Here is a 144,179-nt window from a genome sequence, read left to right as displayed (position 1 = left end):
TTGTCATTTAAAATCTGGTTACGAAGCCTCTGTCGTACAATTATGCAATCATTATCGTCAACGTCATCATCATCATCGTCATCATTTACTGCATTAACGGGCCTTTAAGGCCTACACCAGGAACGAAGTCAGTCAGTCACAACAGAGCAGATGTCTTTTGCAGATGGCAGTCCATCGTTGTAGGCCTGCAGCTTCAGCTTACTTCAATGTCGCCCCCACTTCTTTAAGGATTGTTTGCACTCGATCCTTCCCACATGTCCTTGGACGTTTACCAGCGGGTTGAGAATGTGAGGAATCTATTACCTCAAATAATGTGACCAAACTACTGTAGCCTCTTGTGATCTATTGCAGGTACGCTGATGAGCCAAAACATTATGACCATCTGCCTAATAGCTTGTTTGCCCGTCTCTGGAACGAAATACATCACTGATTCTGTGCATCAGGGATCCGACAGTTTGTCTGTAGGTTTCGACAGTTTGTTTGTAGGTCTGTGGAGGTGTGTGGCATTAAATGTCTACCGACAGGCCATGTACGTAATTCACGTACGAGTGAGCGGTGATGGCGCCCGATAGCAATCCACATGGGTTCCATAGGATTTACATCAGGCGAATTTGGTCGCTGAGACGTCAACCTGAGTTTATTATAATGTTCCTCAAACCATTGTAGCACAGTTCTGGTTCCGAGACACGGACAGTTAAACTGCTGAAAGATGACATCGCAGTAGGGGAAGACGTCAAGCTTGAAGGGATGCAGGTACTTCGCAGCTGTCAACGTGTCTTCGATTACTACCACAGGCCCCATTCAATGGCAGGAGAATGTCACCCATAGCATAATACTGCTTCCACCAGCCTGCGTCCGTGGCATGTTGCACGCTGCACGATTTCCGAAATGAGGTGTCCCGTGCGTCAGGCTCCACCATTCCGCGTTCAAAGTCTCTTAATTCTCGACGTGCGGCCATCACCACATCGGAAATATTTTCACATGAATCACCTGAGTACAAACGCCAATGCAATGCATTTTTATATTTTGTGTACGCGATTCTACCTCATCTGTTTATGGCATATCGCTGTCTCATGATTTTTGTCGCCTCAGTGTATATTTGTGGCCAATGGTCGGCACCCAAATACAGTATCTAGAAACAAATACCTCGAGCAGCATACATATAAAAGCATTCCTGGTTAAGTATAACAGTGTTTCATGACAAAGACTGCAGTCGAACTGTACTGAGCTCAGCAAACGATGGGTTCTGCTGAACTCCAATATTTCTAATGAAAGCAGTCATTTTGAAAGCAAAGAGCAGAAACATAGAGGAGGTCATTGTCTGCCATTCTGACCTTCGAGATGTATTTCCTACTCCACATGTCTCTCCTTCTTTCGAGATCTATATGTTCTACTAGTCATTGTGACAGTTCGTGGTAGACACGTCTCTTTGTTGGACCGTGTATTATCTAAAGCATCCACTGAAGGGTCAGAACGTCCAACTGCGACACGAAGAATGAGGACTCAGTAATCGACACTGCCTAACGGTTTTCTCTCATGGGAAGACCGGAACGCAGTTCTTTCGGCGTGTGAAGAGAGGAGATACTTATCGAGCGAGATGGTGGAGTGATAACACACTGTAGGACAGCATTTCCAATTCCGCCCAGCTATCCTGGTACAGGGTATCCGTTGTTTCTGAAAAATCTCTTAAAGGGACGTTATCTAGGTTCTGAACGAAATTGTTGCAAAAAATTTAATATTCACTTTCTCATAAACTTTTTTACCATTTTCTCTAGAATTTTGTTCGGAAATAAATTGACGACGCGTTCCAGTTTTTACCGGGACGCTCCCGGTTTTCACATAAATGACTTGGTGTCCCGAGAGAATCATTGGTGACACACAATTGTCCTGGCTTTTATTCGAGAAACAAAATGTCTACAATAGCCTTTCTCATTTAATTAAATATTTTTGAAAAACAGGTTTCCTGTAACTAGAACGTTATAGAAATATATATCATCAGAATATATAGGTCTACCGCATTGGTTTAACACGTCTTATGCCTGATGAAAAGAGTAAGAGATATCTTGAAAAAAAAAGTCAGCGAAGGTTGACATTCCTGTATGCTGAATCCATCCCTCCAAAAATCATTTCTTTTTCGATGTCTCCACATTTTTCATATAGCCATTTCGTCTTAGCTTCTCTGTGCTTCCTATTTGTTTCATTCCTCGGTGACGTATTTTTGTATTCCTGAGTTTCCCCGAACATTTTTGTACTTCCTTCCTTCAGCGATGGAAACGGCCTTGCCGCGGTGGATACACCGGTTCCCGTCGGATCACGGAAGTCAAGCGCTGTCGGGCGTGGCCGGCACTTGGATGGGTGACCATCCGAGCCGCCATGCGCTGTTACCATTTTTCGGGGTGCACTCAACCTCGTAATGCCAACTGAGCAGCTACTCGACCGAATAGTAGCGGCTCCGGTCAAAGAACTTTAACAGTGGCCCATACCGTGATGCAGAACGCCTCTCCTGCAGTGTCTGCCACTGCATTTGGCTGAGCATCTCCTTGGCGCTTTGGCGCTCACTAAATGAACCTGTAACGAAACGCACTGCTCTTCTTTGGATCATCTCTACTCCCTCTATGAATCCTATCTGGTACGGATCCCAGACTGACGAGGAATACCCAAGTATTGGTCGACAGAGGGTTTAGCAAACTACTTCTTTTGTCGATGGACTACATTTCCTGAGGATTCTCCCTATAAACCTGTCTGACATCTGCCTTACCCGCGATTAATTTTATGTGGTAGTTCCACTTTAAATTGCTTTTCACGCATACTCCTAGATATTTCATGGAAGTAATCCACTGATTATTTTTCAATCGTGTAATCATACAGTAAAGTGTCTTTCTGTCTACGTATTCGCGATACGCTACATTGATTACACTGGGGGTGAATTGCGACTCCCTACACCAGGTGTCGATTCTCTGCATTTCTCTACTATTTCCTAGAGTCGCAGATTCTCTGCATACAACAGATCATCCGTGAAAAGCCTCGTGTAACTTCCTGTGTTGTCTCCTAGGTACATATTGTGAAACGTAATGATCCTGTACCACTCCGTTGGGGCACGCCAGAAGTTACTATTAAGTCTGGAGACTTCTGTCCGTTCAGAATGACTGCTGTGCTTTATTTTCTAGAAACTCTTCAGTCGTACCACACAGTTGGTCTGATATTGCGTACGCTCGTATTTTGTACATCAGGAGGCAGTGGGAACCGTATAGGAACTTTTTCCGGTAGTCGAGGAATGCGGCATCTACTTGGGCGCCTGTATGTACTGCTTTGGGGTCTCGTAGACGAATAGAGAGAGCTGCGTTTCACACGATCGCTGTTTTCGGAGTCGTGTTGATCCCTACAGAGGAAATCTTAGGTGTCAATAAATGTCATAATACGCGAGCATAAAACACGTTTAAAAATTCTACAACAGACCGACGTCAAAGATATAGTCCTATAGTTTTGTGTGTCGCTTTGTTGACTCTTCTTGGAAACAGTATTGACCTGTGGTTTTCTTCTTCTGATCATTAGGAACGTTTCTCTCCTTTAGAGACCTCTGGGGTACCTCCGCTAGAAGAGCGGCATGTTCTTTGGTATACTCTGTGTTGAATCTAACTGATACCCCAACATGTCACGTGACCTTTCCTCTGGTGAGCGATTTCAGTTGCTTTTCTGTCCCTTGGCCACTCGTTTCCATATCTGTCATTCCGTTGTTCGTAGCACGATTTAATGGGGGAACTTCATTGTGATCTTCCTCTGCGAAACAGTTTTGGAAAAAGACGTTTAGTATTTTGGCCTTTTCTGAAGTATCCTCTGTTTCAAAACCGTTATGGTCGCACAGTATCTAGACGGATGGCTTTGATCCGTTTATGATTTAACAAAAGACCAAAACTTTTTAAGATTTTTTGTAGGTCGCTACACAGAATTTTACTTTCCAGTTGGCTGAACCATTCACACAAAGCCCTCCTTACGCTAATTTTGGCTTCGTTTAGTTTTCGCTTCTGTGTGAGGCTTTCGCTACGATTAAATTTGCAGTGAATTTCTCTTTGCTTTCGCAGCGGCTTTCTAACACGATTGTCGAACCACAGTGGGTCTTTTCAATATCTCACATTTTTGCTCGGTACATACCAGTCTAATGCGCATGTACGATGCTCCTGAACTTTGTCCATTATTGTTCAACATTGTCAGTGTTGGATGTGAAATTTTCTTGTTGAACTTTCAGGTAATAATCTGAAATCTCTCTCTTGTCCTCATACTAAACGTAAAGATTTTCCTACCTTTCTGTGTATTCCTATTTATAGCCGTATTCAGTGGTCCTGTAACGGTGTTACGATCACTGGCTCCCTGTTCTAAGCTGAATCGAAAAGTTGTGATCTGTTTGTCACCAGCAGGTGTAAGATGCCACATTCACGAGTCGGTTCCGTATTAACTGTTCAAGGTAATCTCCGGATTAAGCTCTTAGAACAATTTCATTAGATTCTCTGTCCCTACTACCTGTCCTAACCACTTGAGTCTCTTGGTCTACCTATTAAGATAAAACCTCCAACTAAGACTGTAACACAACAACGAAATTTACGTGAAATATTCCCCAAGATTCCCCTCAGATGTTGTGCCACAACTGCTGCTGAGGCATGGAGTCTATTAAGCCTCTGATGACAATCTTTGATCCACCTTTAACACTTTTCTTCGCCCAAACTATTTCGCATTCTGAAACTATACTAATCTCACTAGACATTATCGTACGTTTTATTGCTATAAACACTCGTCCACGATCAGTGTTCAACCTATCTTTCCTATATACATTCCACTCGGAATTTAGAATTTCACTGCTATTGACATCTGGTTTCAGCCAGCTTTCTGTCCCTAGTACTATGTGGGTACTGTTAACATTTATAAACGGGTACCAGTTCTGGGACCTTTCCACCGACGCTCGCGCTATTAATACTGCTGTTGTAGTCTTCAATCCAGAGACTGGTTTCATGTAGCTCACCATGCTACGTTGTCCTGTGCAAACCTCTTCATCTCCGAATAATTTCTGCAACCTACATCCTTCTGAATTTGCTTAGTGTATTCATCTCTTGGTCTCCTTCTACGACTTTTACCCTTGATGCCTTTGAACGTGTCCTACCAACCGATCCCTTCTTCTAGCCAAGTTGTGCCACAAATTCGTCTTCTCCCCAATTTTATACAGTGCCTCCTCATTAGTTACGTGAGCTACCCATCTAATCTTCAGCATTCTTCTGCAGTACAACATTTCGAAAGCTTCTATTCTCTTCTTGTCTACAGTGTTTATCGTCCATTTTTCAGTCCATACATGGCTACATTCCATACAAATACTTTCAGAAATGACTTCCTGACACTTAAATCTATACTCGTTGTTAACACTTTTCTCTCCTTTAGAAACGCTTTGCCTGCCATAGCCAGTCTACATTTTATATCCTTCAGCATCACCTGATTTAATTCGACTACATTCCACTATCCTCGTTTTGCTTTTGTTGATGTTCATCTCATATCCTCCTTTCAAGACACTGTCCATTTCGTTCAGCTGTTCTTCCAGGTCCTTTGCTGTCTCTGACAGAATTACAATGTCGCCGGCAAACCTCAAAGTTTTTATTTCTTCTCCAAGGACTTTAATTCCTAATCCAAGTTGTTCTTTTGTTTCCTTTACTGCTTGCTCAGTATACAGATTGAATAACATCGTGGATAGGCTACAACCCTGTCTCACTCCCTTCTCAATCGCTGCTTCATTAAAATTTTATTTCTCCGATCTGCTATGACGAATGCTACCCTGTCTAGACGCAGAACACATCTTTTCAGCTTAAAAAAATAAAATGAAAAATAAAAAAAAATTGTGCACCGCGTGTACTCCGCTATCCTGGTAGCCGTTCAGAGCACGCCTGGCTATTAAAGGGTGTGCTATTTTTCTCCAACCGATTCACAGGATCGTCTGATCCTCTGGTTTAAGTCTTCGACTCGGCTCCTCACCCGTGGACTGTGATCGGTTCTGGGAACAATGATACAACTCTGCTGCCACACCACAATCAGCCACCTGCAGGAAACAAGGATGGCGTCTGCACCCAACCGGCAGGCGTCATTCGTGGCAACACGAGCCACGACATGCAGCCAGGTGTACCCAGCACGCTCAGTCACTGCCGACAAGGCCTCCTCCACATCTTTGAGAAAACCCTTCAGCAAGCAAAGACGCTGGACACTGGCCTCCTTTCCTTACCCGTCCGTTGTTTGTCCGAGGGATTCCATCACCCACCTAACATTGACGCTTCCAATGACGGCCATCGTACTTCTGAATATCACAGGCACTACAGTATCGTCCTAATCGAAGAAGTCGCTCGGTGCTCTCTATGTTCTGCTGCTACACTACCTCTAGTCTACACTTCCTGAAGAAGTCGCTTCACACAAAGACATGAACTACTCAAACGAAGTTAGTAAACACTGAATTACACAGTAAAATACAGAGGTACAATTCATTTTTTCACAGAAGTACGTGAAAATATACAGAAACTAAACTAATTTACTGTGTATTAGACGATCTGCAACGGATACAGTCTCGTCTTCTCGTCCCCACGTCTGCCGCTATACTGACCATCCAGGCGCAGAAAAACATACAAACTTCGCATTTTATTTCTTCACACACTCTCATACGCCATAGCCATAGACCTTGGCTGCAGTTTCTTTTCCTTATTCTTTCTGCTTGTTTTTCTGCTTGCGCTGTCTTCTTCTTTCCATACGCTTAAATTCACAATTTTTATTGGCATAACATCAAGGCTATGCGCCAGAGCCATGCTTCCAGACACATTCCTCTAGGATTAATTTGGAAGTTATATAACTATTACTGAACGCAGAAATTACATCCAACATGTGAATATACAGGGTGAGTCACGTAAGATGTAACGCCCCTTTTATTTCGTGAACGGTCCCATGTATCGAAACGAGGTTTTCGTTAAATGACAGTACGCTAAGGAGTATGTCCTTTGGTAGGTGATACAGTGTCTTAACTTTTGTATCGATCGTGATATTAGTGTATGTACGATCTTTTTAAACAGAATGACATACTTTTTAAAGGTACCCGAAAGCGCTTGAAAAGGCAAGTACAGTGAAATAATGCTTGAGGTTGAAGCTCTTCGCAAAAGAGAAACGTAACAAAATTGGGAAGTGGTGCGGCCAGAGTCAGCTATTGCGGTGTAAACACCGCCAAGCAGAGCTCTCGTGCGAGGCTCCGTCGTTCAATAATGAAACCTCCTAATCTGTAGGATATACATGCAGGGTCATCTATGATTTCTCTACATGGAACAACGGCATATGCTAGATTCTGGCACATAAAATGAGGCTTAAGAAAACTATTTCAAATGTGTGTACGTTTCCAGGTTTCAAGGTTTTTGTGGAAACAACTATAGTCAGGCAAAAAAAATGGCTCTGAGCACTATGGGACTTAACATCTGAGGTCATCATTCCCCTAGAACTTAGAACTACTTAAACCTAACTAACCTAAGGACATCACACACATCCATGCCCGAGGCAGGATTCGAACCTGCGACCGTAGCGGTCGCGCGGTTCCAGACTGAAGCGCCTAGAACCGCTCATCCACAGCGGCCGGCCTATAGTCAGGCAGTTTTCCTTTTAAAACCTCCCTGTTGTTGCACTACTAAAAAAAGGGCACTATTCAAGGGAAAAAGGACACTCCTACATTAACACTCTTAGATGGAAAATGTAAATGTCGTGTGACTAGGGCCTCCCGTCGGGTAGACCGTTCGCCACGTGCAAGTCTTTTCGATTTGACGCCACTTCGGCGACTTGCGCGTCGATGGGGATGAGATGATGATGATTAGGACAACACAGCAGCCAGTCCCTGAGCGGAGAAAATCTTCAACCCAGCCGGGAATCGAACCCGGGCCCTTAGGATTGACATTCTGTCGCGCAGACAACTCAGCTACCAAAACATTTATTAAAAAAACAATGTTACACTTTCCAGATACATTCTAAGTACATGTACTAACCATGTACAAATGTTGTACATGAAGTAATTTAACCAAAAACAGTTTGATCATTGCAATTATGCTGATGTTAAAGAAAGACAACAGAAGATTGTGTTACTGACTAAATTACCAGAAAGACTTAAGTTAAACATCAAGAAAAGTTTTTTTAAAGACATTCAAACTTCAACATGAAGAAATAAAATTTGCACTTTGAATTACATGTGCTCCAATCTTTACAGAAGCATACAGAAGTGTACATTAATATATTTAAAATTATCCCACCAACTTGCTGATATCCTTCATAAAGAGCTCTTTATGAAGGATATCAGCAAGTTGGTGGGATAATTTTAAATATATTAAGAGCTCTTTATGAAGGATATCAGCAAGTTGGTGGGATAATTTTAAATATATTAATGTACACAAGGAAATCGTCTCTGTGAGAGACAGGTTAAGGGTAGAAACTGATCTTAAACCTTCTCAGCTTAGTCAGACCAGCTATGAGCATTTCACATAAATGTATGGAAGTCGCCAAATACAGAATATGGAAGATTTATGCCCCTCGCACATAAAAACAATTTAATAATCATATGAGACAACTTCTGAAATACTTGAGAATGGCGGAAAGGAGATATTATAAAGTTGACTAGCCTTCCAACTACCCTTTCTGGACATTAATTGAATGTTAAGTATCTGAAGTGATCAGACCTATATAATAAGACTTCCATTTCAAAACTAACTTGCACATCACAGTGCAAAAATGAACAGGGCAATGTGCCAGCCATTGAATATTACATTATATCAGATAGAATCTTATGGTTTTAAGCAATCGATAAGGACATTTCCATAAAAACTGTCAATTTCCAGATTTCTGATATAAACCAATAATGCAGCTTTAATGTTTTGTGTTTTGACACTATCAGACACACAATTTGACTGTCACATAAGTTCTGTACATTAGCTTATAAATTTCAAATACTCTCTGAAGTAGGAAAAAAAACACCAAAATTATACAGTAAAATTTTAAACAATATCCTTAAGGTAGCTGCAATACATCACTGTCAACAAAGTCTTCTTTTTTATATTAACCAATGCCCATTTTTTCAAATAAAATTTTAAACATATTACCGAACTTTTTCTTGTGATTCGAATAACTTCTAATTTTATGGAATTCACGGAGCATGTGTACCTTGAACTCTATGGTGCTGTCGAATCCTAATTTGTTAAGGGTGTAATTAACAAAATTTCCCAGCAACCAGTACATAGGCCGGCCGGAGTGGCCGTGCGGTTCTAGGCGCTACAGTCTGGAGCCGAGCGACCGCTACGGTCGCAGGTTCGAATCCTGCCTCGGGCATGGATGTGTGTGATGTTCTTAGGTTAGTTAGGTTTAATTAGTTCTAACTTCTAGGCGACTAATGACCTCAGAAGTTAAGTCGCATAGTGCTCAGAGCCATTTGAACCATTTTTGAACCATTACACAGCGTTATTTTTTGCTCCTGGGAAATAGCGTGCTTCAGGCCCGCCATATATACTCAGGGGATTTCCTTGTAATCAGAGCTATTTGCTCCCGGATCCACTTCCAACTATTCATGTGACCACTGCAAGTATATCTATGAATTATTATGTCAGCTAGATGGCACTGTTGACATAAATTTGTTTCACAGAGTCCGATTGCGTGCAGTCTTTCATTGGTGCTAACTATGTTGTTAACTGTCTTGTACCATGACATTTTTATATTAGACGTGAGCACATTAGAACTAATGTTTTTCCAAATCTCAGTCCACTCAATGTTTGGAAACTGTCGTTCTATTTTGTTCCTTCCTTCGCTTTTCTTTCGTTCCCGCATTGTGGCTCTTGATGTTAAGTGTCGTGACTGCCTGAGTTCGACACTTACATAACTAAACTCAACATACAAAATCCTCACATGCCGTAAACGACTGTTGATATTCTGAACGTCAATCGAGGGAAGCAGGCTTCGAGGTTTAATGATCTCGAAAAGTTGGCTGGTTATGCTTTCTCGCGAGTCTCTTATTCAATTAACTTGCCTTTTGATAAAAAGTGCAGAGCCTTTATCCGTTATATCAGTTAATCCTAGTCCACCATTTTTAGGATCTAAAGTGATTACTTTAGCAGGTACTCTGAACACTTCACCTCTCCACAAAAAGTTGGTGATTTTGGACATTATTCTCCTGGCTATCATTCTCGGTATTGGAAACAGCTGGTCAGTATAATAAGCTTTAGCAAGGATGCATGAGTTGATATATTTTGTTCTTCGAACTTGGTTCATATATCGAGTTAAATTCTCTATAATGGCTCCTTGCACTTTATCTGCTGCAACTTTCCAATTTAAAGCCGTCATTTTCATGGGGCATTCTGTCAGGGTGATCCCAAGTGTTTTATGTTGTCGGACAAATTTTTCCCACTCGACGTTGATATTATCAAAACCTCTGAGATTTAACATCTTACTTTTTTTTTCATTGGCTCCAGATGCTCTACAGTGCGAATCAATCACTGTTGCTAGCGTGGTTACCTCGTCATTATTCCTTATAATGACCCCTATATCGTCAGCATAGGCTCTTATCACTGTTTCATTTCCTGATAATGTTAAGCCTTTTAATCTAGCATGAACAAAAGAATGGTTCAAATGGCTCTGAGCACTATGGGACTTGACATCTGAGGTCATCAGTCCCCTAGAACTTAGAACTACTTAAACCTAACTAACCTAAGGACATCACACACATCCATGCCCGAGGCAGGATTCGAACCTGCGACCGTAGCAGTCTTGCGGTTCCGGACTGAAGCGCGTAGAACCGCACGGCCACCGCGGACGGCTAATCTAGCATGAACATGTCGGAGGAAAGGTTCCAGCGAAATGGCGAAGAGCGACATGGACAGAGGACTTCCTTGAGGAACACCTCGTTGTATTTGCATCGGCCTGGATTGTTGACAATTCACCGCTATTTTAGCATTTATTCCAGTTGCTATGTTCTTAATCAACTGTATGACCCTATCGTTGAAACCGATTTTCTTCAATGTCTGTAGAAGATATTCATGATTTACTACATCGAACGCTTTATAAAAATCTAAAAATAATAATAATAGTAATAATAAAGCACACTTTATGTTTGTTACGGAAGTTAATGCAATGATATCCCTGAATTCTATATGACTTAATCGTATAGATCTCTCAAAACGGAATAGTAATATTCTATAGTGCATTTCATTTCTCTTGCGCTCTGGGCACTGTATTGAATAAGAACCTTCCTCAACTTTGGCTTCGCCATTTTAACCCACCAGTCGATAGCAGTGACATATCTACTACGAGCACGCAGGCATATTGCCCATGTTTCTTTAATCAGGTCTTCTAAATCATGATTTACTAATAAGGAAGTGTTCAAATTCCGCTGATTCTTGAACCGACGGTCTTGTTAGATTTATGCAAGCTAAGACACTTGAATGGTCTGAAAAGTACGTAGGAAAGGTTTCTACTTTTGTCACGGATTTCAAGATTTTTAGAAATATATAATCTATCAATCCTGCTACGTGATGTTGCCGTGACATACGTGAACTCAACAATGGAGGGATATTTGATTTCCCATATATCCTTTAATTCTAAACCAGTAACTAGTTGTTTTAGTTCACTTGAGAAATTAAAATTAGGTAACTGATCTTTTCGATTTAAAATACAATTAAAATCACCTCCAAGTAATAACTGTCTTGGAGTTTTCCTTAACAAGTATATAAGGTCATCTTTGAAGAAACGTGCCCTGTCAGCACGGTGAGAACTTCTTGAAGGGGCATACAAGTTGACGATAGTCACATCATAGATATTTCGTCCTGTTCCCCTTCCCGATTCCAGTCGTTCCACCTCGCTTACCGTAATCCCTTCCCTCACAAAAACAGCTGTTCCAACACTTGTTTCGGGAGACACATTTATGTAACTGACAAAACCGGGAATTACTAAATCCGGAATTAGAGCTTCTTGTAACAGGGCAATATCAGTCGCGGATTCGCACAAAAATTCTTTAAGGGCCGATAATTTCAAACTGGACGTAATTTTATTAATGTTCATAGTGATGACAGAATAAGACTGCGTCATTGTGCTGTCACTATGTAGTTGTTTTGATGAACTAATTATATTCCTGTGGTTCAGGGTTCAGTTAAGTATAACAGCTTTCTCGGAAGGCTGGACATGGAATAACACTTCAATCAGCTTATTAGTTACCGTCCCGTTTTTTTCTACTTCTGATGTTTTGTCTTGCTCCGCAAGCAAACTGATTTCCTGGTAAACTTTCTCATTTTTCGTGTAGGACCGTTTCGGACCGAACATTCTTTGGGCTTGAGTCGCCCCAACCGGATGTTCCCTTCCATTTGTTACGATTACTTTCTCATTTGGTTGTGTCGCTATTTTACTTCGCGGCTTATCTGGAGCAGCAGCAGACGCTTTCGCAATTTCGGTTGCCCGCGCCTGCCCTAAGGTGTTGACCGTGATTTCATTTTAGCCACCACTTCCTCGTTCTTTATTAATATCACTTACTTCCTGATCGAGGGAAACAAATGGAGACTGCAGTTTTGCAACCTCTCCCTGAATTTCTTTATTAACAGATAGCTGCTGATCTTTGCAATCGGCTACTGCACCTGTTGTTTCTTGCAAATTAATGCTGATTACACCCCCTTCATTTTCTGGTACCGTATGTGTATTACCTTTCTGTTCATCAGTTTCCATTCGCATTTTGCCTTCCAGTTGCTCTGCCTCCTCATCGCACTGTTTTTGCTTGCGAAGTGAGGGAGTGGGACAGGACAGTTCGTCCTCTGAACAACTATCAGTTGTCTCCAGAGGCCGCTTTTTCGGTTGCGTTTCAGCTTCACGAGTAGTGGTAACAGGGTTTCCCTTTGTTGTTAACGAGGGAAATTGACTGTTATCCTGAAGGGAGACATCAGCTTGGCCCGCTGCGTTAACATCCTCAACCACTTGATCCGGGCTATTCTTTAGTAACAGATCATTTAAGATAAGCTTTTGACGCTGTGTCAAATTACTACCTGAAGTGGCCGGTTTCGTTACATGACATGTAGCTTCCTGACTTGTATAAACAATTTGTGCCTTATACCCAGAAACAGTTATGTGAGACGGAATATTCGTCTTAACGTCCATATCTACACAGCGGACCCCGCTGAAACACTGCAGTTTAAAACGAGGCGACCATCTTTCATTTGCAATTGATTTCACGTCCCCGTAGTTTGAAAGAGCTTCCTTAATCTTATCATTTTCAATTTCAATGGGAAGTATCAAGACACGAACGGTTTTGTAATGAATGTCCAATCTATAGATGGAAACCTTACTTCTATATCCATTTCTATGCACAAAATCTACTTCATAGCCCCACTTTCGTAACACTTTATCAACAGTCGCAGCACTGATTAACTTGACAAAAACACAGTATTTTTCCTGATCCAGTTGCCAGGTATGGACTGTTTCAGAATTGAGACCAATTACCTGTGTAATCCAGTCATCTATTTCCGGGGATGTAGGCTGAACAGGACGGGATTCCTTGTCAAAGGCAAATACCAGAGTATTCTTCCTGAGGTTTGTAACCATGGTTAATCCAGCGACGCAATTTCGGTTAATTCCAATTAGCAGCAGCAAGGCCCGAAAGAGCGATCAGATCACAAGGAATATGAACGAACACGGAGATCAACGGACGGACAGCACTCGGCGAAGCACAAGTACAGCGATGTAAACACGCAAGTGCAGCGCAGCAGTTAACAGCGGCCACTCGCTAGCGCGGCTGAATCGGAACTGATAGGCAACTTGACGGCGCGTATCATCTGGCGTAGTTGGGGCTTCATGATAAACTGTATCTTTCAGTGATTCCCATAGAAATAAACAAAGAGGAGTCAAATCATGAGACGTGGTCAGCCACTGTATTCCAGCATTCCGTCCGTTCCAACGACTAGGAAACTTTTCATTCAGTATTTGCATTGCAGCACAATTGAAATGGCTCTGAGCACTATGGGACTCAACTGCTGAGGTCATTAGTCCCCTAGAACTTAGAACTAGTTAAACCTAACTAACCTAAGGACATCACACACATCCATGCCCGAGGCAGGATTCGAACCTACGACCGTAGCGGTCTCGCGGTTCCAGACTGCAGCGCCAGAACCGCGCGGCCACTTCGGCCGGCTGACATTGCAGCACGGGAAGAGTGAGCTGGACAGCCGTCGTGTTGAAACCACACACATACACTGTCGCATATTCATTGCTACCTCTCCTAGGAACAGACAGAGCGTTCGTAAGGAAGTGTGCATACATATTTCCATTTAACATCCGTGAGAGGAAATAAGGTCCCACAACGGTATTTCCTATGACGCCGCACGAAAACGTTGTTGTTGTACCTGACGAAGCCAAAGTACATTTTTAGCTGCCATGTAGTGCTTGTTACGTAAATTTGCACTACTGTGGTTTGTAAACGTTGCTTCGTCGTAAAGAGCACACGCTGGAAAAACATACAAACCGACGAAATGACGTCCTCCGAGTACGTGATGTAGTTGTAGAAGATAAAGGTGGAATTTATGTCGATGCAAGATTAGAATGACACTCTTCTGGCTGATGCAACTTTCCTTGGCAATATGTCACGCGCCAACATTCGCCGTATAAAAGTAGCATGGTACGTTCATGTCTGCATGCAAGGTATGTTGGATCAGAAATTACTTGCCGACGGACCACACAGTTCCTGTTAGGTCCGCAGCGCAGATAAACAGTCGAAAAGCTTGATACAGTGACGCAGCCTTGCATGGGCGTGTTTCAACGCAATAGACGATTTCGGCCAGCTTGCCTATCAGTTTTAGAATTTTCTCGGATTCTTTTGCGAAGAGTTCCAACCTCATCATTAACAAGTATTACATCACTATATTTGTCTTTTCAAGCACTGTCGGAAGCTGTTAAAAAAGTAAGAGGGTGAGTCAAATGAAAACCTTAATTTTTTTTTAAACACTATGTATTGTGCAGAAGTGGTACAAAGCTGTATCACTTTTCAACATCATCTCCCCCACGCTCAATACAAGTCCTCCAGCGCTTACAAAGTGCATAAATTCCTTTAGAAAAAATTCTTTTGGTAGTCCGCGCAACCACTCATGCACTGCGTGGCGTACCTCTTCATCAGAACAGAACTTCTTTACTCCCATTGCGTCTTTGAGTGGTTCAAACATATGGAAATCACTTGGGGCAAGGTCTGGTGAGTAAGGTGGATGAGGAAGACACTCAAAATGCACGTCTGTGATTGTTGCAACTGTTGTACGGGCAGTATGGGGCCTTGCAGTGTCGTGTTGCAAAAGGACACCTGCTAACAGCAATCCACGTCGCTTTGATTTGATTGCAGGCCGCAGATGATTTTTTAGGAGATCCGTGTATGATGCACTGGTGACAGTGGTCCCTCTAGGCATGTAATGCTCCAAAAGACGCATTTTTCGTCCCAAAAGAGACTCAGCATAACCTTCCCTGCTGATGGTTCTGTTCGAAACTTCTTCGGTTTTGGTGATGAGGAATGGCGCCATTCCTTGCTCGCTCTCTTCGTTTCCGGTTGGTGGAAGTGAACCCAGGTTTCGTCACCAGTAACGATTCTTGCAAGGAAGCCATCACTTTCTCGTTCAAAGCGCCGAGGAAGTTCTTCAAAAGCATCAACACGTCGTTCTCTCATTTCAGGTGTCAGCTGCTGTGGCACCCATCTTCCAGACACTTTGTGAAACTGGAGCACATCACGCACAAAGTGGTGCGCTGACCAATGACTAATCTGTAAACATGCTGCAATGTCATTCAGTGTCACTCGGCGGTTTTCCTTCACTATGGCTTCAACTGTTGCAATGTTCTGTGGAGTCACAACTCGTTGTGCCTGACCTAGACGAGGAGCATCTTTCACTGAAGTCACACCAAATGCGAACTTCCTACTCCATTCGTAGACTTGCTGCTGTGATAAACATGCATCACCGTACTGAACCTTCATTCGTCGATGCATTTCAATAGGTGTCACACTTTCACTAAACAAAAACCGAATAACAGAACGCTGTTCTTCCCTGGTGCAAGTCGCAAGTGTGACGGCCATCTTCATACTGATACTGCTACAGTATGTGTGCACCTGCACTATGCTGCCACCTACAGGCCATTCTGCACGCTGTCTGTAGCACGCTTACCAACTTACAGGATAACGGCGCGAAATTTCGATTTGTTATTACAAATTTAATGTTTTCATTTGACTCACCCTCGTAGATAGTTAGATTTTTTTAAATACTAGAGTATCTCGACCGATACGAGAGTTAAAGCACTTCACTATATATCAAAGCACATGCCCTTTAGCGTACTATCATTTGCCGAGAAGCTCGTTTCGGTACCTGGGACCGTTCACGAAGTAAAAGAGGTGTTACGTCTTACGTGATTCACCCCCTTTACACAGAGTCTTTGGAAAAGAATTCTGTTTTAGGGGAACTTTCTCATATGACTGCGATGAGTCTTATTTGTGTACTCATTTGTGTACTCAAAACAGCATTCACTCTATGAATCAGAGAAGAACGCAGAGCCTCTGTTTGAGCTATGCCTGCTCCAACGTCAAAATTCAGCACATCTTAACATCAAATCTTTAAAACACATTTACTTCAAACATCTTTTCCTAATATCTGTAATACCTGCTTTTACTCACTGACTGTCACATAAGATGTGTGACGCCGTGTACCCTCCAGTGGCCACACGCTCCACCCTGTTTGGTACAGCATACTGTATAGTGCAGTACTGTGCGTTGATTCGTATTTCTTCATTTAGCTGACTTCGATGTACAGACAAGAAGATGCAATATCTTGTTCAACGTTTTTAACTTTATTTTTTTGTAACTTCGCCTTCAACAGAGTTTTTTATTATAATTACTACGAAACTTCAACTTCGCTCTACATCCGTTTTAAAACTGAGTGATAATTTATATTTTAATATGAACACTGATATTTTCTGTATCATATATTACGAGGATAAATGGTTTTAGTTCAAATGGATCGCTTGCCGTAACCCGCTGGGACGGTGTGTAATTGTAAACGTCGAAAAATGGCTCTTTTCACTGATGAATTACTGATGATGTTGGAAAAATCTATTTTGATGTCGTTGACATAGCGTTACCGGAAATTTCTGACGGAGAAGATGCGTTTGTGGACACAGATGATGCGACACTACTGACAGTGACCATTATTGTGTTGGTAATGGTCATGGCAATGGACTGCAAAAAATCTACAGCACGTAGAACTGTAAGAAGGCATAACTGTGACCAAGGCTAAACTGATAATACCTTGTCGACTCACGGTCGTCTTTACACGCCGCGTTCATCTGCAGCATATGTTCCATCAACAAGCAGCATGTGACTGTGACTGTGGTCCGAACACATCATCCAGAGACTGTACTAAACAGAGTTGAGCTTGTGGCCAGCGGGAACACGGGGTCAAACGTGAGACTCTGCTGTGTCCGCCAGCGGCCTTATGGCATCAATGTTTTTGACCATTATATTTTTGATTTTTTAAGAATTAGACAACTGGAAAGAAAGACACCCCTGAAACACGAACGGAAAATTGCACTTGATACGTCTTAACGTCGCCTCGAAAAATAAAGAAGATCTCTTTGACTGGAGCATGAGAATAATGATCTTTCGGGAGCCTATGTCATGGTAATTTTACCTCCACAGGCTCCGCATGAACCCTTTGTAGTGGACCGGTGAACGTTCTCCCATCCTGCCCTAAAACCGTTTTTTTTGATCCCATTCTCGCGACAGGTTTTCTGGAGTTTTTTCCTGGTGAAAGGCAGGGTGCCCGTATTGGCTGTTCCGGAATGAGACCGGAGCCACGGGATAGCTGAATGGACGCAGAGCGGAGCAGTGTCGGGGTTCAAGTAGCGGGCGGCCTCCAGTCTTGCGCATCCTCTGCCCGGTGCCACAAATGCGAAATGGCCTGTTCAGCTTATAATATACGCGTCACAGTCACCGCGTCTGGGAACACTTTGCTCTGACAACCTATACACTATTTTTCTTTTTGAGTAATGTTGATTTTAGGGTACATTTTGAGAACAGTTTACAAATATTCGTAGTGAAACAACAAAGGCAAAACGAAACGAATTTATTTCAAATATTTTCTTTTAACTTAGTCTGAGAAAAGAAATTATTCGAATGGGACGGAAATCAGTAGATGTGATGTATGTGTACGGGCAAACACATGATTACAATTTCAGAAAAACTGGCTGATTTCTTAAAGAGAAAAAGCTTCACAAATTGAACAAGTCAATAATACTTTGGTCCACCTCTGGCCCGTGCGCAAGCACTTATTCAGCTTGGTGTTAATTGATGGAGGTGTTGGATGTCCTCCTGATGGATAATGTGCCAAATTCCGTCCAATTGGAGCGTTAGATTGTCAAAATCCCAAGCTGGTTGGGGGGCCCTGCCCATAACGCTCCAAACGTTCTCAATTGGGAAGCATTATGGGTAGGGGCCACCAACCAGCTCGGGATGTCGACGATCTAACGCGCCAATTGGCCAGAATTTGGCACGATATCTCTCAAGAATACATCTAACAACTCATTCAATATTTGGTCAAGGGTCAGAGGTGGAACAATGTGTTATTGCTGATTTGCTCTTCTTTTGAAGAAATCATCCAATTTCAAATACCGGTAACTTACGAGTTTGCTGCCGGGTGACGTCGTCGACCACCGCCGATATTTCGACAGGAGCACACCCTGCCATTCTCAAGGTACAAATGCAAGGAGGAAGCAATGTGCAAGGACAAAACAAGTAACCGCAGAGGCATCACACAACCAAAGATAACCAACATCAGAGATATCGATAGTGACTATTAATCAATAGGTGAGGTAGCACTAATTCTGTCCCTCTGTTTTTTGATGAGAGACAGAATCGGATTCCAAGCAGCATTTAAACAATTGATTTCAACAGCTTCCTTAATAAGCTGTTGAAATCAAAATTCGCCGGGAAAAGTTAAGGTCTCACAAATAATCCAATTTTTTCTGAGAGTGCTATCATTTGTTTGTCTGTACATGTACATCACATCTACTGATTTCAGTGTTATTCGTAGCTTCATCATGATATACGCCCGTGTGAACGTGTTTAGATATTTTGACCAGATAGCGTTTTCGTGAACAAACAAAACACAAGATGATTACATGGACATTCCACTTGGACTAAATTATAGAGATACTACAGTTACTATCATAGAGCAAAATAGATAGTATTATTACTAATTCTGTTTAGTACTGGATTTATGAAGTTTGTTGAACTACTCCAACTATACTTTTGGACTGTATGAATAATGGGGTGTGAAATCTTATGGGACTTAACTGCTAAGGTCATAAGTCCCTAAGCTTACACATACTTAACTTAAATTATCCTAAGGACAAACACACACACCCATGCCCGAGGGAGGATTCGAACCTCCGCCGGGACCAGCCACACAGTCCATGACTGCAGCGCCTCCGACCGCTCGGCTAATCCCGCGACGCTGTATGAATAATCGTGTAGTTTCTCTTCATTCAACCCTTTTGGCCACGCATAATTTTTTTTCTTGAAAAAAATCATGGCTTTGCTCTCCAGTTCTTCGAATTAAATTATGATTTTTAAGATGTATGAAATATTCCGAGGTACCCCCCAAGGTGGGATACAATGCGTCCCCAAATCAGGATATTGTGTTCAGGTGGGTGTGGTATAAGTCGAAAAGTCAAAGTATTTTATTTGATTTTATTTCACCAAAATACATACATTACGCAAAGCTTACTCAATGATTGTATACATAAACTGTGGTTTGACACTTGTGAATAATGATAATCAAAGAAACAATTTTTTTCCGTCCAGACATAAGTGAATGTTAAGTTATACACAATAAAATTTGGTTTCTTGCACCGGTTTCTTGCACCTGTCAAATGATTTTTTATCGCTGACTACTGGAAGATGCCCAACGTTGTTCAAACGAACAACAGCTTCTACACGAACTTCCCCATTGGCTCGTTTCGTAGTACTTGGAGATGGCATTGGACTCTCACTAGTGGGACGCCTCCTTTTCCTGGCAGCTCACTTATCTATTCTTGTCAGTACTTTCGCCACACTTTCCCTAAAGTGAAGCAAATCAAGGGTCTTATTTTTAGGAACACCTAATTCTGATGGTAAGGGGATCTCCAGAACCTATAATAAAAATGCTATTACAAAAAGAAAAACTCATAAAAAAACGCACATCTGAGTAGTCCAGATGAAAATGCCGCTAAATTCATTTTATGTCTATTTTGAGGTGGGCACACGGTTGCATCGATTTTTTCAGCGCTTACATGATGGAATATGTTTCAGGTTGCAAAACCAGTTATAAACCGTCTAAAATGGTTGTCGAAAATCGTGTTCGGTTTCAAAAGCAGCTAACTGCGTGTTGTCTTCGGGTGCAAAGCCCGCTAAATGCCCAATAGAAGTGGCTGTTGCCCTGCCATGTCCGGATGCAAAGCATGTGAACAGACATCAGACTTACCAATCTGGACATCCAAAGCAATCTTTCAGTGTGTTAGGATTTGAATGGATATTTTTCTTATTCAGCTTTAGGTTGGCTGCGCCGTAACATATTCGCACGCAACAATAACATTCTCGCTGCCAATGCATTGTCGTCTGGATGGGACGAGTGTTTCGTGATTATCTCAGTGTCACTTACCATGCAGTTAGCGAGCTTTGCGTCTAGGCTACTCAACTTACAAGATACCGTATGATATGAAACGTCTAACATTACCTCCATCATTGTCTTCTTATTCGAAATTATCGCAAGGGTCATCGGATAAGTAGTCAATTTCAGATGAAGTAAGGAGCTCTATAACTTCTTCTTCTGTAAGTGGCCTTCGTCTATCTTGGACTCGGGACATTGTGAGATGACTAAAAAGACAGCGAAATAATGTCCTAAATTTCTATGCTATTACAACCTTTCAATCACAATGTCCTCATTTAGAGAAGAGACATGTATAAAGTTATAAAAATGTCACCTTTCGTTCCGAAAGTCATCTTTAGTTTTCACCTTCAAGAATGTACCTTCTTTCCTAAGAACAGATAATTTTTTTTCACCTAAGTTTTGAAGATATTAACCGGCTGATGGGAAGTAAAAGATTCCTGGGAAGCGTCCATGTGACAGTGCACATTCAATTTTGTTTTGTGGTACCACAGATTAACAGGAGATGGCGACACTGTTCTCAAATAAACTCTCTGGTTGTAACAATATGAGGACAAGAATCATAATTGTTAAAAATTAATGAATTTTAATATACGAAGCATTTATTTAGTATATCCTTATATGAGGGCGCCATGACCGAAAGGGTTAATTTCACTTCAACATCTACACTCGGCAAGCCACGATGTGGTGAGTGACGGAGGGTACTTTGTGTGCCACTGTCAGTTCGCCCCTTTCCCGTTCCAGTCGCGGATAATCCACGGGAAGAACGATTGCACGTAAGACTCCGTGTGGGTTTGAATCTCTCTCATTTTATCTTCGTGATCCTTTCGCGAGATAAACAGCAGGAAGCAATATATTGGTTGACTCAGCTGGGAATATACGCTCTCTGTGATGCAGAACGCCACTCTTGCGGTGTCTGCCACGAGAGTTGGCTGAGCATCGACTCGACGCTTTGGCGCTTAATAATCAGCATTGGCGCCCGAATACTTCCGGCATAAGAAGTCACCCCTCATTCTGCCAACGGCCTTGTCAAAGAGGGCGGAAGAGCGGACAGGGGTTCAGGGTAGTCTCTTGTCCTATGGGTGGGAAACTGCTCCTAGAGGCGGAAGAATCAGCAATGATCAACGGCATGAGGGTGCAGAAGTCAATGGAAACCACTGCAGCCGCGCGGGATTAGCCGAGTCAGCTGCAGTCATGGACTGTGCCGCTGATCCCGGCGGAGGTTCAAGTCCTCGCTCGGGCATGGGTGTGAGTGTTTGTCCTTGGGATAGTTTAGGTTAAGTAGTGTGTAAGCTTATGGTCTGATGACCTTAGCAGTTAAGTCCCATAAGATTTCACACACATTTGAACATTTTTTAAACCACTGCATTAAAGACACATAACGTGTATCCACAGGACATGTGGCCTGTAATTGAAGAAGTGTCATGATGATCTCTCCATTGGCAAAGATTTCGGAATAGTCCTCCACCCGGATCTCTGGAAGGGGACTGCCAGGGAGAGGTTACCATGAGAAAAAGATTGAATATGGATAACGTCCTACGAGTTGGGGCCTGGAATGTCAGAAGCTTTAACGTGGTAGGGAAACTTGAAAATCTGAAAAGGGAAATCCAAAGGCTCAATCTAGGTATAGTAGGGGTCAGTGAAGTGGAAGAAGACAAGGATTTCTAGTCAGACGAGTATAGGGTAATATCAACAGCAACAGAAAATGGTGTAACGGGAGTAGGATTCGTTATAAATAGGAAAGTAGGGCAGGGAGTGTGTTACTGTGAACAGTTCAGTGCTAGAGTTGTTCTTATCAGAATATACAAGGGTAATACAGTATGTAAAGGGATATGAAAGTCTAATAGTCATGGGAAACTGGAATGCAGTTGTAGAGGAAGGAGTATAAGAAAAAGTTACAGGAGAATATGGGCTTCGGGCAAGGAATGAGAGATGAGAAAGACTAATTGAGTTCTGCAACAAGTTTCAGCTAGTAATAGCGAATACTCTTTTCAAGAATCACAAGAGGAGGAGGTATACTTGGAAAAGGCCGGGTGATACGGGAAGCTTTCAGTTATACTACATCATGGTGAGACAGAGATTCCGAAATCAGATACTGGATTGTAAGGCGTACCCAGGAGCAGATACAGACTCAGATCACAATATAGTAGTGATGAAGAGTACGCTAAGTTTAAGACATCAGTCAGGAAGAACCAATACGCAAAGAAGTGGGATACGGAAGTACTAAGGAATGACGAGATACGGTTGAAATTCTCGAAGGTTATAGATACAGCGATAAGGAATAGCTCAGTAGGCAGTACAGTTGAAGAGGAATGGACATCTCTAAAAATGGCCATCACAGAAGATGGAAAGGAAAACATAGGTACAAAGAAGGTAACTGCGAAGAAACCATGGGTAACAGAAGAAATACTTCAATTGATCGATGGAAAGAGGAAGTACAAAAATGTTCCGGGAACCTCAGGAATAGAGAAACACAAGTCGCTGAGGAATGAAATAAATAGGAAGTGCAGGGAAGTTAAGACGAAATGACTGCAGGAAAAATGTGAAGACATCGAAAAAGAAATGATTGTCGAAGGCCAGACTTCGCATACAGAAAAGTCAAAACAATCTTCGGTGACATTAAAAGCAGGGGTGACAACATTAAGAGTGCAATGGGAACTCCACTGTTAAATGCAAAGGAGAGAGCGGATAGGTGGAAAGAATACATTGAAAGCATCTAACAAGGGAACCTCCCCATCGCACTCCCCTCAGATTTAGTTATAAGTTGGCACAATGGATAGGCCTTGATAAACTGAACACAGATCAATTGAGAAAACAGGAAGAAGTTGTGTGGAACTGTGAAAAAATAAGCAAAATATGCAAACTGAGTAGTCCACGGGTCGGATAAGCAACATCTTGGACAAACTGATCTCAGGAGCGCCGTGGTCCCGTGGTAGCGTGAGCAACTGCTAAACGAGAGGTGCTTGGTTCAAAGCTTCTCTCGAGTGAAAATTTCATTTTCTTTATTTTTGCATAGTTATTATCTGTCCGTTCGTTCATTGACGTCTTTGTTCACTGTAATAAGTTTAGTGTCTGTGTTTTGCGACCGCATCGCAAAACCGTGCGATTAGTAGACGAAAGGACGTGCCTCTCCAATTGGAACCGAAAACATTTGATCGCAAGGTCATAGGTCAACCGATTCCTCCACAGGAAAACACATCTGATATATTCTATACGACACTGGTGACGGCATGTGCGTCACATGACAGGAATATGTTGTCGACCCACCTAACTTGTACACTTGGCGAAGGGGTAAAAAGATTCTTCTGCCTTGCCCGATTTAGGTTTTCTTGTGGATGTGATAATCACTCCCAAAAAGGTGATGAAAACATAAGAGTTTGTCACATAAATTGAAAATAAAAAATTAAACTTTTCACTCGATGGAAGATTTGAACCAAGGACCTGTCGTTCCGCGGCTACTCACGTTACCACGAGACCACGGCGCTCCTGCTAGCCCATTGTCCTTGATGTTGCCTATCTTGCCATGAACTACTCAGTTTGTATATTTTTCTTATTTTTTCACAGTTCCACACAACTTCTTCCTGTTTTCTCAATTGATCTGTTTTCAGTTTTTCAAGGCCTATCCACTGTGCCAAATTATAACTAAATCTGAGGGGGGTGCGATGGGGAGGTTCCCTTGTAAGAAGGGGAGATTTGTCTGATGTGATGGAAGAAGAAACAGGAGTCGATTTAGAAGAGATAGGGGATCCAGTATTAGAATCAGAATTTATAAGAGCTTTGGAGGACTTAAGATCAAATAAGGCAGAAGGGTTAGATAAAATTCCATCAGAATTTCTAAAATCTATAGGGGAAGTGGCAACAAAACGACTATTCACGTTGGTGTGTAAAATATATGAGTCTGGCGATATACCATCTGACTTTCAGAAAAGTATCATCCACACAATTCCGAAGACGGCAAGAGCTACCAAGTGCGAGAATTATCGCACAATCAGCTTAACAGCTCATGCATCTAAGTTGCTTACAAGAACAACATACAGAAGAGTGGAAAAGAAAATTGAGGATGCGCTAGATGACGATCAGTTTTACTTTAGGAAAGGTAAAGGCGCCAGAGAGAAAAAGCGTTGGACAATGTAAAATGGTGCAAGGTGTTCGAAATTCTGAGGGAAGTAGGGGTAAGCTACAGGGAGAGGCGAGTCATACACAATACGTACAACAGCCAAGAGGGAATAATAAGAGAGGACGACCAAGAAAGAAGTGCTCTTATTAAAGAGGGTGTGAGACAAGTATGCAACCTTTCGCCCCTACTGTTCAATCTGTACATCGAGGAAGCAATGGTGGAAATAAAGGAAAGGTTCAGGAGTGGAATTAGAATTCAAGGTGAAAGGACATCAATGATACGATTCGCTGATGACATTGCTATCCTGAGTGAAAGTGAGGAAGAATTATCTGATCTCCTGAACGGAATGAACAGCCTAATGAATACAGAGTATGGACTGAGAGTAAATCGAAGAAAGACGAAGGTAATGAGAAGCATTAGAAATGAGAACAGCGAGAAACTTAACATCAGGATTGATGGTCACGAAGTAGATGAAGTTAAGAAATTCTGCTACCTAGGCAGTAAAATAACCAATGACGGACGGAGCAAGGAGGACATCAAAAGCAGACTAGCAATGGCGAAAAGGGCATTCCTGGCCAAGAGAAGTCTACTAATATCAAATACCGGCCTTAATTTGAGGAAGAAATTTATGAGAATGTATATCTGGAGTACAGCATTGTGTGGTAGTGGAACATGCACTGCGGGAAAACCGAACAGAAGGGAATCGAAGCATTTGAGATGTGGTGTTATAGACGGATGTTGAAAATTACGTGGACTGATAACGTAAGGAATGAGGAAGTTCTGCGCAGAATGGGAGAGGAAAGGAATATGTGGAAAACACTGATAAGAAGAAGGGACAGGATGATAGAACATCTGTTAAGACATGGGTACTAGGGGGAGCTGTAAAGGGCAAAAACTGTAGAGGAAGACAGAGCTTGGAATTCATTCAGCAAACAATTGAGGACGTAGGTTGCAAGTGCTACTCTGAGATGAAGAGGTTGGCGCAGGAGAGGAATTCGTGGCGGGCCGCATCAAACCAAGTCAGAAGACTGATGACCAAAACAATAAAAATAAATAAATAAATAACCTGTAACGAAACACGATGCTCTTCTCTCGATCTTCTCTACTTCCTCTGTCAATTCTATCTGGTAGGGATCCTATACTGACGAGCAATACACTACTACTGGTCGAACGAGCGTTTTGTAAGCTACTACCTTTGTATCTCAGTCTGGCATCTATCGTACCCGCGATTACTACTTCACATCTCTCTGTACTCTTACTCCCCTATATTTTATGGAAGTAATTGCTTCCATTGATTGTTCTGCAATTGTGTAGCCATACGCTAATGCGTCATTTTGTCCCTGTATTCGTAAAAAGTTACATTTCTTTGTGTTGATGGTCAGCTGTCACTCCCTACGCCAAGCGTCAATTCTCTGCAGGTCTTCCTGCGTTTCGCTTCTATTTTCTAGCACCGTAATTTTTTTTATGTATGAGTGCAACAGCATCATCTTCGAAACGCCTCACGGAGGGAGCAGCCCCAGATCTACGATATTTACGAACCAGGAAAAAAACATGATAGTAGCACCCCTCTCTCCGCCCCCTCCTACTCTAGCATTTGAGATAAGACGTCAAAAATTTTAAAAAAATTTCAATAATATGTTCATTTTTAGCGCTTATCTTTCTGAAGAGTCTGATATACAAAACATATGTTCGAGGAAATGTAAGATTTGGTATTCGGTCTTAAGTGTCCCAAAGTACAGTGCCCCAACTCTTCACACAACATTCTTCTGTCGCACGCACTGTATTTCGCCCTGTGGAATTCAAACGTATTTATTTCGTAATGGAAGCCATCAAATCTATATTCAGGATAGTGGAAATTAAAATGTCCTGTGGTGCTTTTCCTCCTCCCAGTTGGCCGATTTGACAACGTACTCCCTTAAACTCACAATTAATACTGGGTGGGATTATTCGTGACCATGAGAATATGAACTCTTCAGAAACCCTATACTCTTATTGCCTATGAGTTGATAACTTTATGTTTTGAGTGACATAAATTGAAATATAGGAAACATAAAACCAGTAAAGAGAAGAGACAAACAAAACAGTACATATTTCTTTAATCCTTAGGTCTCAGTATTTTTTTTTTCTCTCTCTAATCTTGCTACAGCTTCACACAGCGTGCCAAAAAATCTATTACCTCATCAAAGTTCGTCAATCGTTTTACTATATGAAAAATCCAAATTTCGTTGTCGGATACAGAAAAGCTATTAATACGAATAGTACCCAAGAGCGATGTGGTTTCTCGATTTGATTATGTCTATTTTGTCACTGTCTGCTAAACATAACGAAACAGGCCTTTCAAATGTTGCAGCAATAGTATCACACACCAAGCGAGACTTTTCGTACAAATGATCATGTTTATATATCTCAGTTACATAAATAACACGACAGAATATAATTCACGAAGTGCCAATACCAAATGCCTATTAGGTCTATTACAAGCTAAAAGTTTAATGTTAGGAAACAGTTTCACATTTCATTCACATGTTCCAGTTTCTCAAGCATGAATCGAAAAGCAGCAGTAGTACGAAATTTTTATATAAATTTGGAGTCATTCTTCCACATACTTTGTGTGATGTCTCCGTTTCTTCTCTATCCTCGTTGTAACAAACAATCTTGTCATCACTAACTCTGTAACTATTCCTTCCATTGTCAAAACTTATTCTTCTGTTAACTTCACTAACCCTACCGGAACAACTGGTACAGTTATACCGCATTTATTCTCCAGTTAGGCGTTATTTCGTGTTCGTACAAAGCGTTTTCCTCGCCATTACGGAAGTAGAACTTACACGGCTGTTAACCAGGAACTGTACAACTGGCCCTCAGTAGTGTAGCGATCTGGCAAAAATTTTCTGTCAAAATTTCATTTTCTTGGATACCCCGAGAAGATAAGACGTAGTCTTTCTTACCTGTTATTCCTGTTAGTCGTTTATTTCCACTCTGGTAGTCAGAATCTATGGATTTCGCTAAAGACTATAATAACGCTTATCATTCACACAGTCAATCAACCACATAAACAAACAGCGATTGGCATTCACCCGTTCGGATTAATTAGGCTCACCTCGTATAGCCCCATCCCCTTTTATCTGCGGGAAAGCGTTTTATTTCTTCATCACATACACTATGCACGCATTCAAAAATCAAGTTATCATTCATTCAGAAATCAACTCAGAATGTGTTCAAAAATTTCAAAACCAACAGGGATGCATTTAAAAATCATATGAATAGCCGATAGACCATTGTTCACTTGATGCTAGGCACTTTGTGAAACAAGGTTTTTTTTTTCTTTTTTTCAAGAAGAATTTGGCTCCCCCTGAAATTGCTGCCCAGGGCAGATAACCTGGTTTGCCCCCTCTCCCCCTCCCCCACCCAGAACCAGCCACGCGAGGGAGGATCGGAAAGTAACGCACAATAATTTTTTTCTCCCCTGGTACTGCAATACTGCAGTTGAAATGTTAAAATTTCGCGATGCTATAGTAATAAGTTTGTGCTGCAGAGGGTGTTTTATGTGCAGCTCTAGAGAGAGAAGCCTGAACTACGAAACAAATATGGCGCGCATATTACCGTCGTCAGCTCGTGAAGATCAGAGAAGCATATCCCAAGTGAAATTCGCAAGTACATATGTAGCATGTATGGAGACGACTGTATTGATCGTAACAACGTTTCTAGGTGGTGTGCATTCTTCCAAGAAGGTCCAGGTGGCCAGTAACAGCTAAAACCCCACAGAATGTCAGAGCCAGTGAGGCAGCAATTTTGAACGACCAGCGTGTGCAACTGCGAACCTTATCGCAGCAGTTCAACAGTTCCTAAGGTGCGTGTACGATATTGTTCATGACGCACAGCAATTTCAAAAAATTTGTGCTCACTGGGAGCTAAGAACCCGACAGACAACCACAAGAGCAAGTGAACAGTGACAAGCTTGGAACACTGAACACATTACTCCACAGAAGGACATGACAATTAAACGAAAACAGCCCTTGGTCACTAATTTTTAACGAATTAACTGGGTTACATAAGGCAATTAAAGAAAATTGGCAGGAAAAATTGAGCACTGGTGTGATTTCGTTGCATGATAACACAACACCGCACTTGTCCTGCCAAACGTCAGAACTGCTGTAGTGATTCAAGTGGGAGATATGGCAACATCCTCCATTCAGTCCAGACCCACCGCCATGCGATTACATTGTGTTTGGCAAGGTGACAGAGGATTGTGGTGAACAATGATTCTGAAATGATGAGGAGGTAAAAGCAGCTGTATCCAGGTAGTTACATAGTGCTGGAGGTGATTTCCACACATCTGGAATCGAAAAGTAGGTTACCCATTCTAAAAACTGTTTATAGTCTCTTTGGGACTGTGTGGAAAACTGAACTTACATTGTATGTTGTCATAACCATGTTGCCTGTGTGTATGTGGTTTAATAAATGACCATTACTTGGAAGTGTAACCTACTTTTTGATTCATAGTTGTTGATGCCGTGTTGTTTGACTACCAGAAAATGTCCAATACAGTTCCGCACTGGCACCTAATCAACAAAATACGAGTATATGGAACATCAGATCAACTGTGTGATTAGATTGGGTGAGCTCCCAGCAGAGTGTTATAGGACCATTACTTTTCTCCGTATGTATGAGGAAAGATGAGAAAGTAATGCACAATAATTTTATTACCACAAAGCTCAATAGGTAACAAAATAAAAAAATCACAAATGAACTTACATTTTTTACCAACTTTTCTACATAGTCACAAATGTTCTCAACACATTTCATTGATTGTGGCACCAGTTTCAATATGGCCTGTTTGTAGGAGTCCGTTTGGTTGGAGTATAGCCGTCTGTGGACTATTGATTCCATTTCTGCACCCACTGCAAAGCCTTCCCTGGCCAGGAATTTCTTCATGGGACCAAAAAGATAAAACTCCAATGGTGCAATATCTGGACTATATAGTGGATGATGGAGCACTTCCAACCCCAATCTGGCAACTTTCTCACGAACAGGAGCACCAACAAAGGAGCGGACATTGTCGTGAAGGAGTTCGACATCGTCAGTATTAATGATGTGGCGTTTGTCATGAAGGGCATGACGCAAAGTAACTAAAGTTTTAATGCAGGCTGTGGCATTCACAATGTTCTTGTGTACAACGAAGTCCACCGATAACATGCCATACATATCCCCAAATGCTGCCAGAAGCAAGTTTATAGCAGACTGAGTATTGGGGAACCAGTATGCTTCCACTAGATAGAGAACCGATTAGTTTCAGGCATGTAGCGGTACACCCACGACTCATCACCAGTGATGATCCTGTCAGAAAGTCATGTCCTTCTCAAAATTTTGTACATGGCTGCACGTTCAGAGACCATGAATAGTTACAATTAAAAGAAAACAGCCCTCAGTCACTAATTTTTAACGAATCCAGATGTGTGGAAATCACCTCCAGCACTATGTAACTACCTGGATACAGCTGCTTTTACCTCCTCATCATTTCAGAATCATCCTTCACCAAAATCCTCTGTCACCTTGTCAAACACAAGGTAATCGCATGGCGGTGGGTCTGGACTGAATGGAGGATGTTGCCATATCTCCCACTTGAATCACTGCAGCAGTTCTGACGTTTGGCGGGACAAGTGCGGTATTGTGTTATCATGCAACGAGATCACACAAGTGCTCAATTTTTCCTGCCAATTTTCTTTAATTGCCTTATGTAACCAGTGCAATGTTTGGCAATACAGATCAGAGTTGGTTGCCATGACTTTCAGCATAAATTCCACGTGCACCACAACCTCCATGTCAAAGAATATTGTCGGCATCACCTTTCCTGCTGAAGAATGGATCATGGCCGTCTGTCATTGTGGTGATGTGGTGTGCACCCATTCCATCGATGTTCTTTTTGTTTTGGGGGTGATGTGGTGGACCCACATTTCATATCCAGTGATGAGTCGCTGCAGAAACTCGTTGCCCTCCACACTACTCCAAAAACGCCAGTTACGACTGGAGCCATTGTCCCCTGTGAACAACATTGAGCAGCTGTGGGCCATATCCAGGATGCTGGTGAACAATGAAGAACACACTACCATACGAAATGTTCAGCATCCTGGCAGTTTCCTGCAGTGTCATGCAATGATCCTGATGATCACATCCATATGGTCAAGATTTGCAACAGTACTGGACACTGCAGGCCTGCCTTCATGATATTTGTCAGTGAGATCCATGCATCCAGCGTCAAATTGTTTTCACCACTATACAATACCTGAGTGAAAAACTATATGCTCACCATATACAGCAGCAGTTTCACAATCAATGTCTGTCAAATTGAGACTGATCATTGGATGCACCTCCAACTTGGAGTGAACTTCCAGCTGACATGCCACTGAGCCTAGCAGACACAACACATTGGGCTACCACACCACCCGACCTATCGGACATGTCAGTAGTTACTGTAGCATGTTACACATTCACCACTGGCGCAACACACAGCATGCTCTATCTTGTGTAACTTACATTTTGATTCGCCCTGGTACCTGGGCACATGTATCTACTGCTTTCTGGGTCTTGTGGATGAATCAAGTGAGCTGGATTTCACACAATCATTGTTTTCAGAACCCATGTTATTTCTGTAGTAAGTATATCCAGCCTCAAAAATGTCCTAATATGCAAACATAAAACATGTTCCAAAATTCTACAACCAAGTCAGAGATACAGGCATATAGTTTTGTGCATCTCTTTGAGAATCCTACTTGAAAACAGGATGGACCTGAAATTTTCCAGTCATTAGGAATGCTTCACTCCTGTAGAGACCTATAGTACAATGCTGTTCCTTGTAGAGGCACAGATTCTGTACATGAAATCATATTGGTAACCTGTCAGGTCCAACGGCCTTTCCTCTATTGAGCAATTCCAGTTGCTTTTTCTATCCCATGGTCGCTTATTTTGATATCACCCATTGGTGACAATTTAAAGCAGGCACTAAATTGGATCTTCCTCTGTGAAACAGTTTCAGAAATATATGTTTACAGTTTCCACCTTTTCTGTATTGTCCTCCGTTTAATGCCCTTATGGTCACAGAGTGTCTAGACAGATGAATACAGTCTATTTACTGATTTAATATAAGACAAAAAGTTCTTAGGATTTTCTCTGAAGTAGGTAGACAGAGCTGTAAGAGTGTTGCTGAAAAATAATGGCTCCGAATCTTTTATATAAAAACTCTTAAAGTTTTTTAATTAAATAGACTTTACTAACATTTACATCTTTAATTTTCATGACTACTGGTACATATTTATTTCTCAATGTAGTCACTCTGGCAAAAAACACATTTCTACCCATGAGGGACCAGTTTGTTGATATAGTCACTGTAGAATGTTGGACTTCATTGATGGAGCCACAACCTCACCTCTGCTGCACCAATTCATCACTGTCAAAGTGAAGTCCTTGAAAGTGTTCTTTCAAATGATCAATGACAGTGGACTCATGACGTCAGATTTTGCAGATATTGCAGCACTAGTGTGTGACCTGGCATAGTCATGCTGAAGGAAAGGGTGGTCCATTTGTGGATGAATTCTTCGTTTTCACGCTTTCAGTTTTCTGATCTCACAGTATCTTTCATTGTTTATGGTGATGCCTTTAATTCCAAATGCACCACACCTTGAATATACCAGAACATTGTGAGCATGACTTTGCCTCCCGATGGCACGGCCTTGAAATTTTTTGGCTTCAGATGATCCCTTGTAACTCCAATGATGCTCTCTTTTTTTATGTTAAAATGGCGATCCTGAATTTCATTGCCTGTCACATTGCTGATGTCAATCATCACTGTACACTGCCTTCATTCTTCTGTAGATTTCAATTGGAGGCACAATTTTCTTTAGCTAGAAACATTCAATTTCAGTATTTTCTCATGTACTGACATAGATATGTTACACATTCCACGTTGTACACTACAATTCAGAGCCCAGAGCCCTCTGGTGGTAGAGAGTTGCAACTTCAGTCAACAAAGTGGGAGAGTCAACTGAGTAATATGCATGACACATAATACCTTAATCAATATTTAGAACAGAATTAAAAATTTGGAGGCATTACTTTTCAGCACACCCTCGTACTCTCGAATTCTTTGGGTGCTTCACGCATGCCTCACCTTATGCTAATTTTGGTTTTGTAATCTCCCCCCCCCCTCCTTCCTTCCTCCATCTATTGTCCACATTAAACAATGCCCTGTCCAAGTAATTAATAAGCAAAGTCTTTTATAAAGATTTGAGAGGAGCAAAGATAACAATAAACTTTCAAGTTTACTTAGCTTGTCATGTTGAGATGGCACTAGTTTTCTTATCTAAGGGTCTGATTCCTGAAGCTGAAAATCTAACATCAGGTTGGTTTCAACTAAAGAAATTGGAAGATTGTTGTTGCAGAATTTTTTACGTAAACATATTTTCTCACATTTTAGTATATCGTACAGTATTTTGATTTTTCACATTAACAAAGCCGAAATGACATTGTTCACACATATTATACAAAAATACATCCAATCACATCAGAGGCAAGCTTACAACTCTCACACTTTGCAGAAATAACAATATTCCAAAGAGTATACAATTTTTCATAACAAATGAATTCCTATTAGTTTCCATTACATTATTAACTCCGATTATTATTTCATAAATGAATCCAGAAATAGATACAGTAAACAGTACAGGGGTGCATCATTAATAATAGAAATTTTAAATGTGCAAATAATTCATAATTTCAAATGTTTCTAAAAAAATAATTGTAACTGTACATTCAGAACTAGTACTTATTAATTATAACATCAAAACTAAAATATTTTATAAAGTAATTCCTTTTCATAAACTTTAGCTTGAAATATAACACACTACATATAAAATTATATGAAAGTTTCCAGAAAAGCAACTGAGATAATACTGACCTGACCAAAATTCGAAAAATAACACTGGTATGGACAACTACTGTTGAGGAAAAGTAATGCTAGAGGAGCATGTCCCATTACAGCTTCTTTTAACTTTTGTTTGTCTGTATGGCTCTGGAGACATTTAATTTTGCAGTGAAGCTCTCTTTACATCTGTGTCAGTTTTATAACTGTGTTGTCAAACCACAGGAGGTCTTTTCCATTCTTCACAACTTTGCTCACACTCAACGTTGATACAGCTGGAGATGAAATTTTCGTGCTGACCACTCAGATAATCTGCAATCTGTTTCTTGTCATGCTTGCTAAAAAAAAAGATCATCCTACCTTTCTTTGTATTCCTTTCTATGGCTGTATTCAATTATGCTGTATTAGCCTGATTCTCTGCTTTACATTGAGTCTAAAAGTTTGGATCTGTTTGTCACCAAAAGGTCTAAGAAGTCATCTTTGGGAGTCAGTAATTTTCATATAAAGCTCTTAGAACAGTTTGATAAAATTCTCCCTACTACTCGTCCAAATCGCTTGAGTCTCCCAGTCTACGAGTGCAGCTGCTAAGCTAAAATCTCCACTAAAACTGGGACACTGTTCAAAATCTGTGTTTAGTATCTTAGGTAATAACAATTGTTCTTACTGTTATCTTAAACTATGACTAGAGTATCTTTTTATGTGCTTGACATTTCATATGTCTACATTCCTTTGTGACCTCAACTTTAGAACTTCCCTGTGCAATATTTGGTTAACAACGTTTTTATAGTGGCCTGGGAATTAAAGTTAATTCATATTAATGGTCCACATGACAAAGATGTTCCCCTGATATATCCATTTAGAGAACACTGTAGTGCAGTATGATCAGGTATGTTGATCTCTCCACATTCGCATCAGTCTGACTGAGCTTTGCTGATTTTATGCAGATATACACAAAGTATGATCCATGTACCATTATGGGATGGATCTTTCCTCTACTTGGGTCCACACACTGAAGTTTCTTCCTTTCACAAACGTCAAGGAACAATTGGTCAGCACTGCCATATACTGCTTCTCCAGGACTTAAGTTGCACTGTTTTTATGCTCTGTTCCCCACACACCTTTTCTACAATATCTGATCAGAAGTATTCAGACACATCTATGTAATGTGGAACTGACCATTAGAATCAAGAAAGGTGAACACTCCTGTATAAAAGGAGAAGGGAAGTATCGTGTTGTCCATAGAAAAGCACTAACAGCAGAATGAGTCATATGACTTCAAACATGTGCTAGTACTCCAAGACACAGGAAACATTCATTGTAGGCCAGTATAACGTTGGCCAAGAGTAACCAGCCATTGTTGCTTGGGTCTTCAGCCTGAAAACTGGTTTAATGCATCTCCTCTAGCTATTCTATTCTGTGCAGGACTCTTCATCCCACCATAACTAATGCAATTTACACACACACATGTTTATGTGTGTTGTAATTTTAAAAAATGCATTTGACAGTGTTGAGTGGAATACACACTTGAAATTTTGTGAGTAGCAGAGAGCAAAAGGTTATCTACACTTGCATAAAAATCAAACTATAGTTACTGAGGCTTAACACATGGAAAAATGGAGTAAATGAGAAGGGAGTGAAGCAAGGTGGCAAGGTGGTATTCCTCATGTTGTTCAAGTTGTGTGTAGTTCAAGCAGTAAAAGAGACAGTGAAAAATATGGAAAAGGAACTGAAATTCAAGAAAAACAAATAAAAATGTTAAGGGTTGCAGTTGATACCATAATTCTGTCAGAGATAGCATTTGACTTGCAATATCAGTTGAGTGGAATGAATAATTTGCTGAAATGAAGTTACAAGATAAACATAAACAAAATTTAATTCCTCTTCAGTGAGAAAAGAGGGTGAGATTGGATCATGCAGAGAAATTGTGAGTGAGTGAGTGTGCATGTGATCCAATTTCACCCTATTTTCTCACTGAGGACGTATCTAACAATTCCATATAAGGCTACACTTCAGTCATATGCTTTCAGAAAAGAATTCCTAACATTTAAATTTGATCCAATGGTAACAAATTTCTCTTTCTCAGAATCACTTTTCTTCCTGTTGCCAGTCTGAGCTTTTATCCACTTTACCTCAGCTATTGTCATTTATTTTAAAATGCAAACAGCAAAACTTGTCTCCTACTTTTAGTGACTCATTTCATGAAATTTAATTCCACTACACTCTGATACATTTAATTTGCTTTTGTTTATGTTTATCTTGTAATTTCATTTCAGCCAATTATTCAGTCCACTCAACCGATATTGCAAGTCAAATGCTATCTCTGACATAATTATGGAATCATCTGCAACCCTTAAAATTTTTATTTGTTTTCCTTGAATTTCAGTTCCTTTTCCATATTTTTCACTGTCTCTTTTACTGCTTGAACTACACACAACTTGAATAATATGAGGAATACCACCTTGCCACCTTGTCTCACTCGCTTCTCACTCATTTACTTCATTTTCTATGTGTTTAGCCTTAATAACTATAGTTTGATTTTTATGTAAGTGTAGATAACCTTTTGTTCTGTGCTACTTTTGTTCCATCCTCATGGAGGTAATCTGTGTTAATATTTTGCAACTGTAACTTGTTAAATCAATGGTTCAGCTTTTGGCGCCAGCCTTGTTGACATGGGATTATTACATTCACCTTGAAGTCTGATGGTATTTCATCAGTCATATATACTGCATACCAGATGGAACAGTTTTTTCATAGTTGATTCTCCGAAGGATATTAATAATTCTGTGGGAATGCTATCTACTCATCTGGTTTCAAGTTGGGTCTTTCAGTACCATGTCAAGTCTTCTCTTAGTACTGCATCCTTTATCTGATCTTCACCCACTACTGCTCGATTTACATAATATTGCCTTAAGTTTATTTCCTTTACAACTTTCAGCCTTCCCTTCATTGCTTCATACTGGCTTGTCAACTGAGCTCTTGATGTTCATGTGGATCTTTCTGTTTTTTTCCAAAAAATTCTTTAGTTTGTCACCTAGATTGGACCAAGAATTAATAGAGCAATGTACACTTTGTACATGAATCCAACTGCAGTTTACACGAAGATTTTTGCTGCACGTTGATCAGAGAGAATGCTGTGTCCAATAAAATCACATGCATATCGTGGAGAGTCCCAATTGGGTGTAATGGAGTCTTGGTAGGGACAGGCATCATGATGGATGCATGTACAGAGTTTCACATGTTATTGGAAGTCAGAGGAATATCACAAATGCATAAGTGGGTACTTCTCAACATGTGTTCTGCATAATCCAATCTCACCCTCTTTCCTCACTGAGGATGCATCTAACTGTTCCAAAAGCTCATTAACAGTTTTTTATATTTTGAAATGTGTCTGTTGGTAGCACTTGAAATTTTGTCTCCTGAAGGTAAGTAGCCATTCTGTCTCACTGTAAGTTTAGTTTCCTCAAATGCATGATTTTTTTCTTTTTTTGTGACTGACATAATATTTTAGCTTTCAGTATGGATGCTATCTTCAGACACTGTTGCTGAGTCTCACTGGATCTATCTTATGGTGGGAGCAAATGTTCTAAAACTGGAATTTTAGTACTATTTATCAAGAGTTTGTTTTGTCCACCAACAAAAATTATTGTCTTCTTGTGGTCTGTAATTGATGGTCTGAAGTATTGGAAGCCCAATGTAATCAAAATATTTTGTCTCTCTGGGGAAGCTAATATAGGCCAGACCATTTGGACTGTTCAAGACATGTGTTTGATATATCACAACCACATTAACAACTGCCATGATAAATACAATGGTGGAGCACTACTTAACCAAGTGCCACAATATGAAAATGAGGACTCACAGATAATCGCTGCCACTTCTCTTTTTAGGACTGTGTTCATTGAGGCCACTGAAATCAGGCTGGTGGATAGTAATTACATTGTTAATGTACACGAGGGTTTTGATGCAAGCAAGAATTGGAATCCTAGATTAACATGTGTTGAAACGCAAAATCTTTCAGCTCATTCATCAGAATATTTTAATGGCAATTTTAACAATGTAATGAAAAGATAGATTACTATTCAGCATACAGATAAAACATTGAGCAGTGAGCAGGCACAATGAAAAGACTTCACCCAAAGCCTTCTTCAGAAAAGGAGAAGGAAACAAAGAAACAAACACACACACACACACATATATATATATATATTCATTCACTCATTCTCACAAGCAAGCACATTTCATGCATACATGACTGCCATGTCATCATTATGGTAAGCAGCAATCTATCTTTTCCTTATATTGTTGATGTCCCAACCTGGAGTTTCCATTGTTTGATGGCAATATTTTGAGATTATGCCAGCTATTGCCACTCAGTGGCACTGCGTGGGTGCCTCATATGGGGGGGGGGGGGGGGGGGGGGTAGAACTTAACAGCTTTTGGCACACACATCAGCCATTTTCTGAAGCCTACACTGTATAACTATAAACAGGTCATGTTAACAGGCACAGAACTCCACTGTCTGTTGCCGGGTTCAAAACTGGGTTCTCTGCTGGGTGCAAGGAAGAAGATGGTGGGTGGGTGTCCACAGATGACTCCTGATGACAGAATAACAACATTTATTGATCAACTGCAATACATTGGTTGTGGGCCCTCTGGACGAGCTTTGCTTCCATTCGTAATATTCTCTCCAACAATGAAGCAGGCTGACAGCTGCTCACACGTGTGCCCACTGCACCAACTGTAGCTGCACTGACATTAACTGGAATCTGCTGCCTTGGTGGCATCATCACAGCCTTGCTGGCTCATACTGCGGTGGCTGGAACCACATGCCACAAGCCTCTGTTGCAATCACGGCTGGGGGATGTGGTAGCAAGACAGGTCCATGCCCTGTCTTACCAACTGCTTGTCAACAAAATGTCATACTTGAAGGCTTTTATCATGTTATCTGCTCCACTTGAGTCATGTGGAAGCCAAATGATGATTACTTGATTTTTTTTACTTGATATTAGTGTATTTAGCCTTGCTGCCTTATGATGATAAGCATGCTAGTTGAGCACATCTCATGTTTCATGCTTGTCACCTACATTTCCACCTCGACCTCGTCTGACCGTCACTCCTTGGCATGTCCACAGAGTTTACATCTTCCTCTGTAATAACAGAGAGCAGTTTTTACTACTGAGTTGCTGATGTTTTTGCTGGTGTGCCCATACAACATAAGAAGTGTTTATCTTAATTTGCTGGTGACTGCTGTCACGCTCATTCATTCCCTACCATGTTTGTTTTACATATAGCACAGTTTTTAACACTAATAGTCTACTACAACATTTTCATTTCCATTCCATGCAACACTTCTCTACTTTTTGTTGTTGATGATCAATATTCTGATTTAGCCAGAGCAAATGAATCTATAAAAAGTTTCCTACATACAATTGGGAACTTCCTTGTCACAATCATTCCAATAACTTAGTGTTGTGTCAGGCAAGACTCATATTCAAGAGTCTTGTAATGTGTTTTCCATCCAAAGTTATAAGGGAGCTGATGCATTTAAACAGGTTTTTGCTGCATAGTTTGTTCTCTGTCTTTACTGTGCCAATCCTCTAAGGGCCATGTCACATACTTGCTTTTCTTTATGTGTAACCTCTAGCTGTTACTGCTGAATTAATTCTTCCAGCTCGGGGCATGATTTTTGATATACTAGGATGTTCAGCCAGTGAGAAAGACATTATTAAATTATAACAATTTTCAGGGATGGGGTACCTGAGTATCTGTTCACATATACACATGACGAGGAGAGTGGTAGTGCAGACCCTTGGTGTAATCAACATTGAGTGGAAAATGAAGTGAAACTCCAAAGAGCAGAAAACGGTGAACACTTGTAATGTTACAGTAGAGAATCTGGATATATTGGAAGTTACTGGATTGTTATGATCATGAAATGCTTTCCAAAAGAAGGACTCTGTCTAAAACTTTCTTGGGGTTCAGAATTGCCAGGTGCAATGGCAGCTTCTTTCCTTGGTATTTTTCTATTAGCAATTGAAGTGTAGGAATTCCATCTGTTGTATTAGGACCCTTGACAATACTGTTGTAGTTTGAGGAAATTTTGATAATATTTTGTACACAATTGTCATGAATGCACACAAAAGTTTTCACCGCATGGTTGAGCAAATGCATTGAGCAGTCGTGATCTCCCTGAATTTTCAGGAATGGTGATACTGTTTTTTCAGACTATAAGATGCTAACAACTATATAATTCTTCTTCTTCAGCACTACAGCCCTTGATAGGCCTTGGCCTCCTCAACAATCTTCCTCCATATCTCTCCGTTCTCAGCTTTTTTTCTTCCATCCACGAATCCCCATTTTGGTGAGGTCAGCCATCACGTTGTCCATCCATCTAGCTCTTGATCTGCCCTTCCTTCTGGTGGAATACAGTCTGGCATTCATTATTTGTTCAGGAATCCTGTCTTCCGTCATCCTCTCCCTATGTCCTAACCAACATTTTCTTTGAGACTTGATAAATTTCACTATATCTTTCCCTTGTATAAGTTCTTGTATTTCATGGTTGTATCTCACTCTCCAACCTTCTGCCTCTCTCACAGGCCCATAGATTTTTTGTAAGATTTTCCTTGCAAATGCTCTTAAGCTGTTATTGTCTGCTTCTGTCATTGTCCATGTTTCTGATCCATATGTGACAACAGGCCACACTAGGGAATAGTATACACTCAGTTTAGTTGCTCTTGTAATTAAAGAGTTATTGAATACTCATACTATTATCATTAGTTAGGAGGACACCTAAGTAATGGAAGCATCTAACAGGTTGAAAGCATTATCAGAGATCTTCAGGTCCTGTGGTGTTCTTCTAGCTTCAGAATTGCTTTCATTTACAGTAAGTCCAATTTTTGTTCCTTTTGCTTCCATTTTTCCACATATCTCTTTAAGCGATGTTACATACCTTGTCACGATAGCAATATCATCTGCATATCTGGCTGGACTTCATCATTATTGTTCCTCTTCTCATCTACCTTTTGTATGATACTATGCAGTGCTAAGTTAAACAGGACTGCAGAGAAGCCATCACCTTGTTTCACTACATCCTCAAAGTCAAACTGCCTGGTCATTCTGTTATTCACTTTTACTTTTGCTTTTGTACCTTTCATTGTTAGCTCAATTAACAGTTTATCACAGATGCCCAATTCTTTCAGCTCTTTATACAATACTGGTCTATTAATGCTATCGAAAGCTTATTTAAAGTCAATGAACAGGAAATGGAGATCTATATCATATTCATAACATTTTTCCATTATTTGTCTAACAACAAACAACTGGTCAGATGTACCTCTGTTTGGTCAGAATTCACATTGGTATTCTCTGAGTATCTTTTCAGCGCACTTCTCTATTCTTTTGTTCAGCACACCAGAGAAGATCTTACATACTGTGTTCAGTAGGGTTATGCCTCTATAGTTTTCACAATTGAGCTTTTCTCCTTTCTATATACTGGGCATATTATTCCAGTATTCCAATCCTCCAGCATGCTTTCATTTACCGATATGTTCTTTATATTTTATGTCATAGAGTTTGCCCCCCTGATTTTATTAGTTCTGACACAGTCCCATTTTCACCAGGTGCACAGTTATTTTTTAGTTTATTTGTCACTGTTTCCACTTCCAGCATTGTTGGGTTTTGTGCCTCATCCCTTTCAATTTCTCTTGCCTCTGTGTTTTCTTCCTGTTCCTGTGTACCTCTTGGGGCCTGGTACGAGTTTTTGTTAAGCATATCTTCAAAGTATTCTGCCCACCTCTGCACTATTTCTTGTTCATCTCTTATTATCTCGCCATTTGTGTTTTTGCATGCATTTTGTTTGTGTTGAAAATTTTTTCTCATCTTTCCCACAGCATGATAGAATTTCTTCGTTTCATTCTGTTCCTTTAGTTCTCCTATCTCTTCAAAGTTTGATTTCAGCCATTCCTTTTTCTTTTTCTTGCATATTCTTTGGGCATTGGATCTTAATTCTTTCTACACCTCCATGTTCCTTCTTGTCTCTCTCTGTATCTTTCTGTCTTGCTGCATTTTTACGTTCTGTTACTAGCCTGTATTCATCATCAAACCACACATTTCTTGCATTTCTTCTCATCTCCACTATGTCTTCTGCTGCCTCTTTCACGACTTTCTGGATCTGAGCTCATGTCTCTTGGATTCCCATTGTGTCCTCACTGAGAGTCAGTGCATCTCTAACTTTTGCCCGACTATACAAGTTTTTACTGTCTCTGTCATTAGACTGCAAAGCCAGACTAAAAAAATTCTTAGTTTATAAAGCCAGACTGACCTCTGACCTTTAAAATCCTTGAAAATTGTTATCTGAACTTTTTTCTCTTTCTTCTTCTTCCTCTTTGTCACCATCGCCATCCTCTTCATATAAAAGATGGTCTTCACTGTCATTGAGAGTGTTACTTCTGCTGCACTTCTTGAAATATTTAATAATAATGTCTTCTCTCATTCTAGACCACAACTGTTTCAGCCACTGCCACATTTGTTTGATTGTAGGGTGTTTTAAAGCTCCCTTTTGAGTGAATTCATGTTGAGTTTTATCGACCATTCATTTGTTCCATTCCTCTCTCGTATACATGTATGGTTTATTTATCCAGACATCAAGAGGTTGCAATTGTGAAGCAAGTCCTCCCAAAATAACAGTAATCTCTGTATTTTCCTGTCTCAATTTCTCTTTCACAAAATTTTTCAAATAACTACTAAACTTATCTAGCACAAGAAGAGAACTCTTCTTCAATAAAGCACCTTTCATTTTCTCACACATTCTGTTAATCCATAATTTCATACCAGCCTCATCCACCCAACTTTCATCATGCAAGTAAACAACAACACCTGGTGGTATTTCATAAGGTGTTGGCACTGTTTTGTGCTTGAAAATGATTGATGCATTAAGTTTCATGCTGACAGCATAAGATGAAAGGACAACAGTGTAGCACATTTTTTCTTGTCCATTTGTTTTTATAGTTACAGTTTTGGCACCTTTCATGGCAACAGTTCCGTTACTATTCAGCGCATCAAATGTCAAATGTGTTTTGACCATATTTGCTATTTGGCTTGGTTCCACACTGGTTTTCTTTTGGTATTAAATAATAAAGAAATGGAAGGATAATATTTTCTGTTCATACTCTTGTGGCATTTTCTGAGATATTTTGGTTTTGGTTCACATGCTAAGTCCGTGACACTTCATAAACCTGTAGCACCAAGCAACTCCACCCTTAAAGTCTGTTAAGTTCCACTGTAATGCTACCTTACATGTACATATTTGAATCATTTCTGCATTAATTCCAGTGCCATTTTGACAGGTCCTTGAATCCATTTCAATACATCTTCTAGTTTTGGCCATTTTGCATTCAGTTCTCTATTTGCACATTTAGTCTTCCACTTTTTTTTCAGTTCTTCTTTACTAGGCCACCAATTGCAAATGTTTTTTTTTCTGTTAGTGGAGGGCCGAAATGCTGCTCTGTTTCCATGTCTTCATCTATTACTTTCAACGTACAGCCCGCATCATATGACTACTTTTTATTTTTTTTTGCATTACGAAACAAGCTACTAACAAAAAAATAACACAAATCACTTTCAGTTCAAGTTCACTGACATCATAGACTACTATGATGCATCATAGTCTAGACAATGTTCTGGGTTTGTGACGGCAGGTCAGGAGGGAGACAGTGTTAGCAAGCTTGTGAATATCCACAACTCACATTTGTCACATTGGTGCACTGCTGTTGTCAATTGAATGCATTGTAGCAAGATAGAGACAGGTTTCCTGCAGCATCGAATGTAAGGCCATTTTGAAGACTGGCAGGAATTTTAAATCAAACGCCACACATTTTCATGTAAATTTTGAGTCTAAGACTCAACTGAATTTTGGAGGCAATTTTTCAAAGAAAAAAATGTGTCTTATAGTCTGTAAAATATGGTATTAGTTCAACACATTGCAGGTTAGCTACAATCATCTATGACATCACTGAAAAGTTAAGTCAGAATTTCAGTTGTTCTTCATCCTATATTGCATACTTCAGATCGTACACCATCTGGTCCTATCATTTGCAATTCTTCATACAGCTGAGAGATTCTTTATGGTGATGTATGAGGCAGGCCCAGCTGTTGGGTCACTTTTCAGTAAGGCTAAACACAAATTGAGACACGAATAGCATTTGTGACGTGACACAACAGAACAGCTCAAGGCACATGTTCCACACCTGCCGAGCAGGTCTTGCACATATCGAGACACATACACATTCTTTGGCCGTGCCAGTTGGTGACATGCTGCATTGACAAAATTGAAGCGTGCACCAAGTTATCTTTCTCAAGTGATTTTACAGAAACTATTTGGTAAAAACATTTGATTTTTGTGTTACTTGTAAGTGTTATATGTCAGCCTTGTGATGAGGTGCCCATCACCTCGCTCATGCTCACACTCAGGCTAAGAGCAAATTGAGACAAGTATAGCACATGACAGGACACAGCAGCACCACACATACATTCCACGCAAGCTGCGCTGGTCCTGCACATATTGAGATATGTAAGTATCTTTGCACTTGGCAATGCTCTACACAGAACCAAAGTGCACGCACCCTGCAATCTTTCTCAAATGATTTTACAGAAACTATTCAGTAAAAATATTTTATTTTTACCTACTTATAGTGTTTGTTATTTGTCAGCTTTGTGGCAAAGTGCCCGTCATCTTGCTATGGTTATACTTATTGTGATATACACACTTTAATAAGACACTGCACAAAATTCAAAAAGTTTTCATTGAAAACTAGGGGTCGCTATGATTTTGCGTTTGGTGCATTTTGCACCATATGTTGCTATGTACGAAATTTAGCTAACTTATTGAATTTTTCCTTAGACTTCGGAGGAGGTCTCTATCTGTCTCTGATCTCGAGAAAATGGATCCCATACAGTGCGTTCACTCCTAATCTCACGCCCACAACAATAAAACATTCACAACATCCCTCATATCTTGTAAACTGCTTGAGACATTGAAACGAGATTTAGGCAAATGATAGCACACAAGGAGGAGAGGATTTTGCCAATTAGTAAAGGCACAGAATTTTCTTGTCTATAGCTAGATATCAGAAGTTATACTTTCTATTTTATTTTTTTCACTCCAGTGACTGTAATTTTTTAAGAGTTATCAAGAGCTAGTGAAAGAAGAGTTTCCTAGAATGAAAATAAACAGGAAATTTCTTCTTTGTTACTGCAAACAGACACAATGAAGTTTTTTGTAAGATATTGAGCTGTCTGGTTGCCAGTTACTTGTTTAATGAGACACTCTATTACAGAATTCTGTCACAATGGCTGCTGCAACATGCGTTTGTGCAAATTATATTGTTTTTTGGCAAAAGAAGTACAATTAAAACTGTCAACAGAAGAAATGTGGCTGTTACCATACTCAAAAATGGTGATAGTTCTACGAATGAGAAAAGGTTAACAATTCACACAAAAAAAAATCGCCAATTATGTTGGAACTTTGGTTGAATCCTCATAACCAATTGTATTTTTAACACCAGATGACTGAAATGGAAACTTACCAAAGGATTTTATTCCTTTTCTTCATCTGAGGAATATTAAAATAGTGATGAGGGTATCCATGAGAGGGAATGAAATGCACCTGCCAGATGCTGGTTACTCACCTACAGCTTACCAAACTGACAATGTGTGATTTGCGATAAAATAGTTGTTATTGAGAAAAGTAAACAATTGATCCGTCACAAGACATAACGGTCAGTGTACCGTCAGCAGCTGAGACTGAAGCACACAACACGAATGCGGGAGCTAGCCAGGTGTGCCTTGTGAGAGGAAGAGTTTACGTCATTTGAAAAACACTGTCATGAAAGTAGATCTGCCCTTCTCAGCAATACATTTCAAAAACTTAGATGTATCAAATCACCACACTCTTTCAGGATACTCATACTTTCAGAATAATACCGGCCACTGCTTCATTGTTGTAGCCTGTTGTATGATTAATTTATTAATGCTGATAGTGTGTATGCAACCTCTGAAATACTTTTTCTCATCACGACAAGCCAATCAGAACATTGTTATTCTTGAGGGCTTCTTGTCTGTTTCTAGCTTGCAGTGGAAATGCGACATCCACACATATGTAGTATAATCTCTCTTATTACACCCATATCTAAGTAATGACAGTGAAACTTATGTACTTCAGAACTTGGATGCTTTTTACCAGGAGCACAAAGGAAAATACCCTTTTTCGACTCTTTGTAACAGATTGTAGAGATACACCAGCATAACAGGCAGCAAGTAGATAACCTTGTTTTACTTCCCTGCCTCGCTTCCAGATCACACGATTTTATAAATTCCCTTACTTCCTTATTCACTACCCTCGCAATGAAGCAATCATCTGCCCTTCTTATGATGTGAAAGCACTGTGGAGGCAGATGATATAATCCCAGTGGCTAATGGCTCACCTGTTATTGAACATTGTTCTCTACAAGACTATACAGATATATGTAACTGAAAACTATTATGTACTAATGTAAAGTGATAAACTGTTTTAATGCTGAAAAATAAATCACTACTAAGTGATAATAAAATTCAGTATCCTGTGAGGCCATATTTTTGGATGGGTAGTATTTCCACTGCCTATGTGCGCCACGCCGAAGTGAGCATATGACAGCACTGCCTTCCCGCTCCCCCCTTTCCCACAGTGCACGTCGTGAGAAACTGTGCCACAACCATAAAAGCCGCATGAGCTGGTGCCGGCACGTCCCCGTCCTGTCATGTCCCAATTTGTGCTGTTCGATTTGAACTCGTGAAGTTACAAAAATTCGCACTGCGCTATGCCACGCCAAATGCGTCTCAATTTGCACCTAGCATTATTGTGACATACACTTTTAAGTAGGACACTGCCTGAAATCATGAACAGTTTGCAATGAAAAATAGCAGTCGCTATGATTTTGCGTTTAGTGCATAGTACACCTTATGTCGCTGTGTATGAAATTTAGCTAACATATTGAATTTTTCTTTATACTTTGGTAGGGGGTCTCTATCTGTCTTCAATCTTGAGAAAATTGATGTTATTTAGTGTGTTCACTCTTAATCACACGCCTGCGAGAATGAAATATTCATAACATCCCTCATATATCCTAAACCGGTCGAGACATCAAAATGTGACTTTGGCAAGTGATAGCACACAAGGAGAAGAGTATTTTCACAAATTGTTAACACACAGAACTTTCTTATCTATGACTATATACCAGAAATAAAGTTTTTATTTATTTATTCATTTCAGTAATGTAATTTTTAAGAGCCATCTACAGCTAGTGACACAAGAATTTCCTAGTACAAAAATAATCGTGAAATTTCTTCTCTTATGTTACTGTGTAGGTAGTGGGGAGTAGGCGTCGTAATTACGATGATAAATAATCACTCGCACTCCCATTACTTACTATGAACATTTTTATTCTCGCAGCGTATACACAATGTGTTTAGCATAGAGGGCGTACAACAGAGAACTGATCTGGCAAATATACAGTTGCTCTTGCTGCAATAGGGCAGTGATATTACTTAGGGGGTAGAACCAATGGTTCTTTGTCCCCACAGAGCCCCACCCCCGTAAGTGCAGAGCACAGTGATTGGTGTACATCGTGATGTGTTGTTATGCTGGAGATGGTGAAGGCCGACATATTGTAGTCCGTCAGGTGCAGGGACGCCATAAAGGGTGGCTGGCCTGTGATGTCATCCGCAGTGCTGATGGGGCGGTGGTGGTGTTCAGTGAGGTGTTGGTGGCTGGTGGTGTGTCATCCAGTGAGGCTGTTGGTCTGCCAGCAATGGTGTCTGGGGTACCAGTCGTCATTATGAAGTGCTCGGGGCCGACACAGGCAGTAGCTGTCTGTAGGCGGAAGGGGCATGGAGTGCTCTAATGACATAGCGATTGTGCAGTAGCCCAACTCTCTATCGTCGAATTTGGCCCTAACCATGAGTAGTGAGTTCTGCTGTGTTACAGAAATGTCTTCTGGGAGGTAGTCTCGCATGTCAGGGCTGACTGTAAATTGGCTGGGGAGTCCTGGAGCTGGAGTCAGTAGAGGGTAAACACTGGGTGTGTCTGCTAAAGTCCACACTGGTTTTAGGCGGTTCAGTGACACTTACCATTTTTCCAGCTTGCAAGATATCAAAAGTGTTTGGCCCTCATTTCAACACCTTGTACAGGCCACTCTACATGGGCTGAATGGCAGGTTTGACAGTGTCAGTCCTGAGCATGACCTGTGTACATGATTGGAGGTCCTTGTGCACGAAGATGGTCAGCTGGGCATAGTGGGATGCAGATGTGGTCCCTGATACATTTTACTAGGTCCAGATGCAGATGTGTCCCTGACACATTTTACTAGGTCCGGCAGGTTGACGTCCATGGGGTTTGTGGTTTGTGAAACGAACTCTGCTGGGAGGGTGATCGGTTCCCCACAGAGCACCTCTGCCAGAGAGGCATCCAGATCCGCTTTGTAGGTAGTTCGAAAGCCCAGCAGCACCCAGGGGAGGTCCTCCACCCACTCCTAGTCATGGCATACGAGTGCTGTCTTGGGGGTACAGTGCCACCATTCCACAAGTCTGTTGGATTGTAGGCCATCATGTGGAACTGGTGGCACCCACAGAGGTGGCAGAGCTCGGTGAACAGGGACGAACTGCCAGCCCTGGTCAGTTGTCAGGGACTCTGGACAGCCAAAGTGTGCAATCCATAGTTTGATGAAAGCTCAAGCGAGAGCGCTCACCGAGTTATCAGTCAGAGGTGTGGCCACCCCCCACAAAGTTGTTCTGTCTATGGCTGGCAAGATGTACTTGTATCCATTTGAATCTGAGGACGTATTGGTAACGGCCCTTTGGCATGGGGAATTTCCCGAAGGTCAGTTGGGCATGACATCATCTTGACCCATTGGCATTGGATGCAGGCTCTCATCTACAAAGTGCAGTCCCATTTAACGTTAGTCCAAACGAAACATTCTGTTATGAGTTGGGCATACTCCGGGGTGAGAAAAGTTGTTGAGGAGGTCGAAAACTGTCTTCCTGAAGTTCTGTGGGACAACTGGTTGTTGCCTACCATGGGATACGTCGCATCAGACTAATGTGGTTGTGCCTGCAGTGGCGCACTGCTTGAGATGGGGGCCCGTTGTGTGTCCAGACAGCAGCTTTTGAAGGTCAGTGTCAGTTGCTTGTTCCTCTGCTAGCTGGTCAAAGTCAAGATGTGTCATTGTGGCGGCAAGTCGTGAAAGGTAGACAGCCACCATGTTTTCTGCTCCCCATACACAGCAGATGTCCATAGCATATTGTGAAATCAAGTCCAGGTAATAGTGTCAGCCAGGGGGCAGTGGTCTGTGTAGATAGTAAGCGACCAGCCCTCGATGTCATCTCAGAAGTTCCGAATAGCTTCGTATATCGCCAAAAGCTCACAGTCGAAGGTTGACCACATTTTCTGGGAGTCGATAAGTTTCCGTGAGAAAAGCCATAGGGATTGGGTTGCACTGGAGACTTCCTGTTGCAGCACCACCCCAATCGCCCGGTCACTGGCATCGGCTGTTTTAACCATACGGACGTCTGATGATAGAAGTGCCAGGATGATGGTCTAAGTGAACTCGGTTTTGATGTTCTTGAAAGCTGCTTGCATATCAGGAGTCCAAGTGAGCTTATGTTTGTCTGACGTGTTCTTGCCGCGGGGTGACTCTGTGAGCGACAGAAGTGTTTCTGCGGCATAGGGGGGGCATTGTCGGCAAAATTTAGCCCTGAGAGGCAGCCCAACTCTTGATAGTCTGTTGGGGGTGGTAGGTTACGGATTTAGTGTGGGGCGGATTGCCTGAAGCGTCAACGAGGTGACCTACGAATGTAACTCATTTTTTCTGAAGTTGGTATTTGCCCTCATTGACCACGAGATTGTGCTCTGCTAGTTTGTCAAATACAGTCTGGAGGTGTTTCTCATGATCTTGAGCTGTTTCTGAGATGATTACAACGTCCAATAACAAAGGCACATGGGTAGGATAAAAAACAAGCCGTTAACGAACCGTTGCCAAGTCTGGCTATGCTCTTTAGTCCGAAGTGCATAAAAACAATTCAACTAGGCCACCAAATGGTGCGATTATTCCCGTCTTTTAGATGTCCTCTGTGGCCATTGGGCTCTGTGAATAAGCTCTTTCGCAGTCGATCACGCTTAAGATGGTTGCACCAGCAGTTCCTGGGAGAAGTCCAGAGTATTGGGCATGGAGTAACTATCAATGATGACACGCACATTCAAATGTCTGTAGTCCACGTACAGGCGTTGTCTCAGCAATGGCTAGGTGGAGCTGTTGTTCAGATGAATGTTACATGTGCTGTAGTAAGAGTACTTTCATTTTCTCTTATCTGCCAGTGGTTGGTGTGTGCAATAGGAGGTCACTGATAAGAACGGTGTTGGTGTGGAGGTGGTTCAAAAGCATCAAAAACTTGTGGTCGTCTCTGATCTCAGCTGACTGCATCATGCACTTGCAGAGTGGAAACCATACTTGCAGACGATCAACTTCTAGTGCTAGCAGATAGTAACTAGTCAGGCCCACGCATTGTCTGATGGCCTGACAGCACCCTTGCATAACAGTTCATCAATTGCGGTCTTGGCCGCATTTAGATTGTGAGGGCGAGGCAGTGGGGCTGGCATTAGACCGGTGGTAGTATTAATTCTGTGTACAGTACTGTCATGTACGATATTAACCTTTAATGGCGCTGATGTGGAGAAACACGTGAGGCACACAATCCGCTTGCAGAGGTGTTATACTGTTTACACTTAACCCATACGCGAGAGCACTATCACTGTTTGTGTGTGACCCACTCGTCGGAGTGTCGTCACCAGAAGTAAGAGGCACTGGACTGACCTGTGGTTTTGAAGGCCTAGCAACGTTTCAGGTGGGCAGCTCTCGTTGTTGCTGGTGTGATGACAACTGTTGCTGTGTGATGTGCAGTTGTGCCACAAGCTCAGAGCAGCAGTTGCGGAGGTGTTCATTAGCTCCTCATGAGCTGGCATTGATGCAGTGGAGAGGTTGGTGTACACAGCAGTCGTGGTTTTAAGCTCCTTGAACAATGCCTGGCACTTTAACATGAGCTCCAGCACTGTTCCAGAGGCAGGAGGAGCAGGCAGAGGAATCTCATACATCGGTAGGTGGTCACTGTTTACTCCAGTGATCGGCGTGTAGCCATCACAATGTAGTAGTAAGGCCCTACCCTTCTGGCAGAAGATTATAATGTCTCAAAAAAATCTGCGCCCAACACTGGCTCCGCAATGTCAGCCACGAAAAATATCCATTGCTGAGGGGTGTGGTCGTCCAGTTGAAGTGTTCCAGGTGCCAGTTGAGATGGCAGCGTGCTATCGTCGCCCATGTCGGCTAGGAAGTACGCCTTAAGATGGTTGTCGTACATAAAGAGCCACGCTCCATTTGAATGTACACACTGGATATGATGAGTGTTATTGCATTCCGTAGTGAGACGGCTTGAGGCAGGGGAGCGACCTGATGAGCCTGTCAGGCCGCTGTACTAGTATGGGTAGTTGCAGGGTGGACGAAATCGGCACTTCACCAGGCGTGAATGCAGCAAGTTGTTGTTTACATTCCGCAACAAATGCAGTACCTGGGTCCATCATGGTTTATGATTGTTGGTGCCTCACCAAAGTGGAGTCTTGCGAGGCTGCTGTGGGGCAGCATGGAAGAGCTCAGACGAGGCTGGAGCAGGTCGGCAACTGTCGGTTGGCTGGGCTCAGTGCAGTGAGCGCTGCACAGTGGTCTCCATGGCGCAGCCGGTGTGCAGGCTGGCTGTAGATGTAACAGGTGTTGACGTCGGTGCCAGAGCCAATGCGAGTGTTTATCAGGCATGATGTTACACAAGGACAAGCAAGGTGTAACCGGGTTTCCAGTAGTTTGTCCTCATGCATTAGCATGGCCGTCTGTATGTTTTTAGGCAGCCCGAGAAGTCATAGTGACAAGAGAACATGATCTGGTAAGAGATGTGCATCGATTTGGAGGTGTAACCTGCACCAGAGTGCTAGCAGGGTATCGTGACCCAGTGTTGGCTCAGCAATGGCTAGGTTGAGTTGCTGTTCAGGTGAATGCAACAGGTGCTGTAGTAAGAGGACTTTTGTTGTCTCGTATCTGTTGGTTGGTGTGTGCAATAGGAGATCGCTGATAAGATCGGTTTTTGAGTGGAGGTGGTTCAAAAGCACCAATAACTTGTCATGGTCGTCTGTGATCTCAGCTGACTGCATCATGCACTCGCAAAGTGCAAACCATGCTTGCAGAGAATCAACTTGTAGCGCTGCCATATGTAACTTGGTGTGTGGCCGGCGGTAATCTGCCTGGTGGTGAGGGGCCAGGAGCTGCATGAGGTTGTTGTAACTGTGAGAAGTACATGGTGCTGCTTGAAGGTCTCTCAGGCATGCAGCCGGGTTGACTGGTCGTTGTAGAACGAATTTTCGACGGCGTAACGTGCCAACATCATCAGGTTACTCCTGTTGACTGACGTCCTACGCCGTGTGCAGTTCAATGGCGAGGACCTCTTCTTGGCAGTCCTCGGAGATGTTTGGAGTACTAGCATTTCTGCTTTGCCTCCTCACTAAAACTTATGGTAACAAACAAAGAAACATGGACATAATCGAGACATTGACTTATATTAACTGCAAAATTAAATGAATCTTTTGGCTGCTATTGTTTTACATAGCGGATTTTTTTTTCTTTTTTTTGCACACTCAGATTCACACACACATTCACACACGCAATAGGTCTGGCCATCTGGTGGTGGCCAGTCGATGAATACGGTGACCCAGTTGTCGGATGAGTGGGTTCTGCGACTCTTCTGTTTTGCGATAGAAGGCCTCTGCAGCATGTTGGAATCGCTCTCGGAGTGGGACGATGTCTGCCATCTCGTGAAGCTGCGCCGTTGGGAAGCGGTTGTCCAGGTGCAGCGCTCTCTTGAGGGCGCGGTTCTGGACCGCCTGAAGTCTCTTCATGTGTTTCTGGGCCGCGTTACCCCACAATGGCGCAGCGTACTCCAGGATTGGCCGCACCAGGGTGAGATAGAGGATGACGCCCAGCCGTGGTGGTAGTGCAGATGTCAGATTAAGCACTGGGTACAGTGCTCGGAGTCTGTTTAGTGCCCTTGTACGGATGTCTTCAATGTGTGGGCGCCATGTCAGGCGCCTGTCTAGCGTTACTCCCAGGTACTTGGCCGTCTGCATCCAGGGAACAGGCGTGCCTCGTATGATGACTTCTTGGTAGTTTGGCGGTATGGGCCGTCTGCAGATTGCGAGGGCCTGTGTCTTCAAGGCGTTGAAGGACAGGCGCCATTTTGTTGCCTATACGGTTAGCTCATTGCAAGCTCCTTGGAGCCTTTCCTGGAGGTGTGTAGCGCTCCTGCTTCTGGAGTACAGGGCCGTGTCGTCGGCATACAGGGCGAGGTGTACCCTGTTCACCGATGGCAGGTCTGATGTGTATAAGATGTATAGCAGTGGTCCGAGGACGCTGCCTTGTGGGACTCCGGCATTGATTCTTCTGACGGTCGAGTTGCCATCTGGTGTTCGGATGTGGAATGTTCTGCCATTGAGGTAGGACCGCAGCAGCTGAACGTGCGACCCAGATCAAATAGTTTGAACTGGAGGCCCCTATGCCACACGCAGTCGAATGCTTTTGAGACATCGAGGAAGATCGCAGCGAAGTATTCTCGTCGCTCTACAGCGTCCAGTGCTTCTTCGATGACTCGGAGAAGCTGATATGTGGTGGAATGGTTGCTGCGGAAACCGAATTGTTCGTCCGACAGTATCCTCTCGTCGTTGACGTGTCTCAGTAGCCTTTTTGCGTAGATCCTTTCAAATACCTTTGAAAGTGCAGGTAGTAGGCTGATTGGCCTATAGCTATTTGGTTGTTTGGGATTTTTGCCGGGCTTCGGTATTGGCACTACTTCTGCGGTTGGCGCTGGGTGTGCTGGTTTATTAGGTGTCCATCTTCTTCAGACTGCAAGTGATGGACGCCTCCTCATGATGGCGGTGTGGCTGGCGTTCGTTTGTGACGCCTGGTCCTTGATGGCGTTGTTGTCCTTGTCCGACAGCGTCGATGGTGGTGCTGCCATGGCTGTGGTGAAGGCGGTGGTAGCCCGCGTTGTTGTTGGGGCGTCTTTCGTGGCTTCCGCGGTGGCGGCTGTCGGTCTGGCGGCAGTGACGGCGGCTGCTGCTGTGGTTCTGATTGCCGCTGGCTGGGGACCGACATTCCGTCTGTTGTGGGCTGTTGCGTTGGCAAAGGTGTACCCTTGCCTTGTTGACTGGTCGTTGTAGAACGAATTTTCGACGGCGTAACGTGCCATCATCATCAGGTTACTCCTGTTGACTGACGTCCTAGGCCGGCGGGTGGTTGTGGTATATATACCTGTCGCCTCTCCTCTGTCTGTACCTTCACGCCTCCAGCTGTCATCACCCGTCACAAAGGGAAGGAGTACTAAATACATTGGTTCACAGAGCTCATGTGATCTCCGACGAAGAAAGCTTAAAACCGGAACTAGACCACCTCAAAGATGTGTTCCAAGAGAACGGCTATAGCGACCGCCAAATTCGACGCGCCTTCAAGCAGAAGACCACAACACAGTCGACACCTGATGATGATCCACCGAAAGCGACAGCCTACATATCATACGCGGGCAACGTATCTGGAAAAATAGGCAGGATTCTAGGACGTCATAACATCAAATGTGAGTGTGGGAGAGCATATGTGGGGCAAACCATTCGCACGATCGAGGAACGGTGTACTGAACACAAACAGCACACCAATCTCCAACGGCCTACAAAATCTGCAATCGCAGAACATTGCCTCGAGACAAATCATCGTATGAAATACGAGAACACAGAAGTCCTGCACAACACATCCCGCTTTTGGGGCTGTGTATACAAGGAAGCAATTGAAATCTGGCTGCACGAGAACCTTATTAACAAGGACAACGGATTTCGACTCAGCCAAGCGTGGAATCCCGCAATAAAAGTTCTGCAGTAGCAGCAGAAACGGGGCACCACACCCGCCGAAGGCGGCATGCGTACTAACGCCCATCAGTCATCTCATCAGCGCAAGCTACCCTCACCACCGCGACCTGCACAGCCCTCGGTCCATACGCGGAGTCAGTGGAGGGGAGAGGCGACAGGTATATATACCACACCACCCACCGGCCTAGGACGTCAGTCAACAGGAGTAACCTGATGACGATGGCACGTTACGCCGTCGAAAATTCGTTCTACAGCAACCAGTCAACCCAGCTGCATGCCCGAGCGACCTTCAAGCATCTCATTTGCCGGGAAAATCTACGAACATACATGGTGCTGGTTCATGAAGCCTATCTGTTGGCGCTGGTAGAGGCAGCAGCTGGGGTCACGGCACGATAGTCACAGTAGGTGTGTGGGTAATGCAGATGTCGTGACTGATTGTCACAGGATGCAGCACTGGTGTCGCGGCTGGTGCGTCGGCGTCTTGTAGGATGTCATCATAGTGGGATACCAAAGAACACAGTGGATGGTCACCCAATGCGGCGGCTATTGTAGGTACTCCTTGTGTTCCAATGGTGCGTGGGTCGTAGTTGCGGTCAGGCTCGCCGTACTGATATGCTGTGGTCACAAGATGTGAAAACCTTGCGCAGTTGCAGGTAGACATGGTGTGCCTGCTTGTTGAGTGACATCACATGGCAGCTGTGGCCCAGAGCACAGCACCGCTGTTGTCAGTGTCATGTCATGATCTTGTGACGCGGGTCGCAGTGCAGCCGTAAGTGTGACTTCACCCGGGTGACATATAGTAACACACGGAATGTAAAGTTCAGGCACAGGCTATGGAAAAACATGGTCTGGCACAAGAAAGTCATTTGTAGGATGGATTTGTCCACAATAACCCATAAATATTGGTTCTCTGCAGTGGAAGGTGGTCGTATATGGTGGCGATTGTTTGTCAACAACTGTGGTACTTAGGAGGGTGTCCGCAATTTGATACATTGCACACAGAATGTCGATACCCATAGTCATTAAAATGAAAATCAGTGCAGTGTAGTTCATTAACACTATCACTGATCAGTATATTACTAGCACTGGTTAGGTGAGAGTTGGGGACAGTGGCAGGCAGCCACTGTTCACCGTGTATGGTTACTGTTGATGTAACATAGTTAATTAAGGGAGTGGCAGGCTTCATCTCACCACCTTCACTGATAACATCATACTTGACTTGCAATATAATGTGTTCGTCCATTTGGTGAAAGGTAACGATGCCCTGGTTCAGTGCTTGTTGAAACAATGGGAACATTGTCGATTGTTCAAGAACCACAGTTTCACTTGTTGTGTCTTCTGGGAATTAGTGGGAACAGCAAATACATGCACAAATAAATCGACTGTAGTGAGGCCAGACGATGAAGTACCGTCATGGGGCGAATTCTTCGTGGCATGAAGTTTGTATCCCATGGTGATTGGCGGCATGCCAGCGCAAGTATAACTTGGTATTTCACAGCACAGTTAACAGGGTCACCACTGTAGGTGGTGGGGAGAAGGTGTGAGGATTGTGACAATAAATAATCACTCGCACTCCTGTCACTTAGTATGAACAATTTTATTCTTCCAGCATTTACACAATGCATTTAGCATGTACTACAGAGAACTGATCTGGCAAAGGTACAGTTGTTCTTGATGCAGAAAGGCAGCAATATTATTGAGGGGGGGGTGGGTGGGGTAGAGCCAGTGGTTCTACATCCTCACAACTGCAAACCTGTAAGAGGTTTTCCATAGGCTATTTACCTATTGACCTCTCTAGCCACCAAATGCTTGTTTAATGAGACACTGTATCAGAATTCTGTGGCAATAGTTGGTGCAAGGGGAGCTTCTGCAAATTATACTGTGTTTTGGCAAAAGAAGCACAATTAAAATTGTCAACAAGAGAAATGTAGCCATTACTCATAAATAGTGATGCTTCTTCGAATGAGAAAAGGTCAACAATTCACAAAAAAATAAATCGCCAATCTGTCACAATTTTGGTGAAATCACCATAACCCATCTTATTTGAATGCTGAATGACTGGAATGGAAACTTCCCAAATAATTTTATTATGTTATTTATTTGAACAATATTAAAATAACGACAAGTGTATCCATCAAGCGGAGTGACGCACTCGTACCAGACAGTAGTTACTCGCCTACAGCTTGTCAAACTGACAATGTGTGATTCACAAATAAAATAGTTCTTATTGTTAGACTTGAGTTCCAAATCCAACTTGGATACTAACACTGTAGACAAAGTGTTGGTTTATTCATTAATGAATAAAAAATTCAAATGATCAAATAAATATATTTTGTTTGAAAGGAAAAGAAACTACAATAAGAAGAGTGATGCTAACTTTATAAATTACTTCAAAATGACCAGAAAGCAGTTTTTTGAAGTACATGGAATCACACAGTACACCATTCACTCAGATGGATGTAATGCACAGGAGCCAATTGCAAGTCAACAAAAACTGGCAGTATTTTTTAGGTAGTTGATGAACACTGGCAAGTCGAAATGTGATGTCCTCGTGCAAGTACACAACTCCTATTCCATGGACGAGTTTCTTTTTCAGAACTCGTGTATGTATAGGGAAACATTCCATGTGGGAAAAATATATCTAAAAACAAAGATGATGTGACTTACCAAATGAAAGTGCTGGCAGGTCGACAGACACACAAACAAACACAAACATACACACAAAATTCAAGCTTTCGCAACAAACTGTTGCCTCATCAGGAAAGAGATGGAAAGACGAAAGGATGTGGGTTTTAAGGGAGAGGGTAAGGAGTCATTCCAATCCCGGGAGCGGAAAGACTTACCTTAGGGGGAAAAAAAGGACAGGTATACACTCGCACACACACACATATCCATCCACACATATACAGACACAAGCAGACATATTTAAATATGTCTGCTTGTGTCTGTATATATAAATCTGACTTGTTCCACATCATATCGATAAAACAATCGTGAAAATGATCTACAGAACATGACATAACTAAACTATTTAAGGTATTATAAAATGTTGCACTGCTGTATCTAGGTATTTTATTTTCAATCCAATGCAAAACATGTCACAAAGCTTCCTGCGTTTCCTCACGGTCTTTATTAACTTTCCGTCTGCCACTGTGAAAAGTAAACTTTTCAGCCACTGCACAACACAATGTCTGGTATTGTCAAGTAGACGAGAATAATGCAAGCGACAGGAATGTGGAAACTAGCCAGCTGTGCCTTGTGAAAAGATGAGTTCACATCGTTCGTTGACATGAATGTGATCTGCCTTTGTCAGCAATATATTTCCTCAAATTAAATGTATCAAATGACCACACTCTTTGATATTCATACTTTCAGAATAATACTGACCACTTCATTTGTGTAGCCTGTTGATGTATAATCAGTTAATTAATGCTGATGCTCTGGATGCAGTCACTGAAATGCTTTTTTCTCATCACAACAAGCCAGTTAAAACATTGTCACTCGTGGTAATTTCACGTCTGCATCTTTCTTGGAGTGGAAGTGTGATGTCCTCATGCATGTACACACATCAAAAAAAGTTTTGCATGTCCCCAATTCCCGGAACTCCTGAAGATATACGTTGACTGTGGATAGTGTATCACAGACACAGTCCCTTTGACTGTTCAGAGTTGTCACTAAATCTGCCCAAAGATGTAAACAACTGAGCATGAGCAGCACCTATTAGATGGAGGGGGTCCAGTCATTCCATCAGGAAGGAGGTACACGACTTCTGTCGTCTGTAGTTCAACCGTGCCTAGACGGTCAATACCATGGTTCAATCACGTCTGCATCGTTACTTTGTGCCAGGAAGGGCTCTCAACAAGGGAAGTGTCCAGTTGCCTCAGAGTGAACCAATGCGATGTTCAGGCATGGAGGAAATACAGAGAGACAGGAACTGTCGATGACATGCCTCGCTCAGGCCACCCAAGGGCTACTACTGCCGTGGATGACCACTACCTACGGATTATGGCTCGGAGGAACCCTGACAGCAACCCCACCATGTTGAACAATACTTTTCGTACAGCCACAGGACGTCAGTTAAGACTGCGCAATAGACTGCATGATGCGCAACTTCACTCCCGACGTCCATAGCAAGGTCCATCTTTGCAACCACAACACCATGCAGCGCGGTACAGATACACCCAACAACATGCCGAATGGACTGCTCAGGATTGGCATCACGTTCTCTTCACTGATGAGTGTCACATTTGCCTTCAACCAATTGTCAGAGATATGTTTGGCGGCAACCCGGTCAGGATGAACGCCTTAGACACGCTGTCCAGCAAGTGCAGCAAGGTGGAGGTTCCCTGCTGTTTTGGGGTGTCATTATGTGGAGCCAACATACACTGCTAGTGGTCAGGAAGGTGCTATAATGGCTGTACAATACGTGAATACCATCCTCCGACCGACAGTGCAACCATATCGCCAGCATATTGGCGAGGCATTCATCTTCGTGGACAATTTGTGCCCCATCGTGGGCATCTTGTGAATTACTTCCTTCAGGATAACAACATCGCTTGACTAGAGTGACGAGCATGTTCTCCAGACATGACCCCTATCGAACTTGCCTATGATAGATTGGAAAGGGTTGTTTATGGATGAAGAGACCCACCAATCACTCTGAGGGAGCTACGCCGAATCACAGTTGAGTTGAACAATCTGGACCAACAATTCCTAGATGAATTTGTGGATAGTACGCCGTGACAAATACAGGCATGCATCAACGCGAGAGGACGTGCTACCGGGTATTAGAGGTACTGGTGTGTACAGCAATTGGCACACCACCACTGAAGGTCTCGCTGTATGGTGGTACAACATTCAATGTGTGATTTTCTTGAGCAGTAAAAAGGGTGGAAATGATGTTTATGTTGATCTCTATTCCAATTTTCTGTAAAGGTTCCGGAACTCTCGGAACTGAGGTGATGCAAAACTTTTTTTGATGTGTGTAGTATATGTCTTAATATCCAAATGACCACAGTGAAACTTACGTACTTCACATCTTGGACACTTTTTACCAGGAACATAAAGGAGAGACAACTATAGAAATTACTTTTTGAATTTTTGTAACAGATCATCCAGCATGTAGATAACCTTATTTTACCTTCCTGCCTTCCTTCTTAATCACGATTTTATAATATTCCTTACTTCCTTAGTCACTAACCTAATGATGATTTGGCTGTCCCTTCTTGCCAACTGGAAACATTGTGAAGGCAGAAGATATAATCCCAGTGGCTAATGGCTCTCCAGTTACTGAACTGCGCATTGTTTTTGACAAAAGAAAAAACAAAACAAAATATTATTTAGATATAAGTAACTATGAAGTATTAAGTACAAACGAGAGAAGATGAACCGTTTAAATGGCAAAAATGAAATACTATTCATTAACAAAATCTTTCAGTACACAGTAAGGCTGTATTTTTCAGATGGCCAATACTACCACTGCCCATATGCACCATGCCAATGTGAACATATGGCAGGATGGCAGGACTGCTTTCCTGCTCCCCTCCTCACCCCCCAGGTAGTGCTAGTGTGGCACGTGGCGCGAGAATCTGAGCAACAGTTACAACACTGCACAACCTGGCGTAGATGCTTGTCGTGTTCCCATGGTGTGATGTCCCAATTTGCTCGGTCCCATCTGAAGTGACAAACATGTGTGTTGTCTAGCACCACACCACATGCGTCAATTTGCACTTAATGTAAGGCTGGATGCAGAAACTGTTCACCGGATGTGACTGAAAAAATCTATCAATTAAAGATTGCAGTTGGTTCTCAAAAAGAATAGTGGTTAGCATCTTTGATCTGCATGAAGTGATCAATACCTACACTGGCCCGATGTCACAAGTTTGTGAAGTGGTACACCTATCTTTATACCAGGCACATAAAACAGCTCATAGCACAGGTGATTATTGATAAACATTTCAATACTGTCATGAACCCAATTAATTACTACAGCATTATAACTACTGTTACAAACTATATGGCAAATTACATTTAATTCTTATTCATTATGGAGGTTTCTTCTGATTCAGTAGAGCAGTGACCTTTAATGACAGATTAGATTAGATCAGATCAGATTGATATTTGGTCCATAGATCATGAGTACAAAACTTCGTAATGATGTGGAATGTGTCAGTTTAACGAAAGTTTCTTTAATGTTGTTATTAAACTTCTTTAATTGTGCGATTATTAATTTAAATCTAAAAATTTATCTATTGAGTAGAAGCATTTGTCGTCAACAAATTCTTTTAATTTGTGTTTAAATGCTGGTTGGTTAGCTGTCAGACTTTTGATGCTATTTGGTCACTTACTGAAGTCTTTAATGGCAGCATAATTAACCCCTTTCTGTGCCTAAGTTAGATTTAACCCAGTATAGTGAAGATTAGACTTTCACCCAGTGTTGTAGCTATGCAAGTTGCTATGCTTTTGAATTTGGATTGGTTATTAATAACAAATTTCAATATTCTGATTATACATTTTGTGCAGTTAATAGCTTTTTCCTTAATGATGAATTACCCCAAGATATGATGCCATATGAAAGCAGTACATGTAGTCAGCTAATTCACTGATATGTTTATCATCAGGATTTGCAATAACTTTAATAGCCTAATTAGCTGAACTCAAAATGTTTCCGTAAATCATCAATGTGTTTCTTCCAATTCAACCTTTTATCAGTGCACATACACAAGTGGAATATTCTGTCTTAACTACTGACTTATGTTTAAACTCTATATTTATTAATGATTTCATGCCATTTATTGTACACAGCTGTATGTACTTAGTTTTATTAAAATTTAATGAAAGTCCATTTGCAGAGAACTACTTAATAATTTTCTGGAAGATATTATTTACAATTTTCTCAGCTAATTATTGTTTGTTGAATGTGATTACCAGTTCGAGGAATCTGATTATTTTTCCACAATATATGAACTGTTTATTTCAACATTCTGCAGTATTCTAGTTTAACATGAGAAACTATTAGTGCACTGTCCCTCTCATAGCATAATACTTACATTTATCCGACATTTTACATTATTGAGGATGACACAATGTACTGTTAATTGTAATATCAGCTGTAGTGTGTTCCATATATACAGGATAAACCCTAGCACCAAGTACAAAATTTCGGAGGCTGTTCAGAGATATTTTCCAAATATTTTTATATATGGGACCATAATCTCTGGCGGCTCATTACACAATAATTGTCTCAGTTTTGTTTTTATTTTCGTTATTATTAACCCCCATTTATGTCTGTATCTGTACTGCACCGTAAATATCGGCATGACAGTGCAAATGTCAACAGCATGCAGAGTTGCGAAAGTTGTAGATGCAAAAGTGCAGGGATTTAGTCATCATCAATGTGGGAAGACCTCAATATAGAGAAATAAAGGTGCTCTTCCACTATACTCAGTGAACCCATATCTGAGATGCATAACGGCCAACTCCTCATCAGTAAAATTATTCATACAGCTGTGTATCATCGTTAACATGCAACTATTACTAAACAAACTAGAGACAGAGCCGAGCACTAATGAATGAGAGTGGGAGGACGAGCTGTAAAGTGGGTACTACTGTTATCAACCGTAAGTACTGTGAGTGAATGAAAAAAATGTGCTTCCAACCAAGACAGGTCATGCGAACCATTGTCATTTACAATGTTGTGCAGATATTTTCATTGGAATTCAGATACAAGGATAAATGGGGGTACAAAATCAAATTAAATGTAATTACCCGGTAATCGGCCACAAACTACCACAGGTCTCATTCAGAAAATATCCCTTTTTCAACCCCTGAAAATTTGCCTTTGAGTGTGAGTCCACCCTGTTCCTCTAGAATTAATGCTTGCCACAGAAGCTGCTTATATGCAGGCCCAAGATAAGTTGGCACAACTATGAGTTTGATGTTTTACAGTGAATTTGACTAATGCCTGGGACAACTGCTTCCGAAAAGCAAAAAATCTGGGTGCGAATCCTTGTCTGGCCAAATTTTCAGTTGGTACTCTAAGGTTATTACAACACGTTTGGCATATTTGATCAGCTTGCACTGAAATCATTTCATGTCACTGCATCTTTATCAGTTTTACACCAATGAATCCATTACTTTCATTTCAGCATCTTTAATTCATTTGTGTAAATTTTAAACAGTAGTTTAGCTATCAGCTACACGTAGCTACATCATCATCTCGTGCATAGTCTGTTGTTAAATTTATAATAAGAATAATGTAATACATACAATGTCAGACTCTCTTTCTTCATACATTTCACTAGTATATTAGTATAAAGTTTATAACAAAGGAATATACAGTGTGGCAGTGATACATAATGGAATGTCCTCCATACTTTTTATGAGTCTACTTACTGTTTGCAGACAAATCATTTCAAAAGCATAATTATTAGTTACAATGTTATTTAATTTGTTACTATGTTTGCAAATTAGAATGTTACTTGTGTTCACAGTCAGGAATATGGCACAGTTTACTTGATGAATCTTTGTTATTGCCTATGCATGCAATCCAAGTATACAACAAATAAATAACATCCAGTTCTGTGATTACACTTAACATAAAATTTATAAAATTTACAGTCCAAAAATATATTATTTCTTCTGTTATCTCACCCACTATACAGCTCAGCAAACTACTTTAAAATTTCAGAAACATGTTTATGTTCAGGTAATCGGGAATCTCAAAAATCCTTTACATTAAAAGCAGACATACCACAATTTCTAAAAGCTAAAACTGAATGCTACATTTTGATTCAGATAAATACATGGCACAAAAAAATTGATTTTGTAAAATGGTGTTTATTTTCAACTGTAATTTTTTTTTATGTAGTAGTAGTGAATTCTTATGGTCCTTTCAACAAAAACTTCATTAATGATATAGCTTTCTTCTTGTGTTCTTCTCCAGACTGGTTCCTGAAAAACCGAAATAAAAGTTAGGACAAGTAGGTAAATTACAGGCTGCTATTACATACATACATAGAACTTTTCTCTCTCGGATCACACTTCCCAGTTTGTCAAATTACATTTACTTACTCTACTGCTGTCCCCTTCCCTTTACTAAATACTTTATACACTTGTGAGCTGGCAACATGTTGCAGAGCATCCTGATGAATGACCACTTACTGCCCATCAACACCTCATGGGCATGGTCAGAGCTGAGCCCACGGTATGCACATCTCCCCTGATAGTGTTCTAGATGTGCTTAATATGACTGAGAATGGGTAAGCATGAGGCATGCTAAAGTATATGAAACCTTCTACATTTCTGAAAACATTCAGACATACTTCAGAGGCACTGGAAAGGTGCACTGAAGGTACAGGTCACCTGCAAGGTACTGTACATGAACAGTTACACATCACTTGGGTAGGTTCTGTTTCATTTGCTTTTGAAATGACCCTGTAAACATCTCCTTTGCCCCCACATGAGAAACTCATCTACTTTTCAATGTATTCCTACTTCCTCCATTGTAATGTACCAACATTTAACACAGACCTTCAGTATAGGTGACCTTTACAAATGGCTCTCTTCTGTGACCCTTCTTATCTCCATACCCTGTGACTTGCAGTGAAGAGAGGACACACATGGGACAGTGGCTTCTGTACCCCATAACAAAGAGGTTTTGGATGATATGTCTGCTCAGTGACTGTTGTAGTCCCACATTGAACTGATGCACTTTGTTACAATCTGCAGCAGTGCGGCATGTTGTTCGGAGGGGACATACAGAGGTATTGTACTTAGGACAATTGTTTTATCATATCCTATCCAGATAAGGACTGCAAAGTTAGAAAGCAATCCTTGGCACAATATTCATTTCAAAACTATACTCTACTACTCAATGTACCCTTATATTTTACTCCATGGTGACTTCAATAGTTTTTAATTCGTACTCTGTAATACTGTTATGTGGCATTTCCAACCAAGTTTACATCCACATAGCACTGCAGAAAGTTAGCAAAAAGGAATACAACTTTCTTGCAAAAAATAAAAAAGTTTGTTTATGCACACCAGAGCTATGAACAATAAGCCTTTCATGACTTTTTTCAAATTGTATAAAATTAACAAGGTTACTTGTGAAGCCAACAAATTATATTACTGGCAGTTTATATTCTACTTGAAGAGAAAATACAAAGCCTTGTTGGGAGTCACAATGATAAAACACGGTGCTACCAATCTATAATTTACTGAAGAATGGTGTTCTGTAAATTTACAACACAAACTACACAAATTACGAAATAACTTCAAGCCTAGAGGAGGTACCAGACAAGTGCCGAAACATGTCTTGTGATCAAAAAACATAGTGTTTCACAGAATGCAGATATGTGAAATAATGTTAAAGTTTTCCAGAGTAGTTTTCAGGAATCCAATTTTCTTGGAGTACCATTACGGTATTTTGTTTGGTTCTATATTATAGCATAATGTCATATGTGCCAGAAGATGAAAACGTGTACTAGAAATTCAGAGAACAATTGAAACTAGCTAATAGTGCGGAATGTAACACTTTGTTTCAAATAAATTAACTGCCTCTGTGGAGAAGATTAATAAAAGCCAAATTTCTTTAGCAAACCAACAAAAATAAATTCATTGTTCTGCAAAACGGATAATGCTCGATCGCCAATAAAGCAGAAATAACATAAAATCAGAAAACTTAAACTAACAACATCTTTTAGTCTTCCATAATTGTGTGAATGCATTAATTCATTTGATAGCTTCCAAACACAGAAATGCATTTTGTTTTCACTTCATTTGGAAAGCTGTAAACGAAGAGACAAAAGCAGAATCACGAAACGTAAATGTGGGTCACTCCCCACTGCAATTCAGACTGCTCTGCTCATGTGTGAATGTGGCAGCTTTGGCACACCAGCAGAATTTTCCTAGGTAACATCTGGCTGCTTGCACCTACGGCTTATTCATCTAATAGCCACACTTCAAGCAGCGAGAAATGGGAGACAGTGCTGCTTATACATGACTCCAGCTCTACGCAAGTGCATGAACACGATGGCAACTGCTCAAAACAACCTAATTTAAGCAATTGTGATGCCACACTCATCAAAGGCAGTTTGCTGTTATGAAGAATTGCATTGTCTTCAGCCTAAAGCCTTTTCACTTTAGGCAGACACTTTTGTGCGCACTGTGTTTTGTTGTTGTTAATGGTGCATTTTCTTTGCAACTTTAGTTTTATGTTGGTGTTTTCCTCTCATTTATGTTTTATTGCTGCAGTATTATTCTGTAGTAGCGAGCTAAAATAAAATTATTTGTTTGAGCATCAGTTCTTACCATTCAAAATTACAAAAATTTAACACCAAACTAAAACAATGAAAAATTCCACGGATTCTAAAAAATTCTCAAGTTTTCCCTGATTTTTTCCAAAAGCAAATATTCCCGTGTTCTTCCCAGATTTCCCGGTTGTCCAGGTGTGTATAAACCCTGTCATAAGTATGGTCTTTAACATTCCTTGTAAACACATTTCAGACTACTTGTGGCTAGACAATGATAATGCAGATAACTGACAAAATTTCTAAGAATTAGTACAACAGAATTTGGCAATCGAGCCTAAGCCTACATCACACTAGAACAATGTTCTCAAAAGACCATGTCAAAGTATGCTTTGGCTCAGTAAACTGCCCAATGCATGGGCCAATTATCAGCTAGAAACCAGCTAATAGTTTTGTGACAGTGATGTATGAAATTCTGCTCTTTGGCATGTGCTGCAGCTGTTTACAACTTTTAAAATTACTTCAAAATAAATTTTAGTGACAGACAGTGCCATTGTGTGTGTGTGTGTGTGTGTGTGTGTGTGTGTGTGTGTGTGTGTGTGTGTGTGTGTGTGTGTTTTCCCTCCTCCAATTCTCCTCACATAAATGCTGGATTGTCAGCTTTGCTCATAGGAAAACACATGAAGTCACATAATAAATTACTCTTCCATACACTCTCAAAGACTGCAGTAAATGCCTTTGTTCTCCATCAAGAAACTCTAAATTCCAATCAAAGAAAGGGCTCTCATATTTCCATCTTCTTGCTCAAATTCGTGAAGGACTTGTTCATAAGGATCCAAAATTAATTTAAAAAATTGTTAACTGTCTAACAACATTTCACATCAAAGCCAATTACCACTGAAACAAACTGAATAAGAAATTTAAAACAAAATTTTCTTTGTAAATGAAAAATTAAATTTTCTTTTTTCATTATTTAAATTGTTACTTATTAGTTAGTTAAAATATAGTTATCACATAGACCTTGAAGCTTGCTCTTCTGTAGTGTGTATTGTTATCTAAGACGTAATTTTAAAAATAGCTTATCAGTTACAATGGGCATCTTTTCAGGCCTTTTATCATCAAGCAGCTTTGCACCAAGCTGTTTAGTCCAGATGTACAATAAATTTTGCAATTAAATACTTGTTCTTAATTTATCTTATTCATCTCACGTCGTGACGTAAAGGAAGTGTGATGTGATGTATTGCACGATTTTTGTTGTATTATTCTGTAAACATAATTGTACGTAGCTCCTACATAGTCTAATTCTTTGGTCTAGTAGGGAAAGTTTAATCTTTGATAAATTTTTGTTAATAGGGAAGTAACAAATGGAAGAAGCTAGTCTTGATCCATACTCTGAAGTATATAAACAGATGTGAACAAAAACAGCGTTCATTAGTGAAAAAAAGGTTACTTTCGGAGGAAAGATAAGCAGCTTTTGTGGTAGCTGGAGAACTTCAAGAAGATCCAAGAGAGATAACAATGACAGAGTATGCAGTATTAACATATGGAGAAAAGAAGAATGTAGGACTTTCTAGAAAACAATTACTTCTCCATTGTTGCAACAGCATACCAAAATGTCAAGGAGAAATTGTGACATTGCCACGACATTTAACAGTGCCGCCACGACAGTACGTGCAAACGGCGATACAGGCGCTCCGCAACTCGGCTGAGCGCAGGAGCGCCACCTAGCCACGAACGGCGCTGGCCGCATGTCACGGCACGGCAGTCGACTAAGAGATACTGAGTTGTTATCATGTAACGAGCTGTTGTTTCTAAGTAAGTGTGTTTGAATATCCACGCAATTATTGGTGATTAAAGGTTATAACACTTTTTGGCGACGAGGTCGGATACTTTCACTGCGTTGTGGATTTGTGTGTTCGTGACGGGGCAGCCATGGAACAGCTTATACAAGCGCTCATTGAACAACAAACACAGCTGACGGCTGCTATTCAGGCGTTGTCGACGTCGCTTACTCATCGTCTGTCTTTCTCTTCTCTGCCTCCATTCCCTCCTTACAACGAGGCCGCTGAAGATTGGGAGAATTATGAGAAGCGTTTGCGGCAACGCTTCTTGGCTTTCGGCGTTGTCGACGCTCCTATGTGTAAGTCATTATTTCTATCTTGGATTTCCCCACGGATCTATCAGCTGCTATCTCAGTTAGCCCCTCTGCGGGAACCTGCCTCTCTGTCCTTCCAAGAAATGTGTGACTTATTGTCTAACTATTACCGAAAAAAACACCCACGTCGTTGCCTCCCGCGTGGCGTTCTACCGGTTTCGTAAACAGCCCCATCAATCTTACCAGGCTTGGGCGGCGGAACTACACGGTCTGAGTAGGAAATGTTAGTTTGTCACGGACACTCATCATGAGTCTTATGCTGATTCAATGGTTGGGATGCTATTCTACAGCTTGCTCCTGATAAAGAAGTTCGGCAACGTGCCCTGCAACTGCCAAACCCGTTGTCGGAAGTTCTAAGCATCGCTCAATCCTTTGAAGTGTCTCACGCTGCTGGCGCGCAAATAGACGCGTGGTGTGATGTAGGTGCTGTACAGTCAACTTTCGACGCAGACAATTTGCCTGTTTCACAGGAGAACGAAGATGTGGCGGCGGTTCACTCGTGTAAACAACATCGCGTTGGGCCGCAACACTCTCAGCAAAAACAGCAACCACAGAAACAGGATCGTTCCGCACTTCCTTCTTGTCCACGTTGTTTCGTACAGCATGACAGGGCCGCGTGTCCAAAACGTTGGGCCACGTGTAATTCATGTAGGAAAAAAGACCACATTGCTTCTGTGTGTCAGTCCCCTACAGTTCCTGTCGACGAGGACAAGGCATCGGACATGGATGTTAACTGTGTGCTTTCTGGATAAAGACATTCGCATGCAAGTGGACACTGGCTCTGCAGTAACTCTCATTAATTCTCGCACGTATTTGGAGTTGGGCTCCCCTCCCTTGTCTCCAGTTACGCGAAATCTGAGAACTTATAATAAACAGAAAATTCCTATCATTGGCCAGTTTGATGCTTCCACTGCCTACAAGTCTGTTGTTAGGCCCCTCACGTTTTATGTGGTGGATCATGCGGGCACTGAAAACCTGTTCGGTTATGATGCTTTCCAGTTGTTCGGGTTCTCCATTGATGATGATGTGCACCTCATATCTGAGGTTATTCCGTATCAACAGCTGGATGGAGTGTGTTCTGAATTCTCGTCCATCTTCTCTGCTGGTCTGGGTCGTGCCAAGGATTTTGAAGCCCACATTACTCTTAAACCTATAGCTCGCCCTAAGTTTTTCCGGGCATGCCCTATTCCGGTGGCGTTGCGTGCACCTGTCAAGGCTGTGATAGACAGGTTAACAGCTTCAGGGATTCTCCTTCCTGTTACCTCCAGCGAATGGGCATCGCCAATCGTGGTGGTTTCTAAACCAAACGGGAGTCTGCGATTGTGTGGTGATTTTCAAGCCACTGTCAATGCTCAGAGCCTCATTGACACTTACCCTCTTCTCCGTCCTGAGGAGTTATTTACCAAGCTCGCTGGGGGCCAGTTCTTTTCCAAACTTGACTTATCGGAGGCGTACCATCAGTTGCCGTTGGATGCTTCTTCCAAGGAATTTCTCGCCATCAACACTCCTTGTGGGTTGTATCAGTACCAGCGGTTACCATTTGGCGTCGCTAGCGCACCGGCCATTTTTCAGCGGTTTTTGGAACAGCTCACGGCTTCCATTCCCGGCTGCATCAACTATGTGGATGACATTGTTGTCACGGGGGCCTCCACTGAGGAGTACCTTCCCAATTTGCGTTCACTGTTTCGGGTTTTGCATTCGGCTGGGTTGAGGTGCAATCTGGACAAGTCACAGTTCTTCCAACCCTCCATTGAGTATATTGGTTTCCACTTGTCCCGTGAGGGTATACGTCCTCTACGTCAGCACGTTGCGGCCATTAACGCTCTACCCCGGCCGTCTACGGTCAAAGAACTTCAGGCGTTTCTAGGCAAGATTGCTTATTATCACAAATTCATTCCATCAGCGGCGGCGATAGCTCATCCTCTGCATCAGCTGTTACGCAAAAACGTCCCTTTCTGTTGGTCCGACGAGTGTGAGCAGGCTTTTGTCCGCCTGAAGGCTCATTTGCAGTCAGCACCTTGTCTTGCCACATTCCGTCCGTGTCAGCACTTGGTTCTGGCGACTGACGCGTCACAGTATGGCCTAGGGGCTGTTCTCGCCCATCGGTATGAGGATGGGTCAGAACGACCCATTGCCTATGCTTCCAAGACCCTCAACGATACGCAACGCCATTACTCTCAAATCGAAAAGGAGGTGCTCGCTATCATTTATGCTCTAAAAAAAGTTCAGCGTTTTTTTTGTATGGTTCTAAGTTTCACCTCATCACTGACCACAAGCCGCTGGTCTCTCTGCTCAGCCCATCGGCGTCGCTTCCAGATAAGGCAGCTCATCGGCATGCAACGTTGGGGCTTATACTTGTCTCGTTTTCACTATGAGATTTACTATCGCCCCACGGCCCAGCATGCCAACGCTGATGCATTGTCCCGATTGCCGATGGGTCCCGACCCGGTTTTCGATCGTGATGAACTACTCTGTTTCCGCATTGATGAGGAGGAATGTCGTGCGGTCGAGGGTGTTCCACTTACAGGTTCGCAGGTCGCGTCGGCTACTGCGCGGGACGCAGTCCTGCGTCAGGTGATCGGTTTTGTTCAACGGGGTTGGCCGGACAGGACCAAGGGCCGGGCATCGGATCCCCTTCGCAACTACCATGCCTTGCGCCTTCGTCTGTCTGTTCGTGATGGTGTTGTTCTTCTGGCCACGGATGGCGCATCTCCACGGGTCATGGTGCCAGCCTCTCTTCGCAAAGATGTTCTCAAACTGTTGCATGAAGGCCATTGGGGTATTTCTCGGACTAAGTCCCTGGCCTGCAGGCACGTTTATTGGCCCGGTATTGATTCGGACATCGCCCACATGGTTGCTGCATGTGGTCAGTGTGCTCAACAACTGGCTGCACCTCGTACAATGCCCTCTCCGTGGCCTGATCCGGCGCAGCCAAGGGAACGGGTGCACGCTGACTTTGCCGGCCCCTTCCTCGGTACTTATTGGCTACTGTTGATTGACGCCTTCTCGAAGTTTCCGTTTGTTGTTCGATGTCCGTCGCCCACCACTGCGGCGACGACACTGGCTTTGCCAAAAATCTTTGTGCTAGAAGGTCTTCCATCCACAATAGTCACGGACAATGACCCTCAGTTCTCTTCACAGGCCTTCTGTGATTTTTGTACTGGACAAGGTATTCATCATGTTACAGCACCGCCCTTCCATCTGCAATCGAATGGGGAGGTCGAGCGCCTTGTCCGCACTTTCAAAAGCCAGATGAAAAAATTCCTTAGTGATTTTTCCACAGATGACGCTCTGCTGCAATTTCTGAGTTCTTATTGCTTCACGCCTCTGGGTGATCGCAGCCCTGCTGAACTCTTGTACGGCCGCCAACCGCGCACTCTACTGCACCTGCTTCACCCTGTCAGGCCTTGTGCTGTGTCCCCTAGTGCGGGAAAATACTCGGTGGGTGCCGACGTGTGGGCACGAGGGTATGGATCTCGCCCTAAATGGATTCCAGGGGTGGTCAAGGCTCTTCGCGGCCGCCGGCTTTGTGAAATACGTAAAGACGACGGCATGGTTGTTCACCATTACGACCAGATGCACCCACGAGTGGTGGCCATGCTGGTGCCACCACCCCTTCCTTCGCCTCCACCAGCCCGAGAAGCCAGTCCTGTCGCTGCTGCCGATCTACCGTACGTGTTGATGCAGCCGACGTAGCTACCGCTTCCGAGTACGCCGGAACCGGCCCCAGTCGCGACACCGCCTTCTCCGGGACCCATCTTGCTGGAGCACACCCCCAGGTCCACGACACCTATGGATGCTGCTCCGGAGTTTTGACCCATCATCTCGTCCAGGAGGCACGTTCCACGCACGAGCTTCCGTCCTGGACATTTCCGACCATACTCTCGTGTCTCTCCGCGGGATCTTCTCGGGGCCTCAGAAGAGGCCACGGATGTCTCCGCACTGTCCATGTCTCCAAGGAAGTGAGTGTTTTTTTTTTTCAAGGGGGGAAAAGTGTTGTGACAGTGCCATGACATTTAACAGTGCCGCCACGACAGTACGCGCAAACGGCGATAGAGGCGCTCCACAACTCGGCTGAGTGCGGGAGCGCCACCTAGCTACAAACGGCGCCGGCCACATGTCACGGCACAGCAGTCGAATAAGAGATACTGAGTTGTTATCATGTAACGAGCTATTGTTTCTAAGTGAGTGTGTTTGAATATCCATGCAATTATTGGTGATTAAAGGTTATAACAGAAATCAAATTCTGAGATTCGATACAGGAGAGGAATTGCAAGAGTTTAAGATTTAGAAGAGAGAAAAAAGGCAAAAACCAAGAATTTCAAGACAAATTTTTTCTCAAGATCCAGCACAGATGACAACAGAAGCATTCTATGGACTGCAGTGTTGTTTAGCAACTGACTGCTATTGTTTTGTGCACTGACTGTCAACTACGTTATAAAAATTAGCATAATCTATGTAAGGACCTATGTGTACGATATTTAATAGTGGAAACCAATAAAGGTGACTACTTGCCATTTAAACATATAGTTACACAGTTGTCCATTGTTAAGAGAGCACACCTATGTCTGCTTTATTCACCTGCCACATTTCAATCCTACATCCTGCCCTTAACGGTCTAAAAATTTTACACATTGCATATTATGACAAGAGTACATGTCGGAGAAGCAGCCAAAATATATTTTGCATTTTTGTTAATTTTGTCATCATCAAGACAGCACCAACTACCTTGTCTTGACAATGAAGGTAGCATAAGAGCTACAGATTACCTTGTCTTGGTTCACCAAAACAAATTGTGGCATTCCATCACCAGAGAACATCCAACACCAGGTGACACACACAAATACTGCAGTGATTTATACACAGACAAGCACTGTTTTGTAATGTGTAAAGACAGTATCATAACAGACTATCACATAGCCACATATAAGAACATAAAATCAGTAAAACCAAAGTCTTTAGTTAATGACTCAGAGGTTCATTACATCTTAATCAGTCCAAAATTTTCTTGCAGCTAGAATCTATAATCATACGAGTTAAGGGACTGTGGAAACATTTACAATGGTGTATAAGATAACATCTGTCCCTTAGACTTACTGTAAAAAAACACTTTGCAAATACTGAAGTGTGTATTTTCTCTAAGTATGTCCAAGTGTAGCAAAAGAAAGAATACATTCATATTTGCTTAGCAAGAATAAGACAGATGCTAAAACATGCCATGACTTATAACAAAAATAGCAAAATCTACCTTTCATGTCACACAAATGTTAGCAGAAGTGATCTTACAAATTTCTACCATGCATATCAGTTTTTACTGCAATAGCACACAGTTTTTGTGCAGCTTTGCACTTTCACACATACCAATATTTTAAAAGGCCATATTTACTATTAACTTCAGTTAGGATATCTCACCCAAGGTATTGAACAACCAATACACATTAGTAGTGCAGGTTTGTTCTTATTAATGTTTAAAAAACTCCAATGCTATGTAGAAGATGCTGAGACAAATAATTTAATGTAAGACACACAGGGCCACATATGTTGGAACACAGCCCAAAAGTTGATGACAAATGTTTAACATGTGATATCATCAGATGACGCACCTCATCATACACACAGTGATTGAGCCAACAGGTCTATTTCACCTGATCATCCCAACCAAAGACAAGTATTCACATCATTGTGTCTTGGGGCCTTTGTGAGCAACTTCAGATCGTGGGGTTCAGGGTACGAGTCTTGGATCCGGCAGGCAGTATTTATTTGCATTGCATTAGACAACTGTGTGTTTAAATTCAGTTAAGTTTTATTATTTTGTTTACTGGTCTCATAGTCTCTGCTGGTTTTTGCAAAGTACAGTACAACAATAGCCTACCATACTAAGTCACAAGTAAATGAGTGTTAGCTTCCAAAGTGCATCACTACCAATAAATGAGCTATCTTTTCTTAACTAAATAATGTCTGTAAACAGAAAAAGAAGGGAAATAAGGAAAGAAACACAAATAACAACAGAATAATAATTTTGTAACTTCTATGTTTTCCGGAGATCACATTTACAAAAGGTTTTTGAAATCTGCAGTGTTTGCTTGAATGCAAATATTGCATCACCCCCCCCCCCCCCCCCCCCCCGACATCCCTTCAGCCACACGCTTGAAAATACCCTACTTATTTTGGATCTCCACAGTGGTGACGGCTATTTGGGCTATGAGGCCCATTTTGGACTCTACTGGGGTACTGTAAACTACCTGCTTCACATGACCCCAATAGAAAAAATCTAGCAGAACAATGTATAGCACTGTCCCTTCCAGTGAGGGTAGGTTCAGCACATGTGTTGATGTCCGTTTTCAGCTGACATCGCATGTCCAATATTTGTCATTCACTTTTAGGGTATTTCCTGACATTTGTGACCCCATAAGTACCATATTAATTACTTTTCAAAGTATCATCTACATCACATCAGGAGCTTTTTAATATTAATAACACATACAGGGGTGGACAAAAATATGGAAACACCAAAAATACAAGGAATTACCATGACTAATACGGTGCAGAAAAACTATTAGCATTCACAATAGCTTCCATTTGCTTCGAAATGGATAAATATCAGTCCAGTATCATATTCAAGGGTATCTTATACCATTCTTCTTGCACAACAGTGGCATCTTCCAGTAAAGATGATGGAAGAGGATATTTATCATGCACCCCTCTCTCCAAAGTAGATCACAAAGGCGTTATGTCTTCCTTGAATGCTGGTGGTTCTTTAGTGGATACAGGAGTGAGGAACACATGCTGATCACAAAAGAGAATTCAGATATTAATTTATTCTACATCTAATACCAAATAGTAAAAATAATACACAACTTCGTTGCCACAGATTGTACCATCTACAACTACACTTACATTCTGCACTGTGAGGTGCATGGCAGAGAGTATGTCCAATTGTACCAGCTACTAGGGTTTCTTCCTGTTCCATTCACATATGAAGTGCAGGAAGAATGATTGTTTGAATGCCTCTGTGGGTGCAGTAATTATTCTAATCTTATTCTCGTGATCCCTGTGTGAGCAATATATAAGGTCAATTGCTAACAGTAGATCTGAATGTTGAAATATATACAGATACAAAAGATTTATGAATCTGTCACACTTCAATACAACATCTATTCAGATTATGACAGTCTTAACATTATTCTGCCAGCAAAAACACAAAAAAAGGGGCTCAGAGCATAAATGTTCGAACTTAAGTACGCCCATCGCTGAAACTCCATAGGGGCGATGCTTGTATCTCATTGGCAGCAGCATAATTGTTTGTGGCAGCACCCTCAAGCGGTGGTGGTGGTGGTGGCGGCTGTAGGAAACGTGGCAGTGTTACTGGTGATGCAAGTATTTTGAAAGTGCAGCCAAAGAGATAGTGGCCAATACCACAATAAAATTGAGATCTGTTGACTGTGATGGCCAGGGGAGATGAGACAATTCATCCTCATGTTCACAAAACTAGTCCTAGATGATGTGAGCTGTTTAAAAGGGGTGCTATCTTGGAACACAGCATCACCACTGGGGAATAACCATTTTACTATGAGATGGACCAGAGATCAGCTAAAATGGTCACATCCTTGGAAGTAATGCAACCTTGTATAGTAACCATGGGTGCCTCAGAATACCATGATATGGCTGCCCAAATAATCACCAAACATCTGCCATGTTACACTCTTGGGATGTAAACTTGGCCAAAATTTGGAAACAGTGTGCAACAATATTCATCTGACCAAATGACATTCTTCCATCGGTTCACAGTCCAGGTTCTATAGCTTTGGCTCCACACTTTACTGTTGAGAGCATCTGCATCAGTGATGATAGGTTTTGGAATTCCATTTCACACTGATATTCCCTGTTTATGGAGCTCCCTTCATACTGTTCCAGTGTTGACAGGGTTCACAAGTTTGACATTCAGTTCTGCAGTAACTTTTGCAGCTGTTATTCCCATATTTCTTGTCACAGTCCTCTTCAATGACCATCTGTCACAACTGCTTAACACACTTTCATCCAAGTTGTGACTTAGCAGATAATGTTTCTCCACTTTCCCTGTATGTGGTATGAATCTTCGATATTGTACCTCTTGAAACACCGAACACTTGGTTACAGAAGCACTCACCATACAAGCACCAACATTATTCTCACATTCAAAATCACTTAGCTCTGATATAATGATCTCATAACTATAGAGAACACAGCATTTCTCATTGTATTTCCCTATATTTGTCAACCTGTGTGTGTGTGTGTGTGTGTGTGTGTGTGTGAGACATGTTCCAGTTAGGAGCATTCAGTAGTGACACTGCAAGGTACTAGCATGTGAATCATTTATAACAGCATCTTCAGCTTTAGCCACCTGCTAATTACAACCATGAGGTTATAGCTTTGGGGGTATGTAGCACTTCAAGAATTTCCGCGTAAATTCCAGAACCACTCATCCTTCTACCATCTCAAACACAAGATATTTTAAAAATAAGTGTGATAGAACGCACATACTGTGCCACACATGTTTGTGTGTGCAAGCTGGAAAGGAGTCACGAGCACAAGGTAGACGAGATGGTTGAACGGCATCGACAAGTGTTTGCCACTTGCGCCACGGAAGTCGTATTGGAAGAGCAAGAAGTAATCATGCAGTATTCCTTGCTGTTTTAGTGTCTGTGATTACTGTTAAGGAAAAGTGAACAACTGATTATAGACATTTAATTGTACTTCATGTGTTGGACTTGCTAGAAGCAAGACGTGTTCATAAATTATGCGGTTGTAAAAACTACGCTATTGCAGATGTATTTTATAGAGCCTAACGCGAGACCAATTGGTTAACCTATAAACATTCGAATACTGATGAGAGAAATATAGAATTTGTTCTCTGTGGAAGTTGAAATATACTTCTTCGAGAACTAAATTATTTAGAAAATAGAGAGAGTGTCTTACAAATTCCCGTAACCAGTATTATTCTTCGGAGAAGAAAGTTTTGGAGATTGACGGAACTGGCAATCCAGAAAAGAAGATCAGCTGCGCAGATCAAGTAAGTCAACCGATGTGAGAGAGGTGTGGATTTTGCTTGCAATCCAAAGTCACACCGCTTCTTATCGTCACACATCGTTAGAGGTAGTTAACATTATCAGGTGCTATCAGTGGCATTCTGACAGATATTAAAGGGGTTTGGATTTACTAAAAATTGTTGAAACTCTCTAAACTAGTTCAGTATAGTGGAAAGTAGCAGGACCGTTTCACATTGATTTGGCTTCAAAGTGTAAAAAATTTTTCCAGGCACATCCCAACACAAACACAACTGTGCTTTAAAACATCCTGAACTCATGAAAGCAGGATGGTTGTAAAACACATAATAAAAGGAAGATTAATAGGGAAATAAGTAATTTAACAATGAACAAATGAAAATTAATAAACATCTGTAGCTGGCTGACAGCTCATCACTCTGTTGACCTACCAGCCACTTCTGCATTTCATACTTGTGTAATCTGGTTGGGTTAGAGGTATTTACTAATTGATGATGATGATGATGATGATGATGATGATGATATGGTGGTGAGGCGTGCATGACAGCAACGTCTTTAGTGTCACACTAAAATTTTATGGGATAAAATAAAATTCACAAAATTATAAAACTGCAACTACAATTAAAAAACAAAAATGTAGAAAACACATGTTCACATTCAAGGACATACAAAAATTTTGTATTGTATCAGGCCTTAAACTTAGGCTAAAATTGGAAAAAGTGGTAGAAAGAAGTTAAATATCATAGCACGTATCTGTGGCTGTCTTATCACTGGAATAAAAAGGATGACCCAACCACTCCGCAACACACTAAAACCTCCAGCCTAAGAGCTGGCTGGAGTCCAGACATTTAACAAAACTTTAAAATCTTCGTAACACTTGCCTCATTATCAGATAAAAATAGGGGCAAATCCCACCTAAATTTGCTTCAGCGTGCATATCACATTCCTCCTTCCACAATTATATGGCTCTTCAATGCAACAGTGAAATGACAGGCTCCAGATGAACAGCACATTTCCTCATGGCATGTTCCTGGCAGTTCTCCTTGGTATCTTGGTCTGCTCATTCATTTCGCCGAATTCCCATGTGTACCAGTACCCAGCAGAATTATACTTGTTTCCCCTGCTGATGAAGGAATTACAGTTGGTCTTGTATTAGTTGCACAATTTTCTTTGGTGCAATGAATGTAGGCCACTGAATGATTTGTTGTTGTTGTGGTCTTCAGTCCTGAGACTGGTTTGATGCTGAAGGAAACAGATGAAAAACTGCTGGTAAACCTTTCTGGGTATAATTTCGTGGTCCACGAAACTCTCCTGTTCGCAACATTTCGCCCAAAACTTCGCTGAACATTTTCAGAGGTATTGCTCCTCTGTTGAGTCAGCTAGATGTCCAGTGCAGGTCTTGACAAAATGTTAGGAACAGAAGAGTTTCATGAACCAAGACCTTACACCCCAAAAGGTTTACCAGCAGCAATGTTATCTGGTCGTGAAAGCCTTCATTCTATCGTCAGATCAAAAACTGTTTGCCTCAAAGGCACCTCATCTGCTTCCAGTGCCTTCAGGATCGCATGAAGTTCTGTTGTAAATACAATATATTCATGGGAGAGGCGAATCTGGAATACAAAATCAGTGAACGCTACTGAACAGCCTAGGCATTACTCCTCTTTGGAGTCTTCAGTGTACACAACTTTAAAACTGTGACATCTACATAAAATGTTAAACAACAGAGTGCTATACCCCTTATAATTTTGCAAGTATAGGATAATTCTGGGCCCCTGTAAAAGCCAAGGCGGAGATCTGCCCCAACTTTGGTATAAAACTTTCAAACCAGCCACCACCATCTCTAAAAGTTAATTCTTTGCCAAACCCATAGTGCCTTGTTGTTCATTGTTAATTATGGAAAAGCCTAACCACTGGTGCCCGAGCAACAATAGTGTGCAGGTGCGTATGCCATGGACAGTGTTTTATTGGCCTATCGCAATATAAAGAGTCATTGCCGCATGTGAAGTGGCACCTCACTAACTTCAACGCAAAGGCTCAGTAAGGGCTTAATTCCTTCATGACATAGTTATGGTTATAGTTTATTTTTTGTCCACTGATCAGTTTTACAATGATTTTAGACATCTTATGTTGCAAATTAATACACCAATTTCACACATGAAATAATAATAAGTAATACATTTATAAGAACTGAAGAGTAATTTTTTTTTTAGTTCATCTATGTTAAACTCACTGCTTTTAATATTAGCACATTTATACATAATTGCATCACTACATCTTATTCTGTATGTTTTCTTCTGCATTATCTGTTCCTTGAGTTTTCTTTTGAAGGTGTTCAGTTTCTTTATATTCTTAATGTTAGAGGGTAGTCTGTTGTAAAATAAGTTTCCTGCAATTGTAGGGTCCCTGTCTGTCATTTTCATTCTTTTGCCATAGATGTGGCCTTTTCTCTGGTTCTTGTCTTGTGGTCATGAAAGTCTGTTTAGAGGTACTGTACGATTCACCGTTAAAGGAAGCATTGTCTCATATATGTACAAACTTGGAAGTACAGTATGCATCTAATGGCTTTCTTTTGAAGTTCTTTGTACTTGTATATCTGCTGCACCATTCCATATTGAGACACAGTACAATACGTTTGGGAAATTAAGTCCATAGTACATTTTAAACAAGGCTTGTGTGTCCACCGTATGGCACAATTTTTTCATTAAAAATATATTTGTACTTATTTTGGAACAGATCCTGTCAATGTGGTTTTCCCATTTCAGAAATTTGTCCATGTCTATACCAGGAGCCTCTTACAATCCATTGATACTAAGTGTACATCCCCAACTCACAGAGTAAATTCCTCAGCTCTGTTGGTTTCGAAATTTGTACACACAGTTTTCATCCTGTTGATCAATAAGTAATTTTCTGTAAAATCCTTTTCTGCCATTTGCAAGTTCTCACTGGCTCTTTTTTCCAACTCCTTCACTGAGTCATTACATACTAGTGAAGTTAAGTCATCGGCATACATGACCACTTTTTCATTTACAGCAGTGGGCATATCTTTTATATATATGATAAAGAGCAGACGTCCTAGTACTGAACCCTGAGCCACTCCATATTTTACCAGCAGAAAATCAGAAGACATCTCTGTATTTCCTGATTAATGTTTTATTTCAACACACTGTTGTCTGTTTTTAACAAAGGTTTTTTTATAATATCACCAGCTTTCCCTCTTATGCCACAGCAGTCCAGCTTCTGCAGAAGAGTTTTATGGCAGACACAATCAGTCAAAAGCTTTTGAAAGGTCTAAATAGACCCTAGATACTTTCTTTTGATGATCCAATGCCTCACTGGTATCAGTTATGAAGTTTGTCACTGCAATCTTGGTGGATCTTCCCTTTCTAAATCCATGTTGTGCCTCATTTAAGAAGTTATGCTTCTCTATGAAGCTTATAAATCTATCTTTAACCACTGCTTCTACTATTTTAGACAGAAGTGGTGTGATCGTTTTGGGCTTACAGTTTCTGGGGTCTCCTTTGCACCCTCCTTTGAATACTCGCACAACTTTACTCATCTTTAAACATTTCGGGAATACTCTTTATTGCACTACTAAATTTATCAAGATTTAGCAAGATATCTAGCACAGTGTTTGACCGTTTTTGCTGAGATGCCATCCAGACCTTCAGTATTTTTATTTCTTAGTGCTTCAATTTTTTTTAAGAACTTTCGATTCATTTGTAGGGAGGAGATATAAACTCTCGGCCACCTTTTTGGGACTTTCCATTCTTCTTGGTACTGATGTGCATCCCCCCCCTCCAGGAGTTTCTACACTATAGCTATAGAGTGCTGATTGAAAATATAGCACACTTGTTGTGGATCAGTCATTTCTTTCCCTTCCCTTGTCAATGCTATATTTATATCTTTAAAGGCATATGATTCTTTTCTGTTATCATTTATATAGTTCCAGACTGCTTCAGAGAGGTTAGAAGAAGACTGTATTCCAGATTTTTGGTGGCTGGCCTTTGCTTCTCTTATCATCCTAATGTATGCTTTCTTCGTACCCTTGTAAGCTTCATGAATGACCTGAGCTTTTCCTTTCTGATATGTTTCTAAGAGTTCAATCAGTTCATCTCTTGCTTTTTTAATTTCTGAGATGAACAATTTTTTGTTTGATTTACCCATATTAGTTCTGCATAGGTACAAGTCTCCTTGAGTAAGCAAAGTTTATTAGACATGGGGTAGACTCCCAAGAGTCAGCCTATGACTGAGCAAAAAGGAATTTATACTTATATGGATATGGTGTCTGTTCTTTTGGACATATCCGAAAGAACAGCCACCATTGATGACCTGCAGCTGTCTAGAATGAAATTATAATTATATTAATACACTCCTGGAAATTGAAATAAGAACACCGTGAATTCATTGTCCCAGGAAGGGGAAACTTTATTGACACATTCCTGGGGTCAGATACATTGCATGATCACACTGACAGAACCACAGGCACATAGACACAGGCAACAGAGCATGCACAATGTCGGCACTAGTACAGTGTATATCCACCTTTCGCAGCAATGCAGGCTGCTATTCTCCCATGGAGACGATCGTAGAGATGCTGGATGTAGTCCTGTGGAACGGCTTGCCATGCCATTTCCACCTGGCGCCTCAGTTGGACCAGCGTTCGTGCTGGACGTGCAGACCGCGTGAGACGACGCTTCATCCAGTCCCAAATAATGCTCAATGGGGGACAGATCCGGAGATCTTGCTGGCCAGGGTAGTTGACTTACACCTTCTAGAGCACGTTGGGTGGCACGGGATACATGCGGACGTGCATTGTCCTGTTGGAACAGCAGGTTCCCTTGCCGGTCTAGGAATGGTAGAACGATGGGTTCGATGACGGTTTGGATGTACCGTGCACTATTCAGTGTCCCCTCGACGATCACCAGTGGTGTACGGCCAGTGTAGGAGATCGCTCCCCACACCATGATGCCGGGTGTTGGCCCTGTGTGCCTCGGTCGTATGCAGTCCTGATTGTGGCGCTCACCTGCACGGCGCCAAACACGCATACGACCATCATTGGCACCAAGGCAGAAGCGACTCTCATCGCTGAAGACGACACGTCTCCATTCGTCCCTCCATTCACGCCTGTCGCGACACCACTGGAGGCGGGCTGCACGATGTTGGGGCGTGAGCGGAAGACGGCCTAACGGTGTGCGGGACCGTAGCCCAGCTTCATGGAGACGGTTGCGAATGGTCCTCGCCGATACCCCAGGAGCAACAGTGTCCCTAATTTGCTGGGAAGTGGCGGTGCGGTCCCCTACGGCACTGCGTAGGATCCTACGGTCTTGGCGTGCATCCGTGCGTCGCTGCGGTCCGGTCCCAGGTCGACGGGCACGTGCACCTTCCGCCGACCACTGGCGACAACATCGATGTACTGTGGAGACCTCACGCCCCACGTGTTGAGCAATTCGGCGGTACGTCCACCCGGCCTCCCGCATGCCCACTATACGCCCTCGCTCATAGTCCGTCAACTGCACATACGGTTCACGTCCACGCTGTTGCGGCATGCTACCAGTGTTAAAGACTGCGATGGAGCTCCGTATGCCACGGCAAACTGGCTGACACTGACGGCGGCGGTGCACAAATGCTGCGCAGCTAGCGCCATTCGACGGCCAACACCGCGGTTCCTGGTGTGTCCGCTGTGCCGTGCGTGTGATCATTGCTTGTACAGCCCTCTCGCAGTGTCCGGAGCAAGTATGGTGGGTCTGACACACCGGTGTCAATGTGTTCTTTTTTCCATTTCCAGGAGTGTACCTTCAGCTGCTAACGGGTGTTGATATATATCAACGAGGACAGATGAAAATGTGTGCCCCAATCAGGACTCGAACCCAGGATCTCCTGCTTACATGGCAGACGCTCTATCCATCTGAGCCACCGAGGACAAACAGGATAGTGCGACTGCAGGGACTATCTCGCACACACCTCCCACAATACCCACATTCTCACCTTGTATGTCCACACACTACCTTCATAGTGTCCCACCCCAACACACTCATTATTCGTGGAAGATATTTTTACCAAGTCCCGTAAGAGTTCGGGGAATATGTGTGCATCTGCACAGAAGGAGGTCACGGCCGGTATTGCCAGAACTATATACTTATATGGATATAGTGTCTGTTCCTTTAGACATGTCTGAAAGAAGATGACCTGTGTCCTCAGAGGCTCACATGGATAGAGCGTCTGCCATGTAAGCAGGAGATGGTTGGTTGATTTGTGGGATTAAAGGGACCAGACTGCAACGGTCATCGGTCCCTAAGCAGGAGATCCCGGGTTCGATTCCTGATCGGGGCACAAATTTCCACCTGTCCTTGTTGCTATACATCAACGCCCGTTAGCAGCTGAAGGTATTAATATAATTCTAATTTCATTCTAGACACCATATCCATAAAAGTATATAGTTCTGGCAATATCGGCCATGACCTCCTTCTTCTGTGTGGATGCGCACATATTCCCCGAACTCTTATGGGACTTGGTAAGAATATCTTCTACGAGTAATGAGTGTGTTGGGGTGGGACACTACGAAGGTAGTGTGTGGACATACAAGGTGAGAATGTGGGTCTCACAAGAGGCGTGTGCAAGATAGTCCCTAAAGTCACACTATCCTCTGTGTCCTCAGTGGCTCAGATGGATAGAGCATCTGCCATGTAAGCAGGAGATCCCGGGTTCGAGTCCCAATCGGGGCACACATTTTCACCTGACCTCGTTGACAAATATCAACGCCATTTGCAGCTGAAGGTATTAATATAATTCTAAAAAGGAATTTGATGTAAAGCCATCCATCTGCCCCGAGGGATCACTGAGAACATGGGGTAGATGGCTGCCTGCCCCTCCCCCTCTCCGACAGATAATCAACAAGTTCATTACCCAGAATACCTACGGGCCCAGGAACCCAGAGGAAGTCAACCGAGCAAGCAGCATTACTAAGACTAGTGAGAAGGCCATGCATGGCAGAGACCAAGGGTGGTGGAAAAACACTGAGTAATAGCCTAAAGGTGACTCACTCATTCTGTACATAACAAAACTCAGATGAGGGAGGACAGTTTAATAAAAAAGAGGGCCCAATAGATGGTCATCAGTTCCACAGTAAACACCCCACGCTTGGCAGGCAAGAGGTTGTTGTTTTTTTTTTTTTTGGTGGGGTTTAAGGGCGCTCAACTACTGAGGTCATTAGCGCCCAGTCACCGTCGTTAGAGCACATGGAATCTAGTAAAACTCTTTAAGGGGAGGGGGGGACACCAGAAAGACCTGACAAAGATGCAGATAAAAGAAGTAAAAAGGTTAGATGTCTTTGGACAAGCCAGTTAAAGTTATAAAACGCAGAACACGAGCAGCTGCTCGAGTGTCATTAGCTAAAATATCCGGTAAAGTAGATGGCAGGGACAGGACAACACGAGATTGACTAAAGCGGGGACACGACAATAAAACATGGCGCACTGTTAATGCCTGACCACAAGGGCACTGCGGGGCTGGGCCACCGGAGAGCAGGTAGCGGTGGCTAAACCGGCAATGCACAATCCACAACCTGGTCAGAAGGACCTCCTCTCGCCGAGATGGTCGGGAGGAGGTTGTCCAAGCAGTTGGGAGCGGTTTTACTGCCCGGAGCTTGTTTCCTTGGAGGGATGACCAAGCATCCCACCACAATGACACAAGCCTCTTACAAACATCCCCACGAACGTCAGACGGGACACAATGGGAGGCTGGCCGAGGCAGGAGGACTGCAGCCTTGGCTGCAGCATCCGCAACCTCATTCCCAGGCACTCCTACATGTCCGGGAACCCACAGAAAGCTGACAGGAGAACCATTATCAGCGAAAGAATGGAGGGACTGCTGTATCCGTTGAATCAAGGGATGGACCGGATAGGGAGCTCCAAGGCTCTGAAGAGCACTGAGTGAGTCAGAGCAGAGTACATACGATGAATGGCGGTGGCAGCGGGCATACTGAACGGCCTGATGGAGAGCAAAAAGCTCGGCCGTAAAGCTCGAACATTGGTCGAGGAGCCGGTATTTAAAGGTGGCGGCCCCGACGACAAAGGCACAGCCGACACCATCGTCAGTTTTGGAGCCATCGGTGTAAATAAAGGTGTGACCGGCAAGTCGAGCACGAAGTTCGACAAACTGTGAGCAATACACTGCAGCCGGAGTACCCTCCTTCGGGAGCGAGCTGAGGTCGAGATAAATATGAACCGGAGCCTGGAGCCAAGGTGGTGTCGGGCTCTCACCCTCTCTGAAGGTGGTAGGGAGGGCAAAATCCAATTGTCGAAGCAGGCGACGGAAGCGGACTCCGGGGGGGGCAGCAGGGCAGACACATACAACCCATACTGACGGTCGAGAGAATCGGCGAAGAAGGACTGGTAAGAGGGGTGGTCAGGCATAGACAACAGCCGGCAGGCATACCGACACAGCCGTATGTCGCGCCGGTAGGTCAATGGTAATTCAGCAGCTTCAGCATAAAGACTCTCATCAGCATAAAGACTCTCAACAGGACTAGTATAGAAGGCTCCGGTCGCAAGACGTAACCCTCAATGGTGGATGGAGTTGAGACGGCGTAAGAGGGATGTCCGAGCAGACGAGTAGACGAAGCTCCCATAATCCAGCTACGATCGGACTATGGACCGATACAAGCGAAGCAGGACAGTGCGATCCGCTCCCCAAGATGAACCACTAAGAACTCTGAGGACATTAAGGGAACGTGTACAACGGGCCGCCAAATAAGAGACATGCGGAGACCAACACAGTTTCCTGTCCAACGTGAGCCCTAGAAACTTAGTTGTTTCCACGAATGGGGAACAATGGGACCGAGATGTAAGGATGGCAGAAGGAACGCTTTATATCACCAAAAGTTGATACAAACCATCTTCTCTTCAGAGAACCGGAAGCCATTTGCCACGCTCCATGAGTATAGGCTATCTAGACAACGCTGAAGGCAGCGCTCCAGGAGGCATGTTCTCTGGGCACTGCAGTAGATCGCGAAGTCATCGACAAAGAGAGAGCCTGAGACATTAGGTGGAATGCAATCCATAATTGGATTGATCGCAATGGCAAAAAGGTCTACGCTCAAGACGGAGCCCTGAGGCACTCCGTTCTCCTGGAGGAAGACGTCGGACAATACGGAACCCACACGTACCCTAAACTTTCGATCCGTTAAAAAGGAATCAATAAAAAGGGGCAGGCGACTGCGTAGGCCCCACCTGTGCATAGTGCGGAGGATACCTCCTCTCCAACAGGTATCATAAGCCTTCTCCAAATCGAAGAACACGGCTACCGTTTGGTGCCTTCGCAAAAAGTTGTTCATGATGAATGTCGACGAGGTCACAAGGTGGTCAACAGCGGAGCGGCGGCGACGAAAGCTGCATTGGACATTGGTAAGCAGCCATCGAGATTCAAGAATCCAAACTAACCGAGCATGAACCATGCGTTCCATCACCTTACAGACACAGCCTGTAAGAGAAATGGGGCAGTAACTAGAAGGAAGGTGTCTATCCTTCCCGGGTTTGGGTATAGGAACAACGACGGCGTCACGCCAACGCATGGGGACCTGACCTTCGGTCCAGACGCGATTGTAGGTACGAAGAAGGAAGCTTTTGCCCGCCGGAGAAAGGTGTGCCAGCATCTGAACATGAATGGCATCTGGCCCCGGAGCAGAGGACCGGGACAGTGCAAGCGCACGTTCGAGTTCCCGCATAGTAAAGGGGGCATTATAAGTTTCCAGATTCAGCAAGTGGAAGGAAGGTCGCCGAGCCTCTTCTGCCTCTTTCCTGGGAAGGAAAGCAGGGTGGTAATGGGCGGAGCTTGAAACCTCCGCAAAAAACCGGCCGAAGGCGTTGGAGACAGCCACAGGATCAACGAAGACCTCATTACCTGAGGTCAGGCCAGGTACCGAGGAGTGGGCCTTAATGCCCAACAGCCGGCGCAGGCCACCCCATACAACAGAAGAGGGAGTAAAACTGTTAAAGGAGCTGGTGAAAGAGGCCCAACAAGCTTTTTTGCTGTCTTTGATGACTCTACGGCATTGCGCTCGGAGTCGTTTGTATCCAATACAATACGCCAACGTAGGATGGCGGCGAAAGATGCGTAAAGCACGTCGTCGAGCACGGATAGCGTCTCTACAAGCCTCGTTCCACCAGGGGACGGAAACGCGACATGAAAAAGAGGTAGTACGAGGAATGGAACGTTCGGCAGCATTAATGATAACAGCCGTGTCACAACTGAGAAAATCGTGGTCCGGGAAGGTCGCCAGGGAGGAGTAAAGTCCCCAGTCAGCTTTCGGTATGTTCCAGCTTGAAGGACGTGGGGATGGGGTGTGGTGCAGGAGACGAACGACACAGGGGAAGTGCTCGCTCGAATAGGTGTCAGAAAGGACATACCACTCGAACCGACGGGCAAGAGTGGTAGAACAGATCGAGAGGTCCAAGTGGGAGTAGGTATGAGTAGAGTCCGAGAGGAAAGTCGGGGCGCCAGTATTGAGGCAGACAAGATTGAGATGGTTGAAGACATCCGCCAAGAGTGAGCCTCTTTGACAGGATGCCCCTGGGGCAGAGGGGGCGGAGGCCACGGGGGAGGAGGATTTGGAAGGGAGGAATTTGGGAGGCGGAGGCAGAGACCCCGGATGGGGGGAGGAGGTGGAGGGGGGACATGATACGGGTGAGGATACCGCGGAAGGAATGGACACAACTGAGGCAAACGAAGTGGTGAACGGCACGGGATGGAGGCGGTCATACTTCTTCCTGGCCTCAGAATAAGAGAGCCGATCCAAAGTTTTGAATTCTTGTATCTTCTTCTCCTTCTGATATGCGGGGCAGTCCAAGGATCTAGGCGAGTGGATGCCAGGACAATTAACGCACCGAGGTGGTGGGGTGCATGTATGTTCCTCACGAAGAGGACGTACACAATCGCCACAAAGGGGCTCAGCCTCACACCGTGACGACATGTGCCCAAAGCGCAAACACCGAAAACAGCGCATAGGAGGCGGGACGTAAGGTCGCACGTCGCACCGGTAGCACATCACCTTTACCTTCTCCGGGAGAACGTCCCCCTCGAAGGCAAGGATAAAGGCCCCGGTGTCGATGCGATGGTCTTTGGGGCCGCGCTGGACTCGCCGGACGAAATGCACGTCTCGGGGCTCCAGGTTGGCCCTGAGCTCCTGGTCAGATTGTAGCAGGAGGTCACGATGAAAAATAACCCCCTGTATCCTATTTAGTGCCAGATGCGGGACAATGGACACTGGGATGTCCCCTAGGCGGTCGCACGCCTGGAGCGCCGCCGACTGTGTGGCGGAGGTGGTCTTTATTAGAACGGACCCCGAATGCATCTTACTGAGAGCCTCGATTTCCCCGAAGATGTCCTCAATGTGCTGAACAAAGAACATGGGCTTGGAGGTGGCGAACGTCCCCCCATCGGTTCGAGAACAGACCAAATAGCGGGGGAAGTACTTCGCCCCAAGCCGGCGGGCCTGTCCCTCCTCCCAGGGAGTGGCCAAGGGGGAAAGGGCAGGAGAACCAGAACTAGAAACAGTACCTTTCCTTTTGAAAGACTCGGCCGCAGAGCGACCGTATACGTGTTGACGTTTCATCTGCGAAACGTCCGCCCCGATACCACCCACTCTGACCAGGGGCTCTCCCCACGGGCGCCACCCAGCCTCAGCAAGGGCCACCTGGCAGGATGACCGTTGCCGGGAGTCCTGATGCCCCAAGGAGACGGGCATCTGCTCCTTGGCCGACGTGGGGAGGGTGCAGCTCAGGTATCGGCAGTACGATCCCTGTGTTGTCAGGGGGCTACAACCTAGAGGGTACATGACGACCCCACCACAACGGGCTGGCTACCGTGCTGGATTTCTGGTGCCATGGAAAGTCCATCATGTTCATAGGTGCAGATGGGGACGCACTATGGGCGTAACTTGTACAACCCATCAGGCGTTTAGGCCCAATTTGAGGAATAGTGAGTATGGTTACAACGCCGGTACAATGCTGAGTGCCAAGGTTTTAGTGCAGTGAGGACCAGTGGTACACCACTTAAGGCGTCCTTCCCCAAAAGGCTCGTACTTCTGTAGAATTTTGAAAAATGGAGGTCAAACCCCAAAGGGGACCATCACATGGAAGGCCGAAACGGTTGAAACTCCTTTTAGTCGCCTCTTACGACAGGCAGGAATACCTCGGGCCTATTCTTACCCCGGACCTGCAGGGGGGGAGGTATGTTCTGTGCCAACACAAGACTTGAAGGCATATCCCATGTGATCAGCAGATTTAGGAGCCATAAGTGTAAAAACAAAGGCATCCTGAAACTCCCGTAAGAGCATTTGGAACAAACAATGGCAAACCATTGGAGTGATGGGGGCTTTTAGACCCGGAAGAGATCCTTCTGAATCCATTGCCGAGGAACTAACCAAGGGAGTGTGGTTGGGAGAGAACTTTGGTAAGAGGACAAGGATGGGAGATGGAAGTCATGGTGGAGAGAAGCGAGGCAGAGCCCAACCGATAAACCCACCCATAGGTTGGCAGCAGGTGGACGAGGGCCCAAAGCCACAAAAAACCACAGAATACGAGGGGTGTGCAGCAGAAGAGTGAATAGTGATGGCATAGGAAACCAGGAGCTGGGATAGCTGAATCGAAAGGGAAGGGATCCCAGTGTCAACCAGAATGCTATCAACAGGGCTACTGAGAAAGGCATCAGCAGCTAAACAGGTATCACGATGGTGGACCATGTCCAAGAAGAGCAGCATGGAAGGGGCAGCTGATCCATAAACTTGACAACCATAGTTGAAACAAGACATGACTAATGCCCGGTACAGATGGACAAGGGTTGAATGATCCGGACCCCAAAAGGCAAGCGAACAACATTGAGTTTACACAAACAGCCAATCTTCAAATGACGAATTTGAAACAACCAAGTAAGCTGATAGTAAAAAATAAGAACCAAGAAACAGAAGTGGGCGGGGGCACGGTCAGGGACTGGGCATCAAGGTAGAGCCTCCGGCCTGAGAATCACAGGTGGGAGAGCCTCATCACCAGCAGGCACCAAAGAAGGCGGGCACTTCTTTGGCCAGCGAGAGCATGGGAACCACAGGGAAAGGGGACATGAGAGGGGGACGGGACTAGAGTAAGGAAGAGGAAGGAGGGGGAAAGGATGTAAGAGAAGCAAAAGTAGAGGGCATCAACACAGGATGGAGTTGGTCAAATTTCTGACGAGCCTCAGTGTAAGAAACGATCCAGGGACTTACACGCTTGTATCTTCTTTTATTTCTTATAAGCTGGGCAACCTGGTCAGCATGGAGAGTGACAGTTGTGACAATTTACACACACGGGTGGCAGTACCCAACGGCTGCCCTCATGGAGTGGGTGTCCAAAGTCATCACACAGAGGGTCCACCGTACATCAAGAACACATGCTCGAAATGCAAGCACCAAAATCACCTTGTGGCAGGACACACGGCTTCACATCACACTGAAAACCCACAACCTTGACCTTCTCTGGGAGGCTACCGCCCTTAAAAGCCAGAATAAAGGTGACGGTATCTGTGGGGTTGTCCTTATGACCTTCGTGCACATGCCGAACAAAACGAATGCCCTGTCATCCCAGATTGGCATGGAGTTCATCAGTTTAAAGGATGAGGTCCTATTGTAAAATGACTCCCTAGAACTATTCAAAGACTTGTTATGTGTAAAGGACACCGGGACATTGCCAAGAGATTATAAGCATTAAAAGCTGCAGATTGGGCAGCTAAAGTATTGAAAGAGAGAACCCAACTGCATCTTACTGAGAGACTCCACTTCATCAAAGATGTCTTTCACATTTTCCACAAAAAATAAATGCTTTGTGGCGATGAATGTGCCCCCATCCATACTAGTACAGACCATATAGCAGGGAAAGTGTTTCACCCCAATCTGGCGAGTCTAGCCCTTCCCCCAGCTTGTAGCCAGGAAAGGGTACGCTTCAGGGTCATAGGAAGCAAAGCAGCATTATATTATCAAAGAGATGGCTATAGGAGAAAAGCTAGATATTTGGAGCTTGATACGCTTCATTCACAGAGCATCTGCCCTGATATCACCCACTCCGACCGGGGACTCTCCCCACAGATGTCACCCAGCCACAGCAAGGGCCATCTGGCTTGGCTACATGTGCTGGTAACCTAGCAGGGTGGTGAGGGGGCTATGGCATCGGAGGAAGAGGAGAAGGAAGGGAGAAGAGGAATCCATGCCATAGACACTAGGGAGGGAGGTATTCCCTAAATGGCTCACACTACATAGAGAAAATGTAGAAGTGGAGGTCAAGCCCCAAAGGGAGATCAAAAACGCCAAAAAGGAAGACGTGCCATGTGGAATGTGGTAGTGCAGTGATCGCATAGTCAGCAGCAGCAGACGCCGACACCGCACGCTGGCAAGCACCAACTGGCAGATTGGTACAAGTGCCATCGCTGCCTCCGGTGGAGCAAGACCAGCAACAGTAAAACTTTTTTCAATGAAAACTTACATCTGACGTAAGTAACTGTTTGGAAACCAGAAACGTGTTATCAATTATCATCTGTAACAGTGAAGATACATTTGCTTTTAGGAAGAGATGGAAGAGAAAATGCAAGGGGGACAAAATTGCAAGGAATACAGGAAACCATGTGGATAGCCAGGTCAACTAACACAGGAAAACCAAGAGAGGGGGAGGAACGAGGACAGGGAGGGAGAGGCATGGAGAAGTTAATGCAGCCCAGGAAGGAACAAAGGGCTGCAATAGCTCGGGGCCCGATGTCTACCGCACACTACCTCACAAAACAACCGTGAGCCCACTGGGGAGTAAAAGTGGAATTAAAAATACCTCTCGCCACGGGTCGGGAAAGTATCCTGACATCCAAATGAAGTTAATAAGAATGAGTAGGATATGTTGGCTCCACCCTGTGAGTGCCATAGTACACTATAATGGAAGCTCTAATCACGACTAAATGATGCATCACGGGTCACAGATAATGTGAAATCCAGCACCCACTTGGAGAAGAGATGGCCGTATTCTTCGCAAGTGGTGGACCTGAAGTCCCAACTGCCCTTCTCAGCAGCCACTCTGTACCACTGGGAAGTTGAATTCTGGCTGGTAATGCAAAATGTAGCAAAATAGGCTGCAATTGTCTGGGCAATGTCTCAAGAGATGGTCTGGAAACTGCCACTCCCCATTTCAGCAGCCACTGGGCTCTTTCCTCCTCTCCTAGAAATTCTCCTGGCAGTCTCCTACATAGCTGCACTTTCAGTGGAATGGTTTATGGTGGTCAGAAACTGTTGCCATGATCTCTTTTTACTGTTCCTAACAATTCAGTGACATTTCACACTTGGTACCCAAAGGGCTGAGATTTTCTCTGCAGCTGATCAGCACTTGAATCTAGAGTGAACCACCCACCTGATTACAGAACAGCATTCATCAATCCACCAAGGGACAGGTTGCCTTTTCAGCTGGCCTACAGATTGCATATTAGATGCTGCAGCAGCATGGTGGATATTGTCGTAATATGATTCACCCATTCCTAGACACTGTTCAAACATAGCAAGTCAGCTGCAAAGCATACAGCCTGATTTACTGAACACCCATTGAGGCAGCTTTGTGTCAGGCATTACTCTGTCTGGCAGGTGAATCCAGATCATGAAGTGATCACCTGAGTGCATGTCATCAGCCCCTTTCCACTGAAAGCTGTGTGCAAGGGTCAGAGAGTGTACCAAGAGATTGACAGCACTGAACTACCCTGTAACAGTGCCGAAGTGCATGCTCAGCCCCACATTCAATGAACATACACATGAGGAGAAGAGAAGGCTTTCAATTGCTGTATTTCTGGGGCAGGTGGTGGCAGAGCCCCAAAGTACATGGTGTGCATTAATATCACCTCAGAGGAGGAAGGTGCACAGGAGCTGAGTAAGAAGATCACAGAGAGCCTTTTCATCTAGCACCTCATGTGGGGACAGTTAAGAGGAATATTATGATCAACCTGTTACACACATGCACTGATATAGCAACTGCTTGTGGGCTGGTCATGAGGGAGAGAAGGGGCATCAGATAATATAAAATGAGACTCCTGATGACATAAACATTTCTCTACCCAATGGAGTTCCTCCTCACGTGTCCTAAACCCAGAAGTACAGAAGCTATCTTAACGGAGAAGTTTTCCTCTGTCTTTCCTGCATGGTGGGGAAACTGCAGCAAAGGGGGATTACTTGTACTCATCGGTTCCTTCAGGTAGATGTTGATGTCCATACCATTGATGTTGTTATCATGTGATTTAGCAGACTTCAGTGTTTGGTGGCTTGGTTGTGGGAGTAGCGGTGCAGGCCTGCAGCTGCATGTACAGTTGCAGGTCAATGTGCTGTGCTCAGCAGTCAAAAGTCTTCATGAGACCTGGGTGGCAGCATGGCTTTAAATGTCTTCTTCAATGCACCTGGACAAGGCATTCTTTACTCCAAACTGGATGGGTTTGGGACTAATTGACAAACATGGGTGGGGCAGTACATTGAATACCAGGCTCATGGCCAGTGGAGCTGCATCTTCCACATGGAGCCTGACCTTACAACACATGGTGGTGTGACCAAAGCATTGACACTTAAGAAAATGCATTGGATTAAATTCGTAGGAACCGACTTTAAGATGGAAAAAGCCTGCCACAATATATTCAAATGACTTTTGTAGAATGAATGGATTTGGGAGCTTAACCCTAACCCTTTTCACTAAGTTCTGGGCTTCACTGATACATTCACTTTCTCACTCCTGCAAGAGTTTTTTGGTATCTGTAACCACAATGTCCCCACACATAACTCCTTTACAACAACTGGGCCCACTGTTCTGCTCACTGTTAATAGTACCTTCTCCAATTACTTCAGCATTTGATAACTTTGTATATACCACAACAGTATCCGATCCCAAATATTTGTTTATTCAATTACCCATTTCAGTCATTATGATCACCTTCAGATTGATCCAAAAAGAGAATATGTGCATATTCATGTAAAAATGTACGTATTTGTAGGCTATCAACTATTACATGCGGTATAGTAATATAAATAGTCCGGAAAGTTAGCAAACATACCTGTCTTCATGAAGTCTACAGAATAAGAGAATAAAATATATAGCCATAAATGGCATCACATAGAGTAAAATCGTGACAAAATGGTAAACACTCATGACCCAAAATGTCAGGTCATTTCTGGCATACTGTGCTCACAACTAAGGTGCAAACAGATGAGGGGGCATAGCCACTAGATGTTGCTGGCCAAACCCAGTTTGCAACAGCACGATACATCAGAAATATGATCTTACACCACCCTTCTAAACTTCTTAATCAACAGAAAAAAATTTGCACCGAACACTTATTTTTCATTATATGACAGGCTGTTGAAGATCTTACAAACTGGTGGAGCTCCATTTCTCCCCCAGTCATGAGCTGTCCACATTTCTTTGTCTCAGATTCGGCAAGCCTGATGTGCCCACAGCCTTTTCCTCTTACTTTGATATGCTGCTTTCACAGACAACCACTAGGAACTAGTGTCTATAATTTTTGAATGAAGTGTCATTATGATACCTTTATTTAAGCTCTTGAGCCTTTATTAAATTGCATTTCTTATTCTGTCCATTTGAATTATGTCTTGGCCCCATGCCGAACACAGTTTCTTGTATTGGTTCTTGGTATGCCACTGTGCCTGTGATCTTACCTTTTATTATATTGCATATTTCATGCACACTTATTTCCAATACCTTTTATAATTTAAACTAAATTCTCTTTGGACCCACATTAAACTCTTCCTTTTTCTGGAAGTGCATTTTAATATATCTGATTTAGTTTTACACAGTATGTCTAAGGTCATATTTATGACTTTGTATTACACTGTTGACACTGACCTACATAGGAGGAACAATCATCATAATAAAACAACGGAAATCAGAGCTTGTACGGAAAGATATACATGTTCGGTTTTTCCATGCATTGTTCGAAACTGGAATAATAGAGAATTATTGTGAAGGTTGGTTCGATGAAACCTCTACCAGGCACTTAAGTGTGATTTGCAGAGTATCCATGTAGATATAGATGCACTTGACCAGTGACATCTTGCAGCCATGCCCCCTCAGCTGTTTGCACCATAGTTGTGAGCAAGGTACACCATGCAATGGCTCGGCATTACGGGTCATGAGTGTTTACCATAAGCACAAATTCTCTTTTCAGATCAATCTGAAGACAATCATGATGACAAACCAGTAATTGAATAAACAAATATTTGCAATCAGGGACTGTTGTGGAATTTACAAATTTTCGTAACGCTGGACTGCTGTCACCCTCACAGTGACTGTGTCACCCGTCATCAATTTGATAATGTGTTTACTTGGGTAGCTTCCAGTATCTCAATTAGGAGTGTATCAATGTGCAGCCTCTTCATAGATTTAAGTTGTCCTGCAAGACCCTCTAGAGCTTTATGGATGTAGACAGTTGACAATTTTGCAAATGAACCTTCAGCAAATAAATAAATTACACCATAGGAAACTGTCCTTTTCAATTACCGCTTTTTGGGTGGATTAGCCACACAAGGTCGCTCTGAGATTTGGGTGTTAATAATGCCCAATGGACTAACCGAACTACTGTGAGTAGAAATAAGGGATTTAGGCTTCATGGAAGTTCAATGAGCATGCAGGGAAGTAAGTGTCCACCCAGACAGAGCCCAACTTGCCTGGGTAAACCTTGTACAATTGATACACGAAATGTGTTTGCAGTTGTGAATATGGACAACCATCAGCTGCACAATGGAATGATGATAGTAATAATTTGTGCTGCATCAGGACTCAAACCCGGATTTTCCACTTATCTCAAGTGGTGCTCCAAACATTTGGCCATTCGAGCATAGCTCACAAGCATACACAAAGTTCCATGTCACCAACCATGCATCTACAGCCTGTACTCGCACATTCATTATGTATACTGCCGTACAGTGGAGACATTTTACTTGAAAGTCGCTTGCTCAACGTCGGCTGATAAATACAATATTGCAGTGCCTAAGTTATTCCAAATTACGATGCAACAATGCAGTGACTGTAGCCATTATGAAATACATTAAATGTATCTGCAGTTGCAAATATGGACAATTATCAGGTGTATAATGAGATGACGACAATGAAAATTCGTGCTGGACTGGGACTGAAACCCGTATTTCATGCTTATCATGAGCGGTCGCCTACCATTTGGCTATCCGAGCACATGTCAACAAATGGTTGATGGAATATGGAAATTTGGGTCTGCCTGTGAGTCAAGCTTATGGTTACAGAGGACTTGTGATGTGCATAAGTCGTTAGCTAAGGAAGGACACACTCTTCAAACAAATGATGAGCTATCTGAGACACTTGCCATTTAGAACGCTCTAGGGGCACATGTAGCTTCATCAAAAATACCACAGATACAGCAATCTTTACCCCTCCTCCAACAATGCATCCCCTTTATTAATTTCATATGAAATTGTGGATTTCTGTGATATTTTGCAGTTATTTCCAAGGAGCCTAACTAGCATAATTTTGTTGACTGGATGATGTTACTTCATGGTACAATTACACTGCTTGTTTGATATCTCGACCAATGATATCCACTGAGGCCCCAAAAATTACATGTCCGGACATGCTTAATACAAATATAACGAAACACATGTCCCAAAGCTAGGTAACAAGTGTTTAAACTCAGCATTCATTCAAACAATTTGCTTGTCGTGATGTTCAGGCAGCATAGTTGATATTTATGCTCTATATAGCACATTATGTTTCATAATGTCACTACCAACAGTGCTTGCAAAAAGTGTGCAAAGAGGCTAATGACAGGACAGCAATTAATATGTATTATAGTCACCTACATTTTGTTCGAATATTTCACATGAATACTTGCCATTTATTTAGGAGATGAAATAATTTATAGATCTGATTCCTTTTCCTTGAACCCGTGGCCCTAGGTATTATGTCATAATACGCATTATAGAATGCTTGTCCAAGACCACCATACATTTGTGAAGTAACCAGATCAAAATCTTGATGACCAAAAAAAGATGCTGGATGAAAAGTGACTGTAAAAAACAAACCACAAATGAGTTTTCAAACATATTACTTTTCATTAACTTATTTTTTTATGACAATGTTTCTACATTTGTCTTACCTGGATGTGTGTTAGTTTCCGCAATATTGTCTCTTTGTAAGTTCCCATGCAATAACGATGGTTTTATATCTGCTCCTTCAAAAAACTGTGGTAGTTTCCTAAGTAGCTGTGACCACAGTTCTCGTGCCTCAGCATCTGCATACTGTAGAAAACATAAAATCTGTCATGCACGAACTACAATACTCTGCTCTGCATTTTACTTACAAATAAGTCATGCTGACAATCAACGTATTCCCTTGATATATATTGTACTATCACTCAATACTGAACATATTTTTTCTAAAGTGTCATGCACATACCACAAATGGTAGCAAAACTAAAACACTAAGATTTATTGGCAACAGAACACCTTAATGAAATCATTTACTTATTTGAAACAATATTCTCATATTAACATAATAAATAATGTCTTTTACTATTCAAGTTTTAACAATATAATAAACTATTCTTTCTGTAATAAAAGAAACCAACTACTGAAATATTATATTTTTTGGAGTGTGTGGAAAAGAATATGTATCACCTAGAAATGTGTAAAAGTAGAATGATGGATTCAGTGAAAAACAAGAACAACCAGCAGTTTCCAAATGAAAATATTGGCCTATGATCAGCAAGAGAGATGGACAGAAGATAGAAAGATTAGGGTTTAATGTCCTAAGAATGATACCATGAAGAACAGAGCACAAACTCACATTGAGGAAGGAAATCAGCACTGTCCATTTTAAAGGAACCAACACAACATTTGTCTTAAGCAATTTCGGTAAGTAATGCAAACCTAAATCTCTATGGATGGGGAAAGATTTATACTACTGCCTTCCTGAATAGAAGTTCATTGTCTTACCACTGTATCATCTTTGTTGATAAAGAAAATTAATCTATGAAAGCAGCCGAGCAAGATGGCAGTGGTTAGCACAGTGGACTAGCATTTGTGAAAATGGCAGTTCCAATTCCTATCTTGACAGGCAGATCTATGTTTCCAGAATTTCCCCAAATCATTCCAGGCAAATGTCAGGACAGCTCCTTTGAAATGGACACAGCCAATTTTCTTCCCCATCTTTTCATAATCCAAGCTAGTAGTCGGTCTCTATTGACCACATTGTCGAAGGGATGTTAAACTCCAATCTTCCTTCCTTCCTTCCTTCCTTCCACGAAAGTAACTTATACAGTGCCTTTAAAGTAATGAGTTTGATTGTTTGAGGCTTTGCAAGAACATGCAGGAGAATACAGAAATGGTAAATAAAATTTTAGGGACTTATGCAAGACAAAGTCCAACATACACTCCACTATTGCAGTCTGCCTCTGTGTGTGTGTGTGTGTGTGTGTGTGTGTGTGTGTGTCACAATTTTTCATATCAAAATGTCAATAGGATACTAACAGACTCCATGAAGGCAAATGTTTCTGGAGTAAAGACAACAGAGACTTATGAAAATACTGACCACAATACCCAAAGAAAAAGAATTTTAACTATTTCACACATTTTCCTTCTGGAGACATGAAAAGTGGAGAAGGTGGAAGCAGAAAGGTGCAAATTGTCTAACAGAAAGCAGAAATACAAATACCAATAGCTCCAAAGTTGAACAGGAAGAGAAGCACTATAGAAATCAAGGTTTCACATCCCAAACATTCAGTAAATTACCTGTGAGTAGAAGAAAATTTGGGAAAGAAGACAGAGACTGACTGCTGATTTTTAAAGGGATTACATTTAGTGGTCACTGGTCCCTTTACCTGAGGTAATTCATCACTGGTGAGCTTATTATTGGAGGTCCTCTTGTTTAGAGTTCTGCTGGCAATGTAAAGTAATGAAAAAATTCTCTCTCTCTCTCTGTAACAGCACACAAATGTGTGCAAGCGCTTACACACACACACACACACACACACACACACACACACATTCTGATCAAGAAAGCTACAGGTGAACATACTGTGGCCAGTACTGGTCTGTTCCACAATGATACACACTCATCCCAAATGATGTGGAAGGACATTCACTATAGAGAGGACGAAGGGTAAGCATGTAAGATGGAGTGTCACAATTTAGGATATAATGGTGGATAAGTTGTATGGGAGTGAGGAGAGGGCGGCACACCAGAGGGGCTAGACTTCCAAATGATTAAAAATACCACATCTGGGATGAGGATTCTTATTTTGAATTGTTTTCAGTTTTGTAAGATAAAATACACATTGATAATAACTGCTGACAAGACAAATTCCCTCATTAGCATACAAATATTACATTTCTCATTTGTATACTCACATTCTCCTCAAGTAACCTAAATTGATAACTGAGTCTGTGTCTCACGAAAAAGGTCTGTAAAAAAAAAGAAGAAGAAGAATCACTTGAAAGACTACAGCAATAATACAGGAACAGCTTATACCCAATATCTTCAGAAATATTAACATCACTTCCCTTTTCAAAGTAATGGTAAAAATCTGCTTTGATTCATGTTTATACATATGATCACAATTTTATTACAAAAATACTTATGCTTACAGGCCAGTCACTGCACCATTCATTTTCCAAAAGTGTGTTCCCAAATCGTGTTTTAACATGGAAACCAAATTCTTTTACAAATTGGACATTTTCCTCCTTCCCTACAAATCCTTTGATTTTTTGTTTTCCCAGAACAGCATTATGCAGGTGTAATCTCGCCAATTGCTGCCCAAGTTCTTGAGAGAACTGGTTCAGTGTTTTCATATCAATATACTCTGAAACAAACAAAGCTCCACCCAAGCGATTGTCCACAATTGCAAGAGGCTTTGGGACATGTATTATGTTTGTTGCTGCAATAGCTCCTAGACTTTCATATTCACAATCAAATATCTCCCTTGCTGAAAAACAATAAACATGGTACAGAAAATAAATAACACACTTGTGCCGTTTAAGATCGGTAACAAATGTCAACACTCATCAAACACAATACCAAAGTCTCAAAATTTTGCACTGTATTCATTCATTATTTCACCATTCAGTCATACTGTATAGTGCCAATTACAGAGGAGGATCTTCAGCAATGTGGAACAGGTTAAAGCACACATTAACAAAGTGAAGCAATTGTTGCAGATTTTTTTTACAATTGGTGATCACTAACATGCAGTTACTTACAGAGGCACCAAACGTCGCACCTACTGATAAAACAACAAAATACAAAAGCCAATATTATGAAAATTATAGACCGCTACTCACCATATGTCTAGTCATAGACAGGCACAACGAAAAGACTGCTACAAACATAAGCTTTCAACCAGAAGGCCTTCTTCTGAAATAGACAGCATACCCATACATACACACATTCATGCTAACATAGCTCACATACACATGACCACTGTCTCTGGCTTCCAGGGCCAGACAGTGGTCACGTGTGTGTGTGTGTGTGTGTGTGTGTGTGTGTGTGTGTGTGTGTGTGTGTGTCCATCACCCCTGCGCTACTATCCCTCCCCCTCCCCAACCCAACCTCCTCCTCAACCCTACCCAGTCACCACTTCCATTATACACTGGTGCTGCTCTTCACAGTGTTGCCTGTGTGGCCTCAGTTGTCTGAGATTGCAGTCGTATGTGTGAGTTGCATTTTTGTGAGGGTTTATGTGTGTGTTTGTCTTCTAATTTTGACAAAGGCCTTACTGGCCAAAAGTTATGTTTGTGACATGCTTTTTGTTGTCCTGTCTGTGACTCAACATCTCTGCTATATGGTGAGTAGTAACTTTCCTTTTCACAATACTGCTACCTCTAATTTTTTTTCTTTTCCTGCTTCCCCATAGCCCATCCTTTTCAACTACAACTTAAAATGATCCAAATAAATGTCTTGATGAATTTCTTTATTGTCTCTATTTTAAGGTATTTTTTTTAGTAAATTACTCTTATTTCTGAAGTTTTGTTAGGCCATCTCAGTTCTTTTCTTAACATCCAATATACTTTTGTCTGCATTTGCTGTAATACTTCCAAAGAAACGAAATTCACTTACAGTGTACTCCTGATTATTTAAGTGGATTATCCAGTTTGCACATTATTCATGCCTCTAAAAAAAGTGCAACATTTTTCTCCAGTAAACAGCAATCAACAAGTTACTGCATGACAATAAATGTTATTTCCATTGTTTAAACAATTGCCACTGGACAAGAGAGTACTGTTTCCATTGTTATCGGAAAGTCTGTTCAGTATAAACTGAAAACAAACTCAGTTTTTTTTTTTTTTTTTTTTTTGTTTAGGGAGCAAAAAACAACTTGTGTCATATGCGCCCAAGTCAAAACTATAGAACACGAACACAGATAGGAGGGAAAAGACTATACGTCAGTCCCAATGGACGGAATAGGTGACAGCTAAAAAAAAAAGGCACGTGGGAAAGAGGCTAAAAAAATACCATACAAAACTGGAGGTCCAAAACTAAAAATTAAATTGCCTTCGCCATATTGCTTTGGCAGATAAAAAGTAAAGCGGGGTCGACAGGCCGCACGACATTCGCTAAAACGGGTGATAAATCAGAAAGCAATCCCAAGCTGGAATGTAAACTGTTAAAAAAAACAAAAAGGGCATTCCAGCAGGGAGTGGCGGACATTTAAAAAATTTGGGCACAATGCATACAAAGTGGCGGGGTAGCACCTCTGAGCAAATGACGATGGCTAAAAAGGCAGTGCCCAATACGCAGCCGATTTAAAATAATCTCCTCCCGGCGCGAGGGCCGATAGGAGGTCGTCCAAGGTGCCGGGAGAGGCTTAATAATCTGAAGCTTATTCCCATGAAGGGAGGACCATTGGTGATTCCCAAGGGGCACCACCTCCTGACAGACGGCAACGCAGAGATCATCGGAGGGAATATAGGTACCCGCAGGCTGAGGTATGAGGACTGCAGCCTTGGCAGCAGTGTCTGCAGCCTCCTTTCCTGGCAGACTGACATGACCAGGGACCTATAGAAACATGACATTGGCTCCACCAAGAGCGAGCAAGTGACAGTTTTCCTGGACCCGCTGCACTATGGGATGAGCAGTGTACACCACACAGAGACTTTGGAGGGTGCCGAGTGAGTCTGAGCAAAGGACACAATTGGGAAGGCTGCATCGCCAGATGCACCCAGTGGCCAGATACAAGGAGAAAAGCTCAGCTGTAAATATTGAGGAATGTGCTGGAAGCCAACATCGAAAGACACAGGTGCCAATGACGAAGACACACCCAACCCCACAGTCACTCCAAGAGCCATTAGTGTATACAAAGGTACTATCGCGAAATTCCATGCGAAGATCGTGAAACGGAAGGCGATAGACCAACGCTGGAGTGGTGTCCTTAGGAAGCGAATGAAGGCCAAGGTTAACATGAGCCGCTTCACCAAGCCAAGGTGGTGATGGGCTCACACCCGCTGGGAAGGCTGCAGGTAGCGTAAAGTTAAGCCGCTGTAGCAAGTGGCGAAAGCCAACTCCAGGAGGTAAATTGGACAAGCCCCATACCGACGATCAAAAGAATCATCAAAGAAGGAGGGGTAGGAGGGGACCTCTCTGACAGGTCCCGGGAGAATCCCAAAGGGGATGGTGCGCATTCAAGTGACCGAGTAGCAGAAATGGGGGAGGTAGCTGCCCACTAAGCTGAAGGAAGTCTGCCCTGGTGACAGCAGCGGATGACGGAGGGACATAAATGGTACAGAGGGAAAAATTCAGGCAGGGAAGAAAAAGGCAAACTACAACAGCTTGAAGATGGGTAGTCTGGGAGATGAGTTGACGAAGGTCATCTTGTATGAGCAACATGACGCCCCCATGAGATGGAATGCCGACCTCAGGGGGAAGACCAAATCGAATCGGTAATGTGAAAGCTCAAAGCGGTCGTGAGGGCACAATTTCATTTCCTGAAGGTAGAGCACAAGGGGATGCTGCGATGCTAATAGCAGCCGTAAATCCTCTTTGTGGGACCAAAGGCCACAAATGTTCCACTGGAGGACAGTCATGAGAAGGAAGAGATGTAGGGTTGACAACTCAGAGGCCACCGAGTGACAGCCGGTGTAGAGTCAGGCACAGAAGCAGGAGGATCCTGCTCCATGGAGTCCACAGATGTGTCGGCGTGATTGTGTGGTCGGTCCGTGGAGTGAGTCCAACGCTGAGAAACGGTTGGTGGTGTGCACTGGCGAGACAGAGGCCAGCTGGGCTAAGGGATGACATGGCGACACCATTGAGCAGGATCTTCAAGTTGGCGAAGGAGAAGACCGTTTGTCTTTAGCGGACTTCTTCAAGCCCTTCTGGTCAGAGGAAGACTTGGGTGGTGTTTGGCGGCAGGGATGGAGGAAGTCTTCACGGGAGAACTCCTTTGTCCTTTCCTGCCTGCTGGTTGTGTAATGGGTTGCTTTGCCCCTTGAGACAAAGGGTTTGACGGTTTGTTGCACAGCGGGGCAGGAAGATGGCGATGCTACCTTGACACTGAGCGATTTCACAACCTCAGAGCCGAATTGGAGGTCACATGTCTGCGTGGTCATGTCCTTCATTGAACGAGGGGCAACAAGTACAGTACTATAGGTGCCATACCAGAGAACACAGGGTTTGCGACTAGCCAGTAACTTGAGAGCTACTAGGTAAGGCACTTTTTCCTTTACCCGAATCTCTTGAACAGCCCACTCATCTAGATACACAGGACAATCTCGAAAGGAGGCGGCATGGCCACCATTGCAGTTGATACAGCAGGGAGATGGAGGCGGACATTCGCCCTCCTGCGCATCCCAGCAACAGGTTGCGCATTTGGCTGGGTGTCAACAAGATGTTCGATTGTGGTTGAAACGATGACACTGGTAGCAGTACATCAGATTTGGAATGTATGGCCGGACTGCGATAATTTCATAGCCTGCTTTGATCTTGGACAGCAGCACCACCACATCAAAGGTGTGGAAAAGAGTGCAGGTGGGCAACAAGAAGGAATCGACCTTTTTCTCTACACGATACACAACAATGACACCCTGATCAGAGAGGTAAGACTGTATTTCAGCCTCGGTGAGACAGTCAAGTGGCCTGGTGTAAATTATACCACGGGAAGAATTCAAAAAAGTTCTATGTGCCTCAACGTGAACAGTGTAGCCGTGGAGAAGTGAGGCAGCAAGCAGTTGTTGTATTTGAGAATCAGAAGTCATCTCCAGAAGCAAAGTGCCATTCCGTAAACGATAGCAGGATTTCACAGGGCCAACAATTGCAAAACACCTTTCTCAATAATAAATGGATTGAGTGTGGCGAAGGACTTACTGTCATCAGTACGTGAGACCACAAGAACTGCGGTGTAGTGGGAAGGGTCTTCGAATCAGTAGCCTCATTACGTTTACGTTTCGTAGACATCGATGGGAAGGAGAAATGACTCATCGCGAGGAAATCCCCCATGATTGCCAGCATCTCCAATGGCACACTCCTTACAACTGGCGGCCCCCTTCACAAGGAGGCACACCTGCCTTAGGTGATCCTTCAAACGTCAGGTCACAACTCTCGAACACGTGATGGAGGGACCAATCGCTAATTTGGGAAGGTTACAGTTCAGGCAATCACCCCTCTCTGGGCCTGGCCTGTACCAGGGGGTACGTGCGAACCCTACCTGTCGACCCGGGGCTGGGAATTACGTGCTACCCAGTCACCTATTACGCATCATACACGTGGGCTGGCCTTCAGGAGCACACAGGGAGGTTGGTGGGTTGGTTGGTTAAAAGAGGGGGTGAAGGGACCAAATTGCGAGGTCATCGTTCCCTTGTTCCCGGGAAATAATTACACAACAGAAAGAAGAAAAGAAAGGAGACGTATAGCACAATAACAGGAGAAAGGCAGCACCAGAAGAATGACAAAAGGACAACCCCACTACCATGGACAAAACACAAAAAGAAAACCACAGAGAGAAGCAAGAAACAGGTAGAAGGGGTAGAAACAGAAGAGCAGATGACCGTGGCTGGCCTACCAAGAGAATAAAAAGGAAAAGCCAGCCACTTTGCGACACATTAAAACATCCACCCTAAAAGCATTAGAGGGCAGAACACAACGGGACAAAGGACATGCGCTAAAACTTATATAGATTGATAAAACCCACCGACACGTATAAAACGTAGAACTAAATTAGGCAATGAGGTATTGTCAGATAAAATTAGCGGTAAAGAGTCTGGTAACCGAAGATTTCATCAGAGGGCAGTCAAAGTGGGACAGTGCACCAGAATATGGGCCACTGTCAACTGAGCACCGCATCGACACTGAGGCAGGTCTTCACAGCGCAGGAGGTAGCTGTGTCAACCAAGTGTGGTTAATGCGGAACCGGCAGACAACTACAGAGTCCCTGCGAGAGGTCTGCATGGAGGACTGCTGCACGTTCATAGTCTCCTCATGGCACGCAGTTTGTTGTGCGTGCTGAGGTTATGCCATTTCATCTCCTAAAGCCGCAAAGCCTTGCAGCATAGTACTGAACACAGGTCAGTTACAGAGAAGCCGATCCCCATAAGCGGTTTCCGCAGAGCCTGTTTGACCAGGCTGTCGGCAAGTTCATTGCCTGGGATTCTGACGTGAACTGGGGTCCAGACAAACACCACTGAACGACTGGACCATTCCAGGGCATAGATGGACTACTGGATGGTAGCTACTAAAGGATGGCGAGAACAGCACTGGACGATAGCTTGTAGGCTGCTCAAGGAGTCAGCACATAGCAGAAATGACTCGCCAGGGCTTGAACGGATGTGCTCAAGAGCACGAGATATAGCCACCAGCTCGGCAGTGAAAACACTGCAGCCATCAGGCAAGGAATGCTGTTCAATATGTCCTCCACAGACATATGCAAAGCCAACGTGAGCATCAGCCACTGAGCCGTCGGTGTAAACCACATAATGGCCTGGGTACACGTCAAGAATCAACAGGAAGTGGCAGTGGAGAGCGGTGGAGTTAAGTGAGTCCTTAGGGCCATGTGAAAGGTCCAGGCAAAGCCGCAGCCTAGGTGTACACCGTGGAAGTGTACGTGAATGGACCTCAAGTATAGATGGTGAAGGCAAGGACTCCAGTTTGGAAAGACGGGATCAGACACACACTGCAACTGGAAGCCCTTACCTGGGCCGCCAATGCGGGAGATGAACTGCCATGGGTGGGAAAAGGAGACGATGATTTGGATGCGAAAGAGAACTACGAACGTGTGCAAAGTAACTGGCCAGCAGTTGTGCACGCCTAACCTGCAATTGAGGGACTCCGGTCTCCACAAGGACGCTGGTCACCGGACTCGCCCTGATAACTCCTGTCGCTAGGTAAAGGCCACAGTGGCGCACTGGATACAGTAAACGCAACACTGAGGATGCCGCCAAACCATAAACCAGACTCCCAAGTCAAGGCGGAATTGAAAAATGGCTCTGCAGAGCTGCAACAGCTTAGAGCGATCTGCACCCCAGTCGGTGTTGCTCAGGCAACAGAGGGTATTGAGGTGCTGCCAGTATTTCCGCTTAAGCTGACGAAGGTGAGGAAACCAAGTCAATCAGGTGTCGAAAACCAGCCCTAAGAATCAATGTCTCTCCACTACAGTGAGTAGATCGTCATTGAAGTAAAGTTCTGGTCCTGGATGAATGGTACGACACTGACAGAAGTGCATAACACACAACTTAGCGGCCGAAAACTGGAAACTGTGGGCTAGAGCCCATGACTGCGCCTTGTGGATGGCTCCCTGTAGGCGCTGCTCAGCAACACCAGTACTGGTGGAGCAGTGCGAAATGCTGAAGTCGTCTGCATACAGAGAAGGTGAGGCCGACAGTTCTACAGCTGCAACTGAACCGTTAATGGCCGCTAAAAATAGAGAGAGAGACAATACAGAGTCCTGCAGGACACCATTCTCCTGGATATAGGACGAACCATGGGAGGCACCAACTTCGACATGGAAAGTACGAAGCAACAGGAAATTTTGGATAAAAATCAGGAGCATTCCTCGGAGACGCCACTCGTATAATGTGGCAAGGATATGATGTCGCCAGATTCGTAAATCAAAAGAGACAGCAACTAGGTGTTGGTGTCTGGAAACGGCTGTTCGGATGGCAGACTCAAGGAACACATTCCAGCAGCTTACAAAGAACATTGGTGAGGCTGATGGGGAATAGCTATTCACATCAAGCGGGTTTAAACCGGGTTTGAGCACCGGAATGATGGTGCTCTACCACCATTGCGATGGAAAGAAGACATCGCACCAGATCCGGTTGCAGATGACAAGGAGATGTCGCTTGTAGTCAGATGAGAGATGTTTAATCATCTGACTGTGGATCCGGTCTGGCCCAGGAACTGTGTTGGGGCAATGTGCAAGGGCACTGACGAGCTACCACTCTGTAAATGGGGTGTTACAGGATTCACTGTAGTGTGTATTAAATGAGAGGACTTCCCCTTCCAGCCACCATTTGAGAGTGCGAAAGGCTGGGGGGTGGTTCTCCAATGCAGAGGTTCGAGATAGTGCTCTGCAAAGTGCTCGGCAATCGTGTTTGCATCGGTAGATAACACGCCATTTATGTTAACACCGGGAACACCTGTTGGGGTCTGGTACCTGAAAACACGTTTGATCTTTGCCCAGACTTGGGAAAGTGACGTATGGCACCCAATGGTCGAGACAAATCTCTCCCAACACTCCTACTTCCGTCATTAGATAAGTTGGCGAACACGGGCACGGAGCTGTTTAAAGGTTATGAGCTGCTCCAGGAAAGGGTGCCACTAATGCCACTGTAGAGCTTGCCAACGCTCCTTAACTGCTTCACTGACTTCCAGCGACCACGGAGGGACTGCCTTTTGCTGGGGGCACCCTAACGAGCGAGGGATCATGTTTTCTGCCACAGAAACGATTGTTGTAGTCGCCTGCTCAACCATCACATCAATGTTACAGTGTGGTGGAGATTCAACTTTGACAGAAGAGCTGAAAGTTTCCCAGTCTGCCTTGTTTAAAGCGCACCTCGGCAGGCGTCCATGGGCCTGACGCTGGGGCAGTGACAGGAAGATGGGTAAGTGGTCGTCATGTGCTCTCCAGTGGATAGATGGGAGAAGTCTTGGGCTGCTAATTGATAAATCAATGGCCGAGTAAGTACCATGAGCCACACTGCAATGTGTGGCGGCCCCAGTATTTAAGAGGCAGAGGTCGAACTGAGACAATAAAGTTTCGACATCTCTGCCTCGGCCAGTAAGCATGGTACCACCCCACAACGGGTTATGCATGTTAAAATCTCCCAAAAGTAGGAAAGGTTTAGGGAGCTGATGAATCAGTGCAGCCAATGAGTTCAGGGGTACTGCACCATCTGGAGGAAGATATACATTGCAGACAGTTATGTCCTGCATCGTCCTCATCCCGACAGCCACAGCTTCAAGAGGGGTTTGAAGGGGCACAGGTTCACTACATACTGAGTTCAGGACACAGACGCAAACTTCACCTGACACTCAATTATAGTTGCTAAGGTTCCTGTAATCTCCCTTATAGCAGCAGGGGGCAGTGTTCTGCATTGCCAGGAACCAGGTTTCCTGGAGGGCAATGCAGAAAGCAGGTGTAAAGCTTAACAGTTGAGGTAGCTCAGCCAGGCGGTGGAAAAAACCGTCGCAACTCCACTGGAGGACGACGTGATTGTGAGGCTAGGAAGGCATGGAACATTCGATGAGGCAGTTTACGTCTCAGGGTCACCTGCTCCCACCGATTTATTTCCTGAGCCATCTGTATTCACGGTGTCTGAGGGTCCAGTGGATGCCAGAATCTCCACCTCATCCTCAGGAGCAAAGCTTGTAGGTAGTGGTGGTGTGGGTGCCACGGCAAGTCCCTTGGTCTTGGGGGTCTTCTTTTTGGATTTCTCTTGCTGATCCCTGGGTTTCTCTGGCTGGGAGGGCTTGACTGATTCAGTCTCCGGGACTGAGGATGATCGTGATGCCCTACGACCAGCTACATTTAGGCACTTCAGCCACTGGCAGGAGTCATCTTTCCCACTCGCAGAAACCTCGGAAGGAAATGACCCATGGTACCCCTTCCTAGCGAGTGGTGCCGAAGATGGCTGAGAAGTGTGGACTGGTGTCCCCAATGGTTGGTTGGGGAGGGGCAGGGGGGGGTGCAGTGCTCCTGAGGTAGATGGAGTGGGAGCAACAGGAAGGGAAGTGACCCCCCATCATCAAGGGGGCAAGTGTAGTCTTCTGGCTCAGAGAGCCAACCGGAATTCGCAGAACAGATGGGGCTACAACTGTTCTTCTAACAGCGGCCTAAGAGGACGTCAGAGCCACAGGATGTAGATGCTCAAATTTCCTCTTAGCCTCAGTGTAGGTCAGTCGGTCCAGGGACTTGTATTCCATGATTTCCTTTCGTGCTGTAAAATCTTGCAGTCTGGCGAGCAGGGGGAATGATGCAGTTGACACAGATGGGAGACAGGACACATGGAGTATTGGGATGTGATGGACGTCCACAATCTTGACATGTGACACTGGAAGTACAGCGGGAAGACAAATGGCCGAACTTCCAACACTTAAAGCACCGCATAGGGGGAGGGATATATGTCTTTACATCACAGGGGAAGACCATCACCTTGACCTTCTCTGGCAATGTGTCGCCCTCAAAGGCCAAGATGAAGGCACCGGTGGCAACCTGATTATCCCTCGGACCCCAATGGACATGCCGGAAAAGATGAACACCTTGACGCTCTAAGCTGGCACGCAGCTCGTCGTCAGATTGCAAAAGAAGGTCCCTGTGGACCATATGTAAGCTCTTATGGGGCGTGATGGTAACGGAAACATCCCCCAGCTTGTCACAAGCGAGTAATGCCCGTGACTGAGCAGATGTTGCTATTTTTATCAAGACTGACCCTGACCGCATTTTGGACAAGCCCTCCACCTCCCCAAACTTGGGGAGGTCTACAAAAAAACTGTGGCTTCATCAAAACAAAGGAGTCCCCATCAGTTCTCGTACATACGAGGTATGGGGGTGAATATGGTTCACTGCCATCCTTAGCCTGGCATTGCCCCCATGGTGTGGCCAGGGAGGGGAATGATTTAGGGTCATACTTCCTTGCATTCTACCGAGACTTAGAACGCTTAGAGACTGCTTGTGTTTGATCACCAGCAAGTGATGACGTGGTATGCTTCGTAGCGCATCATCCACCCTGATGCTATCCACTCTGACCAGGGGCCCTAGCCACGGGCGCCACCGAGCCGCAGCAAAGGCCACCTGGCAGGATGGCCATTACCAGGAGTCCCGATGCCCCAGGGTGACAGGCATCTACTCCTTGGCATATGTGGGGAGTTAACGGTGCAGGCATCAACAGAGCGACCCGTGTTGTCAGGGGGGCTACAACCAACAGGCACATGGCAGCCCTACCATAACGGACTGGCTACCGTACTGGATATGAGGTGCAACCAAGTCCATGGTCATCGTCGGCGCAGAAAGCGACACTGCATAGTGCATGGTGGAAAACACACCCAGGAAGGTGTCCTCACCCAACAGTTGGAGGATGAGTGGGACTGCAATGTGACGCAAGAAAGCAAGCTACAGATCTCAAGGCACGATGGACACGATGCACCATGCAAGGCGCCCTTCACCAATTGGCTCCCTCTTTAGAAAAATTTTGGAGAATGGAGGTCAAACCCTACAGGGGACCATCACATAAAGGCCAAAGCATGTGAGACTCCTTTTAGTCGCCTCTTATGACAGGTAGGAATGCCTCGGACCTATTCTAACCTCTGGACCCGCATGGGGGTCACACAGGAGAGAAGAAGAAAAAAGAGGATCCTCAAATGCCGAAGCAGGGGAACGAGAGGAGAAGGGAAACAAAGAAAGGAAAAGGGAGCCAAAAATAAAGTTAAGACTGTTTGCATGTCAGTGACAGAATGCAGAACATTCCCACTAATACCACAGACATGTTCACCAAGGGAAGGGAAAAAGAATAGCAAGAGGATAGACATGCAGCACGAAAGGGAAAAAGTGCTGCAAGGGCTGGGGCCTGTGGTAGCCCAGTATGAACCCGCGAGCCTCCTGGGGGGAGTTTGGGTGGTTGGTTGGTTGGTTTGGGGGATTAAAGGGACCAGACTGCCATGGTCATCGGTCCCTTTTTCCAAAGACAAAGAACACCCACAGAGAATAAAAACAAGGAACAGAAGATATCACAGACGATACAGAACAAGGGATACTGAGACAAAGACAAGACAAAACAAACTAAAACCACACAGAGTGTGACGGTGGTTGGCCGACCATAGACATAAAAAAGGAAAGGCCAGCCACTTAGAAACACATTAAAAAATCAGTGTAAAACCATAGGCCAAAGGCCAGAATCAACACAAAACAATAAAATACAACAGAAACACTCAGAGTAAATGATAAAATCCCCCTGCCCGAATGAAACGTAAAACTAAGTCAGCCATAGTGGAGTCGTCTGTTAAAAGGGCAGGGAGCGTAGCAGGCAGCGCAAATGTCTGCCTGACCACTGCTAAAAGGGGGCAGGCCAGCAAAATGTGGGCCACTGTCAAAGCTGCCCCACAGCGACATAGAGGAGGGTCCTCCTGGCGCAGTAAATAACTGTGTGTCAGCCGGGAGTGGCCAATGCGGAGCCGGCAAAGAACGACTGAGTCCCTGCGAGTGGCTCGCAGGGATGACCGCCACACAGCCGTCGTCTCCTTGACAGCACGGAGTTTATTGCGCATTGGCAGTTCGCGCCATTCATCGTCCCATAGCGCCAAGATTTTGCGGCGGAAGACTGCCCGCAAATCAGTCTCTGGGAGGCCAACGTCCAGAGATGGCTTACTGGTGGCCTCTTTCGCCAGGCGGTCAACATGTTCGTTACCCGGGATACCGACATGACCGGGGGTCCACACAAAGACCACAGAGCGGCCGCAACAGGCGAGAGTATGCAGAGACTCGTGGATAGCCATCACCAAACGAGAACGAGGGAAACACTGGTCGAGAGCTCGTAAACCGCTCAGGGAATCGCTACAGATAACGAAGGACTCACCTGAGCAGGAGCGGATATACTCTAGGGCACGAAAGATGGCGACCAGTTCAGCAGTGTAAACGCTGCAGCCATCCGGCAAGGAACGTTGTTCGGAAAGGTCCCCTAGAGTGAGCGCATATCCGACACGACCAGCAACCATCGAACCGTCAGTGTAAACAACACCAGAGCCCTGATACGTGGCCAGGATGGAATAAAAGCGGCGGCGGAAGGCCTCTGGAGGGACTGAGTCCTTAGGGCCCTGTGCCAAGTCGAGCCGAAGGCTAGGGCGACGAACACACCATGGGGGTGTATGCAAAGTAGCCCGGAAAGGAGGTGGAACAGTGAAACCCTGGAGCCCAGAGAGAAGCTCCTTGACGCGGACCGCTATTGTACAACCAGACCGGGGCCGACGTTCTGGCAGATGGACGACCGATCGCGGGAACAGGAGACGATAGTTTGGATGCCCGGGCGAGCTTAGAACATGGGCAGCATAAGCGGCCAGCAAACGTTGGCGTCGGAACCGCAGTGGAGGTACACCTGCCTCCACTAGTACGCTGTCCACAGGGCTGGTGCGGAAAGCACCAGTGGCAAGGCGTATCCCGCTGTGGAGAATCGGGTCCAGCACCCGTAACGCAGATGGGGATGCTGAGCCATAAGCCAGGCTCCCATAATCCAGACGGGACTGGATTAACGCCTGGTAGAGCCGCAACAGTGTAGAGCGGTCGGCGCCCCAGTGGGTGTTGCTCAAGCATCTCAGAGCGTTTAGATGCCGCCAACACGTCTGTTTCAGCTGCCGGATATGAGGCAGCCAAGTCAACCGGGCATCGAAAACCACCCCCAAAAACCTGTGGGTCTCCACCACAGCAAGGAGTTCGTCGGCAAGATAAAGCCGCGGCTCAGGATGGACTGTGCGGCACCGGCAGAAGTGCATAACGCAGGTCTTGGCTGCCGAAAACTGGAACCCATGAGCCACAGCCCAAGACTGCGCCTTACGGATAGCGCCCTGTAGCTGACGTTCAACAGCTGCAATGCCAGTAGAGCTGTAATAAAGGCAGAAGTCGTCAGCATACAGGGAAGCGGAGACAGAATGTCCCACGGCCGCAGCAAGCCCGTTGATGGCTATTAAAAACAGACAGACACTTAAAACGGAACCCTGTGGCACACCGTTCTCCTGGACGTGGGAGGAACTATACGAGGCCGCGACTTGCACGCGGAAGGTACGACACGACAGAAAATTGCGGATAAAAATCGGCAGAGGACCCCGAAGACCCCATCCATGCAGCGTAGAAAGAATGTGATGACGCCACGTCGTATCGTACGCCTTCCGCATGTCGAAAAAGACAGCGACCAGGTGCTGACGGCGGGAAAAGGCAGTACGGATGGCCGACTCCAGGCTCACCAGATTGTCGGCGGCGGAGCGGCCTTTACGGAACCCACCCTGAGACGGAGCCAGAAGGCCCCGAGACTCCAGTACCCAATGCAAGCGCCGGCTCACCATCCGTTCAAGCAACTTGCAAAGAACGTTGGTGAGGCTAATGGGACGGTAGCTGTCCACCTCCAGAGGGTTCTTTCCAGGTTTCAAAACGGGGATGACAATGCCTTCCCGCCATTGCGACGGAAACTCCCCCTCGACCCAAAGACGGTTGTAAAGATCGAGAAGGCGCCGCTGGCAGTCCACTGAAAGGTGTTTCAGCATCTGACAGTGGATGCCATCTGGCCCAGGAGCGGTATCAGGGCAAGCAGCGAGGGCACTGCGAAATTCCCACTCACTAAATGGAGCATTGTAAGATTCTGGGTGGTTGGTGTGAAACGAAAGGCTCCGACGTTCCATCCGCTCTTTAATGGAGCGGAAGGCCTGGGGGTAATTCGCAGAAGCGGAACTCATAGCAAAATGCTCTGCTAAGCGATTGGCAATGACGTCGGAGTCAGTACAAACTGCTCCATTCAGTGAGAGCGCAGGGACGCTGGCAGGTGGCCGATAGCCGTAGACGCGTCGAATCTTGGCCCAGACCTGCGAGGGAGTGACATGGAGGCCAATGGTGGACACATACCGCTCCCAGCACTCCTTCTTGCCTTGGCGGATAAGGAGGCGGGCCCGCGCACGCAGCCGTTTGAAGGCGATAAGGTGGTCGAGGGAGGGGTGTCGCTTGTGACGCTGGAGCGCCCGCCGGCGATCTTTAATCGCTTCAGCGATCTCAGGCGACCACCAAGGCACAGCCTTCCGCCAAGGGGACCCACAGGAATGGGGAATGGCAGATTCGGCGGCAGTAACGATGCCGGTGGTGACCGATTGAACCACCGCATCAATGTCATCGGTAGAGAGAGGCTCAAAAGCGGCAGTGGAGGAGAACAAGTCCCAGTCAGCCTGATTCATAGCCCATCTGCTAGGGCGCCCAGAAGAGTGGCGCTGTGGTAGTGACAAAAAGATCGGAAAATGGTCACTACCACACAGGTCGTCATGCACACTCCATTGGACAGACGGTAAGAGGCTATGGCTACAGATTGAAAGGTCAATGGCGGAGTAGGTGCCATGCGCCACACTGAAGTGTGTGAAGGCACCATCATTTAACAGCGAGAGATCGAGCTGCGACAATAAATGCTCAACGATGGCGCCTCGACCTGTTGCCACTGACCCACCCCACAGAGGGTTATGAGCGTTGAAGTCGCCCAATAGCAAGAAAGGTGGCGGCAATTGGGCGACCAGTGCAGCCAGGACATGCTGCGAGACACCACCATCCGGTGGAATGTAAAGACTGCAGACGGTAACAGCCTGTGGCGTCCACACGCGTACAGCGACAGCCTCTAAAGGCGTCTGGAGAGGGACAGACTCGCTGTGCAGAGTGTGAAGGACATATATGCAGACGCCACCAGACACCCTTTCATAAGCTGCTCGGTTCTTGTAATAACCCCGATAGCCACGGAGGGCGGGGGTCCGCATCGCTGGAAACCAAGTTTCCTGGAGAGCAATGCAGAAGAAAGGGCGAAGGCTGAGAAGTTGGCGGAGCTCAGCTAAATGGTGGAAAAAACCGCCGCAGTTCCACTGGAGGATGGTATTGTCCATGGCTGAGAAAGGCGTGAAAGGACTGGGAAGGCAATTTACGCCGCTTGTTCACTCACTGCCACCGATTCAGTACCCGTACGAGAGGCATCCATGGCATCTGAGGGACCAGCGAGATCAAGGTCCTCAGCGGACGCTAGAATCTCGACTTCATCCTCAGACGCAGAGCGCGAAAGGTGCGGTGGGGTTGGTGCCACCGCAAGTTCTTTAGCCTTAGAGGTCTTTCTCTTGGACTTCTCTCGCTGAACCTTGGGTTTCACCGGCTGGGAAGGCTTCACCGATTCAGTCTCCGGGACAGAGGAGGATCGTGAAGCCCTACGCCCGGCTGCTGGTGAGGACTTATGCCACTGGTGGCCGTCATCCTTCCCGCTGGTGGAACCCTGGGAAGGGAGGGTCCCAAGGGAACTCTTACGGGCGAGAGTAGCCGAAGAAGTTAGACGCTTCTCCGGCTGAGAAGCGGGGACGAACGTCCCCGACGGGTGGGAGGAGGTTGCTCCTGAGGTAGGTGGTGCAGGAGCAACCGGTTGGGGAGAGCCCCCCCACGGGCAAGGGGGCAGAAGGAGTCGTACTGCTTATCGAGCTGGCTGGAAGTCTCGCAACTGATGGAGCTAGCACAGTTGTTGTAGCAGCTGCATACGAAGATGTCATTCTCACAGGATGGAGTCTGTCATATTTCCGTTTGGCCTCAGTATAGGTCAGCCGGTCCAGGGTCTTATATTCCATGATTTTGCGCTCTTTCTGAAAGACTTTGCAGTCAGGCGAGCAAGGTGAATGGTGCTCCCCGCAGTTGACGCAGATGGGAGGCGGGGCACATGGAGTATCGGGATGAGACGGGCGTCCGCAATCTCGACATGTGAGGCTGGAAGTGCAGCGGGAAGACATATGGCCGAACTTCCAGCACTTAAAGCACCGCATCGGGGGAGGGATATAGGGCTTGACGTCACATCGGTAGACCATCACCTTGACCTTTTCCGGTAACGTATCACCCTCGAAGGCCAAGATGAAGGCACCGGTAGCAACCTGATTGTCCCTCGGACCCCGATGAACGCGCCGGACGAAATGAACACCTCTACGTTCTAAGTTGGCGCGCAGCTCGTCATCAGACTGCAAAAGGAGATCCCTATGGAAAATAACACCCTGGACCATATTTAAACTCTTATGTGGCGTAATAGAAACGTTAACATCCCCCAACTTGTCACAAGCAAGTAACCTGCGGGACTGGGCGGAGGATGCCGTTTGTATCAGTACTGACCCAGAGCGCATTTTAGACAAGCCCTCCACCTCCCCAAACTTGTCCTCTAAATGCTCTACAAAGAACTGAGGCTTCACGGACATAAAAGATTCCCCGTCAGCTCTGGTACAGACGAGATACCGGGGCGAGTATCTTTCGCTCTCATTCATAGCCCTTCGTTCCTCCCATGGTGTGGCCAGGGAGGGGAACGATTTGGGGTCATACACATTAGCCTTGAATTGAGCCTTGGAACGCTTAGAGACTGCTGACGGCTGGCCGCCAGCAAGAGATGATGTACCACGCTTCATTGCGGGTCATCCGCCCTGATGCCACCTACTCCGACCAAGGGCCCTCCCCACGGGCGCCACCCAGCCACAGCAAAGGCCACCTGGCAGGATGGCCATTGCCGGGAGTCCCGATGCCCCAGGGAGATGGGCATCTACTCCTTGGCATACGTGGGGAGTGAACGGCGCAGGCATCAGTAGAGCGATCCCTGTGTTGTCAGGGGGCTACAACCAAGAGGGTACATGGCGACCCCACCACAACGGACTGGCTACCGTGCTGGATCTTAGGTGCAAAAATGGCCAAGGTCGTCGTCACAGTTAAAAGAAACACTGCAGAGTGCAGCGTGGTAATCGCCCATGAGATCGAAAACGAGCGGGACACCATCGCAACGACGAGAAAGACGGCAATAGGTCTAATTGCACGAAGGATACAGTGCACCATGTAAGGTGCCCTTCCCCCAATTGGCTCGCTCTTCGGAATAATTTGGATAGATGGAGGTCAAACCCGAGAGGGGACCATCACATAAGGCCGAAACGTTTGAGACTCCTTTTAGTCGCCTCTTACGACAGGCAGGAATACCGCGGGCCTATTCTAACCCCCGAACCCGCAGGGGGACCTGGGGGGAGTTTCCTGACTTTAATTGGTGTGTAAGTGTCAATGAAGCAAGTTGAAAAAGAATTTGTAAAAGAGATGAGGAAGAAATGAAAGAAAATTAGATCCAAAAAATTTGAGAAGGGCGGAAACTACTGCAAATTTACGTGCTGATTGTGGTGCTGGAAAGAAGACTGTTTGGGACGTTAAAAAGAATGGCAGAACATACAAGATTTTGTCAGTAGGTGCTATTCTAGTGCTGGACCATCTGCATGAAAAAGCATGACAAGATCTACATATGATGAATTAGATGCTGCTCTTTTGAAATGGTTTAGCCAATATCGAGCAGAAGGAGTCATTATTTCAGGCACAACGTATGACAAAGAAGCTAATTTTTTCATGAAGCTCTAGGGTTAGAAGATGAGTTTAATGCCTCATCTGGATGGCTAACCAGATTCAAACAATATCATAGGATTCGTGAACTTACTATGTAAGGAGAGAGGCTTAGTTCAAATGCCGTGGTAGCCAATTCCTTCCAGGAAGAGATCCTAAAATTTGTGGAAGAAGAGATTTTCACACCAGACCAAATTTATGAAGCAGGCAAAAGTGGTCTGTATTGGAAATGTTTACCAAATAGAATCCTTGCCTTTAAGTGCAAAGTCCATGCTCTGAAACATGTCTCTACAAAATGCATTACAATTTTGAGCACTGCTACTGCTTCTGGGAATCGCGAAGTGAAACTACTAGTGATTAGACAAGAAATATATACAGGGTGAGGCATTTATGGTGTCGTGGTCATTTTGCTCCAAAGCAAAGGGTACAGTCAGAAATATTTTTCATAGAAAATTTGCAGTATTCATAAGAGGACATAACAGAGTGACCATAACACTCCTTGAAATGCCATTCTCAACGTTTTTCAGGGTCAAATTATTATTATTATTATTTTTTTTTAATAGGGTGGTGAATTTTATTCTACAGAAATGAAAAGGGCATTCAATTCTGAGTATAAAAGTTGTAGTACATTTGTCCACTAGGGGTGACAGATGATGCAATGTTGGACAAATAAGACAGCAAATTGGTTTCACACACTTTGAATTTACTGTCATCCATTTACATACAACATGTACAGTACTCGTACACTGCATAATTATAATTCTATTCACATTACAGACAATTCCAATTTAGTAAATGCTCAAAGTTACAGCCATTAACTTCGACGCATTTCCAAAGACATGCTTCAATAGACAGTTGAACATGCCTCAACATTTCTTTGCTTATTCCTCCACAAACATTCCTAATTTGTTGGCATAGATTTTCGGGTGTGGTTGGCATTTCTTGATAAACGTTGTCCTTAATATATCCCAATAAAAAAAAGTCTGGAGATGTGAGATCCAGAGAGCGAGCGGACCACTGGACAGGCCTTCTATATCCTATCCATTAATCAGAATGATCCCTGTTTAGTCATCCTCGAGCTACAGCTGAGTAATGAGATGGGCAACCATTGTGTTGATATCACATGAAACCCTCTTCCATAAGGGGCACATCTTCAAGCAACACTGGAAGATCTTGGTCCAAAAATGTTCGTAGTTTCCATGTATTCAATTTAGCTTCAATGAAGTATGGTCCAATGATTCATAACCCTTGAATTCCCACCAAACATTCACACTCCACTGCCTTTCATGCTCAGCTTCCTGTAACCATCTTGAATTTTCCACTGACAAACAATGCACATTATGTCAGTTCATCTCAGCATGATTTGGGAACGTTGCATTGTAAGAAAATAAAATGTTTGAAAATGTACCATCAAATTAAAAATAGCCCATTGGTAAAATTCAACATGCTTCTGGAAATCATCCCCATGAAGGACTTGATGTAGACTAATGCAATATGGATGGAATTTATTATGCTTAAGTATTTGAAGAACACTCCTTTGCAAAATTCCTGAATCACTTTCTAACAGACGGGGGAACTTACGAGAGGATTAGCAGTAACAGCAGCTAATACAGCGACTTCCAAATTCACCCCGGTAGCAGTTCTTCTTTGATTATGTTTTCTCAGTGCAAAACCTCCAAATTCAGAGAATAAGTTCGTAAGCCATTGAAAACTTCATACAGATGGCCATCTCCTTTCAGGATACCATTCTCCGTAGAAGCTGCAAGCTGCTCTACCATTATTACGAGCTTCATCATAAATGTAAATTGTATCAATCCTCTCATTAATCGTGTACTGAATGTACATATTACAAAATGACGTGGAGCTTGCTAACAGCAATATGTCATGTTCTTATGAGGTTTAAGTTGGCACTGGATAAACTCGTACCAATGTCAACAAAACTGTAAACAAATGTTTATCCTTCTGGGAATACAAATAAAAGATCAACAAACCACCTTAAGTAAACAAATCAATTTCCTTCACTGAATAGCAATAGCAAAATAAAAAGAAAGAGAGAGAGAGAGAGAGAGAGAGAGAGAGAGAGAGAAAGAGAGAGAGGAGTCATAGTGTGTGGCAACCATTTACTGTCTTATTTGTCCAATATCACATCATCTATAACCCCTAGCAGGTAAATGTACTACAACTTTTAAACTCAAAACACTTAGACTGGCATTTCAAGGACAAGTTACAGTCACTCTCTTATGTCCCCTAATGAATACTGCAAATTTTGTATGAAAATATTTTTGATTTTACCCTTCATTTCAGAGTAAAATGGCCATGACACTATAAATGCCTCACCCATCGCGCGCGCGGGTGTGTTTGTGTGTGTGTGTGTGTGTGTGTGTGTGTGTGTGTGTGTGTGTGTGTGTGTAAGACCGAGCATTCAACCCTAAGGTTTTCTATATGCATAATTAAATAATTAAAAGCAAAATGGAGCATGGATGGATAGTGAAATTTTCAAAAATGGTTCCACAAACATTTTGTATCACAAGTTCAGGGATTTCTAAAAGAGAAAGGATTGCCACAGAAGACTGTCTTATTGCTTGATAATGCCGCCCTTTCACATACCGATGAGAAAATTCTCATACCTGATTATGGTCTCATCGTTACACAGTTTGTACCTCCTTACCTGACTGCCATTTTACAGCCAATGGGCCAAGGCATAATTGCACCAGTAAAACAGCATTGCTGGACTGGTCCTCTGAAAATGCTAGTTGTTGAGGATCATTTGGTGGCATTCTGGAAGAAGTTGACAATTCTAGATGCCATACAAGAGATTTCTGATGCAAGGCAGGAAGTTAGGCCACATACACTAGATCAATCATGGAGAATTCTTCCACATGTAGAATAAACCGGCTTTTAAGGTTTCAGTCATGAAGAAATAACAGCTGGACAAATAATGAATCCGGCAATGAGTTTAAATAGTTTTGAAGATGTCGATGAAGAAAACTTGAATGAGTGACTGAGAGTCAACAGATATGAACCCAGCTTCCAGTACGTAAGTTATGCCGAGGTTGTGATTGCTGCTTCACAATAAAACAATGAAGAGAATAGGGAATGTGAAAGTGGGGATGAAGACAGTGACCTTGTCAGTCATGGTACGTCACTGTAACGTGTTGATACTCTTCTAGATTGTATGGTCCATGCAGTGTTTCAGTACAATGACATTATTGCTACAAGAAAAATTCGAAAGGCTATGTGAAAAAAATGTCAACTCCTCTCAGAAGCAGACTAGCATCAGAGACTACTTTAAGAAATAAAGAAGCATACAGTACCTACACAAAGAACTTGGATAAACATTCGAACAAAGAATACATCTTTGAAAATATCTTGCTTATTTGTGCATCTTCTCCTACATATTACCTCAAATAATCAAGAGAATACTGTTCTTGCATTAGTACTGTACTACTAAAACACTGATTGTTGAAAGAATCTAATTCCTATGTATAAAACAGCTTCAAACTTCTGATTACTTTACAAGTGAGTTAATTCAGTTTATTCACCATTGACCACTTACAGCGGAATAGGTCTGAACATTAAATGTATTTAATATTTGGTTTTATGTATATAAAGACCCCAGTAAACAATAAAACATTTTGTCAAATGTAACTAAGCTTGCCAAATATTTGAATGTGTACAGTGATGTTTGATGTGTTTGTAAGCACAGATCATGACTGATGTGTTTGTGAGAAATCTGGTTTGACGGGAAGTTTGACAAGATGGTGATGGTGTGTGTGTGTGTGTGTGTGTGTGTGTGTGTGTGTGTGTGTGTGTGTGTCACCACATATGTTTACTGAAAAAGACTTTTATTACAATTTATCTCATTGTATCGTGACTTTCCACGACTATGAAAACTACAATCAATTATAAAATCAAACTATGACAGCCAATCACTAAAATGGTTGGGGTACCATATCCTTCCCAGCCACATACTATGCATGAAGAGGTTATGAACAACATTTTTACGCATACAGTAACATACAAGCGGGATGGAATGGTATAAAAGAAATTCAAGTTCTCCGGTTCTTCCATGGACGATGTGGGCTGTATGTTCTCCGGTTGTGATATTATAATCAATTTTCAGTAGAGTACCGTGTAGATGAGAATATGTTTTTGCATACTTGTGTCTTCTTTTTCAATATGAGGGCGAAGTAACTCTAAAAAAGTTACGAAATGTTTCACTGTCCATCCGCAGAAAGTTGATGTAATCATCACGTTCCGAGTGTATTCCATTAATTGGTTTTCAGTTGTATATTGCTCATTTTAAACCATTCCCTGAAAGTACAGGCTTTTTTTACACACAAGAGCAAACTTAACAGGCAAGTTTGCTCTTTTAGGAAGGCCTTCACATGTTTCAAAAAGTTTCACTGTCCATTTGCAGAAAGTGGTTGTAATCATCAGTCTCGGAGTAATATTTCCTTTAGCAGCCATTTGCTGGACCAGAGTATTGTTTTCTTGTTCTTCTTTAAATACAGTGCCAAAGTCATGCCAGGACAGCTTTGTATGCCTTTGAGGCCAATCTTACTGTCAAAATGCACACAAGCACGAACGGCATCTGTTTCAAGCTGGTGTTAAACTGACAAAAATTGTTTGAACGTGTATGGGCTGGCTTGGCAAATCCGTGGCTTGATAAGAACGAGTTTTTTAAACATTTGATCATTTACGGGGGTCTTAAGCGAGAAAAAATTTGGAGAAGTATACATGAATGTAGGCTCTCCCAGCATATACTGTTAGTGAAAAGCTCCCAGGTTTTCAGCTGGGTGGAAGTATTAAAATACTGCAACATTTCGAAGAGTGTCATATTCATCATCTTCTGATGAAGTGTCCAGATATGTGGATGCATATTTGAATACCGCCACCCAGCTGAAAGCCTGAGAGATTTTGAAATTATCCCACAAACGGGGATGATCATTTAGTAATATACATTTCGTAATTGTTTGCCCTTACCTGACTGTTAAATATATCTCTCACCATTATTTTAGTCTTGTTTACACTGATTTTTCAGTTTGTGGCTTTCCAAGATGTCAGATAAAATGTTTAACATATAGTTCACGTTCTTTTCAGGAGCTGCTAAGATCACTGTTATCATCAGCAAATTGAATACAGTGTACTCTACTGGGAAAAGTAAAATGGTATGTTATTACAGGGATTTCCCTTGCATGGGTGGAGTCATGTTACGACATAAGAAAACGGAGGGTCAACTTAACAAATTATATAGAAAAATTAAATCTGAACTGAGAAAACATTAAATTCTGTGTCACAAAAGATTCAGCTCTTGGTCCACTCCTAAACAGACTGCTCAATTTTGCTTGCTTTGTACTTAGAAATCTCTTTCACTGCATTGATCTGCCAACAGGATGAGTTAGCACTTTGAATACTGTTGCACAAAACTGCCCTATGGCATAACCTTCTGGGGCAATGTAGCTAAGATTAAAAAAATATTTATTTTATAGATGTATGCACTAACAACATTATTGCAGAGGTCATTTCAGAGGCTTTTGGATTCCTACAGTTACCAACAAATTTGTGTAGTTCCTAATGGCTTTTGTGGTTAAAAAGTTGAGTGAATTTATAATGAAGTATACAATTCACAATTAAAATACCAAAATTTAAAAAAAAGCCATATAGGCGATGGATTCTAGGCTTCACAATGCAATTTTATATTCTGATGCCCAGTAGTATTATAGGTAGCCAGACAATATTAGGCAGGAAATTGAAAATTAGCAGATATTCAAAAACAGAATAAATGAGTACTTTAGTAGTCACTTCTACAATTTATCTGACAAGGGAACCTCTCCATCGCACCCCCCTCAGATTTAATTATAAGTTGGCACAGTGGATAGGCCTTGAAAAGCAGAACACAGATCAATCGAGAAAACAGGAAGAAGTTGTGTGGAACTACGAAAAAATAAGCAAAATATACAAACTGAGTAGTCCATGCACAACGTAGGCAACATCAAGGATAGGGTGAGCTCAGGTGTGCTGTGGTCCCGTGGTTAGCGTGAGCAGCTGCGGAATGAGAGCTCCTTGGTTCAAGTCTTCCCTCGAGTGAAAAGTTTAATTTTTTATTTTCAGTTTATGTGACAAACTCTTATGTTTTCATCACTTTTTTGGGAGTGATCATCACATCCACAAGAAAACCTAAATCGGGCAAAGTAGAAGAATCTTTTTACCCATTCGCCAAGTGTACAAGTTAGGTGGGTCGACAACATATTCCTGTCATGTGACGCACATGCTATCAGTCACCAGTGTTGTATAGAATATATCAGACATGTTTTCCTGTGGAGGAATCGGTTGACCTATGACATTGCGATCAAATGTTTTCGGTTCCCATTGGAGAGGCACATCCTTTCGTCTACTAATCGCACGGTTTTGCGGTGCGGTCGCAAAACACAGACACTAAACTTATTACAGTGAACAGAGACGTCAATGAACAAACGGACAGATCATAACTTTGCGAAAATGAAAAAGTAAACTTTTCACTCGAGGGGGGACTTGAACCAAGGACCTCTCGTTCCGCAGCTGCTCATGCTAACCATGGGACCACGGCGCTCCTGCGCTAATATTATCTTGGTGTTGTCTATGTTGCACATGGACTACTCAGTTTGCATATTTTGCCTATTTTTTCATAGTTCCACACAACTTCTTCCTGTTTTCTCGATTGATCTGTGTTCAGTTTTTCAAGGCCTATCCACTGTGCCAACTTATAACTAAATCTGAGGGGGGTGCAATGGGGAGGTTCCCTTGTGAGTATTTGGGCACTTGAAAGTAAATTCCACTGAGCTTATATGTTTCTATTAAAAAGGCTCTACTTTGCAATAACACATACAGCTGCTAGTGTTCTGCGTAAAGTTATGTAACCACTGAACAGTATTTGAAATATTAGCCAATAACAGGAGGTGATTAATGAAACAGAAGGAGCAGTGGACTTTCTCTCATGTAGTTGCTTTTTGCTAATAAACCTAGCCATACAAAAAAAATTTGACACAACAATTTAATTGGATAGATAAAAGGTCTACTCACCAAGTGGTGGCAGAACACACACATAAAAGACTGTTGTAATTAGGCAAACTTTCAGAGCCAGTGGCTCCTCCTTCAAGCAGAAGGGTTGAAGTGGAAGAGGGGCGTAGGAAAATGACTGGTGAGGTCTAGATAAAGGGGTAGATTTCAGGAAAGTTACCCAGAACGGCAGGTCAGGGGAGACTTACCACAAGGAATGAGAAGGAAAGATTGATTGTTGGGGACTGCATCAGATGAGATTTGAAAACCTTAGTGCTTAAAGGTGGAAAGCAGGGCACTATGCAAGACAGAGATTACTGCTTTAACATCATGCGTGAGTTAATAAGAGTGAAAAGCTAAGTGAATTTTACATAACAGAGATGGGAGAGGGCAGTGAAAAACAGTCAGGTAAGACAATGAAAGATGTAGAAAATTAAAACAGAGTGAAGAAAAGAGTAGTTACTGTGGAGAAAACTACTCTCTTCTTCCCTCTGTTTTCGTTTTCTAATCTTTCAGTGTCCAGGACTGGCACCAGATCTAAGTCTTTGTGCTTTGTTTAGGAGAGAAGAGTGCATGACCACTATCCACCCTGATCATCTTTACCTGAACTTGCGACTTCTTCACAGGAGGAATGGTATAAGATTCCCTTGAAAACCAAATATGACCTGAATTTATCAATTACGAGATGACTGGAAGCTGTCTTGAATGGCACCAGTTTTCCTACGTTGCATTACGCATGGTAATGTGTTGTGTTTTTGCTCATATTTTTGTCCACCCCTGTAAGTGCTTTTGGAGGCGCAACCCTCAATGGTTTCTCACACTCTTACAAGTACACTACAAGTTCACTATGTATTAAAGGATCTTTCTAATACAGAGAGAGAGAGAGAGAGAGAGAGAGAGAGAGAGAGAGAGAGAGAGAGAGAGAGAGAGAGATATGACAAACCTCCTTGCTTTTAGGGTGCAGAGGATGTCTTGCAATTCTTTATACTTCCAACATTTTGTACTGTTCATATTAACATCCAGCCCTGGTGCCAATTCTTAGCAACAGACAAGCTGTTGTTCAATTCATACATAGAGAAGGGACAATTGAATTTGCCTTGGCTGTTAGAAGAGAAATCCACAGAGCCTCTTTCATCATCTTTCTGCTGCAGGATTGTTAAGAGTTTTGTTGCCAGAACATGTCATGGAAGCAGTTAGCTTCTGACCATTGTGCGACAGGTGGAGGAGTTGGAGTAAGTCCATCATTCAATAGCACAGAGATAGGCTATGATCTGCCTGTGGTGTCACCGCCAGACACCAAACTTGCTAAATCGGCCGCGGTCCGTTAGTATACGTCGGACCCGCGTGTCGCCACTGTCAGTGATTGCAGACCGAGTGCCACCACACGGCAGGTCTAGAGAGACTTACTAGCACTCGCCCCAGTTGTACAGCAGACTTTGCTAGCGACACTACACTGACAAATACGCTCTCATTTGCCGAGACGATAGTTAGCCTAGCCTTCAGCTACGTCATTTGCTACGACCTAGCAAGGCGCTGTATTCAATTGATATTTATTATGTGAAGCATGTATCATCAAGAGCAATGTTCTACAATTGTGGATTAAAGTTAAGTATTCCAAGAACTACGGTCTTTTCTTTATAGGATAATTACTTTACCTTGTTCCAGACCTCACGCCAATCTGCGTGAGCTTAAAAGCGTGCATTTCGGCCTCCTCTAGCAACACGGTGTTGGCTCTTCTGCCAACACTTCATATTGGCAACGAGGATTTAACGGTCGTATTGCTCTAATTTACTTGTGTCATGGCTTCGCCACAATCTCCAGATGTACTGTCCGAATTTTATCGCTTGCAGAATCAGCAGACGCAGGCCTTATTGGATGCCCTTGGACAGCTAGTCCAGGGTCAACGTGCAATGCAAAACGATGCGGCAGCCGCCGCTCCACCGCTACCGCAGCCACAACATGCTGTTGCACCACCTTTTTGTCCTTTTGATGCGGCACTGGAAAGCTGGACGGAGTGGTCACGCCAATTTTGATTCCATCTTGCCGCCTACAGAATTCAAGGTAACGAGCGGCAGCCTTTTTTGTTAGCATCCATCGGGGTGCACACGTACCGTGTGATAGTGAAATTGTTTCCCCGACGCGACGTAGCAACTCTGTCCTACGACGAAATTTTGTCTGCATTAGATGCATATTTCAAGGAATCAGTCAATGTAGTTGCAAAAAGGTATACTTTCTTTCGTACAAAACGTACGGCCGGTCAAACTAATAGGGAGTGGGTTGCAACTTTGCAAGGCCTTACTAGGGATTGTGCTTTTGAGTGTGAATGTGGACTCTCTTATTCAGATACTATGGTACGTGATGCAATTGCACAGAACGTTTCTGATGTTCGTATATGGGAGCAAATTTTGAAACTAGTCAATCCCTCCCTTCAACAAGTGATGGACATATTGGATAGGCAAGACACACTTGACTTTGCTCAGGAATCGTTTGAACCTTCGCCAGGTGTGTGTCACATTAACCGGCCCACCGGGCGAGCTGCACGGAACAGTAAACAGCCCTCGCACCCATCCGCGCAGCTGCCGCCTAGCTCTTCGCTACGTGTGCCGCGCCAGCACGCCAATGCAGTGCTAAAATCATGTCCGCGGTGTGCAACTAGACATTCGCGTGAGAATTGCCCGTCACGCCAAGCTATTTGCTTATTCTGTAATAAAAAAGGACATGTTCAGAGCGTTTGCCAGAAAAAGCTCAGATCGGACACACACTACCATTCCAGGCCCTTTGCTTCGCGCCGGAATCGGAGTCAAACCAAGAATACTCAGGCTCGTGAACCTTCGCCTATGGACATTCATGTAGTTAATTCCACTCCGCCCAGTGCCACTCTCTCTAACAGTGACTATGTTCGTCCCACAAATAGTGTGCGTCGCCGTCGACGGAAATCCCGTCAAGTCGCAAGTGCTTCTGTACCAGTGTCTGTTCACGTTGCACGAGACAGTCACTCTTGTCGTCAGCAGGACAATAAAGTTTTTGTAGACTTGGACATTAATGGCAACGTGGTCCCATTCCAGCTCGATACCGGAGCTGCAGTTTCTTTGATCAATAAAGACACGTACAAACAACTGGGCACACCTCCGTTGCGTGCCGCAAATGTTACGTTAAATAGTTATTCCGGTCAGAATATCCCTGTTAGGACAGTGCAGCCTTCTTGCAACATACAAGGGACAAACAAAACTTGTGTCTTTTTACGTCCTTCGTTCTTCTTCTGCAGTAAACTTGTTTGGTTTAGATTTATTTCAGTTGTTTAACTTGTCTATAGTAAATCAGGTCCTATCAGTGAACCAGACTGTGCCTTCAGACAGTGTTTCTCGTCTATGTGACGAATTTGCAGACATTTTTGCACCGGGCCTTGGTTGCGCTAAGAACTATGAAGCGCATTTGGAACTGAAAGTAAACGCGCAACCGAAATTTTTCCGAGCGCGCAATGTTCCCCACGCATTGCGTGATGAGGTCGCAAGAACCTTACACGATTTGGAATCACAAGGTGTGATTGAATGTGTGCAGGCTTCTCTCTGGGCCTCAACCTTAGTAATATTGCCAAAACCTTCCGGAAAATTGAGACTGTGTGTGGACTTCAAAGCTACAGTGAATCCACAACTAGTGATTGCAACTTTTCCTTTACCCCGCCCGGAAGATCTTTTTGACAAACTGTGCCCGGGTAATTATTTTTCGAAGTTGGACCTCGCCGATGCATAATTGCAAATACCAGTGGACGACGAATCCCAGCGCGTTTTGGTGGTTAACACGCATCTTGGTTTCTACCGATTCAAAAGACTGCCATTCAGGTGTGCATCCGCCCCTGCATTGTTTCAGCAATATCTGGAAACTGTTTGTGCGTCGGTCCCTACTGCAGCAAACTATCTGGACGATATTGTGATCTCCGGAAAGACAGAAGAAGAACATTTAGCCAATCTCAGAACATTATTTCAGGTCTTGCGCCAAAATGGTCTTCGCTTGCAGAAGGACAAATGTGTGTTTTTTGCTCGTGACTTACCCTATCTGGGACATGTAATCAATGCCCAAGGCATACATCCGAGTCCAGAGCACCTCCGTGCTATACAAGACTTGCCTTCGCCGCAGAATTTGAAGCAGCTACAGAGTGTGCGGGGAAAAATCAACTATTATCATAAATATATCCCACACGCCTCTTCCATTTCAGCTCGGCTTCATCGCTTATGCCGTAAAGGTGTTCCGTTCGTCTGGACGACCGAATGCGAATGCGCCTTTCGCCAGTTGAAATCGGCGTTGCTTTCTCATACTTGCCTTACGCCATTCGATCCCCAGAAACCCCTTTTGTTAATGGTAGATGCATCGGATTTCGGGATCGGTGCTGTGCTTGCGCACAAAGATGGTTCGCACGATCGCCCTATTGCCTTTGCGTCCAAATTGCTCTCGTCTGCGCAACGAAATAATTCACAGATCGAGAAAGAAGCTTTGGCTCTCGTATTTGGTGTTACAAAGTTTCATGATTTCTTGTATGGTCGTCACTTTACCATCATCACAGACCACAAACCCTTGACGTCGCTTTTTCATCCGAACAAGCCTGTACCTCCACGTACAGCACAGAAATTCATTCGCTGGTCTATTTTCCTCTCGCAGTACCGCTACGATATCTTGTATCGGTCCACTGCTAAGCACGGAAACGCCGATGCGTTGTCCCGTTTGCCTGTTGCTGAGGATAGAGCATTCGATTCTTCCGAACTTGCTTGCATGTTCATTGCTGCGGAAACCGATGACGTGGTTGAATCGTTTCCGATTGATTTTCGTCGTGTAGCTACAGCCACAGCTGCCGACCCTGTCCTTGCTACCGTTCTGTGTTTTGTTGCTACGCAGCGGCCCTTGTCAAAGTCACGGATCGGGGATCCGTTGGTTCGCCAATTTTTTGCTCACAAGGAGAGACTTTTTGTACGACGTGGCATTTTGCTGTTGCGTTCCGATATTGATCAGTCCAGGGTCGTGGTCCCACGTTCGTTACAGTCCTCTGTCTTACGGCTCCTCCACCAAGGACATTGGGGTATAGTGCGAACGAAACAACGTGCTCGTCAACACTGTATTTGGTTCGGAATCGATGCTGCGATTATGAATATGTGCTCTTCTTGCATGGCGTGTGCTGAACAACAATCCGCACCACCGCGGAAATTCTTTGCATGGCCACACAACACTTTCCCTTTGGCAACGCTTACACATCGATTTTGATGGTCCATTCTGGAATGCTCGATGGTTGGTTGTGGTAGATTCATTCAGTAATTTTCCTTTTGTTGTCCGGATGTCTTCCACAACGTCATCTGCCACCATCCAAGCGTTATCTGCTATCTTCTGTATTGAAGGTCTTCCACAGACTATTGTTTCCGACAATGGCCCACAATTCATGTCCGCAGAATTTCAGTCATTCTACAAGGCCACTGGTATTCAACATCTGACGTCCGCGCCATTTTTGCCTCAGTCCAACGGTGCCGCTGAACGTTTGGTCAGGACTTTCAAGTCACAGATGTTGAAGTTGAAAGAGTCGCATTCTCGGGAGGACGCGTTATTGCTCTTTTCGTCCTCCTATCGCTCTCAGCCCCGAGATGGTCGCTCACCGGCCGAGTTGCTCCACGGTCGTCCTCATCGAACCTTGATGTCTTTGCTGCATCTGCCGCATCAGGTTCCTGTGCAGCGCCAGACTTTTGCTTTTGCTCCAGGCGACGTTGTATTCTATCGCAACTATCGAGGTTCACGGCGTTGGCTCGCAGGGCGCATTCTTCACTGCCTCGGCCGCGCGATGTATTTGGTTTTGGGGGCCTCTGGTGAGGTGCGTCGGCATCTCAATCAGCTGCGCCTCTGTCGTCGCACGGGTTCTGCCACTCCCCGTCTGCTTTCAGCGACGGTGCCGCCCGGTCAGCGCCCTGGGGACCCATATACTGGCTCGCCTCATCCCCAGGTGTTACCGACGCTGCCTTCCATTTTGCCCCATGGCGACGCGCCGCCGCCTGTTCTCCCGCCGGCGCCGCCCGCAGTGGACGCTTCGCTGCAGCCACCAAGCGCCTCCCTGGGTCACGCGGCGCCTATCGCTTCACGTGACCAGCTGTCCTCCGACATGGAACTCTTGCCTGCTCCGGACCAGATGTCTTTGCCCGTCGGGTACCCCGACGCGATGGAGGTCGACCCTTCGGCCCCTCCTGTCTCTCTACGGGCGCATACACCGCATGTTGGCGTGCACCCTGGACTAGGTTTTCAGGCGTTTCCTAGCTCCCCTCAGACCGAATGGCCGGGTGCGGGTGGCACAGCCTCGCCTGTTAGGCTCCCCACCTCGTCGCATACGTCAACATGGGGTCCTCCCCACGGTGGGCGGAAGCTTTATAACACAACCGTACGCCGATTTGCGGGGGAGGAATGTGGTGTCACCGCCAGACACCACACTTGCTAGGCGGTAGCCTTTAAATCGGCCGCGGTCCGTTAGTATACGTCGGACCCGCGTGTCGCCACTGTCAGTGATTGCAGACCGAGCGCCACCACATGGCAGGTCTAGAGAGACTTACCAGCACTCGCCCCAGTTGTACAGCAGACTTTGCTAGCGATGCTACACTGACAAATACGCTCTCATTTGCCGAGACGATAGTTAGCCTAGCCTTCAGCTATGTCATTTGCTACGACCTAGCAAAGCGCCGTATTCAATTGATATTTATTATGTGAAGCATGTATCATCAAGAGCGATGTTCTACAATTGTGGATTAAAGTTAAGTATTCCAAGAACTACATTCTTTTCTTTATAGGATAATTACTTTACCTTATTCCAGATCTCACGCCAATCTGCTTGAGCTTAAAAGTGTGCATTTCGGCCTCCTCTAGCAACACGGTGTTGGCTCTTCTGCCAACACTTCACTGCCTCTAGCAGAGGACATCATGATTGGCCTCCATAATCTTATGGCTGATTCAGAATGATTATTGGAATTCAACAGCTCTTGCCATGACCTGCTATTTTCAACTAAGCACACCAGACAACATAATGCTAGTATCATGTCTCTAGCCTTGATAATGAACTCAATTTGATGAGGAAGAGAATGCACAAGTTTCTACAGGTTTACCATCCCCACCTAAAAAAAACTGTATGCAGCGAACATTTGGAACAGTACGAGAATTGTGGAGATGAATCTCTTGGAAGAATTGTGAGAGGTGATGAAACATGGCTTCATCATTTTCCATCAGAGACAAAGGGGCAATCAATGGAGTGGCATCATGCAAATTCACCCATGAAAATAAAATTCTTCTGCTGGAAAAGTTATGGCTATGGTGTTTTTCGATTCCAAAGGACTCTTGCTTGTGGACATCATGCCAAGTGGAACCACCATAAATTCTGATGCATATGTGACGACACTGAAGAAACTTCAAGCACGACTGAGTTGTGTTCGATCACATCGGCAAAAGCAGGATGTTTTGCTGTTGCACAACAATGCACGGCCACATGTCAGTCAAGAAACCATGGAAGCAATCAAAAAACTCGGATGGACAACACTGAAACACCCGTCTACAGTTCTGACCTGGCTCCATGTGACTATCATCTCTTTGGGGAACTGAAAGACTATCTTCATGGAACAAGGTTTGAAGATGATGACTCCCTTGTGCACACTGCCAAACAGTGGCTCCAAAAGGTTGGTCCAGAATTTTACCATGTGGGTATACAGGCGCTGGTTCCAAGATGGTGTAAGGCAGTTGAGGGGGATGGAAATTATGCGGAGAAATGAAAATATTGTTCCTAAAGGATGTAACTACACACTGTAAAACTTTCAAACATGTAGAATAAAAGATGGGATTTTTTCAAAAAAAATAGTGTGCATTTCTTTTGGAGTGACCCTCATACATGACAAGTAATACCTCAACCGAAATTGAGAACAGAATAAATTCAGAGTGATTACTTTTCAATATGCACTCATTGTGCATACCAGCTGTGACGATCTAACAAGTTAAATGAAGTGTGCATGAAACCAGTCCCCAAATTAAAATTCATATTACATGATTTACTGCTATGAACATCCATTTCCTAGGGACATGGGAACAACAAATTATAAGGAAACAATTCTTCTGAGTTGTCAGTCAGATAACACTGCAACTGTAAACCTGAGACATCATTCTAAAAGGATGGACCATAATAAACTTGCACCATAGGATTGAGAACTGTAGAGTCCCCTAAATGGGTCAACTGTGCACTACATGTCAAAGGATGCTACCTAGGTAGCTGATTGTGTAGGGTGCACACAAGGGTTTGTTAGATTAGGTGGCTTTCCATCCAGTTCAGAAAAGAACAGTTGTATGAGACATGGAAGTATCAGTGGATCTGGTGAGAACATTAAAATCCTTGTTATTAACTGCTGAAACATTCACAACAAAGTGCCAGTGCTCAAAAAGAACACTGAAGATTACATAATACTAGGCATAAGAAGCTAGTTAAAGCCTGAAGCTGACAGTAGTGAGATCTTTGGGGAAAATTTAAGCTTATACCGAAAGGATGGGGAAATGGGTGGTGTATTTGTCACAGTAGACAAGAAACTCATATCCACCAAAACAGAAATTGGAGCTGAATGAGAGATTGTTTGGGTAAGACTCAGTATCAAGGGTGGGCGTAAAATTATAATAGGGTCCTCCTACTGACCACCAAACTCATCTCCTGATGTAACCAAAAACTTCAAAGAAAATATCAGTTCACTTGTATATAAGTTCCCAAATCATACTATAATCATTGGTGGAGACTTTAATCATCCAAGAGTAAACTCAGAAAATTACAGTTTCGTTGGTGTTGGGTATGATAAGTCATCCTGTGAAACTTTACTAAGTCCTTTCTCTGATAACTACTTAGATCAGATAGCAGGGAACGCCACTCATGATGAGAATACAGTGGCAACAAATAGGCCTGACCTCTTTGAAAATGTGCTCATCGAAACTGATTGGTTACCATGACGCAGATGTGGCAACAATGATTACCAAATTACAAGGAGCAATTAAAACAAGCAGAAAGATTTATAAGTAGTAGTATCATACCTAAATGAGGAATCTGAAACTTTTATCACAAGACTGGAGCATGTACAGGAACTATGACTCAATGTAAAAGAACCGTTGACCACATTCATAGCTGAACAGTTTATGGCGGGAGGGACTCTCCATGATATGCAGAAACTGTAAACAAATTCCTAAGAAACAGAGATTACTGCATAACGGGTATATATTTAAAAATAATAATAATAAATAAAAATAAATTTAAAAAATAAAAAAAGCACAGGCCTGTAGACACCGAGATGCTGAATCAAACGCATTTGGTTGTCAAGAGCCCAATGCACAAAACCTTCAATGACTACCGTAGCAGAATATTGTCAAATGGTCTTGCACAAAACCCAAAGAAATTCTCGTTGTATGTAAAGACTGTTAGTGACACCATAGTTAGTGTCCAGTCCCTAGTGAATGAGATAGGAACTGAAACTGAGGGTAGCACAGCAAAAGCAGGAATGTTCCACTCTGCTTTCAAATATTCCTTTACAAAGGAAAACCCAGGGGAATTGGCCCAATTTAATACTCGTACCACAGAAAAGATGAGTGAAATAAGTATTAGTGTTTGTTGTTTGTTTTGCTATAGGGTGCAAAAACAACCAGGGTCACATGCGCCCAAGTCAAAACTATAGTACATGAAGACAGAGAGCAGTTAAAAAACAACATGTCAATCCCAGTTGACATAAGAGAAGAAAACTAAAAACAGGGATGTGGAGAAAGGGCTACAAGACACCATACAGAAATGGAGGTCCAGATGAAAACTTATAGCCGCGCGGTATTAGTCGAGCGGTCTAAGGCGCTGCAGTCATGTACTGTGCGGCTGGTCCCGGCGGAGGTTCGATTCCTCCCTTGGGCAAGGGTGTGTGTTTGTCCTTAGGATAATTTAAGTTAAGTAGTGTGTAAGCTTAGGTACAGGTGACCTTAGCAGTTAAGTCCCATAAGATTTCACACACATTTGAACATTTTTTGAAAACTTATATGGCCTCCACCATATTGCTACAAAGGATAAAAAGTAAAACGCGGTCAACATTTGCTAAAACAGCCGATAATTCAGATGGTAAACCCACGCAGGAACATGAACAGCTAAAAAATGGGCAATCCATCAGGAAGTGACAGAGTTAAAGCTTGGGCGCAGTGTGTACGAAGTTGTGGGGTAGAGCCACGTAACAGTTGATGATGACTAAAAAGGCAGTGCCCAACACACAACCTAGTTAAAATGACCACCTCCCAGCGGGAGGGCCAAGAGGAGGTTGTGCAAGCCACAGGGAGAGGCTTAATAATCCAGAGCTTATGCCCATGAAGGGAGGACCAAAGTGATACCACCTCCTCAAAGACAGCAACACAGAGATCGTTGGAGCAAATGTAGGAACTAGTGGGTTGTGGTACGAGGAATGCAGCCTTTGCAGCCTCATTTCCTGGTAGACCAACATGACCAGAAACCCATATAAACATCACAGTGGCTCCACCAAGAGGGAGCAAGTGACAGTTTCCCTAGACCTGTTGCACAAAGGGATCGGCAATGTACAATGCACATAAGACTTTGAAGAGTGCTGAGAGTGTCTGAGCACATGACACAATTGAAAAATCTGTGTTGTTGGATGTACTCCATGGCCTGATACAGGGTAAAGACCTCAGCTGTAAATACTGAGCAGTGTGCCGGAAGCCGATATCGAAAAATGTTGGCACCAATGACAAAGGCACATCCAACACTACGGTCTGTCCAAGAGCCATCAGTGTACACATGCAGAGGTCATGAAATTGAAGGCAATACAGCGAGGCTGGAGTAGTGTCCTTAGGAAGCGAATGAAGGCCAGGATTAACACAGGCCACTTCACAAAGCCAAGCTGCAGGTAGTGTGAAATTAAGCCGCCGCAGCAAGTCCCGAAGGAGACCTCCAGGAGGTAACAGAAGAGGGATGCACCCCATACTGGCAATCAAAGAAGTCATTGAAGAAGGAGGCATAGGCTGGGTGGCCATGCATGGCTGACAAACAGCATGCATACCTACTGAGGAGAATGTCACGGCAGTAGCGCAGTGGTAGTTCAGCAGTTTCAGCATACAGACACTCAACACAGCTAGTGTAAAAGGCACCAGTGGCCAAACAGATGCCACAATGGTGGATAGTGTTGAGACGCCATAAGAGGGACGGATGTGTAAACGCATAAATGAAGTACCCATAGTCGAGTTTCGAATGGACAAGGGACTGGTACAAACAGAGCAGGGTGGTTCGATCTGCACCCCAGAAAGCACCATTGAGGACACTTAGGATATTGAGGGACCACATACAACAGGCTACCAGGTAAGACATATTGGAGGATCAAGATTGTTTCCTATCGAGCATGAGCCCCAGGAATTATGTAGCTTCAACGAATGGAAGTGCAACAACCCCTAGATGTAAAGATGGTGGGAGAAACCAATTGCACCATCAGAAATTCATACAGACGGTTTTGTCAGAGGAAAAACGAATGCCATTGTCAATGCTCCAGGAGTAAAGACAATCAAGACATCGCTGAAGACGCCACTCAGGGAGACAGGTCTGTGAAGAACTGCAATAGATGGCAAAATCATCAACAAAAAGGGAGCCGGAGATGCCGAGTGGGAGACAAGCAATTATAGGGTTAATGGCAATAGCAAGGAGGACAATGCTCAGGACGGAACCCTTCCCTGGATAAAGGTGTCCGACAAGGCAGAACCCTCATGCACATTGAAAACACGGGCGTTTAAAAATTCCTGATGGAAACGGGGCAGGCAGCCACAGAAGCCCCACGCGCAAGAGTACAGAGGATACCAGTTCTCCAGCAGGTGTCGTAGGCCTTCTCCAAATCGAAACACACAGCCACAGTCTGGGATTTCCGCAGAAAACCATTCATGACATGGGTGGACAAAGTAACGAAATAGTCAACTGCAGAATGGCGCACTCAAAATTCACACTGTCCAGTGGTTAGTAAATTGCGCAACTTGAGCCACCATATCAGCGTGGCTTGAATCATACGTTCCATTACCTTGCAAACACAGCTGGTGAGAGAGACGGGGCAGTAGCTAGAAGGAAGGTTTTTGTCCTAACCGGGTTTAGGTAAGGGTACAATGGTGGTTTCATGTCAACATCTGGGAAACATGCCCTCTGTCCAGATGCCATTGTACGTTTAAGCAGAAAGTGCTTACCCAAAAGAGAAAGGTGCTGTGGACAGCGTCTGGTCCTGGGGCGGAGCATCGGGGTGAACTGAGAGCATGATCTAGCTCCCTTATAGTAAGGTGGCATTGTAGCACTCACAATTCTGAGAAGAAATGAGTATCGCTCGAGCCACGTCCACTCATTTCCAATGGAGGAAGGCAGGCTGATAGAGTGAAGAGCTCGAAATTTCCACAAAATGGCAACCCAATGTGTTGGAGACAGCAATAGGCTCGATGATGACATCTGCTACTCTCAGGCCTGAAAATGGAGGTCAGTCCCACATGACAGAGGAGGGGGTGGAACTGTTAAAAGAACTAGTGAATGAAATCCAGCTAGCTTTTTTGCTATCCCGAAGAATGTGATGACTCTTTGCACTCATCTTTTTATAATTAATGCAGTTTGCCATTGTAGGATGATGATTAAAAACACGGAAAGCACGTATCCACGCACTGGGACATAGCATAGTGTGAGGAATGGAACATTCTGCAACACTAAGGATAACGTTTGTGAGACACTCCATCTGGAGACCACAACTGGGGAAATTTTGTTCTTCGGAGGTTGCCCAGGGAGGGATAAGGCCGACAGCCAGCCTTAGTAAGCTGCCATTTGGGCATGCATGCAGGTGGGGTAGGCGTCAGCAAATGGATAGCACATGGGAAATGGTCGCTCGAGTAGGTGTCAGGAAGAACGGACCACTCAAGACAATGGGCAATCTGGCAGTGCAAAAAGAAAGGTCCAAATGGGAATAGGTGTGCAAGGAGTCAGAAAGGAATATGGGTGCTCCACTGTTAAGGTAGAAGAGCTTAAGTCGCTTAAGAAGATCAGCCAAGAGGACATCTCTCTGACAGGTTCAGGGAGAGCCACAAAAGGGGATGACGCACATTAAAGTGACCAAGTAGCACAAATGGGGGAGGTAGCTACCCAATAAGCTGAAGGAAGTCAGCCCTGGTGACATCGAATGATGGAGGGACATAAATAGTACAGAGCGGAAAAAAGACAGGTGAGGAAGGAAAAGGCGAACTGCAACAGCTTGAAGATGGGTAGTCAGGGAGATGGGTTGGCTACGAACATCATCCCATATGAGCAACATGATGCCCCCATGAGATGGAATGCCAACCTCAGCAGGAACGTCAAAACAAACCAGGAAGAAATGTGAAAGCTCAAAGCAGTTATGAAGACACAATTTTGTTTCCTGAAGGCAGAGTACAAGGGGATGCTGCGATGCTAAAAGCAGCCATAAATCCTCCTTGTGGAACCGAAGGCCGTGAACGTTCCATTGGAGAAGAGTCATGATGAGGAAGAAATGAAGGGGTGTCACCTCGGCGGCTACCGAATGACAGCCTGCGAAGACTCACTGTTAGAGGGCACAGAAGCAGGAGGATCCTGCTCCATGGGGTCCACTGAAGCATTGGCTTGCTTATGCTGTTGGTCTGTGGATGCCAACACAGAAAAACAGTTGGTGGTGCGCACCAGCGACACATAGGCCAGCGGGCTAATGTATCACATGGCAATACCACGGAAAAGGATCTTCGAGTCAGAGAAGGAGAAGGCCGTTTGCGTTTGTTGGACATCTTCGTTCCTTTCCGGTTAGCAAAGGAAGACTCATACGTTGGTTGGCTGCAGGGACGTGGGAAGTTTTCATGGGAGTAGTACTTCTGTCCTTTCTGGCCTACCGTTTGTGTAGCTGGTTGCTCGATGTGAGAGTTTGATGGTTTGTTGCACAGCTGGATGGTGATGCTACTTTGACACTGGGCGAATTCACAATCTCAGAGCTGAATTTGAGGTCACGTGTCTGCATGGCGATGTCCTTCACGGAGTGAGAGGTCGCAAGAACAGAACTGTAAGTGCCAGATGGGAGAGCGTAAGGTTTTCGACTAGCCAGTAACCTGCGAGCAACTGGGTAAGGCATTTTTTTCCTTTACCACAATCTCCAAGACAGCCCTCTCATCAAGATACAGGGGACAATCCCGAGAGATGGCAGCATGTCTGCCATTGCAGTTGATACAGTGGTCAGAAGGAGGTAGTCAATCGCACTCGTGCGCACCCTTACCACAGGCTACACATTTGGCTAGGTGTCGACAAGACGTTCTGTGTGGTTGAAATGATGGATACTGGCAGCAGCACATTGGGTTCGGAATGTGCGATTGGACTGTGATAATTTCATAGCCTGCTTTGATCTTGGATGTAAGCTACACACTATCAAAGATGAGAAAAAGAGTGTAGGTGGGCACTGAGGAGGAATCTACCTTCTTCGTCACCCAATGGACGGCGACACCCTGATCAGAGAGGTATGATTGGAATTTGGCCTCAGTCAGACCATCGAGCAGCCTTGTGTAAATAACACCACGGGAAGAATTCAGAGTTCTGTGGGCCTCAACATGAACAGGGCAGCTGTGGAGAAGCGAGGTGGCAAGCAGTTGTTATGCTTGAGAATCAGAAGTAGTCTCCAAAACCAAAGTGCCATTCTGTAAACGAGAGGAGGATTTCACGGGGCCAGCAACTGCATCAATATCTTTCTGAATAATAAACGGATTTGCCATTGTGAAGGACTGACTGTCTTCAGTGCGTGAAACCACGAGGAACTATGGTGCGGCTGGAAGGATCTTTGAATCATTAGCCCCATTCCACTTATTTTGTGTAGACGTTAACTGTGGAGATGATTGGCTCACTGCGAGAAAATCCCCCATAATTGCCAGCGTCTCCAATGGCACACTGCTTCCAACTAGTGGTCCCCTTCACAAGGGGACGCACGCACCCACCTTAGGCAATTGCTCATACCTGAAGTCAAACCTCCCGAACACCTGACAGAGGGACCAGTCAGCAATTTGCGAAGGTAGCAGCTGGCTTGTACCAAGGGGTACATGCAAACCCTACCTGTCGATCAGAGGCTGGGAATTTACGTGTTACCAAGTCACCTGTTACCCATCAGACATGTGGACCAGCCGTCAGGAGCGCACAGGGAGGAAGAAAAAGAGGAACATCAAACGCCGAAGCGGAGGAATGACACTGTTCTTATGTCAGCAATGGACAATGCAAAACATTCCCAATAAAACCCCAGACATGTTCCCCAAGGGAGGGGAAAAAGAATAGCAAGAGGATAGACATGTAGCACAGAAGGAAAAAGATGCTGCAAAGGCTGGGGCCCCTTAGTAGGCAAGCACAAACCCACCAAAGAGTGGCGAGCCCCCTGGGGGAAGTATTGGTGTCAGCAACATTCAGAAACAGCTGAAATCAATAAAATTGAACAAAGTGATAAGACCCAATGGAAACTGTCAGATTCTATACTGAATTTGTGGCTGTGTTACCACCTCTTCTATCTATAATCTATCGTAGATCCCTTGAACAAAAAACTGTCCTGAAGACAGCTCAGGTCACACCCCTCTACAAGAAGGGTAATAAAAGTTATCTATAAAACTACTGTCCAATTCTTTGACACTGATTTTTCATAGAATTTTAGAACATATCCTGACCTCAAATTTAATGAGGTATCTGAAACAGAGTACCAGTAACTTCCTGCATGCTAGCCAGCACAGACTTCAAAAATATTTATCATGCAAAACCCAACATCTACTTTTCTCACGTGGCATATTGAAAGCTTTAGATCAAGATAGTCAGGTAGATGCAATATTTCTCAATTTCAGAAAATCATCTGAGTGAGCACCATATCCAAGCTTTTTATCAAAAAGTACTGTTGTGTAAGATATCAAGCAGAATTTGTGACTGTATTGATGGTTTTATAGCAGAAAATATGCAAGTTGTCTTGGATGGAGACTCATTGACAGATGTGGAAGCAATTTCTAGTGTGTCCCAGGGAAGTGCATGGGAACTTTGCAGTTCACGTTGCATATTAATGACCTTGCAGACAATATTAATGGTAAAATCAGGTTTTTTGCAGATAATGCAGTTATGTATAACAAAGTACTGTCTGAAAGAAACTGCATATATATTCAGTCACATCTTAATAAGATTTCAGAGTGGTGCAAAGATTCGAAACTTTCTTTAAATGTTCAAAAATGTACAATTCTGCACATCACAAAACAAAAACAAGGTAGTTTCCTATAATATCGAGTCACTGTTGGAATTGCTCAACTCATAAAAATATCTGGGTGAAACACTTTGTACGGATATGAAATGGAGTGATCAAATAGACTCAGTCATGAGTAAAGCAAGCAACAAACTTCAGTTTACTGGGGGAATACTAGAGAAATGCAGTCAGTTTACAATGGGGATTACTTACAAATCACTCATGTGACACATTCTCCAGTATCACTCAAGTGCATGGGACCTCTGCCAAATAGGCCCAACGAGGAATATTGAATGTGAGATGCTGAAGAAATGGAATTGGCAGACTAGTGAAAACAGACATAAACTATCTTGAAAAGCCTAATTACGAAGTTTCACAAACTGTATTTAAATGTTGACTCTAGGAATATACACCCCCCCCCCCCCCCCCATGTATAACTCTCAGAGGGATCATGAAGTTGAGACTAGATTAATTACAGCACACATGGAGGCCTTTAAACAATCATTCTTTCCGCAGTTCATGAATGAATGGAATGGGATAAAACTCTAATAACTGATACGATGGGGGGGGGGGATTATAAAAGCATCCTACTCCACCCATCTGCTTTGACCCATGACTTCTTCAATCTGATGGAAAAGGCCATTCTCAGCTCTCCAATATGGCAACATACACAGAGCAACAAACACGAAAATACATATGAATAAGACAATAACATCTCCCTCCAAAAATATAATCAAACTAACAGGACAACTGTGGGAAATGGGGGGGGGGGGGGGGGGGTTTAGGGTGGGAACTAGCTAAATATAAAAATTAAAAAAAAAACGTACCGCAATCCCAAAACACACAGAATGACAACAAAAAAATTATCATGTTCCACTACATCAACAAAATCCACAAGGATCGGACACTTCCATTGACTTATACAGCTCAACTGCAACTGTCCATACCACGAACAACACAACACCTACAACAACAAAAGCTGGAATCTGATATTTCTCTTGGTCTATAGGCTACATTTAAAATAAATAACACATGCTACATGTGATGAATATTCACTAAATACATATCGGATAAATGACAATTTTCTCCAAAATAACGCTTTCTATATAGGCTACTGTAAACCACAGTTCTCCTGCTTCAAGTAATAGAATTTTGTTTTAAATCATGGCTTCTGGAGCTTATTGCATTCAATGCTAAAATTTTTCTCTTCTCCTAGTGGTGTTGAAAAACAAGAAATTGTCTCACATATCAACTACAATGTCCACCATTTACCACCAGATGTTAACTAGAAGGCATTTGTTTTACCTTCATAAAGTGTCAAAATAAAGGAAATCTGACAAACCTGTGGTGTTATATTTTGCTTAATGTATACAACACCTTTATCTGTCAAATATGCTTCTCCTTTTTTCACACCATCACTAGAAAGTTTTGTAGTTTTCTCGAGTGCAGCTGTTTTCAGTGCTTCTTTTATCGCAGTTTCTGCTGCATCTACAAAGAACACACAGTAACAATCAACACACAGTGATCAACAGAATAAACGAAAAGTATTGAGTTTAACAAAGAGCTTCACGCACTCTTGAACATACTTAACAAAAACGGTATTATATATATTCCTCAATAACTACGAGACAAATGGAACCTTCCATTACGTTATTCCCAAGACATTCAGCCAAGTTCCACAATTCCTCTTTGGTGGGGAAACGCTTACAATTATTCAAATATTCCACATTAAAATAAAAGGCAAACATGTAAAATGTGACTGAAAATAAGCATAAGAAAGTGTTTCCTCAGTTCTACCAATGAAATGAAAGCAGAAAATCTGAATGTAAAAATTAACAATAAAGTATCTTTCCTCAAAATAATTGAAATGAAGAGCACATTCTTCTATAAAAAAAAAGGTACATTACATTACTATTATCATATCAAGAGTATTTGTTCTTTTCTTGGTCAGTTCCCAAAACCTCACTAACATGTTGCTTTCCTGTCGGCAATGCTAACTGCAGTGAAGGGGAACAAAAAATTATAATGTGAGCATATAAATTTAATCTGGAAAAAATATTTTTTAATGTGTAGGCACTTTACTGTCCTGACGAAAGAGATGCGTTACACTTGACAATAACTGGTACATATTGCAAAGTCTAACATAAAGAGTAAATAGAGCCATCGAATCCAACCACAATCTGTAATACGCACTAATGGTGTACGCTTACAGTCCAAGACACTTGTTACAAATGTATAGGTTTCGAACATCGAATGCCATCGTTTCGAACCATGTGGTGACGAAATCAGACCAAGAAAAAAATTTCTTTCCCGTTCCTATTTAACTCTGCGTGTTCACACATCGATCTCGTTCTCATTTCAACACCATTAGATGAAAGTGATGTTCCAATGCAAAAAAATATTAAATCCCTCATTTCAAAAGAGAATGCAGTACTGTACTACCGTTCAAAACAGGCATTATCAAGCCATCTTTCAAATAGTTGAGGCTGAAGATGCGAAAGTAATGCTTCCGCAATTTACTTTCCCAACTTCTTCCACTTCTTTTTCACAAAACAGTAAACACTGGATTGTCAAAGATTGAATACAATTTCCCGCGCTTTCCAAAGATGATAAGAAAAGCCGTACAGAGACTCCTTCGTAACAGTGTTCCCAGGCGCAACCAAAGTTAATGCTGAATGTTGCAGAGTGAAAATCTCATTGTGGAAAGTTAATGCTATTCGAGTGGCATCACTAAAGTTGCATATGGAGAAATGCAGATTTCATAGTGTTACTTGAGGGACGAATATTTTAGAGGTCCCACGACAGCACTTTTTTTTTATTTGTAACGCTACTAGCTTCCAAAAATTATCGATTACCACCAATCGACTACCCTTCGCCGACTACATTTCGAATCACCACCAATCCTTTAATATTCGCGCCAGTTTCAGATGAAAGAAGCATCGCACTTGGTGGATGTGAAGGGAGTTGATTGGACGGGACTTGTGCCATGGACATTCCTGGGCTACTTCAATTTCATTATCAGCAAGCGTGACACTAATAACACA

The 144,179-nt window shown here is 43.6% G+C and overlaps 1 protein-coding gene across 4 annotated transcripts; it reads right to left on the bottom strand.

Annotated features, from left to right (window-relative positions):
* Positions 1–61,796: 61,796 nt before the first annotated feature.
* Positions 61,797–143,719, bottom strand: LOC124798949 (fructosamine-3-kinase-like). 4 transcript variants are annotated; one of them, XR_007016979.1, is made up of 7 exons: positions 143,578–143,710; positions 99,891–100,228; positions 99,654–99,707; positions 97,403–97,544; positions 97,139–97,313; positions 74,722–74,978; positions 61,797–63,737 (listed from the first exon to the last, which is right to left on the bottom strand). XR_007016979.1 is itself a non-coding variant. In XM_047262496.1 (7 exons), exons 3-7 carry the CDS (start codon positions 100,092–100,094, stop codon positions 63,668–63,670), a joined length of 645 nt encoding a protein of 214 aa, XP_047118452.1. In that variant the 5' UTR covers positions 100,095–100,228; positions 142,478–142,623; positions 143,578–143,719; the 3' UTR covers positions 61,798–63,667. The 4 variants fall into 4 exon arrangements, 3 of the variants coding, with proteins under 3 accessions (XP_047118452.1, XP_047118442.1, XP_047118459.1); XM_047262496.1 differs by lacking the exon at positions 74,722–74,978 and adding an exon at positions 142,478–142,623 and having other exon boundaries at positions 61,798–63,737; positions 143,578–143,719; XM_047262486.1 differs by lacking the exon at positions 74,722–74,978 and having other exon boundaries at positions 61,798–63,737; positions 143,578–143,707.
* Positions 143,720–144,179: the final 460 nt, after the last annotated feature.

Source organism: Schistocerca piceifrons, chromosome 1 (assembly GCF_021461385.2).
Source record: "Schistocerca piceifrons isolate TAMUIC-IGC-003096 chromosome 1, iqSchPice1.1, whole genome shotgun sequence".
Lineage (NCBI taxonomy): Eukaryota > Metazoa > Arthropoda > Insecta > Orthoptera > Acrididae > Schistocerca > Schistocerca piceifrons.
This window is presented reverse-complemented; position numbering and strand designations above follow the sequence as displayed.

What these genes read in the sequence shown, in the direction of transcription:
- LOC124798949 (XM_047262486.1), bottom strand. An exon ending in TTAGGTTACTTGAGGAGAAT is followed by an intron (nt 97,545 to 99,653) that starts GTGAGTATACAA and finishes TGTTTTCTACAG; the next exon opens with TATGCAGATGCTGAGGCACG. An exon ending in GGAAACTAACACACATCCAG is followed by an intron (nt 97,314 to 97,402) that starts GTAAGACAAATG and finishes TGTTTTTTACAG; the next exon opens with TCACTTTTCATCCAGCATCT.